Source organism: Lacerta agilis, chromosome 8 (assembly GCF_009819535.1).
Source record: "Lacerta agilis isolate rLacAgi1 chromosome 8, rLacAgi1.pri, whole genome shotgun sequence".
NCBI lineage: Eukaryota > Metazoa > Chordata > Lepidosauria > Squamata > Lacertidae > Lacerta > Lacerta agilis.
Genome location: NC_046319.1, coordinates 42,329,459 through 42,473,637, shown reverse-complemented (window position 1 = coordinate 42,473,637; position 144,179 = coordinate 42,329,459). Strand labels below are relative to the sequence as shown.

The 144,179-nt window shown below is 41.7% G+C and overlaps 1 protein-coding gene across 2 annotated transcripts; it reads right to left on the bottom strand.

Annotated features, from left to right (window-relative positions):
• Positions 1 to 29,077: 29,077 nt before the first annotated feature.
• On the bottom strand, positions 29,078 to 133,739 carry CDH11 (cadherin 11). 2 transcript variants are annotated; one of them, XM_033157162.1, is made up of 13 exons: positions 133,556 to 133,739; positions 88,996 to 89,115; positions 60,817 to 61,227; positions 57,917 to 58,211; positions 57,134 to 57,253; positions 54,368 to 54,535; positions 48,512 to 48,699; positions 46,639 to 46,892; positions 44,611 to 44,747; positions 41,936 to 42,057; positions 40,903 to 41,020; positions 31,123 to 31,374; positions 29,078 to 30,431 (listed from the first exon to the last, which is right to left on the bottom strand). In XM_033157162.1, exons 3-13 carry the CDS (start codon positions 61,042 to 61,044, stop codon positions 29,935 to 29,937), a joined length of 2,379 nt encoding a protein of 792 aa, XP_033013053.1. In that variant the 5' UTR covers positions 61,045 to 61,227; positions 88,996 to 89,115; positions 133,556 to 133,739; the 3' UTR covers positions 29,078 to 29,934. The 2 variants fall into 2 exon arrangements, with proteins under 2 accessions (XP_033013053.1, XP_033013054.1); XM_033157163.1 differs by having other exon boundaries at positions 88,996 to 89,111.
• Positions 133,740 to 144,179: the final 10,440 nt, after the last annotated feature.

Genomic DNA, 144,179 nt, shown 5'->3' with positions numbered 1-144,179 from the left:
GCTAACAACCAGATTAACTTAGTTGAGTACATTTAATGAGTTGAGTAAATTTGTCATTTTTGCAAGAAGGTGACTCACAGGGGAAAGATGGGCAGGGGTGGGTGGGATGAAGTAAATCGTACCCTCCCAGTGTTAATTGTAATTCAAATGAGATTCAACCCACTCCTCTCCCATCTATTTACTTCCATGCTCCGATCCACTATGTGGAGGCTGCAAATTGTCAACTCTTGGAATGGGTGATGCCTGTGAAACAGCAGATGGTGAAATATGGATAGTCTTTCAAGCAATACACTTTTATTACAATGCTTTAAAACTCAGCAGGTCTTTAGAGGAAGTCATGAAGGCAAGGTGGCTTTGGGGCGGAAGTGTGTGTGTGTGTGTCCAATTTAAAACACACCTGCATTGCCTTTTATTTCAATTACTTTGCTTTTTCTCTCCCACCACTGAATGAATCAATGTAGCAGTCTTATTGGTGTCCTAACACAATTTCTTTTACAAAAAGAAACCCTGTTTCCCCAGCCGTTCTGATACTTCTGGGATGGTTTGCCTTGATCCAGGCATGCATATTGGTGTTCTCAAGGGAAACCTTTTTTCCCTCTAGAACTTGATCTTAAAAGGATTCACCCTGGCTCTTCTTTAAATTAGTGTTTTAATATCAGTATGCAAAAACTTTCATCTGCTACCCGGGTTCCTTATTAGACTGCAAAAAAATTCTGAGTTTTTAATTAGCATTTCCTCAGTGAACTAAACCCACTGAGATTACTACACTTAGTAAAATTTAATTAACTTGACAAAAGATCCTAATTGTTTTCTTGCCACTGGTCTTTTTGTCAGACTAAAAATAATACTCTCCCAATTAGGCAGCTACAACCATTCTCCTCTTCTTTGGTTGCCCTACTTTTTCTTTTCTTTTCTATTAAAGAATAAGTTAATAATCTTTTTATACAAGAAAGGACAATTTTTGTTTTCTTGGAATTAGTGTTTCTTCAGCCCAAGGATGATAGTAGTGATAAGAACTTGCCATTGTTCTGCCCAGACACTGAGGTCCAGCACAAAGTTACAGGGAATCAGGCAGAGGGCCTTTTTGGTAGTGGTGCCCATCTGTGGAACGCCCTCCCATCAGATGTCAAGGAAATAAACAACTATCTGACTTTTAGAAGACATCTGAAGGCAGCCCTGTTTAGGGAAACTTTTAATGTTTGATTAATTATTGTATTTTAATATTTTGCTGGAAGCCACCCAGAGTGGCTGGGGAAACCCAGCCAGATGGGCGGGGCATAAATTATTTATTTATTTATTTATTTATTTATTTATTTATTTATTTATTGCAACTTTTTAACAAGTCATTCTGGAGCCTTCTTGTTTGAAGGGGCTTGAACCTTGATTTTTAAAGGTTCGCATATTAAGCAAACAAAAATCATCTCAGTTTAATCACTTACTTAAGAACACGCTGGATCAGGGCAATGGCTCACCTAGTTCAGTATCCTGTTCTGACATGTGCCTATGGGAAACCTGCAAGACGGTCCTGAGTGATTCCCAGTAACAAGTATTAAGAAGCCTACTGCCTCCAAAAAACAAGCATAATGGTGTTCTCGGGGGATAGTTGTTCTAAAATGATCACTTTAGCTCTTCTTTAAATTATTGTTTTAATATTGGTATGGGGGGAAATCATCTGCTACCTAAGTTCCTTTTTAGACTGCAAAATATAAATAAATAAACCTGAGTTACAATGCTGTTCAACGATACCTTTTATAAAAAAACAACTTAGAGATTGTTTAGAGTTACATCATTTGGTGCAGAGTCCTTAAGGAATGATTTCCACTGACACTCACTCTACTAGTCTAAGCTAGGGTTCAGTTCTCTCTAGTATGTGTGTGGGAGTCCCGTTCTCCTTTTGAGAGCCCCTTCAAACCTCTCAGGGTGGCAGAACTCTCAAGAAGGCCCCCTCTGCTGATTCTAGAAACTGAGTGTCTATACAAAAGAAGGCAGTCTTTCAGATATTTGTGGCCTGATTGAAAGAAAGTGATCTGTACATGCATTATAGATTGCAAAGATACCATTAAGCCAAAGCATGCCCGGTGTAAACTACTACATGCATTGTTACTACCTGCATTTGTAGTCCTATTACCTGTATGTGTCCCAATGAAAATAATGTCATGTGCATAGATAGCTTGCACAATCAAATGTACCACCAATTTACACTTGTGTTTTTTGCTGTGTGCAAGGAGGCCTGCTTCCACATAAAGATCAGCTTCTCTGGATCAGTATGGCTATAAATAATACACATGCTACATTCTTCCAAGTCTGAAATTGAATATATATTTTAAAGAGTTATCCAAGTGCATTAAACTAGTTACTTGACTTGGATTAGAAGCTTATAGAGTGTGCATTTCCCATATAGGAAATAAATGTTCCTTTCAGAAAATTACAGGGATCAATACCTTAAAGGTCAACGGAATGGCTGATGTGTTCAGATTTTAGTACATTGTCTGTCACTAACTAATGAAAAGTGACTGGGATCATTTGTTACATATATTCTGATAGTAATCATGGTTTCTGAACCTAGAACACAGTTCTAGAAATATATAGAGATATATTTTATTCCCAAATTTAAGGGGGGGCAGGACGGGCTCATTTTCTCTGTTTTTTTTAATCCGTTGTTTTATTTCCAGTGTTCAGGCATTCTATTTCCAAGATCCTTTTCTAAAGTGGCCAAAACTTGTACTACCCAAGCAGAAAAGGAATGTACTGAGAGGCTTTGGGGATTTCAAAGTTTTCAGGAGTACAAAAACAAACATTCATTTATTATATTTGTAACCCATCTGCCCTTCAAGGAGCTTGAGGTGGCATACATAGTTCTCCTCCTCCTCCTCCTCCCTTTATCATCACAACAACCCTATGAAGTAGGTTAGGCTAAGAGTTGGTGACTGGTTCAAAGTCAGCTCCATGGCCAAGTGGGGATTTGAACCCTAGTCTCCCGGGTCTTAGCCCAACTGCACCATGTAGTTGGCAAAATGGCCAATTTGGCAGCTTGGTGAATACACAAAAGCAGCTGGCCCACTGCAACCTGTCATAGACCCATTTGCCTTCAGCAAACAAGCAAACCCTGTAATTTAGAGGAAGCAAAAATCCACTTACTGAGAATAAACCTGTCCACATATGCCATGAAAGAGTCGCTTATGATTTATTTTGTATTCCACTATCAGAGATAAAGGATTGTAGCTTTTGATAGCAACTTTGAAATATTAGGTGATAAAAGACACAACACAGTATTGATATTGGCAGCTGACTCTTTGCCAGTGTTATACTCATTAGGGCATTCTTTAGTTTATTTTTTGTATTTCAGGCTAAGAAAATAATAGCAAATTTGAAGGCACTGAAAATGTATTTTTAGACTGGGGTTTACATTTGAGGCTCAGTTTCTAATACTCTTGTGCTATATAAACATGTAGATTTTTCTGGGTATATTGCTGTAAATAAAACATAATGTCGCCAGCATCACAAGGTGAAGAGCTACATCTCTCTCCTCACATCTTCTCTGTCCAGAATCATGTTTGATCTTGCCACGCTGCTCTAAATTCTAGCTGTAAAAATAAATTGATGGTGGCTAGGGTTTACTTCACGCTTCATCCAGTGCCCTCAAGCCTTCCAATTTAGCCTTTGTGACCTTTTAAGCTGTCTAAAACATCAGACAATATAGAATTTTCTTTTAAGATTAATTAATTTAGCCTAGCAAGATACAGGCAGCTTCACATTGCTTCAGACAGTGGTGTGTGTGTGTTTGTGTGTATTGGAGAAACCATAGAGAATGGTCTAGTTCTCCCTGGGGTGTCGTAGCAAACTGTATCTGGGCTCTGCTGCTTCATATGAAATGTACTGTTCCTCAATATCACTACCAACACTACCCCTCCCTCCCCAAAAAAAACCTTACATGGGAAAAACTACTTACATGTTATTAGGGAGATGGACCCACTTTGCTTGCCAAACTAAGGGCTGTTTTATGTGCAGAGAATGGGTGAACATTTGATAATGTAGTACACACACACAATAGGAATGGTGTAGAATTTGACTCCATTTCCATTTAAAGGCAAAACTAGCAATATGTGAACCAAACCACAGCCATCCTTTGAATCCTACACTTCTCTGAATTTCACAATGCAGTTCTTCAACCAAGTAAAGTGTGCAGAAAAACACGTTTGTGTAAAATGTGCATTAAAACACACATACTAGTGAATATTCCACACATAACTGTGTTACTTTACAAAAAATTGCTTTGAAAAATTGTCCAGGTTAGGAGAAATTGACAATAAAATCCTGATGAATTTTCATGAGAAAATAAGGAGAACTGAATTTTATTGGAAAGAGTAAGAAACTGAGAAACCAATATTCACACATTAGTCCATCCCTAACACACCCATATACATATTTACAATAGTACAGTCAACAGTTATTACTTCAGTGCAAACCTAGCCAAAGTCTCTGTATCTGACACTCCCCTGTGTACCAATAGGGAATTCATTATTTGAGTGCTGGTCCTTCTGGTTAGGGGAAAGTGACATGAAACCGATGTCTCCCAAGCCACATCCAGAAACCCCTATCCACCCACAAAGAAACCCGGATGACAAGGAGTCCTTCAGGGTCTTTTACAGGAGTTGGATTTTCTTGCAGAACAAAAAGCTATCATTTGAACATTTTATTCCGGAATACAAACTTAAAAATGATGATGGGTGGCAACCTGCCCAAAAAAATCCAGAAAACCACCGGCAACTGTTCCACTTTAAAATGGGTGAATTAGGAACAGGACCTGCAATGAATTCATGCTGCCAGGTCAAGTTTTGTGATGCTGAAGAGAGTTCTTCTGTGGTCATATTTCAATTCACAATTATGAATACTTTATATTGGGCATATTTTTATCTTCTAAAATCAGGAATGAATATGAGCAACACATGGCAACTTCTTCGCTCACCTAGCCATAAATTACAGTAATGCATTCATGTGTACTTTTCTGATTCCCCCACTCCCTTGAACCCCCACCCCCCACCTCCAACACCACATACAGAAGAGCTGATCTCAGCAATTTCTAATGACCTCCCCTCTATTCAAGGCAGGTCTATTCACCTCTAATCAGCTGTTTAAACACTATAATAAAGAAGTGGGCATTCAATAAAATAATTAATCACACTTCAATATTTTGACCCATCATTTTTTCAGACATCTCTGGAAGTGAACATTGTCTCAAAATAATCAATTTATTTTGTAAGTGAATGCTGAATTGAAAATATATAAGGTCTTAAAAGCCATTTGAATTGTTATGCCCACCACCTAATCAGGTGTCACAAGCATATTAATGGCCTACAACTTTTATGATTTGGGGGGTCATTTTTGCATAGCTTGGGTTTTCTCTGGACATGCCAATATGTCCCCATGGCCCTACTTACTATTATTATTAATAATAATGAAGGTGGAGATGATGTGCTGGCAATTTCATAAATCTTTCTGGAAAGAAACTTCTGGGAAAGTTAAGTAAAAAACTTTTCAAAAATAACTGTGAAGGCGGTAGCCATGAAGACACAGTAATTGTTGTAATGGAGCCAAAACCACCAACTTCTCATTATTATCTACCTGTGAATCCTGATAGCATGATTGGATCCAGTCCTACTTACTATACATCATTTCCATATCCTTTTTTGCACATTCAAATCTAATCATTTTCCAAAATGAGGTATTCTGAGTGGAACATATTTCATTTTAAAATTACACATAATTTATAACAAATTTTAAGAGGAAGACTTTGCTCTGAAGTATATGTAATGGTTTCATAATGTTCTCCTTTTTGAACAGACATCCTATATGTGTGTGTGTGTGTGTGAGAGAGAGAGAGAGAACACTAGCTCATGTCAGCTTGGTAATAAAATTGAATCACTTCTTATTTGTAGTGTAGCTCCTACATTAAATCACTGTATAATACTGCTTCTTCAGTCATTCAGAGAAGAGACCCAACCATAAGAACATAAGAAGAGTCTGCTGGATGAGGCCAATGACCCACCTAGTCCAGCATCTTGCTCTGCAAGTGGCCCATTGGAAGTCTGCAAGCAGGACTGAGCACAACAACAATCTTCCCACTTATGATTCCAAGGCACACCACCACTGACGCTGTAGATAATATAGCCACTTATCTCTTACGTGGGAAGTAGAACATTGCCATCATGTCTAGCAGCCTCACCTTCCATTAAGTTATCTAATTCTACACTACATCTTGGGGGAATTACTACATCTTGGGGGAATGAATTCCATAGTTTAGCTACATGTTGTATGAAGAAGTATCTTCATTTGTTGGCCCTGAATATTCAAGCAGTCAGTTTTGTTAGGTGTACCCAAGGCCCTATATTAGTGGTAGAGTACATATGGAAGATAGGGAACGGCCATAGCTCAGTGGTAGAGCATCTGCTTTGCATGTAAAGGCCCCAGTTCAGGACTGGGAGAGGCTATTGTCTGAAATCCTGAAGAGCCACTGCTAGAAGTTGTAATTATTGATCTAGATGGACCAATGGGCTGACTCAGTATAAGGCATATTCCTATGCGTTATTTGTGGCATCTCAAGTTAAAGAGATGTGGGGAGCAGGATGGGAAAAGATTGCTGCCTCAGACTTTGGTGAGATCTCACATTGGCTGAAATCAGGTCAGTATGCTAGAGGTGTTTAAAATTATGCATGATGTGGGGGAAAGTAGACAGAGATAAGTGTTTCTCCCTCTCATAAATAAACACTAAAACTTCAGTCATCCAATTTAACTTGATTGACAGGAGATTCAGGGCAGAACAAAGAAAGGACTTCTTCACATAATGCGCAATTAATTTTGTGGAATGTGCTGCTGCAAGATACTTTCAAAGGGCATTCAGACAAATTCACAAGTGAGGCATACAACAAAAACATGTTGGATACATCAGGGGAAGGAATCAAGAATAAAACTGCTACTATCACAATGCTATTATGCAAGTCTGTGGTGTCACCACACTTGGAATGCTGTGTGTCCAGGTCACTGCACCTTATAAAGGACAACGTATAGCTGGAAAAAGTGCTGCAAGAGGCAGCCAGAAGCCTAAGGGACCTGGATCAGTGCAATAGTTCATTATTTTATCCCAATGGGGGACCAGTAGATTGTAGAACATGTCTGAAGAACTGGTAATATTCTAAGCCAAATGCAACTCATCACCCATATATTTCACCACATCCAGGGTCTCAGTAAGCAGCCTGATAGAATGAGCAGTTTGGCTGAAATGTCCATACAGATCCATATAATTTCCAATGAAAGTGCAACCCTCCCTTGTTTCTAAGTCCAAGGGAAGCAGACAGAAGAAGAAACGCCAGTGCAGGAGCCTTACCAGTACCCTGGTGGGTCATTGTGCATAACTGCATTTGCCTTAGGGAGTCTCCAGTTGTGTGGGCCAGGTCTGTGATCTCCTGAGAGCAGAGAGTGTCTCATATCATCTGAGAGATGTGATCGGTGTAAGAATCCCAGTGTCAGTGGAACATGATTACCCAACCCTGATCCACTGGCTCTGTTGCATAAATTGCAGCAGATGATTGCAGTCTGAAACACAACAGTAGTAACTGCAGGACACCAGGAACTGGAAATCCACCAGGGACCGCTTCCTCTTTTCCCTCTACATAAAATCCAGCGTACTGCACCATTTTAATTTCCCATGAAATGCCCATTGAGTTACTTTTTGGGGAATTGAAACAGTGGATAGGCTCAGCTGGTGGTTAATGTTCAGGCCGTGGCTCAGTGTTCTGTTTTTCCACTGCCATGCATGACTACTAGGTAAGAACCCAGTGACAGAGAACTAAAATAAATTTTGCAAAGGACCCTGTCAAACTTGGAGTGGGACCCAAGTAGCAGTATGAAGTTGGAATAGTCCAGTAAATCTGTACTCCTTGGCAGACTTGAAAGGAGGCCCCAATGACACCAGTGGGACTAAGAATTCGTCTACACATAGAGGATCTGCCAAACAATAACCAGATCATCTAAGTATAGGCATTCAGGTTTGAATTAACAGCTAGGACGGAAGCATCCCTCCACTCTGCTGGGTGTGTGAACAGCAACTTTCTGTGACTCCCCAGCAAAGGATTGGGATAAGATTACCCCTCCTCCTTGCTAAGCAGGGGCACCAACTTGCCCCCCAACATTGAGTGGGCACGGCATCATTTGACATCACAAGTCTGATGTCATGCACCCGTCAGCGCATCCCGTCTCCCACCCATGGCAGTGGTGGGTGGGAAGCACGGTCCCAGTGGCGGTGGGCTGTGGGGGATGGTGGCTCCCTCAATATTGGGGAGGCTCAACCCCCTACACACAAACATTGAGGGGGCTGAAGCCCCTTCCTCCCCCTATAGTTGGTGCTCCTGTCGCTAAGTGAGCCTTGGGTATGTGAACCCAACATGTGTGCCCAGACCCCTCTGTCCAGTATTCACCAAGGTGTGCACACCTGGCCCAAAGGGCACTCCCAAAGACCTCATAAACTGAAGGTTGTAGAAGGGGGCTTGAGCATGCCCTGAACCCAACAGTGCCTCAGGGAGCCTGCCAATTAAGTTTTGGCATAGCTAATCCAAAGGATGAAGTTTCACCTATAACAGAACTGTTCCAATTTACTCCAAATGATGAACTCTTTCTGAAAAGGGATGCTTATATAATATTTAACCAGCTTTTCTCACTGAAAGCCCAAACAGATTTCTCTATGAATGCAGCCTAGATGTTAATCCCCCGTGGCACCAATTTCCTTTCACTTTAATGGTGCACCATAAAGTTTTTTGCCAATCATAAGCATTTTCTTAAAAGCCTGGAAATGCAAATTAATAGTTTGCTAGTGAACCCAAACTGATGTAGGAGAGAAGCAGATGCCATATTAAAAAAAGATACTGATGGAGAATGTTAAACTCAATTTAAAAAGTAGCAATGCAATTAAGGAAAAGGGGAATGCTGAATGAAGGTAATTGGTGAAGAAGATTATGTTTCTCAAATCTTGCACATTCTGTGGAGAATTTGTAAGTACTTCTCATTGATCAATAAAGATCAGTTCTTTTACAGCTGAAGGATATTAAGGAGGGATCTAGAAAACAGACAAGTTTTAGGAAAATTGAACTAAACATTACTTCCAGATCATCCACTTATTAAGCACTCATCCTGGTTTGTTTGTGGAAAGGATATAGAACACTGTTTATTGAGAATTCATTCTTATTTTTGCAGGCAATTTTGTGGGGTTATGCAACATTGCATCAAGCAATCGTCATCTCAGCTTTTCCAGTGCATTCCCCTATCACTTTCTTTGTTGTAAAACATCTCTTCCTCCCCTTTGGAAGTTGGTTTGTTGTGCAAGAGCGCAAGTCCTCTGTGATTGCACAACCTGAATTTGTTGGACTGTGATTGAATCCCACCTGCAAAGTAGCAACAGTTTGGAAGCAGCCAGTGTGGAAACTGTAACCAACACATATGCAATGGCCTGTTGTTTTGATTTCTGTGGTCACTTTAGACATTACACATTTGGGAGTGGACCATAGCTCAGGAGAGCATGTGCTTTCCAGAAGGTCCTAGGTTTGATACATAGTTTATCCAGTTGAAAAGTATTTTAGGTAGAAGATTTCTAAGACCCCAGATAGCTACTGCCAGTCAGAATAGACTGAGAGATACTGAGATTGACCGATATATAGATCGCACATGGGAACAGCCCAGAGGGATAAAATGAGGGCTGATGGACAAAATGGGGGCTTGGGTGGCACAGTATAAATGTATTGTTAAGAATGAAAGAGGGAAGCCCTGTGAAGGCAATTAGTTCATATTTCTGGAAGAAATGGAGAAGGAAGAGCCAAAATGATGGATCAGTGGAAGGATAAGTGATAGAAAAGCAAGGTATAAATCCTCTACGTACTTACAGAAATAAACTAGGGCTCCACAACCACTATGGATGAGTCCCAAATTTCAAACTTAATCAGGCACTGAATTCAAGATTCATCAAAAGTGGGGTTGCACAACCCTGGTATATATGGAGGGAGAGAAGCCATATGAAAGCAATCAATTCTTACTTCTGGCAAGAGTGATCTATCCCTCCTCCCACAGCCTACTGCAAGAGAAGAAAGAAGATGGAAATTGTCAGAAAGTGAGTACCACCACACACTTGCAGCTCTGGTCCTGCTCACATTTGACTCTGGCCCTACACAAAACTGTCTCAAGCCCTGAATATCACTAGCATTCAGTCTTCAACAGAATAAAGTTCCCTACCCCTGGAGCAGGCCATACTGGAAAGAATGGGCTGGGAGTCTGGCTCAGTACAAGGCAGTTTCTTAAGTCAGTGTGCTCCTAAGAATTGTGTTCCTAAATGGCCACCTACAATATGAATGCAACAAGTATGCTGCTGTGTATTGTTGACTTCAATCTATTTCATTATGTATAGCTTTTATTTTGTTTGTAATCTGCCTTTGAGACCATTGGTGAGAAGACAATGTATAAATCATGCGCCTACATGGGACATGTGTCTTCCGGGTAGCGCTCCCAGGCAAATCATATGCTAGGGGAACTTTTCTCATTCACATGGCTGTGATTTCTCTAGAATGTGTGGGGAACCTGTGGCCCTCTCAATGTTGCTGGACTCCATCTCTGATCAGCTCCAGCCAACCTTGCCAGTGGTCAGGAATGATGGGAGGTGACAGGTTCCCCAACCCTGGCCTAGGAAGTCCTGAATACTTCAGACAAGCCCTTGTGTCGACAGCCAAGTTACACTCACCCCCTGCCAATAATACATAGATAGCTAGAATTCGCTTGATCTGACAGGCTTATTGGAAGTCGTTTACATCCCTGATGCATGCAGATGTGAGGAGGTATGATTTATAATGCAGGTCTTTCAAAATAGCTTCCAGACAGGAAGAGGGCCATGATTTATTTGTCCTATATAAATGGTTTCCTGGAAACAGATTTGTGTTATGTGTGCATGAGAGCAAAATGTTTGAAAGAGGGCTTGGGGTTCTGGTTGTTGTCTTCCTTCCAGCTGACTCATGCCAAAAAGGCAATTTTCAAAAGGGGCTGAGGTTAGCTACAACTCTCCTCTTGATGCAGGATGTTGTCATGGCAAAGGGATTCTGTGGATATGTACTGAAGACAGAAGGGAAAGCATAGCCAAAGTGTAGTCTCCAGGCCAAGGGACAGTATAGCGCTGGCTACAGATGGCAATAATTAACAACAGGGGGAAGATAATGCCTGGTTAGATGAGTGACCAGAATGATCCAGCATGCTGATTTTTATGTCCTTATGGTTTACTGCTGTAGCAGCCATTGCCCAGCACTTAAAAAAAATAAAATAAAAGGCCTATAACCTCTTCTCTTCTTTGACCTTCCAAAGAAACAGTGTTCATGGAGGCATGTGAATTTATGCACCATATGGGATTCTGCATTGTGCAACAGGGTCCCACATTATCATGGTCTAAACATGCAGTAGGTGAGGGCACAGAAACCTGACATGGTAGAGGTTTACTTCAGGTGGCTATTAAGGGATGCTAGTTGTTGTTTTTCCAGGTCCTTCCATATGAAAATAAGCCACCCTGAAATAGTGCATGTGGAAGAAGGAAGCACCACCCAAGCTGTCTCCTGAGACCCCGGGGAGTTGCTGTCAGTCAGAGTACATAATATTGTGCTAGATGGACTAACAGTCTGATGTGGCATAAGGCAGTTTCCTATAAACCTGGGGAATGAAGAGAATTGATTATAATTGCTGACTTCTGGTATATCTTTCTACATTGTCAACGTGTTTTCAAATCTAATGGGTGGGAAACAAAGTGGATTCTAATTCCGAATGAGATTATTCACATTAGGGAAAGGACAAGTCTATTCATTTTGAAGATTATATTTCTATTTATCTCTTTCAGTGCTCCTCGTTTGTTTTGAGGTGGGGCATCGAAGAAAATAATGTCATTGATACCCTTGGCGCTGTATCCACAGAGGCAAGACCCTCTTCTCCTAAGCTGGTTTCTTGAAGGCAGTGACGTTGTTATGATGGTACTTCCCAATGTAAACTGAAATTGCATATTTCAATCTCCAGGCTTCTTCTCAGACATAAATGTTTAATTCTCAATCTAGTCATCAGTCATGTTAGTTGATCTATGGAAAGTTATCTCGCCATCAAAAAGCTCCCCCTCGCTCCCTCCAGATGTATTAAGGGTATACAGGGGGCTTCTAAGGAGCTGATGTCAGAACAGGTCTGTTGATTAATGGGTCCCTAGGACATTCTGACACCTTTGTATGGATCGGAAAGATAAGAGACAGCGAGAGTCTGCCAGAGTGCATTGCTTTATAGCACGGAGCCAAAAGGTTAGAAGCATTGTAGAATTCCAGAGAGAAACATTAGACACAGAGTTTCCTCTGGGGCAGGATAATGGCCTGCAAAGGCTACCAATAGAGTGAAAGATCATTTTGTAGTACTCAAGCAAAAACCAGAGACAAGACAGATGATGCTAAAGGGTGAGAGTAAAAACAAGAATAAAGAATCCACAGAGAAATGAAGCTTAACATATGTCAGGAATGGGGGCGGGGTGCTTTCCTGAGTTCCCTGAAAGTACACCTTAATCTATCAGTAGTGAGAAGCAAGGTTAGATGTAAAAAATGACACATTTTCGGATTTAAAACTGGGATGAGGAGCTGTGGTTCTTCAGATACAGGTGAACTCCAGATCCCATCATCCCTGACCATTGGCCATGCTGGTTGAGGCTGATGGAAGTTGTAGTCCATAAGGTAGCCTGCTGTTGCCTTTAGAGTGGCAATTTTAAGGAAAAAGGATTGTGCTGATAGTAAGTTAAGCCATTCATTGCGGCAAATTTTTATTTCACAGAATGCCTAGTTTTAATAATTATTTTAATTATGTGATTTATTTTGTTTTGTTATATGTATCTTACTTTGCAGTGGTTTCAGCTACACAACTATATAGATGAATAAATTTTCATAATAAGGTAGCTTCATGTATAACAGCTGTACCAAACTATTTACTCATCAAGTCTCCAGCCATAAATGGAGGCTTTTAAGGTGCTTGACCCTGTCCCACATAGCATTTCTGCTGTTTTCACCAGGAAGCAAAACATGGGTGCTTATCAAGACCTTGGTAGGTTGACAGGTAGGTTGCCAGGCTAGTGGCAGAACTGACATCAGATGTCAGCACTCCATTAGAGAGCTGCTGAGGGCCCAGCACCTCACGAGTTCACAGCAGAATTCACAAATATAAAATTCCTCATGCATTCCTATTCACATTGCAACCAAGCATTCAACACTAGGTAAGTTTGTATTCAGAGTGAAGTAGGATGGAATCTCTTTTATCGATGGTTGATAAATTTGATTCAATTCACATTTAAAGGTGAACTTTACAAATTTGCCACTTTCCAAAACAATAGGCAGACCAAAACACAGCCATCCTTCAAAATCTGACTTTTTCTGACAGTTGTAATATGTACAAAAAAATATACTAAAGTATGCATAGAAATGTATATATATTTATGGGGTGAGTAGAAAAATGTATTAGGAAAATCACTTTGCAAAAATGTGTCTGTTAGTCAAAATTGCAAATGAAAATGTATATATCAGGAGAAATTTTCACTAAAATGCTGTTGAATTTTCATGAGGACTTTTAAAATTGAAAACTGACATGGAAATATGAGCTGAATTTAAGACTGGAGAAGTGAGAAAGTGAGAAAAGTGAAATAGATTTGCTCATCTGTATCATATTCACAGTGTGTCCCATTTAATTAAATGGGGGTTATTGCTTAGTAGACATATGTAGAATTGTCCCCACTGGCAGTAACCATCTGCTTGTTGCAAGGCTGTTCCTAGATAATGAGATGATGATACTCTATCAAGACAAATAATTTTAAGCTTCAGGACCAATTATATCATATGGATATTTTTTATACAAAAAACCCCATTATGTTCAGTGGAGACCAGTCCAATAAGGCAAATGGGACACCCTCTCAACATTAAACTGCTCTAAACCTGTACTAAACCTATTCTCGAAGCTATCAACACGAGCCTGACCAAACTGTGGGAGGCAGTGGAAGACAGGAGTGCCTGGCATGCTCTGGTCCTTGGGGTGATGAAGAGTCGGACACGACTAAACGACTAAACAACAAACCTATTCTACCTGCCTGCCATCCTTCTTTCAACCTTCTTGGGTCAAGGGGAGTAGCTGTCAGCTTTCCTCTCTTTGGCCTATATGTTGCCCTTATGGTATTCAACAAGGAGGAGGAGGAGGAGGACAAAAAAACTATAAGTAGTTCTGCCTGTCATGGGTTCTGCCTTTGCATATCGCTGGCTCTGATTCCACCTGCAGGTGGGCTTCATGCCTTCCACCCAGCCCGTCCCGTTGGGTACCAGCCAGCACTGATTATATTCATGAAATAAGCTGTAAGATTCAGTGACACTCGGCTGGTGCTGTGGTTCTTTTACAAGACAATCTTTCTGGTATGGAAAACACCTATGAAGCTACATTTTGATCTAAGTTTGGAAATAAAGGGGGAAAGCTAATTAGCTTTAATTGGGTCATACCAGGTAGGCTGATTGCCATAATTAACATCACCTAATGAGCATCCTGAGGGATTGTTCTTCAAGATTCACCAGGTGAAAGTGGGAAGCTTTTTGGTCTCTCACAAAGGAAGAAGGGCAGCTTCAAACTAAGGTGAGCATAACATCCAGGGAATATGTGTATGAGGGAGCATTCAAAAGCTCAGTGCAGAAAGCTTAGGGAAAATACAAGACAGTGTGCTGGAAGGGGGTTGTGGCTTAAGTTCAAGAAGTTTTGGTCAAGAGGCAAATACGTGAGAAAGCACCAGGGGATTTGAAAGTTCTGTATCAAACCTGCAGCTTGCTGGGCTTAATTCAAGCTGAATTCTCTGCAGTGAAGATGTGTTAGGTGTGTACAATATTTGTTGTTGTTTTTACATTGATTTTGACAAGCTTTCAGATGGCAGCCACCTGTAAGATGCTGCCAGTGCGTTACAGCCTGTTTAATGAGCACTCACCCCAATTTGCTTGCACAGAGCTTACACAAAGGTTAGACTATGGTCTTTATTTAGCCAATTTGTTTACAGGGAGGCTGCAACCCTGGGCTCCTTCAGGAGAAAGGGTAGGATATAAATTGAATGTCTGCATCTGTATTGGAATTGGTTTTTTAGATTTTTAAATTGTTTTTATCTGTTGCATGTTTGCTACCATCCTGCAGGAGGAAGGGTGGTAAACAACAACAACATGTTATGGGAGGGTGGTACCTCTAGTGGGGAACATGCCATGCTCATTCTGGGGTAGTTTGTCCACCTTTGGTCCCCTCTCTGCACTCAGCTCTCACATGTGGCTCCTAGAAGTTGTCACTATGTGACAGCAGCCACACCCTGGGAACAGCTTCAACTGACCAGCTAAACCAGGTGAGAGTAGCCAATGGGCCTCAAACCCTTGGTGAGTTAGGGACTAAACCTGCATGCAAAGACAGGCTCCTGTGGATCGAGCAGATGAGACCAATAGTGGGTCCAATGGTGAAGAAGGCAGCTTCTGCATGTGCTGTAGGGGGAAGAGAAGGGCTGTTGGGGTAGCCCATCTAGGAGAAGGAAAACTCTGATCCTAAACCTCCACTGAGAGCTGGGCCAGAATGTGCTTCCCCTCAAGTTTTACATCTCCTTTCTTCAGTCCACAAAGTTTAGTTGAGGGAGGTTTAGTTAGTGAGTTTTGGGGACTATACACACAATCCCATGGCTTTGACTTGACCAGGAAAACACTTGATCCAGCCCTGAATAAATACGTTTTTGAGTGGGACTGAGTGAACCTTTAATTAGGATTAATTTTATATACCATCTTGACTCAAAATGGTCCCTGGCATCAAAAGCTATATGCAGATTGCCACTTCCACCTATTGTCGCTATGTTTGGTGACCATCTCTCAAGAGGCATCCAAGTTGGATCTGTCACTCCAAAAATCAGGTGAAGTCATGCCAACATTGCATTTCAGACTGCCATCTTTATTCAAAATAGCATCCAGCATCCCAACATTGATGAAAGCCACTGCTCCCACCTCAGGGACTCTCCTGAAAAGTTTGGTGGCTATATCTCAGGAGGCATCTGAAGAGAACAGAGAACAAACATGAAACCATTTTCCAGAATATATGCTAGATACTTGTATAATAATAATAATAAATAATAATAATAATAATAATAATAATAATAATAATAATAATAATAATAATTAATAATAAATAATAATAAATTTATTGTTTATACCCTGCCCATCTGGCTGGGTTTTCCCAGCCACTCTGGGCGGCTTCCAACAAAACATTAAAATACACTAATTCATGAAATATTAAAAGTTTCCCTAAACAGGGCTGCCTTCAGATGTCTTCTAAAAGTCTGGTAGTTGTTTTTCTCTTTGACATCTGGTGGGAGGGCTTTCCGTGGGGCGGGTGCCACTATCGAGAAGGCCCTCTGCCTGGTTCCCTGTAACTTCGCTTCTCACAGTGAGGGAACCGCCAGAAGGCCCTCGGCACTGGACCTCAGTGTCCAGGTAGAACGATGGAGGTGGAGACGCTCTTTCAGGTATACTGGACCGAGGCTGTTTAGGGCTTTAAAGGTCAGCACCAACACTTTGAATTTTGCTTGGCCAATTGTGTATGGCCAATAAAACCCATAGTCTTCACCCATAAGCATACTTATTGCCCATGAATTCAAAAGAACAACTGCCCTTGGCAGAACAGTTTTGTGGAGTAGAACTTTGATCAGCCCCATCAAGTATGACCAATGGCCGTGATGGGAGACATAGTTCATAACAACTGGAAGACACCATGTTGGCTACACCTTTTGTACATTCACATTCTGAGTTTCCCTGGCCTGGCCTGGCCAACACTAATTACCTCTGGCCCCATCAGAATGATGAATGGCTCCCCCAGACCCTGAAATCTACATTACTACTTGTGCCTGACAGATTCTATCAGTGTAAGCTACTTTTTTTTTTAAAAAAAAAAAAAGCCTTGTGTCAGTCTTTGGTTGTTTGTAGCTCCAGTGTTCAGCCAGTTATCAATGTTCTCTATCTCAAGCACAAAATAATCCCAAGACATAATTTTCAATTTAATTACATCCTCTTTCACATATTTCAATGACATTTTCCAGATCACCGGAATATCCGGGCTGTGTAAAAATATGAAAAGCCAATAGTTCAGTGTGCATGATTTCTATGTTACTGAAATCAAAAGCATATGTCTTTCCTTGTGGGATGCTCTCATTTTACATTGCATGGCATGGTAGACTTACTCTCTCACACTCATATGAATGTATTTTCACCCCCTTGAGTTTTTGTTTTTAAAGCAGCTCCTGCCCTCATTTGCTCCATATGCACAAAACCCCCACTCATTTAAGAAGGGTTTCATGTCAGCAGAGAATCTCTGAGAATCAGGTTGCAGCTCACACCTAACTTAATGATCCACCTGGAAAAGAAATCCCAGATTGTCAAAGAAAAAGCTGCCAATCTAAGCAAGGAGAAACCAAGTGCTATGGCAGGGAGCTATTTGCAATCGTCATATTAACAGAAGCAGTGACCTTTACACACTCCAGAAGAATCCATATGGGCCTCAGAGCACAACAACAAATATCTCAGCAAAATATCTCAGTCGTATCTAACATGGGAGGAATATCTAATTCTGCAGTCAGCACTGGAACAAACCTGGCACAAAAATCCTGAGTTTTAGCCACCCCTTCATTACTAAAAGAGCCACCAAGATTTGTGGTATCCCAGCATTATTGTTTTCCAGGTTTCATCCTTCTTTTTTTGAACAAAATGTTCACTTAAAATGTTGGCCTATCAGTTTTTGAGGATGGAAAACAGATGGGCTGCAGTCAATTCCATCAAGAATCCAAATTAAATCCATTGGCTTGTTCTTAGTTTGAATTAATGAAAGTTGAATAATATGCATTGGCAGCCTGTGAAGCTTCTATGATTCCTGGCAGTGTAAGATCACAGTGCATTAAATCCACATATAGCCAACCTCATCCCTGGTGTAATTCCACTGACTTCAAAGAAGTAACCACAGGGATGAGTTTGGCCTGTTGAATTCCACCCACCCACTCACTTCCCTACTATTTTATTATAAGCTCAAAAGGTCCACTTGAGCCACGTAAATTGTGATATTTCACTTTGACGACACTACATTTAAACAAGGTTTTGGACTGTTTCAAACATGCACGCCCCCTTGATTTTCTTTTCCTGCATATGGTGACTTCCAGTTGAATGTGCAAAAACCATAGATGACACTGTAGACTTAATTTTTTACTGAGCATGGGTACAAGCTGTCACTACACACGCACTCAAGTGCTTGTGTGACAGAGTGTGCACCTGTTGATTTGTACACAGATGATAACTTGTTCATCATTAAATGTGAATAACTGCACAAGTGTAGAGCTCAAATATTTGTGAAAGCATTTATATAAAATGTACACCCATGGAATGTAACTTGTGAACACCTTTCTGCTTGCAATGATAGAAGAGTTCCATCTGTAACCTACCAGAACAAATTCAAGGTCTCACCATTGGTATATAACGCCATTAAATCTCGGGACCAGTTTACTTGAGGGGTCAGCTTTCCCTCTGTGTGCTTACTTGATGGATTCAGTCCCTTGAACTTGCACTCTTGCAATTATCATATGAGGTTTGCTCTACACCTGTAAAGAGTTGAGTGTGGCAGTGTCTGCACTCTGGAATGCTATTAATATTAGCCAAACACCCTCAGTGTTTAGACACTGGCTAAAAAACATTTTTGTTTTGGCAAGCCTTTCCAGACGTATAAGAAGATAGATAGATTAGATAGATAGATAGATAGATGAGAAGAAGAGTTTGGATTTGATATCCCATTTTATCACTACCCGAAGGAGTCTCAAAGCAGCTAACATTCTCCTTTCCCTTCCTCCCCCACAACAAACACTCTGTGAAGTGAGTGGGGCTGAGAGACTTCAAAGAAGTGTGACTAGCCCAAGGTCACCCAGCAGCTGCATGTGGAGGAGTGGAGACGTGAACCCGGTTTCCCAGATTACGAGTCTACTGCTTTAAACCACTACACCACACTAGATAGATGATAGATAGATAGATAGATCCTTAAAAAAATACCGATTTTATTTGTATACAGAGAATTCAAAACTGAAGCAGTATTTTTGCAAAGTCTGCAACTCCTCACCCAGAGTCAGTTTTTGCATGTTTAGACCCTTTACCTTTCCCCAAAATAAATTCACACAAGAGTCAGTTATTTGGTTTGTTTTTGGCAGAATTTAGGCCACAACTTTATTGATTACAATCAAGTGAGTGGTTGCATAGGTTCTGGTTCGACTATCTCCCTGCACCCATGCAGGCAACGCTGTCCCAGAGCCACGTTCATAGGACAGCCAAGGATGAACACCAGGGACAGCTGATGGAGGGTACACCAAACAGCCGCCCTGATGTCCCCTGGACTCGGGCAGGAGCTGAACCCCTTTTGGGGATTGCCAAACTAGTGAGTGCCTGGATTCCTTTACCGGAATACCCTTCTTTGCATAGGCGTGGCCACGTCACGTGCCACACCTATCACCTGAACCAGAGCCTATCCGCAACCTTACAAGTTGTGATGATTTGCTACGCGGCAGGCGAAACCCAAATGGCACCAGCCAATCAGCCAAGTGGGAAAAATTCCTACCATGCCCCTGCCCCAAAAGCAGGCAACACACGATGGCATAGCAAGGTCAAGCACAAGCCCTAAATATAGGGAGAGGTGGGCGGGTGTTCCGATGCAATAGTCCCAAAGAGGAAGCTCATAAGCCACACATGGGTTTAAATAGGTCCTGCGTTGCTGCTTTCCAAAGCATCCCATTGATCGAATTGCACCCCAGCAACACGGGACCCACCTATCAGGGGTTGTGACTGTTTAATGATTACCCACCCACAACACTGGGTCAGGTAGCCAGGTTGCACCGCAACACGTGCCCTCTTCAATGGAGGACCTGCTTTATTTGTCTGAGGTTATCCCAGTGTAATTTTTTTTATAAATATTTATCTCTTCTGCCTCTCTTGGTCTTACCAATCCACAGTGTCATTTTATTAAAATAATTTATGCTGGGCACATTTTTCATTATTCACTCTATTTTATTCATATCCTTCATTTGCTTTTGATGAAGGGGGGAACTTGAGTTGGCTTAAATGAGGTCTGCAGGCAATGATCCATCCAGGCACAGACCAAATCCAGAACTGGTTAGGTGCAATAAGATGGTTGCATCATGTACCTTCAGGAAATGAAAGAAATTGTGTGGCAGGTAAAAGTGGCATAGGAAGGGGACAGAGTCCTTGCAGGGCCTTCTTGGTAGTGGAGGTCCTGTGCTCCATGGGAGAAGGTGGGGAGAGAGGGGAGAGCTCCAGTTTGACTGCAGTGGCCCTCAGGTGTGCACATATCCTTTGTTTACCTGGAGCTTCCCCGATTTGGGTACTGCCTTGCTCCATCCCAGTGAGCATAGCAGTACCACAGGGAGGCTGCAAGTGCCACTCTACCTCATCCCTGCTGGTGTGGGGAGATATCAGAGGCTTTGGGGGAGGTATCTGAAAAGGTGGCCAAGGGTGTCACTCTCACGCCATTTATATTTTCACTTAAGGCAAAGCTAAGCTGCCAGTACATGAAGGCAGCATCTTACTGCCTAGAAATGTTGTCTACATCATCAGCTCTGGTCCTCCTTTTCAAGTAAACAGTGGCTGCACCCAAGCTCATAGAGTTGGAAGGCAACTCTGAGGACCATCTAGGAATATGCATCTGTCCCTTATGGGACCTTGGTGTTATCACCACCATGTTCTAACCAACTGAACTAGCAAACAAAGTGGTGCCTTAGCTTTCAAGGAAAAAAAAACAACAGAAATGGCATTGGGGTGAAGAGGGGGGGGCCCTCAATTACCTTACTGCATCTAAGCAACTAACCCCCTCATCCAAAAGTGCAATGACTTTCACCCTCTGCCAATGGCTTGACAACTTCTGGGAGGGTATTTTTGCCCCTCCACAGAAGTGCTGGATGGAGTGGGGGAACCTCAGCCATATAACTTATTCCACAGCTAGTTTAATCTCCAGTCCCTAAATATGCTTTTCGTTTGTTCTTCATGGCCAGTTAGTCTCTGACACCTTTGGAAAGGATGTTAGTGAAGATGCCAGCTTTGATTATGATTTTGGAGGAGAGTCCTTTTCGGTTCTCATAACATAAGTATCAGACATCAGGTGGCTACAGCTTTGACATATTAGTGGACTGAAATTAATAAATATTAGGAAGTTAGCTGAAGAAGCAACTGGGCTAATGCTATTTCCAGCACCCCCATTTTAATTCAAAGGTGAAGCAAACCAGCCAAACAAAAACTAATCCTTAAGAATACAAGAGCCCTGCTGGATCAGGCCAAGAGCCAGTATTGTAAACCTTCTGTTTTCATAGAGGGCAAACAAATGCCTATCAGGTGACAACAAGCAAGACATGAGTGCAACAATGGTCTCCCTTACACAAAAGGATGTCAGCTAAGTCAACAACCCATGGAAAATGTCCCCCCAAAAATGGAGTGAATAGAAATTTGGATCAACACTAGCCAGCTACAAAACCTATTCGGATAAGTCAAAAGAAAAAAATATAAAATGATTTTTTTAAAATGTAAGATGAGCATGAGCTAAATATGCACATTCTTGATTGATTACTATGTGCCTACTTTCCTGATAATTGGAATGGTGGTGCAGAGGCTGAGAAGTTGCATTTGATAGAGCAGAGGTGTGGGTGCCAAATGCAGCCCTCTAGGTCAAGGAATGTGTCCTTGAACTTCAGTAATGCCCCTGTCTTGCCTGGTGAGCTCTGGCTAGCACTAATGGTGGTGGCGGCAGCAGTAGCAACAGCTCTGCTCTGATCACTATCATGCAACTGGAAAATAAGCTCCAAAATTACCCCAGACATAGTGTTGCCAATGGGCATTGTGGGAAATCGAAATGGTGGCTCCCAAACTCCTCCACTTGGGAGCCCAGGGCAAGCATCAGTGGTGGGCTGTGCCCAGGTTGGGTGTGGTGTATTGATGCCAAATCTGAGCATTAGTTACCTACTTAGATTGAATATCATCCTTATTGGATCATCTGAGTGAGCAATCTAGTCTGGTGACCTGTATGTTAACAAGGGTGTAATAGTGTCCCAGATCTCTGATTGCAGTGGTAACTAATCGAATCAGGTTCAGCTTTTCTCTTTGGGCACCAGATTCACCTTCAGTCAGTTGTAAAAAAAGAAGAAGCAGCAGCCTGTTTTTCCCAGAACACTTTTAGGCGATCCTTCCGATAAGAGTTGACAGGCCGTCGTTCGGATGTAGTCAGCATGTATCTTAAGTGGTGAGAAAGAGCTCACAATAAATAATGTATTTGATGAATGTAGCTTCATTTTCTGCCCAGCTATGCGATATGACGTGACAAAAGAGCTAAGCACAGGAAAGGAGGATGTGGATGACACAGTGGAGATGTGTGCTAATGAAGCTCTTTCAAGCTGTAGTCAACTACAAAGAAACACATTTCGTTTTCCAACATAAGGAAGTGAATGCAAGTGATGTTACCAAAGTTGGCTTGGAATACAAATCTTCTGGTGGTCTCCTCTGCTCCTAGGTGAGCATCATGATCCCACAGAATTAGAATTGAGATTCTAATGCCCTTGCATTTGCAGTGGGATTAGAAAATGGCTCCTAATTAAGCCTGCAATTAGTCAAATATTTAGGAAACTAACTCAGCTAGCCAACCTGGGTATGGAATAATTTGTTAGTTTCCAATCCTAAATCCAGTTCCCCACATTTCTGCAGCAATTCATAATAAGAATAAATCCTAATGCAAATCCATCATTTTAGTGCCAATTTTTCCAAATACATTTTATGCTGTTCTGACTAATATACACAATTTTGCAAGCCATTTCCCACAATATAATGCATTTTATGCACACTTTCCCATAAAATATAGATTTTGCTACACATTGCATGAAAAACAGCATTGAAAAATTCAGAGAAGTGCAAGTTTTGAAGAAAAGTTGTGTTTTAGTTCTACAGTGGTACCCCGGGTTACGTACTTAATCCGTTCCGGGTTACAGTACATAACCCGAAAAGGATGTAACCCAAACAATTCGTTTTGCATGTGGATTTAAGCCAGGATCTATCCACGTCTTGTGCCCCTCTTTGTGCCCCGACTGGGCCGGCTAGAAGACTGGAACACCTTCAGCTCAATCCTGATAAGTGGACTCACAATTGTGTGATATGAGCACCTATACTAACTTCAGAGGTCTAATAAATGCTGTGGCTACATTAACTTGAAACAGTTCTTCTTTATTTCGACAAGCTACAATATATACAGATTATACAGCCTGTGTGGCTAAGTTCCTTCCACACATCTTATCTACAGCAGAGATAGAATAACACAGTCTGTCTGACCTGACATAGCACAGAGAAGTTAAATAGGGAGATCAAAGACTCAGTTCTCTCCCCCTTCTCTCAGACCACAAGTCATACGATTCTCACAAAGGGAGGGGTGAAATGCTAACACTGCATGTGCACAGAACAAAAAACCCGCCCAAAATGCTCTGCACATGTGCAAATCCTGCGTACATCGAGTTGTGCTTCCGGGTTAGCGGAGTTCGTAACCCGAAAAGTATGCAACCCAAAGCGTACGTAACCTGAGGTACGACTGTATAAATGTGAACTGGCTAGTTTCTCATTAAAATTAAAACAAAACTGAGTTTCTCCCCCATCCCAGAGACCAACTGTTTTCCCATCACTAGAAACCACTATTTGCTGTTTGACATCTGTTCTTTTTCTTTACAAAAGTCGGTTGGAACTTTTCTCCTTCTCTCTATCTCTCTATAATATTCAAGCTCAGTAGCCTTCTGGTATTTATCCATGCCCTTCACATTGTGTAGAGGAAGAAGTGGGCCTCCCTATCACCACCCAAGAATTGTGTTAGGAATTCTGGCAGCAAGGAGCCCACTCTATGGGTAGAACATCTGTTTGGCATGCAGAAGACCCCATATTAGATTCCCAGCATGTATACTTCCTGTCTGAAACTCTGGAGAGCTGCTGCCTGTCATTACAGACAATAATAGAATACACCCTGCTTACAATTAGAATTTTGGAGGAATGGAATACAGAGTACAGTGAACCAGAGTCACAGTAATGCAATGGATATGAGAAATTTTCATAGGGAAACATGTGTTCATGGAACAAGCAAAAGCCCTCAAGTGTTAAATCAAAGCAGAAAATAACTACGTCTAATTTCCAATATTTAGAAAGGCACTTAGGGTGCAACCCTAGGGCTCCTAGGGGGCAGAGGATATGACAGACCTCACTTTCTGTGGGCAGAGAGGGAGGTCTGCAGTAGTAACCCTTCAGTAATTGGTGTTGTAAACCTCAGTGGCGGAGCTTCATGCTCTGGCACCGGGGGGCGGAGAGCAGGCGGGGCGGGGCTGGTGTGTGTCCCAGGGGTGGAGTGCACCGTCCACAGGGGTGTGGTGCACCGTCTGCGAGGGCATGGTGCCCAGTGAAGGCAGGGGAGGCAGCTGCAATGGCACCACACCAGGATTGCACTGCTGGGGACGGTGCATTCCCCCCGCACTCCTCTTCCTCCGCCAGTGGGAAAGCTCAACTTCTGTGATTGCTCAGCTGGCAGTGTTCCGTGGATGATAAGGGCAAAATGTGGGGCAGATGAGGAAGGACTCAAAGCTCTCCAGACTCACTCTAGAAATGGAAGCAACTGCCCTAGCTCCAGATATTTTAACTGCTATTGGATGATGATGATGATGATGACTTAAAAAAAGAAGAGTGGTTCCCCCTACCCCACAGCACACACACACACACACACACACACACACACACTTTTCTACCTGGCTGGTGTGAGCTTGGCAGGGCTTAGGAAGTGGTAGTTCCTCTGCCCATTTGCTCCCCCCATTTGAAACGTGAGCATTTCTTACGCTGAGTACTGATGATCATTTTCTCTCTCTTCCGTATCAGAGAATAGTGTAGGTGATGTTTCTAAGAGTACAAAAATTTGCCAGCAACATGCATGATATGCTGGTCATTGTGGTGCTGTGATGTCACCATCCTGATGTGGGAGACTTAACAAGCATCCTTCATTTTGTCTAATGAAATCAGCCTTTTTCTTTGAGAGGCTTGCGAAACCAAAGCCAAACTCATTGCAATGTATTGGATAACTTCCCCACGTATGTGCGAGCCTCTTATTTCCAGCTGTGGTAAAAGCCTTATCAGCCCACAGAGCTTATTGCTATCTTGCTGCAGACGACTTCTGCTTGAATCACCATTTATTTTGGATTAATTTGCACTGATTTTCATTGTCTGTATTCTCAAGTAACAAAAGGGGCCTCTTTACAGTGCCCTGGCTAGTCAGTTGCTCCCATGCAAGTCAGGATCCATATCAAAGCTTCCTTCCTTTTTCTGATAGTTCAGGTAGGAACTGCAATGAAATGTTACAGTGTGCAATGCTCTTGTTCAGGATTCCAATCAACCAGCCATACCGTTTTCCAGCACGGTCCATTCCATTTCATCCCTCTCCCCAATGCCTGCCCTGTTTCATTCCTCCCTCATTCCATGCCCAACAAGCATATAGTCCCTATTGGAATGTTTTTGTCCCCATCTACATATTTCTTGTACATCATCAAGCCTGTAGAGCATGGGTGTCAAACACAAGGCCCGGGGGCCTAATCCGGCCCGCCAGACCTCGTCATGTGGCCCGCGCGCGCCTCCCTCCCTCCCGGCGTCCGATTTAAAGCTTGTGTCTCACATTCGGTTTCAGAAGTGGTTTAAAAGGCTTGTATAGCATCACTTATGAAAATGCCCTTCAGCTTCCCTCCTGCATGTAACAGATTGCTTTGTGCCTGGGTCTTCTCACATGGTGACTATTCAGTAGGCATGGTGCTTGTTTACTAATTAATGGGTTTGTGTATGCTAGTCCTATCAGAAGGGCCATGATTTACACCAGTGCCACCGTGCTCTCCTTTCACCCCGAGTTAAAATGATTGAAGTAGTGCACGGAGTGGACACATAGTCCTACAGATAAAACCGGCCCTTTGAGGGTGACCAAACTGCTGATGCGGCCCCCAATGAATTTGAGTTTGACACCCCTGCTGTAGAGGGTTTCCACAAGACTGCTGATCAATGGTGGCTGGTGACGACTGAATGGAAGGCAGGGGAATCAACAGTAGGTGGTACCAGAGCCAATGACAAGCATAAAAAATAACAATTCTAATTTTCATAGAATTGTAGAGTTGGAAGAGACCATGAGGGTCATCTACTCCAGCTCCCTGCAATGAAGGAATATTTTGCTCGACATGAAGCTGTAACCCACAACCCTGAGATTGGGAGTCTCATGCTCTCCTAACTGAGCTATCCCTCAGGTCTAGGTGCTGGACTATTTCACTGTCCCCATCTTACTCCTCCTTGCTAATTCTATAAGGGGAAAAGGAGACTAAGGAGGATGGCAGCCAATGGCACCCCCTGGACTGGTAAGAAGGCAGGCAGATGGGGACTGGCTGAGAAGAGACAGAAGTTGGTGGGGCAATGCCCAATTAAACCTAGTGGACCAGTCTCTATGGCAATTGCTACTTCCCTCTCATGGATATTTCTGTTTTTGGTACATAAAGGTCCACACTTGTAGAAGCAGTGGTTGACAACCTTTAGGACCCCTTGGCATATTTACAGAGGAAAGAAACCATTATGAGCCCCAAATACAGACACACACCCCAACCAAGCATGCACCACAGCCAAATCTATTAACCACATCAGAATGCTTCTTTCAACCCTAATTTCAGTTGGGTAGATGGTGGGAGGAGATCATGTAGGCATCAATAAGGGCCCATGGGTGCCACAGTAGCAATTCTTGGTATATAGAACATTTAGCAAATCTTGGAAGTAACTCTTCCCTCCCACCCCGAAAGGTCAGGAATAGCATCCAGTGTGAAACACAGGAGCAGAGGAAATGGAAGCCTTTACACAGACACAGATTGGTAGAGAAGGAACCACATGAAGTGGGCAGCCTTCATGTGGGGAAAGGAAGTCTTAGCCTTAAATTCAAACCGAAAGATAAAAAGAAACATGAATGATTCCTGCTGGTCATTGTTGAGATGACAGCATGTAGTCCACAGAACTCTGGAATGTATAATTAACAATATTATTTGTGAGTGTGTTCTAACATTTTAGCAAGTATTTCAGTGATTTTTGTAGGTTTAGGAAGACAGGAATCTTCCTTATACTGGGTCAAATCGTTGGTCTATCTAGCTCTTCTTGTCTATACTGACGGGCAGCAACTTTCTGGAGCTTCAGACATGAAAATTTCAGCTCTGACCAGAGATGCTGGGGGTTGCACTTGGCACCTACTTCATGCAAAACACTCAGCTACTGCCTTTCCCCTGGATCATAGAATCACAAATGTGCCTTTTTAAAAAGGGGGGGGGGGTTCCTACAAACAGATTTGTTTTCTGACAGCTAAATTTAAAAAAGACAAAACTAGCCGGGAAAGTAAATTTATTTCCAACCTTATAAGTGAGAAAGAGAGAGAACCACAGACAAAAGAAAAACCCCAAATATTTAAAATTATGAAAAAGTAATTGACAATACTTTTTTCTCCCTTAAAAATTAAACAGAAGCATATAGAAAAGGTGTTACATTTTTGCCTAACAATGCAGTAAAAAGTACATTATCAACTAGTGAGAATTATGATGAAGATTATTGTCATTTTGAAGATAAAAGGTGGAAATGACAACGTAACACTTTCCCTCTGTATGTTAATATAAATTGCGAGCTTTCAAAATTTTAATTCATATCACGGAAATGTGCAAATCTAGCAAAATAGTCTTTGGATTATAAAATAGGAAAATAATAAGAACAATAATCAAAGAACTCTGAACTAAACAGTGTGAAAGTATATAGAATGTGCATTCTGTTAATATGTAAGCATTGTAATAGGACACGATATAGTAGTTACATTTTTTCCCTTACACGCAAGCCTACTAGTGGGGCATCTACCAATCTTAGACCTTTAATGGCAAAAGACAACTATATTGAAGTGATTAAATTTAAACCAACATCTTTAAGTTAAAACAAAAAGTACCATAAGCAATGCAGCTCTCACCAATATTGGCATTCTCCACCGCCAGTTGAAGACAAAAGCAGCATTTATCCCCCTGTCCAATCTGCTCTGGGACATTAAAAGTGGGCTTTGCTGATGATATGGTTGTTTTCTATATTACATTTGCAGACCTCTGACCTTCCCCTACTGGCTATCTAAAATCTAGCTTGCTTACATTTGTTTCCAGATGTTAAGCAAACAGATGAACATAATCTGGTCTGTTGTCTAAACTAATCCAGAACTAATCTATAGTCCCTTTAAAAAAATTGATTAAATCAATACATTGAAAATATTAAATAAAAAAAGCTATGTATTTATTTTTCATTGTTTTATATTCTAAACCTTGACGCAGCAATACCTGCCTGGCAAACTAAAAGAAACAACTACTAAAATATCAAAGCAATAATTAATATATTTCTTAGGTAGAAGTTGGGTAGAAAATTGTTAGTGGGCATGCATCCCCAAATTGGGTCAGGCTGAGATTTAAGTCTCTTGCAGTCCGCACAAGGCTAAAATGGATAGTCAGCTCTGAGTAAATTATAAATACAGTGCATGCCTGCACATTTATAAAGCCATTTGTGAGACTGTCAAGAGGAAAGATAAATGCATATAACAGGGCAAAAATACTTAGGAAAACTGAACTGAATCCAGAGCTGACTCATTTTACATTTAAGGTGCTACTGCATTCTTGGAGCAGCTGCCAGCTTGCCAGTATTTCTCTAAAAAACAACAACTTGTAATTGATTTTAAATAATCACTTAACAAGACAACTTGAACTACAAAGGCATAATAAATAGGGCTATTAAAAGGTCAAATGGGTAGTGAGGGGAGATATACATATGTAAATGGGGCATTAGAAACAACACTTTCCCTTTAAATTTTTAATAAACAAAACAAGAAGTAAAAAAAGAATCTTTTTTTTATTTCAAAGTCTGCTTCATATATTGAAGCGCATATTAAAGCAACAGTACAATGTTCATAAAATATAAGTGTGATGTAACATTTCTTACATGTCAGAATACTGATATTTGTATGTATACTAAAAATAAGAACTTTAAAATTGTACAAATAGATACATTTAAAAATGACATAGAAATAGGGCGCCTCTCACTGCAACAAGACAGAGTTTTATATCTGGCACGTATTAGATTAAGATGAAAGTATAAGCAAAAAGATTTACAAGAGTCAGCAGAAACAAGTTGGATGCTCAAGAGACATTATAATTGTACATTGTCCTGTACATACATCATATGTGTTTAAGCTGGCTGAATATTATATATTTCAAGTTTAAAAATGCACTACATACGGAGTGTCCATAGTTTAAGGCGAAATTACAGCTCAGAACTGTTATCCTTTCTAATTTGTGGAAGCTTCTTTGACATAAAAGACTTAGTTGTTCATCATACATACAAAGATTGCCCGATTGTAGGATGATTTTTATTTTTATTTTTAAAAAAGAATTTCCCTTCACTTAAATATTTTGTATTTCACAAGTGGTTATTTTTGTCCCCCTTCTAGTGAAGTTGATAACCAACTCCTATATTTGCCTTTTGCATGAAAAGGTTCTTCACAGTATTTACCACTTTTTATTAACATCCGTTTTTAATTAAAGGACTCTCCTGAACCCCACCAAACCAAAAATGCTTTATACGAACCTTTCCTTGTTTTATTTTAAAAAAATACCTGCTTACATTTCCTCTGATTTCTTTTTCTCAGAACATTAGACACAGTTCTTAAGGCCAAATTTTAATTTTATTGTTAAGAATCGTCTTCAAAAGTGTCTTTGGAGCCATATAAGTCTGCTAGTTTCTTAAAACGAGGTCCCCAATTTTGTAGATAGTCATAGTCCAAATCGGAATCTGTCGTTGCTGATTCCAACGAGCTAAGTGAACCAGCCACTGAGCCTCTTCCTTCATAGCCATAGATCTGGATAGAGTCATAGGGAGGAGCTGTTGGGTCATTGTCCGCTTCTTGTATTCTTGTGTTGATAAAGTCATCAACATCAACACTGTTTGGAGCAGGCCGAAGCCCTGGCCGTGGCATGTACTGGTACTCCGGCTTTATGTCTTTGCGAGGAATAAATCCATTGATGCCGTCAGGATTTTGCAAAGTAGCAATGTCAAAAGCTTCAGTGTCTTCTTCCCCGCCACCTTCATCATCATAAGTAATGATATTCTCTCGAACGTCTTCTTCTTCAAAAACAATAAGAGGCTCTTTCTTCTGACGTTTAAGTGTTACAAATAACACTACAATCACTGGTGGAGGAAATGTGAAGGTTATTATTATTATTATTATTATTAAAAAGCAAGTGAAAGAAACAATCTTCCTGTGCACTGGGCAGATCTTGGAATAACAGGCAGAAATACTGGGTTGAATCCAAAGATTCCATTCCATTCACATAATGAGCTTCTGTTCTAAGAAAGTGAGTTCTGCTTATGGAAGGTCTTCTTTTGTCCTTCCATTCACAGAATTCTTCTATGCATGAAAAGCCTTTCTGTGAATAGAACAAAACCTTTGGATCTAATCCATTTTGAACAGAGATGTGCAGAGCCCACTGCAGGGCGAAATTTGTATTTTAACAGGTTAATTTCCCATATGCCTGCTGGATGTTCGGAACACAATCTGAGCTCTTTCTGGATTTGGAACACACCAGGCACTGACACCCTGATCTGGTACCTTTATGAGCCCTCTCCATCAAGGGAATGGTGGAACTCCTGAGATTATACTGGGAGATCCTGAGACTCTAGACACTAAAGGCACATGGTGCCTGCAGTGCCTGCTTGGCACTACAAAAAAAAATGGGGCTCACCAAGATGTGGCTGCTGTGCTGTGCTCAATTTGGTGTATACTGAGTTCAATATATTTTTGTAGGATCACACATCGGGAGAAGGAAGAGAAGGAAGAAAAGGGAGAGGAAAATACCGGTAAATGTTAAGATTTCCTTACCTAACAAAATGACAATACAGGCAAGGATGGCAATTAAAGCTCCAGTGCTAAGTCCGGCATTGAGGACGTAGGCTTCTGGGTTGCAAGAGATTAATATTCCATTTCCATCACAACCACATACCCGGATTGTGAGTATGTTGGTACTGCTCTGTGGCGGGCTCCCACCATCACTTATCACGATGGGCAGAGAATACAAATCCTTCGTCTGCCGGTTGAAGCTTGTGCGTTTCGCATAAACACTTGCTGTGTTATCTGTTTTAAATAAGAAAATGATTATTATAAGGCGTCTTCAAGCACCACCCCATTGTAAAAAGAATTTGCATTTGCCCTTTCGTCCAAAATAAACACAGAACTTCGGTCCTAATGGCATGACAACATTTTAACATTATGTCTTCTGCATATTTTCGTGCTCTCTTCATTTCAGTTATCTGAGAATAAAATGCAGTGGTGAAAAGAACAGAAAGCGGGTGAAGAAAAGAAAACACGTAACTTTGTTCATAATATTATGGACACACCCATTCATTTCTATTGATTACTGCACAGAGCATGTAAAATGTGAGACATGCATCCCTAAATGTCAGGGGTATGAAAGAGACACATGCCAAGAACATGGATAGGTAAATCTGTCAATTTTGGTTCCTTTCTGTTTCTATTTAATTCTAATTTTGAATTCCAGTCTCCACATTTCCACATCAATTTGTGAATTTACTGGTATCTTGCTTCGCACATTTTGAAATGCATTTTTTTCTAGTACACACACTTTTGAAAAGCAATTTTCCATAATACAAGGCATTTATGTATGTTATATTCACAAATATGTGCATTTTTGTACACATTAATTGGCATGAGAACTGTAGTGAAAAAAGAGAGAAGCAGGAATCTTGAAGGGTGGTTCTGTTCTGGTTTTCACATTGTTTGAATGTAAATCAACTTTCTGCCCCATCCCTGGTCAAAAAGCACATGTCCAATGTTAGGAAGCTTCAGTCAGTCATTTTCAGGCAGAAAATACACGCCCCTCCTTTGTAAGTCCTTTAATACACAGTTAAGGTGGGGAGTAGTATAATACTACACATGCCCTACACATGTTCACACTCTGAAAAGGGTGGATTTGCAAAGATGTGAAGCAAATCTACAGCTGCATGTAAGTAGGCTATGTTCAACCCTCAAAAAAATGCACATAGATCAGAGAAGAGGTATATTTATTTTAATCATTTATATGCTGCTTTTAAAAACAAAACTTTATTCAGGGCATCTTCCAATCAGCAGAATAAAAATCTCTTAAATCAGTATATTTAGAAACAAACAAAAGGAAAACGAACAAGCAAAAGTCATATACAATAATCCCAAATAAGCAGAATGAAACAATTTCTAATCCCAATGTGGGAGAAAATAATGTTACAATTTAAATAGACAATAATACCAGTTTAAATATCCAGCTCCTAATTTGACCAAAGGCACACTTGGGGGAAAGAATCTGGGGGTCACCACTGAAAAAGCCCTGTGAGCAGGGCATCAGTGGCTGATCTTAAACCCTGAGCAGAGTCAGGCAATCCTTCAAGGAACTAGCTCACAAATTCTTCACAGTTCTACAGGTTAAAATCATTACTTTAAACTGCACAAGGACACATCTTTCTCATTTGATCACCTTTTCACCATGTGAGCATCTATACTTTGAGCTTTTTTTAAAACCACAATATTTGATGTTAGCCACTACATGGCTTTACAAGAGATTTACAAACGATGGGCATAATGGCTAGATCCTACCCCCAGGATCAGAGGCAGTATGTCTCCATATACCAGTCATGGGAGATCAATTGTAGGAGTGGGCTTTGTCCTGTTTGTGGGCTTCCCAGGGAAGCAACTCTTTACTTTACTTTACTTTACTTTACTTTACTTTACTTTACTTTACTTTACTTTACTTTACTTTACTTTAGCAACTCTGAGAAATTAGATGCTGGACTAGGCAGGCTTTTGGTCTGATCCAGCAGGGCCTATACCTGCTGAAGCTTCTGGTCCATCTTTAAAGGCAGACTCACAAAAAGTATATTTCTGTAGACTATTCTGTATGTGATCCGCCTCCCATGTCCATTGGCTCATCCAACTATTATATCTATAGTTTGCATGTCATTTAGGAAATGTACCTCATTTCAAAACATACATTACTAGGTACTCTCTACCACATCAAATTATTTATCATCTACCCTCTAGTATTCTCTACCTTTATTGGAAGGGTCTTTTGCATCACATGCCTGATTTCTTTAACTGGAGGTGCCAGGGATTTAATTGTGGCATTCTGTGGAATAGAAGCTCCACCTCTTCCTAATACAAACAGGCATGGGGAATCTTTGGCCCTCCAAATGTTGCTGAACTACAACTCCCATCATCCACTCCTGACCTGGAGAATCTGAGGGCATTATTTTAAGGGTGCCTCATTGGTTGACAGCTCATCCCCCCATTTCAACATCATTATTTGTTGAAACATCCCTTATTTAGAGAAGCCATCCTGGTTTCTGATTTGATCCCAGAATGTCCCACTTTCCCTTAGGATGACCCAATTTTCATTGGAGAAATGTTGGAGGGTATGGAGTTATCTGACCCCCAAGCCATCTTAAGGCAATCCTGTATACAGAAGGTTTTTTTTTAAAAAAAAAAAAAAGTTTAATTTTTTGTGTTTTTATATATGTTGGAAGCCACCCAGAGAGGCTGGGGCAACCCAGTAAGATGTGTGGGGTATAAATAGTAAAATTATCATTATGGAATGGGATGTCCCTATTTTCATTGGAGGGTATGCATCAAAGTGCTTAAATTTAAGTCACCATTTCATGCATATCCCATTGAATAAATGGAACCCTTCAGGCTGCATGGCAGTCTGCAGAACTATACCCTGAATTTAAGCTATGGTGTTGTCCTTTAAGCCATAGTAGTCAAAATGAAAATGACTCATGTGTTATGGCTAAATGGAGCTAAATACCTACCTAAATTTAGCTGTCAAAATAAATATTTCCCCTCTTTATATTTTCAGTGTATTGCCTTTGGCAGACATCATAGTATTCAAGCACTTGAAAGAAATGGCATTTATTCAGACATAATGTCACTGGGCATAATTCCAATAAAGCCAGTCCTGGAACTAAATTTGGCTCAACAAAGAAGCTAATTTGTAATGCTATCATTTCCTCAGACTTTATTTACTGTTTAAAAGAAGTGGGTCCAAGCCAAATATTACTGTATTTTTTCCCCAAACAGGACATGTGATTGTAATCAGATGTGTTAAGTTTATCAGTACCAGGATAAATATCTGTGGATTCCTTATTTAAAAGAGGGCTGCTAACAGTGTGATTTCCCTTTTTCCTTTTTCAAAGGCCATGAAATCCTTATATGCATACATCGGGGGGGGGGGGGGGGTGATAGCAATTCTAAATTTCATGGTTGTGTACTGCAAAAGGCATGTGATCCACACAAACGGAGGTGTTAGATGAAGCATAAGTAACCTGCAGCTGTCCAGTCAGCAAGTACATGTATTACTCCAAGGTCTATAATAATCTTAATTCTTGCATCCTCCAGAATCATGAAGTTGCAACTACTTTTATTATCCACTCTGAATGTACTGTAGGAGAAGAGCAAGGGGGGAGGGGATCCATTCCAACCAACTTCAAACTCCATTAATGTTGTTTTTCTTTCAAAAGCACCAGCAGGTGGCTGCTATCTCCTGATCCGATCCTTCTTCATAGATTGGTTGCAGTTCTTTTATATGTTTATGGTATTTCCAGAAAGACTTATTTCCTCCTCTTTGATGCTCCTCTAGACACCTTGGGGGAAAGCCTGCAGGTTTGTTTATTCATTGAAATGCCCTTTCTTTTTCATTTTAAGCAAGTCAAAGGAAGTTTGGTATAGATTATTGAATTTTACCGCCTGCTGTGCAGCAGACCAAATATCATCGACTGTACTCCAACAACAACAACAAAATGCTTCAAAAAGAAAGCTCTCTCAGGTTCAGTAAGTTAAGTGTGTGGTTGCCTGTGCATGCATGGAAGTCCACAGCTTTGGGCTGGTAGCTTTAGCACATTCACATCTAAGGTCCACTTCAAAAATATCATTCCATGTTGCAGAAGTGGTCATTGTTGTTCACATATGTCAGGTTACTCACAGTGGTTAGATGGACATCTGGATGTGGTTGGATGCAATTGTCTGTTAACACTTCTGAAATGTCTGGTTGTAGGCTAGGCATGATGCAGTAGTGGCTTCATAACAGCAAAGCCATCATCATCTTCAGAAAGCATTCCCATAGTGTAGCTGTACTCCACACTAAAGTCATTCAATTAACATGGTGCAATTCATACTTATTCATTCTTTCCTTTTTGTTTTCTCTTCTCTTCTTTTCTAGTTTTTGTGTGAATAATCACCTTCATGCCACTAATGACTTAATAAGAGCCAAACATTGGGACGATGGTAAGACCAATAAAGCAATGACCTAGACAGGTGATTGGCTTTTCCTTGATGGAAGTCTTCAAGTAGGGGCTGAATTGGGGATCCAATGCATTAGTGATGCTCTAGCTCTGGGTTTCCAGCATTGCAACTAGAAGCCAACAAGGACTCCTCCAATTCTTCGTGTCTATGAATTTTGCCACTAAACAAATTAGGCCACATTGATAAAAGTCAAATACCATAGACAATTCATTATGATACGGTTCTCTAACCATCCTTAAAAGCCTTCCAAAGATATTCACATGCTTGGTCTGTGTATGAAATAGCATCATATAATACTCTTTGTTTTTTATATTAAAAAATCAATAATGCTTGGAAATCATTTAATAACTGTTTACTGTATATAATATATTGTGGGTTTGTGTCTGGATAGAGTACTCACTGTTCCAGGAGAACCTCAACATTGTTTGTTTGTTTTTTGTAACAGAACAGCAACCCTACATAGCTGCTAGGACCTGCTACCCAGGCAAGACTAATGTCCCAACAGACACACACACACAGAGGGGTGGGGTGGGGAAGAGAGAGTATTTTGCTCATAAGAGCATGCTGGATCAGGTCAACCATCAAAGGGGTGTCCATTCAGATGTCCACGAGAATCCAACAAGCAGAATCCAAGGGCAACAGTTATTTCCTCTTCTGCAACTCCCACAAACTGGTGTTCAGAGGCACTCTGTCTCTTACAATGCATGTAGAATATAGCCACCATGGCTTTTGTTATTCTTTCCTATTGCTAAGCACCCCCCCCCCCCAGTTTGGAATGATGTATGTCCACTCCTGAAGGGTTTGAGGGCTGAAGATGGTAATGTACACATTAGATCCCTAAAAGCTGCAAGACACTTCTGCTGCATGGCAGAGACCCATGCAAGATGACATTATTCCTTTTTGTTCCTTCTTGCAGCATTCCTGGACATACATTTAAGACACAGAGCTAAAAGCACATTTTTTTTCCTCATGTAAGCATGCTGACCATTAAAGGCTGAAGGAGCACTGCTACTGTAGTGGAATTTCTGCTACCCATTATCAGCTAGTCCAGTGCCATGTACACAAGAATATGGCCTGACCATAAAACTGGTAAGAACCAGTTAAGGAAGAACCCAAGAGCACAAGAAGGGATCTGCATCTACTACTACAACAACAACATTATGTGTGTACAAGGATTGTGTCTGGATGAGAGATGGTGAGGAAAGAAGATGGCAGAAGGTGGCTGGGAAGAGGATAAAAAAGCCAAGGTGATGCATGTTTTGGCTGTGCCCTAATGGAAAGTGCCTTGCAGACCCTGCCCTGTAGTACATTATTGAATAAAGTCTGACCGATTGGGAATTGGGTATGAGTCTGCATACTTGAACCCCAAAGGGGAATTTTTTTTGCCACAGTAGAAAGGAGTTAATTTTTGTATGAAGAATCCATTTCAACAGACTTTTAGTGCTGTGCCTCTGATCTTCCTGCAATACTGGTACATTCTGTCCCAAACTGTCATGGGAATTAAAAATGATACCAGATGTATAGAGAGAGTGTGAAGTAAGAAGATGGTTGGCTATTAATATGATACAATGTGAGTAAACACCCTGAATGAAAGCAGTGTCGTGCTTTATCACAGCATGAAATTACCCATTATCCCATGCTTTCTATAGAACCAAGCTGGGCTTGAGAAAGCCGGGAACGCCACTGACTATTAACAGGATGTAAAATGTGACTTTTTTATTATTTCAATATGTAATTACTTTTGGGAGACGAGTAGAAACTCTATTAAATGATCATTATAGGATGGTATTCACTTTAAAAGTTCTGGCAGGGGCCTAAACATAGGAGTTTTCATTAACTGGTTTTGCAGTTAATAAAGCCATTTTTCTTTTAAGGCAGTGAATTCCTTAAGAGTGTGGAGGCATGATACAAAGATTACTCTGATTTACAAATGGTGGGAGGGGAGAAGGAGAAATTTTAAGTTATTTGACTTGCAAATCGCAAGACATTCTGTCACAGGGAAAAAAAGGTTACTTGCTAGAAGCCTTTAGAATTCCTGCTATTCACTTTGACTCTCTAGCTTAACCTTTTAAAAGTACACGCACATACAAAGAATTAAATTAACTACACTGTGGGTCCCCCCTCCCGCACACACACACACACACACACACACTCATGAAAATAACATGAATATATTAAAGAATTTATCATTTAGCAGGAGAATTGGTAAAGTAAATGAAAAGCTCAGACCGCCCTCACATCCCAGATAAATTCAATTGACTTAAATTGTTGCGGAGTTTTTTTAAAAAACCAAACTGCCAGAGTGCTGTCTGCTAAAGCTACTCAGTTGAACAGATTATTAAGTATCTGTGTTAGGAATGTTATTCAATTCACTGCTTGTTTTCACTGAAAACAATGAAAAAAAGAAAACCAGCAGTGCCAGTCCAGAGAATGAATAGCAGCTTGACACAGGTTAGCTGTAGTTCAGTTAATACACGACCCAACTAATGGTCCACGCCTCCCATAAACAACCCAGACATTAAGTAATTATTTGGATGGAAGCCAGTTTTTAAAATCTATAACTTCTAATGGGATACTTGCCATTAAACATTCCAAAGGCAACGCTAATTGAAAAAGTTTGAGCAAGGTACAAGAGTTCTTAACTACACAGTTAAAGGTAGTTAAATATGGCCTCGCCCCTTATACACTCAAGAGATCATTGCGTTCTTGAGGGGGAAGGGGCTTGTGGAGATACCATCTCATCAGGAGGTTCCTTCTGTACAGTATAGGAATTGGGCCCTTAGGATGCTGGTGTTTTGTTTTGTTTTTGTGAAACAGCTTTGAGATGTTTATGGGGAATGAGTTGTAAGAGATCAAGAAAATAAAAGTCAAAAGAAGATGGGAACCTCCTAGACTCTCTGCCTATTACAGGTCCCACCAGCCTGCCTTGAGAGAAGCCATAGCTTAGCAACGTATTTAGCATTCTTGTGGCCCCATGTTAAGTCCCTTTCCCTTGTATTTCCACCAGCTGCCTCGGGAAGCAGGATTGGTGTCAACAGATCCCGAGATTCTGTGTACCCTGATGTGATGCAGTGTAATTGTACATCTGTAGGAATAGATTTATTGTTTTATAGATTTTTGTTCACATTGCTTTGATGGTTTCAGTGTTTGAAGCAGTTTAAAAAAAAATGAGGGTATTTTAACAATTAAATAAATATCTAATTGTCAGGGGATCCTCCAGAGGCAGCGGAGAGCCGGCTGAGGTGGAGGGAGGGATCCCTGACGTTGAAGGTACCCACCACTGCCGGATAACCCCAGAGACTTCCTGTGGGAGCGATAGGCAGGGAGAGATGCTGCAGGGTCCCGACACCAACTCAGCAGTTAAGGGACGGAGGGGGGATCGGTAGTTCCGTCGCCCCAACTACGTAGGGGGCTCAAACGGAAGGAGGAAAGGAGGAGACTTGGGGTGCCCAGGTTGTTTTGTTGGAGGTGCTCTCGCAAAGCGTCACTTCCGGAATCTGAGAGCGACTAAGATGGTCATGGAATTTTAGCTCTGACTTGTACATATCTGTATAATAAACTGATGTAAATATGCAGATTCTGAGTCATCGGCTTTTACTCGTGAGGAGCACCACTGGACCCTTACAGCAATATTGGGTTATAAGGGACCAGTGCTGTGACTTGGTGTTAAAGTTTTCCTATTTTCAACAAAATCAAGACGCACAGCTCTAAATTAGTGTTTATGCTTTTCTCTTCCTCTTTATCTGCTTTAACATAGTTAGTTCTTCCCTCTATTTCCCCTAACATTACAGGAGAAATGAATTGCAGGGATTTTTTCTATAAATGGCTCAGGATCTAACTACATAGAATCATAGGGTTGGAAGGGATCCCGTGAATCATCTTGTCTCAACCCCTCCTGTGCAGGAATACGCACCCATGACCTTGTGACCATGCAATTTTTTAAAATATAAAAAGTACAGGTGTGTGTGCATAGGGAGGTTGACTGTGGTTGACCCTGCAACACACGAGGAAGCTTAAACCTCCTTCCCAAACTTTGATCCTGGTAAAAAAAAAAAAAAAAAAAAAAAAATTGCTACCCATGTCCAGCAATTAGGATAAGGAAAACGAAATTTCCAACTGGTGCTAGTTTCCCAGAATTTTCCACCACACCAGTGGTAATAACAATAATAATAGTGGAAAGAATTGCATAAGAACATAAAAGAAAAGCCAAAGGCTCAAATCCGGCATTCTTTTCACATAAGGACTAACCGCATACCTTTGGTTAACCCTTAAACAAAACCTGAGCCCAACAGTGCTCTCCCCACCAGTGATACCTAACTAGTATTCAGAAGCACACTGCTTCTGACAGTGAAGGTAGAACACAGCCACCATAGCTGGCAGTCATTGATAGCCTCATCTGCCACGAATTTATCCAATTCTCTTTTAAAGCTATTCAAGTTGATGGCCATCATCGCCTCTTTTGGGAGTGAGTGCCATAGTTCTGCCCTTTATATTTTTATTTCTTTTAGAATTAATCCTCTCTCCTATTGGAAGCAATAGACCATTTCCCTACAATCTGATAGGCCCCCAGCAAATCAGAAGGGTGCCATGTGACCATTTTATTTGTGTTACCAGTCAATGGCGTAGCTAGCTGTTCGGGTGCTGGTTGTGGCCCATGCATCCTGCCCCATGGGGGCGGGACGTGCTGCATGGAGCCTCTCCTCCGCCTCCCCCTCAGGGAGAGGCGGAGGGCTATTTCAGGCAGTGTGGAGCCTGCAGGCACCTAAGCCACCACATCACTCCCAGGAGAGACTTGTGGCTCAGGCACACTGCAGGCCCCACGGTAAATGCTGGCCCCTGCAGTGTGGCACCCAGTGGAAGCCGTGTTTCATTACATTTGTTGACTGAACGAAAAAGTTTCGTGAGCCCATTTAAAAAATAAATCTTTTTTAAAAATTCGTTTTTTGCCATTTTATCACCCCCCTCAAAGATAACACCCAGGGCGGCCCACACCCACTTCCTCCGCCACTGTTACCAGCTCAGAGATGATGTGCTAGCAGATGTTCCTGAAATCGCTACATTTTAATAAAGAATAACCTACCTATTAAGCCTTCCCCCCCACTAGCACTTGCAATCCCAAGGCATTAATCTTACAGATTCTATATTACATGTATTTATTAGGATAAATGCTTTTGATGATGCACTAAAGGAATGCCACATTTCACCCCACCACCCATCCTTTTCAACAATCTCAGCCCCAGATAGGCGGGCATGGCTAACTGAAGTATTACAGTATGGCATGATAAGAATAATTAGTTTGCTCCTGTCTTCACAAACCTCGGTTATCTCGGAGAGTAAAATTAGGCTTCTGGATCATATCAGGTGGCAACCCAAAGATAAATCTTGGGCCATTAGCTGCATCATCCTTGTCCTCTGCAGTAATTGTTATTAATGGCTGTAAAAGAAAGGCTCTTGTGAGCATCCAGTGCATCTAAAAAGTCATTCCTCTCCCCACCGCACCAAATTGGCTCTTGAGTGAAAATTGTGCAATCTCATAAATATTGCCCAGAACATCTTACATCATAAGAATGTAAGCAGAGCCCTGCTGGATCAAACCAAAGTCCTTTCTTGTCTAGCAACCAGTTTTACAAAGGGCCCCACAAGCAAGGTGCATGGGCAACTTTATTCTTGCACTGTTGCTCCCCATAAATTGGTTGTACAGTGGCATTCAGCCTCTGAACCTGGATGCAAAATGCAGCCATCATTGCTTGTAGCCATTGATAGACTTTCCCTCCACAAATCTGGCTAAGCCCCTTTTAAAGGGGAAAAGGCTACAGCTCAGTGGTAGAACATCTGCTTTGCATGCAGAAGGTCCCATGTCCAATTTTTGGCATCTCCAGATAAGGCTGGGAAAAACTTTTAGTGAAACCTGGCGAGTCACTGCCAGTCAGTGTAGACAATACTGAGCTAAAAAGAGCTGTGATTTGGTATAAAACAGCTTTCTATGTTATAAAAGGGGGGATGTGTGTGCTATGATTTAACTACCTTGAAAAATATGAATAAAACTTAACCTGAAATCTTAACCTTTTTTTTTTTTTAAAAAAAAAAAAAAAGCTCTCAGTTAGACAATATTGGCTCTTCTAAGAAACTTGGCAACAACTTCTTTCCAAAAGAGATGATTTGTGAGCTTCAAGCCTGGCATTAGAATACATTAGAGATGCCCTATGTCTTGGAGATCAGGATATTAACCCCCCAGAAGCCAAACCTATTTTAAACTGAATTTTCTCTGTGACTCTGCACTTAAGAAAAATGAACACCCTCATTTAATCTCTCCCACCCACAAATGAGATGTTTGTGTGGCAGAGGTTACCTCATTGGTCTGTGGTTTCTCACAAATAACTGCTTCATAGGGAACTGCAAATTTTGGAGCATTGTCATTTACATCAAGGACCTTGATCGCTACTGGAACTTTGGCTTCCTGGTGCCGATTATCTGCAGCAGTTATTTAGAAGGAAAAAAGTCACAACATGGGATAAAAACACAAGAAACAAAGTTAGCTAACCCACCCACGTAAATCCTATATTCAACCATTGATATCAGGAGTAGAGTAGTAAATCTCTTTTCCTGCCTTTGCCTCCAAACCAAAAAGCCCTGTGGCTCCTTTAAGACTAATAAGTTTTCTTAGGCATAAGCTTACATAGACTAACATAAAAACATAATTTCTCAGGAGTCTCTCTCTCTCTCTCTCTCTCTCTCTCTCTCTCTCTCTCTCTGTGTGTGTGTGTGTGTGTATCTGGGCACTGGTGAAATAGCCATAGTGTTAGCCTGGACATTCAATTCCCTGCAGAGCCACAACCTAACCAACTTCAAAGAGCAGATTAATAATAAATTAATAATAATAATAATAATAATAATAATAATAATAATAATAATAATAATAATAATAATAATTCTACCTGGGAATCAAGGAATGCATTAATTCAGGTTGTTAGTCAAGATGTGGAGGTCACCCAACTCTCACAAGTTCAGAATGTCCCATTAGCAGGAACTGTTGATGAGGAGGGGTGGTGCTGTGCACCGGGCCACCTAGCAGCAAAGTCGCTGCCAGTTACTAGGACAGGAGCAAATTGGTGGGTGATCAGTGCTTTGTGGGCATATAAGCCCACACAGTGCTGAACTCCTCACTGACATGCCCCTCTCCTAGTAAGCAGCAGTGACTCCATTGCTGGGAGGTCAGGTGCACAGTACTGTCCCTTCTCACTGATCACTCCTGCCCTTCAGGAGACATCAATAGGCAACAAGATCTGAATGGGATTAATGGTTCTTGGGAGAAACAAAGGTTTGCCCAATTTTTCCCCTAGAGTTTCCCCTAGAAGCTTTTCTTTTTTGCACGTTTGTATACATAAAACAACTTTTCTGTTCATGTGAGACTGTATTGGAGGAGAGTAAATACAGGTAAACTGGGTTCTAATTAGAGCTATATGCAAATGGCCTCTTAATCTTCTCAAATTTATGCCCCAGTCCATGCCCAATAAGCACGGGATGCCTTTGCCCCGCAGCACTGTGGCCCAAGGTTTTGTCCAGTATCTTCTCTGTGTGATGGGCACATGGAAAAAAGCTACCCATGAGCCCTTGCTGCAGAGGGGAGGGGAAGCCTGTATAAGGCTGCTTCCGCTGGAGCTCAGAGCCATTTTGCTTTGAGAGCTTCCCACCTGCCCACCCTCAGGTTAGAGCCTTCACTGAGCAATTTTAGGTTGTTGGTTGACAGGGCCAGGTCTCTCTCAATCTACTACAGAGGTATCTCTGGTTATGAACTTAATTTGTTCCAGAGGTCCATTCTTAAACTGAAACCATTATTATCCTGAGACACGCTTTCACTAATGGGGTCTCCCGCGGCGTGCACCCCTATGGCACAATTTTCGCTCACATCCCGGGGCAAAGTTCACAACCAAGAGCGTCTATTTGAGGGTTAGTGGAGCTCGTAACCTGAAGTGTGCATAACCAGAAGTGTTCCTAACCAGAGGTACCACTTTATTGGCACTTGGTCAGGGTTCCCTTTGTTTGTATGAGGGCGGAAATGGCATTGGTTAGGATCGACATATTATGGGGGGGGGGCATAAGGTGCCTGAGGGGAGGATTGAGCATGGCAAACCCAAGAGAAGGTTCAGTATCTGCCTGGTTGGAATCTGTCCCCCTGTCCCCTAGTGAGACCTTGCTTGCTTGGCATGCACCATGGCAAGGTTCAACACTGGCCAAGATCGTACAGGTTTGGAGAGATCCAAACCCAGCGAATCCATTCTTATCAACATGAGCTTGTGGAATGATAAACTGATCCTGGGACCCAATGCCATGCCAACCCTTGCCCAGCCTGCTGCTGTCAATAAAGGTTTGGCCTGATTTGGTTCTACAGTCTACCTCTCATGGGTCACATAATGCACCTGCCTGGGCAATCATGGATAAAGAAACTGGGCAATATTTCACTGAATTTCTCTAAGGGTAAGTTATCCAGCAGTTTCTTGTGGGTTAACGCTCCCCATTAGTACATTTTCTTTCTCCCCCACTAAGATCACTCCTCCAAATTTCATTTCTTGCCATAGGCACCAACTCCTATGGGCTAAAGCAGTTTCAGCCCTCCAAATATATATTTTTAGCGGGCTGCCCCCCCATAATATTCAGAGGGCATTGCACGATGTCACACATGCAACATCAGGATGTCACACAATGTCGTGTCACATCCCAATCCTTTTGAAAAGCTGGCACGTCTGTTTCTTGTTGCGCTGGTAGACTGGCTACAATTTTGCATCCTCCACAATGCACAGACCTAAGATGACCAACATGCACACACTACAAAATGGTGAGTAGTATCAAGAAAAATCTCTGTAGGAGTTGGGGGGGGGGGTCTCAGAACTTTTCTTAGAAAAGTCTTCCAATAAATTGGCTCAAAGTTTACTTGAAATGTACCTCAAATTTTGCTCAAAATGGAGACTGTGACATTTTAAAATAATTTATATGAAAAGTATATATAACTGTTAGTTGAATACTTACGGAGTTCATATGCAAACACTGAGATATTATGCCAGGCCATATCTTCCCTATCCAGTTTCTTTGTGGTTGTAATTGAACCATCTTCTGCACTGATACTGAAATATCTGTCGAGGTCAGTGTGACGATCAATTATATAACTAAAAGGGGATGCAAATGAAGTAATTAGAAAATTATTCAATTCATTTAGTGTCTCCAAGACAGTGTACTACATTTCACTTACTTATTTACTTACTTACTTACTTACTTACTTACTTACTTATTTAAAAAAATTGTTTGGAGGCACTGTGCTTAGTAGGATAAAAAAAATTTAACCAGACTTAACTAAATCACCATCATCAAAATGTATTTCCTTTTCTAATACCTACATGAGAACCATTGTTTCATAGTAGTCTTTTAGCAGAAAGAAACACTTACAAGTGTAGAGCTATGCATTGCCAGAGATACAGGTGGCCTATTGGTGCATTCTGAATCATGTGATTACAACTGTGTGAAGCAGGAGGCATGTTACTTCAGGGATGCACCTGTTGGCTCCATATCTACCACTGAAACACATTATGGCTCCTTTGCTACCATTTCCATAGGTTGAGGGAATGCCTGAATAATGGACCCTCCTCTATGTACATACCCACCCCATATTATTTGGAATCTGTGCAATCAGGGTGCCACATTACAGTGGGAACCTACATGAATAAAGCAGATTCCCCTCTTCAAACCTTCACCCAGTATGTGGACAACATGATGATATGAACAGTGCCCCTGTTCACCCATTTCGTATGATGATGATCATGTGATTTAGAACACCCAAATAAATTTAGGATAGCAGAACTATTAGACTGGAAGCACCAAATACCTCTTCCATCCATTTGTTTGTTGTGTTCTCTACAAACCCCACATGGTGTTTAGCAACACTCAACCCCATGACATGACAAATGCTTTGGGTTCTCTTGTCACCTGCTCCACATCATTGCTTACCACTAATGGAGTTGAGGAAATCAATGATGTGATGACATAACCTCATGGAGGTGTTATTTCATGTTTTAGCACTTGGGTGAGAGCTGGACAATGGAGTGTGCAGAACTCCAACCCCAATAATTTTCAGCAGAACCCCAACCCCAATAATGTGTGTTTCCATTCCTAACTATATTGTGTGAAAAGTGAATATATTCCTCAAAGGTGGAGAGATTGGGTGGTATCCAGTACTAGTTCTACTTGCAATAGATCCATGACTAACTTAACTAACTTGAGTTTATTAATTTCAATGGGTCTACTTTGAATATAACTATTTGGATGCAATCCACCCCCCCCATTTTCAAATTTCCCATGAAGTCATTTTGAAAACAACCAGTGTCAGCTTAATTTACATCATTATATGCTTCATGGTTTGCCAGTTTACTGAAACATTGCTAGTTCATTAATTGTACATTTATCTATACAGCCTCTTTATTAGCTAAGATAACTGTGTAAAGGTCTTGGGAAACTGTATGTACTCTGACTCTGTAGTCTTGGACATTGCAGTTGGCATCTGAACAAGTTGGATATAAAAAGCATAATAAAACTGAAACTTTTATGGAATCTGGCATCTCTTTTGAAACTGTTATTATAGCATAAAACAGATGTGCCCTTTATAGTTAACATTGGTACAATGTATGTAGTGTGATGTTATCGAAGGCTGCAATTGCCTGGCTTGTTATGCCATTATGATCAGATTGCAGATCTTGGCTGCATTATGGCACTGAGCACCACACCCCCGAGTTATTTTTCAAAGCATCCCCTGGGTAGGGGGTTAACATTCCATTTGTGAGAATAAATAAAATTGGGGCACAGATTTTTCTTTTCTGGCCCAGATTCTTGTTGATTTGTGTGGGGGGGAGGGGGGAACCAGAGAAGGCAGAGAGGAGAGAAGGATGGCTTAACTCAAACAAGACAATGGAAATATATACAACATAGCTTTACAGGTGTTTAAATTGCCATTTGGGGGATTTCCATAATGGCATCACTGAAACCATCCTTCCCATTTTGCAAGCATACCTTATAAGGCTGTTTTTTGCATCAGGGTCTTTGGCATGAACCCTCCCAACTGGAGCACCAGGGCCCAAATTCTCTTCTACTTCCAGAATATAAGATGGCGCTAAAAATATTGGTGGCTCATCGGCATCCTCCACATTAATTTTCACGGTTACAGTATCCTTGAATGGTCCATTGCTGATGAACTTTGGGTCAATGTGTATATTGGCTGCCTCCACCTTCAAGCTGTAGGTCCTTTTGGTTTCATAATCAAGATGCTGAAAAAGACAGATGCATGGCATATTAGAATCAGTGCTATGGCTATTTTTACAGAAGTCAAGTGTGTGTGTGTGTGCGCGCGCGCGTACACACACACACAGTCACAAACAAAAAGATTCCTATGCATGCACAATTTTTTCAGAATTTGCAAATCAAAGCTTAAAAGAATGAAGAAGCAACAACCCATGATATTATAATATTGAATATGGATATTTGCAATAACTTATCAACATTAAAAGTTAAAATAAAAGGTAGCAAGGTTGAGGCTGATGGTTCAGGGCTGATCAAGACATTGACACCCCAGCATCTCCAGCATTCTTTAATTTGCTCTCTCTAAACAATTTCCCCTAATATAATTCATTTTAATGCTTTTTCATGAATATTTGCAGTTTTGTAGATAGTTATGCTTGGAAAAACGGCAGTGCAAAATTTCTTGAAGTGCAATTTTCAAAGGATGACTGTGTTTTGCTTTGCGTATTGTTTCGGAAAGCACAGACTAGATCAAATTTCTCCCCATTCCTAGTTCTGATATCCACTTGTTTCTGCCCAGGTTTAATCCTGCTTGGAAATCTGTTCTCACAGTGGCCAACCTGATGGCCACAAGAAGCCCACAAGCAGAAGTTGAGAGCAACAGCATGCTTCCCACCCATAAGTCTCAGCAACTGCTATTCTAGAGGCATACTGCCTCTGGCAGTGAAGATATAAGACGGCCACCATTGCTTGTAGCCACTGATAGCCATATCCTCTATGAGTTTGCCCAATCCTCTTTTAAAGCCATGTAAGTTGGTGGCCTCTTAGGATATCCTGAGAAGCAGTCAGCCCAAGTAAAATATGCTGTGAAACCAGTTAGCAGTGTTGGTTAAAAGTTTGTCATTAACAACACTGAGCATAGCTACTTTCATTTGGGATTTAGCATTATTAGATGTTCAGATTGATTTCAGCAGTGACACCAGCTGTACAATACAAGAATTCATTTTTGAATTGCAAGCAGAAACCAGATAAGTGGCTTAGGCTGGTTGAATCTCGTGATGGGAATATAATGCTGTTCAGCCTAGGCTTCCTTTCTTCCCGTCTCCCCCTTTCTTTTTCTCAGCACTGAATGCATTTGGAAGGAATATTGACAGCAGAAATTAAGTTTTCATCAGAAAAGCAGGCACAAAAAGAAATCTCTTGTAATTTTCACATTATCCGAAAATTCACACCGTACTGCCAACTTGAAAATGAATGCTTGATTATAACCAAAGCAATCCTATCATTTATTTCCAAGTTAATATGCAATATGCTTTGAAGAACGAATGGTGTTGATTTCTCAAGTGGAAGATCAGTAAAAGAAGAATGTGCTTTCTTCACTTTAAAAAGATGTTAAGAAGCTTCTATGCATCAATGCTTTCTTTTCATAATCTCTTTCCTTCCATTCTGGCTCCAGGCATTAGCAGATAACAGTAAAATGGGATGCTGGAAGTTAATCATAGCTTCATAAACAAATTATCCAAAACTGCATTTGCTGTGATTTTCTTACCATGAGCAATAATCTATGGCTATTATAGTTTCTGCAAGGCATGGGAAGAAAATGAAGTATATTATCCATTAACAGGAATGAAAGGATCGCATTGCTTACCTTCTTAAGCTTCACAACCCCTTCCTGAGTCTCGTAATCTGTTGTAATTTCAAACATCTCTATACCGTCTCCATCAATAATGTTGTAAGTTACTAAGCCATTTTCTCCAATATCTGGATCTTTGGCCTTCACTCTTCCAGCTTCCTCCCCTGGGATGGCTGCTTCTGATATTGACATCTGATAAACACCTAGGCAAATAGCACTTATTAATAAGTGATCCATTATTAGTTTCTTTATGTGCATTCTTTTCACTTGTTTAATCTATATGCGCAAAAGCCAGCACAGAAAGTGCTAAAACTCAAGAATATAATAATAATAATAATAATTTATTATTTGTACCCCGCCCATCTGGCTGGGTCTCCCCAGCCACTCTGGGCGGCTTCCATCAAACATTAAAATACATTTAAAATATCACAGTTTAAAAACTTCCCTAAACAGGGCTGCCTTTAGGAATTTTCTGAATGTCAGGTAGTTGTTTATTCCCTTGACTTCTGATGGGAGGGCGTTCCACAGGGCGGGCGCCACTACCGAGAAGGCCCTCTGCCTGGTTCCCTGTAGTTTTGCTTCTCGCAGTGAGGGAACCGACAGAAGGCCCTCGGCGCTGGATCTCAGTGTCCGGGCTGAATGATGGGGGTGGAGACGCTCCTTCAGGTATACAGGACCGAGGCCGTTTAGGGCTTTAAAGGTCAGCACCAACACTTTGAATTGTGCTCGGAAACGTACTGGGAGCCAATGTAGATCTCTCAGGACCAGTGTTATGTGGTCCCGGCGGCCCCTCCCAGTCACCAGTCTATAAGAAATCTCATAGACCAGAAGTAGTCAATGTGCTGCCCTCCAATGGACTACCATCTGTCTCAGCCAGCATGGCTTACGGTCAGGGGTGATCAGAATCCCACAGCATCTGGAAATAACTTCTGTATGTTGGGTACTTCTGTATAGACCTACTGACAGTCTACCTGCCACTACTAATTTTCCTCTGCAATGCACAGCTACATGAAAGTGTTGAGTGCACTTGAGAATGCAGTTTCAGGTCACATGGTTGGATGGTGAACTGGCAGTGCCCTCCATAACACATTCAATAATCCTCCCAAATGCATAGGAGTTATTTGGCAGATGTTCAGGGCTTTCTTGGTAGACATGTCAAAACAGATAAAATCTAGTGCAATGCAACAACAATATTATAACCCACACCAACGCCAAACAGGCAGAGCATGATGACACCAACCTTAAAAACCTTTGGTGCTTTCAAAAGGTATTGTGATTTAGAGTACCCATTGCCCACAAACCACACATTCCAACCTTCATTCTGGCCTTACGAAACTTCAAGGAGTTGGGGTGGGTACTTAGAAATGGCTGGCTTCTACATGATGGTTTACTTGTGAATCCCATTCCTGCACCTAAGGTGCGAGCGTATTTGCCGTCACCCAGCTCCCTCTAAAAGGAGGCCTGGTGACCAATAGGGAAGCGGGGGGAGACTGGCTTTATAAGCCTTCTCCTCCCACATTTTCTTGCTGCTTGTGAGTTTGCAGCACCCTCTCTTCTTCCCTCTCTCCTTATGGTGGTGATTTGTTGAAGGGACTGAATAGGGATGTTTTTGGGGGGAGGCCTTAGGATCCCTCTATTTTTATTTTTATTTTTGCCTACTCCACATTGCTGAGGCAAATTCAATTGCCTTTCTGAGAGTGGTGTGGCCTTGTAGCCTGTGGTGGGCACTGAGTTCAGAAAGATAAGGAAGTGGAAAAGAAAATTGCAGGTAAAGTGAGACATTATTGGGTTAAGGGATCTACCAGTGTTTTACACCTGACAGGGTTGGAGGGTGTCCTTTAGGCCTGGCATGTATATTTTAGGTGAATGCTCAACAGCGGAGAATCACTGGGCATGTTGGCTTTGTACCCAAGGCTCACCAAGCAAGGGTGGAATAATTGTCTCCCCAACCTTTACTGGGAGCCCCAGCATGCAGCTCAAGCATGTGCCCAGATGCCTGGATAGATGCTTCCCCACCAGAGCTGGCTAAAACCTCTTTGAATCTGGTCAGTTGGGTTAATGCTGGTTTGTAGTTCCTCCAACTCGTTGAGGAATATATATCCTTTATTCCAATGCTAGCTCATGAGTCTGTGAGTGTAGGGACAATGAAAATTTTAAATCACTCACCATAATGGCTTCATTGTCTGTGACCTGCTCACCAGTTGCTATATTTATGTGCAGTGGATTAGCAGACCAACTGGAAGGTGTTATTTTATCCTCCCCTCAGAAAATAACTTCAGTTTGATCCTTAGCACAGATTGTCAGCTGCCCCAGAGAGGAATTTAAAATGGAACCCATCTGCAGTGTGACTACCAGCCCTAATTCACATTGAAAAAACACAGTGCATTTGAGCTATGCTATGCTTTACTTGCCTTCTTTGCTATTTTTTTGCCACCATATTTTCAGACTTAAAAATGTAACACTAAGGTCCAGGGCTAATTTTTCTTAAAATTGAGATATAAAATCATTAATGTGCTTGCCATTTTATTGAGTTGCAAAGACAAGAATGTTGAGCCAAAGAGCTTACCGCCTAAATCCCTGCCCATTAATAAATACTCTCACTGCATTATTTACAATAGACAGACAACTTCACTACATTATTTTCAGCGTGTGCTAAAACCTTTTCTGTTCCAGAAAACCTACCTAAGTATGCAAGTTTGGCATGTAATCTGATTTTAGTAGGCATAAATGTTTTCAAATTACTGATTTTGTTTTATATTTCAATTTCTAATGCCCTTGAAAAGAACCCCCCCTCCCTGAGTTTTGTTTAGCCCTTATGAATATATTCAAGTCCAATGAGGTATGCCTTCCAATTTGGGATGAAGATCAAGAAGCTAGCCCTTATTAAGGTTTGTTTAGTTTGTTAAGTAAATTGTTATCCTACCCTTCAGTACAAGTTCTGTCAGCACAGCTGACACAACCAACAATATACCCTTGTCCTTGCTATCCTCATAACAACCCTGTGAGGTAAATTGGAATGAGAGAGAGAGAAAGAGAGAGATTGATTTTTCCCCAAGCTTCATAGCTGGGGGGGGGGGGGATTTGAACCAAGATCCCACTGGTTCTAGTCTGGTACACTAACCACTACAGCACACTTTATTTCTAGAATTTAGTTCCAACAATCCTGACAAGAGCCTGTAAACTACACCTCATTCACCTGTGAACCAAATATAGAAAATTACCTTCCAATTATGCATGTCTTAATCTCAGTCACGAGCACTATAAGACCATGCAGAATATATTGTGACACGAAGGCTGTAATTTATGCTGCAGGTGTTACGGCAGAAATCCAGAGAAAATTACATTAAAAACAAAATCACAGAACAACCTTCAACTCCCAGGGTGGTTTCAGAACATTTATTCACACCTTCTTTTTGTGTGCATTTCAAAGAAGGACCGGGCCCAAAAATTATGTTTGCATACTTCATTTTTGACATGCCACACTTTAAGCATAGATATTCACAATCAAAACTAACAACCTAACCCTAAAAAAAAAACTTAAGAAATCAGGGCCTCCAAAAGTCAGATAATTCACAGAAAAACAGCTGATGTAATTGTTGTGCATCACTGGGACAGAAATGAAATCTAAACAGAGATTGCTTTTAATAACAGTGTCCTTGTCAGTTTCACAGTGTGCACAAACTTATAAATATACAATCTGGGAGAAGTGAGATTCCATTTCTTTCATCCCTCTCTTGTTACAATGGATATTTCTCCCCTCTCAAGTATATTTTTATTGCTTTCATCCAGTGCAGTCTCAACTGTCTCATTTAACAGGTTTTTCCAGTGCTTTCCACAAAAGTATTTGCCACATCCCATTGATCTCAGTGGGAGTATGTTTTTAAAACATCATTGTCCGGTATGTTTTGAAAGTGAGACACAAAGCACAAAACCTCCCCCTGGGTTTTAATCTTGCCTTTGAGGGAGGAAAAAAACCACAACAATTCACTGTGAGTCACTAGGAAGTGGTTTAATCCTTTTATGAATAAGCTTGCCTCCTCCCTTTTTAAAGAGCGTGTTTTGATAATGTCTCCTAAACTCAATTTGATATAGATGTGTATACATATTTAAGGGTGAGGCAGAGGAGCTAAAGTGATACTGATAAATTCTGCCTAAACTACCAGGCCAAATTCAAAGTATTAGCACTAGCATATAAGCCCTAAACAGCTTGGTACCCAAGTGCTTAAAAGAGTGCTTTCCCACACTATCATGTATATTGGGCCCTGAGATCAGTCATGAAGGCCCAGTGGGTCTTCTCGGTGTTTGTTCCCTTGTGGAATGCCCTTCTTAATGAGGTGTGTCAGACTCACTCACCATTAACTTTTAGAACAGATGTCCTAAACCATTCTGGTTTAAAGTCATGTCCCTGGCAAACCCGAAATAATTAGTTTGAAAACAGGATTTTTTTATTTTATTTTTTAAAAAAAGTTTTAAAGTGTTTTTAGAATGCCATTTTTAAATTGGTTTTGGATTTTTTAAAATTGTATTGTTTAGTATTGACATGTTTGCCACTCTGGGCTCCTCTGGAGGATGGGAGGGATATAAATTTAATGGTAAATAATGATGCTGCTGAAATCGCAATCTTACAAACACTGAGCTGGTATTAAGCCCCATTGAATTTGCTGGCGTTAACTTCCAAACTAATGTGCATTAAGAGTGTACAATGACTGGTTGAGGGTTTAGGATTGTTGCTGTGCAGCTGATGTGTTCCCATTTGTTGATCCTTGGAGTTGTTGCTTAGGGATGAACTACACAGTAGCATACAGTGTGGAATGGCAGCAGTGCTCACCTGACCTCCTGACAGTTGAGGCACTGCTGCTTACCAGGAAGGATAGGGGGAGGGATGTTGTGGCAGGGAGGCGTGGGCAGTGCAAACACAGTGCAGGAGCACCAGATAGACCAGTGCATTTACAGCATGCCAACCTCCCTGTCTCCTCATTCCTCTCTTTCTTGGAAACAAGAGTGACACAGCTGTTGGGCGGTCAGGTGAGCACTTCCAGTTCACCATGCCATCCACTACTGGAGCTATACATTATGAGTAAGATGGAGATGCTGCTGAAAATGACAACATTAATCAATCTCAATCTATTTTCAGTAGTGACACCCACATTGTAGACTGTACTCCCTAAATAGGTTCACCAGGCTCAACCATTCTATTACTTTAGTTGTTTGGCCAAAATACAGCTATTTCAGAAGACTTTAGCTTCATTGGTCTGCAATGATCCCAGAAAATCTTACCTAAAAGTAGTCCCCATTAAAATCAATGGGATTTTACTTTTGAGTAGATGTTTATAGGACTGCACTTAGGCAGGATGGCCAAAATACCCAGCTGACATTCCATGTGTGCTATGATAGTAGATTGCTCAAAGATTTTCTGAATACATAACCCATTGCATTATTCTTAAGAAGGCTTCCAAGACCAACTTTAGAGTGTGCACTATTGAATACTGCTTGCTAACAGGCAACAGCAAGGAAAATAGATCCCTAAATGGCTATTATCCATGGTGGCTGTAAGAACCTCTTGTAGTATGCCACCAAATACTAGTGACTTATGTGTGTGTTTGTGTAGCAACAGTGGGAAAAAGGTATTGCTTATGGGTTATCCAGAATCATCTCACTGACCATGAGAAACAGAGTGATAGGCCTGGCATAGGCAAACTCCAGCCCTCCAGATGTTTGGGACTACAATTCCCATCATCCCTATCTAACAGGACCAGTGGCCAGGGATGATGGGAATTGTAGTCCCAAACATCTGGAGGGCCGGAGTTTGCCTATGCCAGGCATAGGCCTTTAGTATGATTCAGCCAAGCTCTTCTAATGTTCTTTACTTACTCTGCGGGAACTTTGGCGGGTTGTCGTTGACATCAGTAAGTGTAATTGTCACTTTGGTTGTCCCTGAGAGTCCTCCCATATGTCCTCCCATGTCCTTTGCTTGTATGACAACGTGATATTCTTCCTTTGCTTCTCTGTCCATGTTGGGAAGGGCAGTTCTAATAATACCTGCAGGTAAAAGATAGAAGGGGGGCTCAGAAAACATTCTTTAAACATCTACTCTACACCGAAAACCATACGTATTCAGATGCATCAGCACCGGTCCAGATTCCTCATAGCTAGCAACTGCCAGCAAGGGAAGAATGAGCCTAACATGGGCTGGGTAATATTCAGCTATTCAGATCCTATCCCTTGCTTCAGGAGATTTTGGTGAGAGCTTGTTACTGGTATGTCCAGTTCTATGCCAACAATTTCTCAATTCCTCAGCTATTCTGCACCAGTTAATGAGAAAATAAATTCTATCTGAAGATTACGAAAGGGGAGAGAAAAAATTCAGAGAAATTATGCTGGGTGGGCTACTATCAAGGTGGCCAAGAGGTGTATGTGACTGTCCTTTCTTTCACCCTACAAATCATCTCTCTAGAGGCCTGTACTCTCCCATGATCTAGACTTCCCTTTAAAATAAAACCAGTGACCGCACTGAACTCATGTACTCAGTAGCAAGCCTGCCTGGCTTACAGTGGTTCAAATAAAGCTCAGGGGAAGACATTATCGGGTAATTTATCCCATGGGGATTTTTTGATATCAGGAAGAATAGGCATCTAGGAAAGCTGCAGCATGCTGGAGAAATGTTTAATGGGAGCACACACACAAACATAGCGACCAGAATATGTTAAATCCAATCTAGTGCCCACAAAAAATATTTTTAAACAAATTGAGTGCCCTGAGAAAGAGGGAGAAAAAATGGAAGTTTCTTTTGCGAAGAAAGAAAACTTTTGAGAAACTGGAAGACATATATAAACAGCTCTAAACATGATACTAGGGAAGAACAATGATGAAGCCAAGATATGCTGCCAGAATAATCCTGGTTAAATATAGACACACTTTCTGTTCCTGTTCTAAATTTGAGCACAGACTTCATTAGAGTACAGTTCTCCATTCAAGAAACATTAAGTACATCTTTAAAATTAGAGGAAGTCTGTTAAGAATACATATTTAAAAGTGACTTTTCATGTAGATTTTTATTTAATTTATATATTCAGTATTTTAAGAAAGCAACTCCAAAGATAAATGTGGAAATGGGATAGACAGAGGTGAAGACATGCAGAAGTGTTACGGACTAGCAAAAAGATAGGTCTGCATATCCCAAGCATTTGGCAGGCTAAAATACATTGTTAATAGACGGCTTTTGCTTGGTGAATTGCGTGTTGTACAACCATTGTCTGGAACCAGTTGTTGATATGAAATGTCAGACTGTATCTACAACTGAAAAGTAATGGTGCTGTCAAAGTTTGTAACTAGGTGGTTCAGAATATGAATTTGCCTCTCTCACAATGCTTGAATGTGTTACAAGTCAAATGACATTTCTCCTCCGAGATTCTTCTACAGCTCTATAGCAAAATCAGACTGCACATACAGTATTCAAAAATGTTTTTTTAGTTTAGATTTTTAATCTAAGTCCAGGACACTAATCACTGCTCAGTCAGAACTAAGCAATTGCTCCCAAAGGCAGATTTTAAGGCTCCTATAGACAGTAGATACATTACTAAGGTAAATCACATGGTCTTTGGTAATAGGAATAATAGCGGTTGTCAAACATCTCTCCCCCTTCCCCTCTCCCCACTTATTTTACACCGTATGTCTTAGAATTTTAGCATATACAGAGGGTTTACGTCTGTTGTCTTATTTATGCCAATAAAGGTGTTGTATTTAAGAAGTATTTTTTTCCCATTTTTGGTACTTCATCCTTTCTTCTAAAGCAGCCTTCCCCAGCCTGGTGATCACTAGATGTTTTGGATGCCCGTCACATGTAGTCAGTGGTCAATGATTATGGAATCTGTGGTTGAAAACTTCTAGGAATACAGGATACTATCTTACACTGAGTCAGGCCATTAGACCATGTAGCTCAGTCTGGAAGCAACTCTCCAGGGCTTCAGACAGAGGACATTCAAAGTCCTGTCTGGAGGTGTTGTTTGTTGTTGTTTAGTTGTTTAGTCATGTCCGACTCTTCGTGACCCCATGGACCAGAGCACACCAGGAACTCCTGTCAACCACTGCCTTCCACAGTTTGGTCAAACTCATGTTAGTAGCTTCGAGAACACTGTCCAACCATCTCGACCTCTGTTGTCCCCTTCTCCTTGTGCCTTCAATCTTTCCCAACATCAAGGTCCTTTCCATGGAGTCTTCTTTTCTCACGAGGTGGCCAAAGTATTGGAGCCTCATCTTCAGGATCTGTCCTTCCAGTGAGCACTCAGGACTGATTTCCTTAAGAATGGATAGGTTTGATCTTCTTGCAGTCCATGGGACTCTCTGGAGGTACCAGGGGTTTAATCTGGGGCTTTCTACATGCAAAGCAGATGTGCTATCACTGTTCTATGCCATTTTGTTGGTGCAGCTGTTAAAGGGTATCAGGACTTGCCACAGCAATATAAAGAATGATAGACATGTCCATTCTTTTTTTAAAAAACCCAACAAATTAGAATCTGGATTTTCATTTATGCTCAGGTCTGATCACCATATTTCCAGATTTGTAAAGATGCATTGCTCCGGTTACCCTGGGAAGTGCAGGAAGAGCCTTTCTCTTGTAGTAAAAAAAGAATTGCTCACCTGTCTGTGCTTCCACAGAAAAGTACGGCTGACCTTCAAGGATGCTGTAAACAAGTTTGGCACTATTTCCATAGGTGGGATCATCAGCATCTGAGGCAGTCACCTGAATAACAGATGTACCTGAAAACAGAAAGGTGTGGTGATACATTTAAGGATTCAAGTAAGCATGTTAAATCTATATATGTCAGATTTAAGCATTGAGAACATTTTCAAAATTCATTTTTATTTTTATTTTAAAAAATGATTCGGAGATTATGTACTAATTAAGCACTGGAAAACTCCAAATTCTCTAGATGAGATATTAGTGAACCACCACTGGTTACCCACCAGCTGTGCTAGGGATTATGGGAAATCTCTGTCCAATTAATTATTTGAATTACACTGTTCAGTAACTTACATTGAATCACCTTTTACCTCATTGACAATTGCTTAATATTACTATTTGGGGTGTTTATTAGAGGCTCCCTCTCATAAAAACAACATTTCATGTAACCTGGCAATTATATGTATAGTAATTGCTGGATTGATTTCTCTTTGACAAGAGGTGAAGAACCTAAGATTTGCAATTTCTGCTCGCACTGGTGCTTTCATCAGAATTCTCTGACATCCCTAGTCAAGACACAAGTTTACTCACGGGTATGCTAGTTGTGAAAAATAGGCATGAATGAAAATGTCATGTCCTAAGCGTAAACCATAATTGATGATCAGGTCAATAGTGATTGTCCAAGAAATTCATTTGTCAGCCTGAGAACTAACTGTTATTTCAGGTTTTCTGTTACGTACCTACATTAGACCTCTCTGGTACATTGGCATGGTAGTTTTCATGTAAAAATTCAGGGGGGTTGTCATTGATATCTTGAACTTTCACAATGAATTCTGAGGGTGGTTCCAGAGGTCGGTTGGTATTCCTGTCCACAGCTTGTGCCGTTAATGTGTACTGAGCTCTTTCTTCCCGATCCAGTGTCTTTGTTGCATGGATGTTCCCTGATTTGTCATCAATGACAAAAATGATTCCCGCTCCTTCACCTGAGAGAATGTATTTTATGTTCCCATCACCAGAATCGATGTCCGAATGAAGCTGCAAAATGCAAGATATACACACATATTGTTTTCAAAGCCAATAAAATACTAAGTATGTAAGAGCTTTGATGGATGAGGCTGAAAGCCTACCTAGTCCAGCATTCTGTTCTCAGAGTGAGCAACTAGATGCTTATGGGAAATATGCAAGCAGGACAGAAGCGCAAAAGCAGTTCCAACAACTGGTATTCATCAGCTACATGTTGCCTCTGATACTAGATATAATACTACTGCCATTGTGATCAGGAGTCACTGATAGCATTACCCTCCATGGTTCCCCCCGCCAATCCCTTTCTCGTAATCCCTGTATTGGGAAGTTTTTAATGTTTGATGTTTTGTTATGTTTTTATACATGTTGGAAGCAACCCACACAGATGAGTGTGGTATAAATAATAATTATTACTGTCATCATTGCTATTACTACTACTACTACTACTACTACTACTACTTTTAGATGCTTTTTATCAACACACTGACTTGAACATATTAATGACATTTCTGGGGTTCCCAGATTTCTTTTGCCCATACCATATATTGTAAATTTATTGGGCAGAGACCAGATATGTACTCAGAATTTATTTGTTTCCAGAAACTGATTTTCCGTAGCACGGGCAGAGAGTCTGATAACCCAATGTATCTTTGTATGGCCCCCTTAGGACTCTCCCCAGGCAACACCTTCTCCTCAGCCTCTTCCTTGTCTGGATGCAGGATAGAGGTAGGGGTGTGTGTGTGTGTGTGTGTGTGTGTGCGGTCGTGTGTGTGTGTGTGTGTGAGAGAGAGAGAGAGCGAGAGAGAGAGAGCTTACTGTACAAAGGTAAAACCTTAACCCTTAGCCCACCATTGCCTTGTGGCCTCAGAAAGGTTTGCCCAGAAGGGAATCCTAGGCTGAAAAAAGATTCTGCACTCCTGTTCTATGATGCTTCTGGGCCTCTCTGCCATGGATATAATGAGCAAGTAATTTTAAATAGCCTGAAGAAAGAATTCACAAAGTGAATTAAGGATTAGTTCAAAATGTACTTGGGACTTTTTTTAGGGGGGAGAGGGCAATATGGAAAGTAAAACCGATTATTAGTTGTTGAGATTAAGAGGCAAAAGCAGAGTATCTTTTATGAAAGGTTTTATATTCATCAGATACTTTTTAAAAACGGAATTTTTCAAAAAATGAGATATGTGAAGCATGGGGCTGCAACAAATGAACCACCCATTGGCTTCCACCTCATTTCCAATTTCTCAGCTACTTAATGCCCATTGTGATATTTTAATGAATGGCACTAAAGCAATTAAAGTATAAAATGAAATCGGAGCCCCACTTGCCTTCCTTCACTTTCATAATGCTTACAGGCATTGGCTCTGTGAATTGATATGAAAAAGTAATGTATAAGACTGGGAACCATCTTCGCTTCCTCAAATGTTCAAGCTGGCACAATAGTGAAAAATTGTCACTCAGTGTGGTTAATCCGTTCCTGCTGTTTAATGCTGGTGCAGGTCCTTTGATGTAAGCAGGGCAGCACTTTTGAAGGTACATTCTGTTATACCTTGGAAAAATAGGTTGCATTCTGGGTAAGAGCAAATGCAGGCTGCAACCCAAGTATGAACACAGTTTTCTTCTATCAAGGATGACTTTTAAAAGTCTGGTTCTACTGCTTTTGTGATAGAGAAGTCATCTGAGTGCTCTGTCATATGAGTTGCCACACAAATGTTGATCATCCATCATGCTCATACACACGAAGAACCATCCCCTGGAAAGGGGAATACAGACAAGCAGAGAAAAACTGAGGAGGGACTATCACTTAACGGTGGATTGGCTGCTTTGCATGCAGAAGGTTTTAAGTTCAACCCTGGGGTAACTTTAGAATGGGTCAATTTCAGTTAATTTCAGTTTCTCTCATTTTTTCCTCAGCTGAAATGCAGCAATGGGCATATTTAAATTTAAAAAGTCCTCACAAGGATTTGTCAGCATTTTAACACACACTTTTCCGAACAGGGGTGCCAACTTAAATAAAATATGCAGGGGGTAGGTAAATCCCGCCCCACATAATTGATCACATGACACAGTGCATGCATATGATTTGAAAGGCAATGCCCACTAACTTTGGGGGCGCCGCAGCCTCAAATATTTTATTGGGGGGGACCAAAGACCCCTCAGACCCTAGGAGTTGGCTCCTATGTTGCCAAATATGTACATTTCTGTATGTAGCTTTGCCAAATATACAACGTTTTGCAAGCAATTTTATTTGATGTGATGCACTTCTGCATGTTATTTTCACCAATATATACATTTTTGTGTACTCCTTCCTCTAATGTATACATTATTTGGTTAGAGGACTGCATTACAAAATACAAAGACGTGCACATTTCAAAGGATAGCTCTGTCTCTGGAGGATATGGTCCTTGGGAGGGCATCAGAGGGACTCTTGGATGCAAGGCTGGCCCAGCTATGAGGCAAGGTGAGGCAACCACCTCAGGCAGCGGAATATATAGGGGCAGCAGATAAAGGGAACTGACATTCAACAACATCTGGAGGACCACAGATTTATAGAACTGCAGCTTAATAGTTCCTAAAGAGGTAAAAAGCAACAACTGATAAAGAATAAAGGCTTTCTTACCCTTCCCACTAAAACAGGATCAGGTCCCGTGTACTCCTCTATTACAAAGAACTGGTTCCATACCCATCCTCTTTTTGAACGGTGGAGAACTTGCCCTTCCTTTCCTTTTTCATGATGACCATGGAGTGATGGCCTGAAACGATTCAATTTCCCAATCTCTATTGCAAGGCTGAAGCACAGCATTCCCAGGCAGATAAGGGTAGCATGTAAACAGTTGTCCACCTTCATTTTTGGTTAATGTATAGGCACCAGAATATCCACAAATCTAACAATTCTTCTCACAGGGCCACCAGAAGAGCAAAAAGGAATAATATAATCCTCTTGAAATTTCAGGTGTACTTTTCCATAAATGAGATGTAAACACTCCTTAAGTGCATCACTTTAATTCTGGATAAATTCCCAAATTATTTCCTAGAGGGAGGAAAGAGAGAAAGAGAAAGGGTGAGAAATGCAGGCTAATTTTCCCCACTGTGTCAATTATAAGTTAATTATCATTTTGAATATGTCATGTGAAGCAAGTTAGCATGGCCAATGTGTCATACATTACAATGACATTCCTCTATATGGATGGTTGCCTGGTTCAGAGCTGTTTTAAAGATAAAGAGCCTTAAGAAAGGAGAGATGGACTCTTGTAGATGCCCATCAACTTTTAGCAAACTAAGCAGACACACAAAGTAACCTGGTCATCCTCTTCCTTACTATGGTGAGATGCATTGCATATCTATTTAAATTACAGTAATTATTTCTCAGTGTGCATACATACATACATACATACATATTAAAATGCATGATTTTATGCACATCTATGCCTTCTTTTTGTTGATGTATATCCTCTCTCTTTTTCGATTGCAAGATAATAAATGAAATCACATAGAATATGAAAAGAATATTATAATAAGTCTTTAAAATTGCAGGTACACATTCTAATAATAATAAATAATTTCTTTTCCTGTACTAGATTCACCGGGTTATTAGAAACATTTACAGTTAGTTTCATGATTATTGAAGAGTTGTTTCTGTTTCTGTTTTTTTGTTTTTTCTAATAAGAGCGTAGAAAGCTCCCACAGAAAACTGTCCAATCATTGGTCCATCTAGCTCATCATTGTTTACTCTGATTGGCAGTGGTTCTCCAGGGATTCAGGCAGAAACCTTTCCCAGCCCTACCTGGACACACCAAGGATTGATCCTGGGACCTTTTGCAAGCAAGGCAGATGCTACTGTCTGTATCAAATGCGCATGACCTAATGTCAGCATTTCCTTTCACCACTTCTCAGTACCTTTTCAAAATGCAGGCATCCATGGTTAAGGCTGCAGAACCACGATATCAACTCACCAAGTAAATAAATCTCTGTGGGTTGTATTATTGTCGAGTGCATGGAAAGTCATATATATATGCACCCACCCTTTACTGAGTTGCTTTTCACTTCAGTCACACACTCAGCATGTAAAACCCAAATATCAAAGAGAAGAATGTGACTGGATGACAATACATAGCTGGTGAACGACAGTCAATTCGGTTGAGCACAAGAGCAGGCCTTCTCCTTACACGATCCACATGAGAAAAGTGACTATATTGGGGAAGGTCTGCATCAAAACTCCTCCCAAGTTTCTTCCAACCACCACAAGGGAGTATTTCAGGGCATGTGAAAGTACATACAATGGGAGGGTTTGGATGTTCTGCTTCATTATCTTCGTTTGATTGGGGAGAGATATAAGAGGAAATTAAAAGAAGACAAATGAAACGTACAAGCGAATTTTCTTCCACAGACCATTAATTTTAAATGATGCCGTCAACAAATGGGTTTAAGAAAATCATCAAATATTTCCAATAACAGCCAAGATGTAGTATAACTTTATTACTGGGATTATTATGTAATTACCAAGAAACTCTTTAGAATAATAGAAAAGATGTGTGGATATATGAAAGTGTTTACTATCAGTTGTTCAGGCATGAAGAACCAAACACAAAACATTAACCACATATCTAAGCCATTATCCTTAATTTACTAATTAGGGCTTAATGTGGTAATTGCCTGCAATCCCTTTCTTTGTAAATCTCTCTCTGTGGGGTAAGGAATGGGCCTGAATCTTTTCAAGTCCTGTTGTATGTGGCCTTGTTGACATGACAACAGTGCCCTAGGGTTTCTTTCTAGCATGCAACACAGAGGTTTTCAGTCTGGAGAAAGCGCACTAGGGTTATTTTCAGCTGACCTACAGAGAAGTGCAATTCCTGTTGGTTTACCTCACCAGCTATCTGGGCAAGAAAACACACCTTATGGGAGCCTAGAGAGTTGCCTTATTCAGAGTTTGCCCACTCATCCAGCTAGCCCAGGATATTCTATACTTAATAGCAGTATGGATGCTGAAAGAAGTTTAATTTTTGTGAATTCTAAAACTAGCTGAGCTGATCCACACCTTCCAGAATAATGGGCACATTAGAAATTAGTTATCCACTGGCTTGAACACATCTATGATGTTCTAGTGGGCTTTATCTTACTGGCAATGGCTTTCCAAACGTTTCAGACAGGTTTCCTTCCCAGCCCGACTTTGAGATGATTCTGGAACCTTCACATGCTCTATCACTGAACTGTATCCCTTTCAACAGGTTTATGTAGGAGGAGCTGGACCTGGTCCAATTATACTTAAAGACATCTAGGGACAAAAGCATGTGGATATATGTTTTCATCAAAAGACATATCCTATAGTTCGATGGAGCATGAATCAGCATTGCAATCCAGACTTCATGTGTAAAATCTGCTCTGATACATGGATCCTCCTTGCGGGATTGGCACAATGATGTTTCAGTGGGGCTATTTGCCTGTACTAGGAAAGCATTTTTCTATTGAGAGCCAGTGTGGTGTAGTGGTTAAGAGTGGTAGACTCATAATCTGGGGAACCGGGTTTGCGTCTCCGCTCCTCCACATGCAGCTGCTGGGTGACCTTGAGCTAGTCACACTTCTTTGAAGTCTCTCAGCCCCACTCACTTCACAGAGTGTTTGTTGTGGGGGAGGAAGGGAAAGGAGAATGTTAGCTGCTTTGAGACTCCTTTGGGTAGTGATAAAGCAGGATATCAAATCCAAACTCTTCTTCTTCTTCTATTGTTGTTTTTGTTTGTTACTATGTTATGTATTTTTGTGTTTTGATATTCTAAGCTACCTTGTGATCCTTGGATGAAGGGTCATATGGAAATTTAAACAACAACAAATATCAGTTAAGTGATTGGATTGTATAATAACTTAAAACTATAGATGCATAAATTATTCTAAGTTGTGGAGAGCTGGCCCAATTTTGATTGCTACTATAGAAGTAGGATCCAGCTAAAATACTGATCAAATGTGTGGTTGAAGAGCATGCAGCTAACGAGAATGAATTTTCCTTTGTTCCTAAGAGCTCAGGGTGGCTTTTTAAAACTGAACATACACAATAAATGGTAAAAGAAATATTAACTCTTTGCAAAATCTTTTCCTGTTTCCTTCCTATTCAATAAATATCTTTCTTTCCATGTTTCAAATGTCCCATCTTAAATTTCCGTAGAGGGGGTGGAAATTATAACAAATGAATCACAGACAAAAACCCAAAGAGGCAAGTGGGATTATTATTTAATGACAAGGCTAGAGTCCAGGAAATCACGTCTGACCAATGGTATTCAAGCATGTTCTCTATATAATCCCAGTAGGACAAAAAAGTTTCCAGTGACTGCCTTTATTTCAAACACCATGTGCTGAAGCTCAATAGACTAAACAATCCCTTAAATTTGTCTAACCACCACGTCCACATGATACATTAAAATAGCAGCTGTTCTGTGGGGATATGTATTTAACAAGACAGATTTCTAGAGTGTGCTATATAATGACATTATGATGGATAGCATAATTCTGAGACAGTTTGCAGAAATAAGGGAAGTGGGATTTTCTGGCAAACAGACAGAACAAATAACTGAACCTTGTATGTAGCTGGATAAATAACTGAGTGGGAAGTGGACAGAAGACGTAGAACATCTTCTTCATGCTTATTGGGTTTGTACCAGTGGAAGGTTGCCAGGCCTCCATTTAGATGTTTTGGCTGCCCATAAAATTGTTACACAGCTGGATGGCTGTTGCTTTGATAGTCAAAATGCTGGTGAGAAGCTAAGAACACCCTGTTTAATGTATTTTGCTGTGTTTGAATAAAATATCCGCTAGAGAATTGACGGGAAAACATTGCCCCTCCAGATGCTGTTGGATTACAACTACCATGATCCCCAAGCACGCTGGCTTGCCCTCATGACTGAGGGGACCGGGGCTGCATGACGTGTGCACAATGTGCGCACATGCCGCAGGGAATGCTGACATCACTTACGCACGCTGCAAGGTAGTGCTGGCGTGCCCTGCGGCATGTGTGACTGACATCAGCACACCCCATGACATGAGTGCATGGCTGCCACAGAATTTTGAGGGAACCCGATTCCTTCCTTGAAAATGGAGGGGCGAGCTTGGGCCCCTGCCCCCCATGGCACCCCTGATCATCCCTGACCACTTGTCATATGTGATGGGGCTTATGGTAATGCCAGACTTTGGGGTTTAAACTTTCAGCAGCACCCTGCACAACACCAAAATTCGGTATCCCTCCACCTCTCACCTCCCATTGTTCATCATTGTTTCCCTCTTGACTTGATACCCAGTGCAGGCAAACTTGTCATACTCCCTAAATCCACCTCTGCTGATGGGAGTTGGAGACCAATAACATCTGGAGGGAAACAGGTTCGCCACCTCTACACTAGGACTTTGGGGAAGTGGCACCTTATCTCAGGGATGGAAACAAGTTGTGTGTGTGTGTGTGTGTGAGAGAGAGAGAGAGAGAGAGAGAGAGAGAGATGGTAAAAAGTCATAAAGCAGTTTGGAAGAGGCAGAAAGTGAATGGTGAATTGGCTGAAGGAAAAAGTTACCTAGAGGATTCAGAGAGTCTAGGGATCTAACATTGGGTAGTTTACCTTCTGCTTGTAAGAACACCTGCAGTTTTCCACTACTGTTTTTCACCACACTTGTGCAGTTTGAAATGCACAGTTATTACAAAAATGTTTCCAATGTTCCCCACCAAAGAATATCAAGCCCAGTAGCGCTGCCCTTCGAGCTCCCCAACAGTGTGGGAAATGGCAAGCATGCAACAATACAACATAGTATGGGTGGGAAACTGCAGGTCTAAGGGCCAAATACAGCCTTTCAGGTCTTTCTGTCTAGTCCTCAGAACTCTTCTCTGGCCATACCCCTCTCCCCAAGCCACCCTTCTCACCAGTCCTTCACACATATGATGTTTTTGCCTGTCTGTAATGTGTCTTTAAACTATGATAATGCCTCTTGCTTGTCTGGCTAGAGGATAAAAAGTAGCCTACTGTAGAGAGGTAAAATTTACATTCATTGCTTTGCCCACTTTTGCCTCTTGCCCCATCAACCACAGGTATTCCCTTGGCCCCCACTGGAAACTTGTCCAGAAATGAATATAGCCCTTAAACAGAAAAAAGAGGGAGATGGGTTGAGGAATGGGAATGGTAGGTGATAATAGTCCAGAGAGATATAGTTTCTCTACGATTGGTTTGTAGGCCAGATTGACATGGTCCCCTGTAGCTGTCATTAATGAGCTCTTTCTAGAGCTCTCAGAGTGTGTGATTTCAAAAGCAATACATTTACTGCAGTACAATTCTGAAGTAAACCTGGCTGAGTTAAATGGAGCTTACTCCCAGGAAAATGGGTGGAGAATTGCAGCTTTACAATGTAATCCTATGAATCCCATTCATTGGGTGGCATTCCTACTCAGAACAGACACACTGAAATTAATTGATATGACTAACTTAATGTTCACTTATTTCAGTGAGTCCAATGGGTTACTTACTTCCCAGGTAAGTGTGTGCAATGTAAGTGAATTAATTAAAAAAAGATGTTACTGAATACTGAGGATCTCATCCAGATATATATTTTACATATATTCAACAGTGCCTAGATAAATGACACTATTCCACTGAAACTCACTGCACTTCAGCATAAACCGTTGTCTTTGTTCCTATCATCTGTCTCAGCGAACTGAAATATTATGGAAAGGTGTTTAAGTACGCTTACCTCCCGCTGAGAATTTTCATGAGATAAAGTAAAAACTGTGGCTTCAATCAGCTTAGCTATTACCAGATTTACATTTCCCTGCTAATTTAAGAATTATTTTACACTTCAAGCAACCTCAGCTTGCATGGAGGCTATATCTACTTAGCCAGTGAACTCAGTGTGGCATGATTCTGAGAAGACATGTAAAAAATGGTTGTGACTAAGTTGTTCAAATATGTAGTTAGCTGAAGCCAGTATGGGAAATCAGTGGCACCCCAGGTTTCATCATTCCTGGCAACTGGTCATGCTGCTGGGGCTGTTGGGAGCTAGGTGTTCAACAACTCCTGGAGGGACATAGGTTCCCCCCCTTTTTAAAAAATAAACGTTCAGTAACAGATTAAGGTCCATGGGGTCACGAAGAGTCAGACACGACTGAACCACCGAACAACAACAAACAGATTAAGGACACTTTGGGGACTCTTTCTATTCTGTTTCACATGAGAAAACATAATATGGTGTTAATGGGATTTTGTTACCTTGTTTTTGCATCAAAGCTCTCTTCTGTGGCCTAATAACCTGACGTTTCCTATCTCCAGTTTCTACAGATACTTTAAATGCAGGTTATTTGAGCTGGGAATATGTGTGCCTGTCTGTCTGTAGTGTGTGTGCATGTGTATTTGCTGATTCCTCCCACCCTGTCCACTGCAGCCCCCTCTGCCTCCCAATCTGCTGCAGAAGTGAAAACAGCATGGAGGGCTGCAGGAGAAAGGGGAAATCTGTAAAAAGCAACCTCCTACCCTTATTCATTAACAGAAATGGCTATGAGAATCATAGTGATGTTAGTAGTGATGTAAACCCATTGATTATCAGATAAGAATCATGATAACTATAGTCTGTCAAGGGAACTGTATGTCTGCAAAGGGAGAACTATAGTTGTGATTCGAGGACCCTACTCCCGCATGTCAGGAATAAAACACAATGACACATAAATTTTTGGTTAAATGGAGGTAAAAGGCCACAACTTTATTGGTTACAGCGTGTGAGTGGTATTGGCTTAGGCATTGGGTTGAACAGACTATAGTTGACTCCCCCCGCAGAGCGTGGAGTCACTCAAGGGTTAACCACCCATGAGGTGGAGCCTGTTGATGCAAGATACAACTGGAAGCTCCACCCCCTGAAGTCACCGGAGGTCGTGCCAATGGCGGAGAGGAGCTGCCGCGGCTGCCCAGGTGCAGCAAACCCCGTCCCCAAGTCAGCCCTATTGGCTGACTTCTAGGGGCGCGGCGCGGCGGGGGGAAAGGTAAGGCTGGGCGAAACGCCCCCGCCTCAATGCCGGAGCTGGCTCCCGCTCACAACCCCTCCCCTCGCTGAGGAGGAGAGGCTTTCCAGGATTCTTGAGGGAAAGTCATATGCTTTATATGTGCATTGAGTGTTTATTAAACATATGGTGTGGCTCTGAATTATACATAAAATGTTGGGGGGGGGGTTGCGGAGTGACACTGTTACATGAAAAGTAATTTCTTAACTCTGTAGCTGGGGCTTGACAAAAGACCAATTGAGCAAGATGGATTCGAGGCAGGGGGAGAATTAAGTGGGTTAGCACAAAGAAGCAAAAAGGGAATTGACTGGATGGAGTGCATGACCCAATTTTTCAGTTTATCCCATGCTACTATGGGTAGCTAGAAATCAAAGCAAACACGTCCATGAAATAACTGAAATGTGGAAAATCAAGCATTTGAGTGCCCAAGAGTCACACCCTACCTGCTGCTTAGAGCTTCTCCTAACAACAGGGTGTTCTTTGCTGCTTCAGACCACAATATAATTGTGTGAGTTTAATATGCTCTGCATAAACCTCTGTACGTAAATCTTTGAAGGGATTAGAGTCTTATTCTTTTAATACTCTCCCTTTTACCTTGGAGATCTCTTGGGGCAGCTTTAAAAATTACATTCTGTGTGAAGTTATGAATGAAATTTTTAATCCCTTGCATTTAAGAATTATCTCTCTTGGCTTGGTATTGGATAAACATTTAAATCTGGTAAACTCCAACTGTTCCTAAAAATAGCTTTTTTCATAGTTGCTTTCTCCCTGTGGCTGGTTGGATATTTTGTATATGGAACTGATAGAATAAGGGCTGATTTGAATACAGTACAGTGGTACCTCTGGTTACGAACACTTCTGGTTATGAACACTTCAGGTTACGAGCTCCGCTAACCTGGAAGTAGCTGCTCCTGGTGGCGAACTTTGCCCCAAGATGCGAATAATGGAAATCAGACACCAGAGGCGCACGCGCAGCAGGAGGCCTCATTAGTGAAAGAACGTCTCAGGATAAGAATGGTTTCAGCTTAAGAACAGACCTCCGGAACAAATTAAGTTCATAACCAGAGGTACCACTCAGTGGTTCCTCAAGTTACAAATGCCTCAGGTTACAAACACTTCAGGTTACAAACTCTGCTTACCTGGAAGAGTTACCTTGAGTTGAGAACTTTGCCCCAGGATGAGAATGGAAATTGTGTGCCGGCAGCACAGTGGCAGCAAGAGGCCCCATTAGCAAAAGCACGCCTCTAGTTAAGAACAGTTTCAGGTTAAGAACGGACCTCTGGAACGAATTAAGTTCGTAACTAGAAGTACCACTGTATCTATTTAGCTTAAATTTTCCTTCCACTAATCAACTAAACATTCGGTTGATTTGTATGCTGGTAAAACTAATTAAAGATTAGAAATTCATGGTGAAAGGTTCTGCCCAGGTTCTATCCAAGTTTCACATATGTCTTTGAAAATTCTGGAGGGTCACTGGATGGTTTCAAACTCAATGAACCAGGTTGGAGTGCAGTGCAGTGCAGTGCATTCTGAGTGTTTGAGTTCTCTCCCTCTTTCCATGCTCTTACCAGACTACAAATCCCAGTAAGGTATCTTTCTGTTGACCATAAAGGAGATGGAGAGAACTGAAGAAGCGTGGAGGGAGGGAACGGAGTGATTTCTCACTTGCAAAAGTAGCAGACCTGTGGCAGGCAAGCAAGGAAGGCTATGTGGTTGTAAGGGTTGAGTGCATGTGCATAAATCCAAAGGATACACTGTGGTTTGTGGCAGGCACCTCTGCCTGGCCCCACCTATTTACAAAAGTCTATATTTTTTGCCCAGTATTTCTACCCTAAGACAGAAGCTGTGTCTTTTGTCCTGTGTTTCAATTTAAATTGTAATATTTTACTTTCTAAATTTGCATCTACGCATATTAATAGTTTAACAGAGAAATTCTGTTTCTCTGGTTTTGGTTTCATTTTCAAGCATGCACAGTGTCTAGTGAAGGCATGATTTGAAAGTGCAGACAAAAGCCCCCAAACTGAATGATTTCAAAATAGGAAAGAGAGAGAGAGAGAGAGAGAGAGAGAGAGAGAGGGGAGAGGAGAGGAGAGAGAGAGACTAAAAGGATTGGGAAATGAAAAATGGTTGCAAACTGAATTTTACATCCTTCAACTGCCCTGGGGAGTTGCACTTGAGATAAATGTGACATTGACTGTCTATTTTTAAGCACACACTCAGCAGGAATAGGAAAACAACCAGCATAAGAAAAGGAGTCTTACTAAGGAACACAATGATTGATAGTATCATTTGACATAATGACTATGCTCTTGGAGGAGTTTACTTTAAATAATAATTGTATACTTGTGTGACTTGGAGCTAAGTGGAAAATTCATAATTTACCGTGTGCTCAAAATCCAATATCACCCTAGCCTTTGCCCATTCCCATTCCAATAGCCTATTTTCTATTATATAAGTGAGTGGTTGTAGATGGGGCCCTGAGGGAGAAATAACCTAAGTCAAGAAGCTGCCAATTATTATATGTCACATTCACATTTTAAGCCAGTTCTGAGTGCTTTTCATTTACAAGAGGGCTCGTGTGTAAGGAGGTCAAAATTAACCTTAGACCTTTTCTTTTTGTTTGCAGGTTTATGTAGAAAAAAAGTCTATACAATTTTCAAGCCCTAATAGCAGCCTAATTTCAACATGCAACAGAATTTGCATGCTTTAGATCTAAACTAGTACAGAGCAAAAGGAGGCAGATTTTGCTTTCATATTTTACACACACACACACACAAACTGTTGGGAGGCATTTCTTCATTTATTTTCATTTGGAACATTTATTTTTAATTTTGTTTCAGAATTAGAGTGAGACCAATTAGGTGGGGGGGGGGACCCAAGAAGCGATGAAGAAAAAATAAATTGTGTGTGTGCAAGCATATCAAACATATATATATCCTTTCAAATTATAGGCTTTTCAACAAAGTCTTTTAAAGGGAACTTGTTATTTTCATCCCATTCTTCATCTATATTGGATTGGAAATTGTTTTCATTAATTATATATGTATATCACTTCTAGCTGTTTCTTTGGAAATGATTCATAAACAAGAATAAACAAATAAATAATCAAATGGCACAGACACACAACTGCCACTGACCCTGGGGCTTTTTGGTGGTTCCTTTTTCGAATGAAATTTCTAACTCACTTTTGCTTTCCAATGGAGATGCTCAGAGGTGCTAACAAAGTTTAAAAAAGTCAATAATCTTATCATTAAAAACAAATGAATAGATACCACAATACAGCACAAGAGCATTAAAAATAGCATTAGCAAAGATTCAAAAGAGACAGAATTTACAAATAAATAACCTTACAGAGCAAAAGAATCTAGGGATGGGAAGAGGAACTTTTGGGTCCATGATTTAATGTTTATGCAAACAGATGAAACATATTTGTCTGTTTTTCATAGAATTAATAGCTTATTGTCTTCAGAATTAATAGCTTATTGTCTTCTTCTTTACACATGGTGATTTTTAGTAATGAAGATTGGTGACTGAAAAATGTTGATTACATATTGGTATTTATTGAGTTTATTTCATTTACATTCCTAAGAATTTGGATTGCTGCTGCTGACAACTTTATAATCTCATCAAGGGGTTAATGAACATGGAAACCCCCAACCCCAATTTCTTGAGGCCAAGAAATTGCAGTCTGCAGCTGAATCCCCTGACCTGGAACTGACTGTCTTGATCAAAAGGTGCTGAAAGTCTGTTTTAAAAAAAAACCCCAAAGATTTTGGATTCACCAAATAGTAGGCTACCAAAGGTATCCTGCAGATTTGAATTAGGAGCAGTTTCATTCACTGAATGGGCTAGAGCATCACTTTGCATAATTGGGATCTGCAAATTCTGCTTTTCAATTGCTTCTGGAGTAATTATGTAATAGGAGAGTTGCTGCCACTCTGAGTCCTGACCCCCCTTTTTTCCAAGATAACCATAAAGAAACAGCAGTTAAACTACACAGAACTAGCTTTCACAGTTTCTGCTGTGAAAATTATTCAGGGGGCAAGAGCCTTTGTGCATCTCCCATTTTCTCTGAGCTGTCCAGCAACTGTCCTTTATACTATGTAGTCCTTTGTACTACAGGAACGGGGAAAACTTTTTCAGTCCACATTCCTTTCTGGGCAACCTTCCAAGGGCTCTTGGTGGGCAAGACCAGAGCCAAAAGTAGGTGGAGCAATGGATGCAAATATTGCCTCTGTACAACAACAACAACAACAACAACAACAACAACAACAACAACAACAGAAGAGGGCAACCAAAATGGTCCAAGGCCTGGAAACAATGCCTTATGAGGAACGGCTTAGGGAGCTGGGCATGTTTAGCCTGGAGAAGAGAAGGTTAAGGGGTGATATGATAGCCATGTTCAAATATATAAAAGGATGTCATATAGAGGAGGGTGAAAGGTTGTTTTCTGCTGCTCCAGAGAAGCGGACACAGAGCAATGGATTGAAACTACAAGAAAGAAGATTCCACCTAAACATTAGGAAGAACTTCCTGACAGTGAGAGCTGTTCGGCAGTAGAATTTGCTACCAAGGAGTGTGGTGGAGTCTCCTTCTTTGGAGGTCTTTAAGCAGAGGCTTGACAGCCATCTGTCAGGAATGCTTTGATGGTGTTTCCTGCTTGGCAGGGGGTTGGACTGGATGGCCCTTGTGGTCTCTTCCAACTCTATGATTCTAACAACAACAACAACAACAACAACAACAACAACAACAACAACAACATTATTTATACCCAGCCCATCTGGCTGGGTTTTCCCAGCCACTCTGGGTGGCTCCCAACAGAATATTAATAATAATAATAAAAAGCAATTAAACACCAAACATTTAAAACTTCCCTAAATAGGGCTGCCTTCAGATGTCTTCTAAAAGTCAGATAGTTGTTTATTTCCTTGACATCTGATGGGAGGGTGTTCCACAGGGTGGCCACTACTATTGAGAATGCCCCTCTGCCTGGTTCCCTGTAACTTCGCTTCTCGCAGTGAGGGAACCGCCAGAAGGCCCTTGGTGCTGGACCTCAGTGTCGGGGCTGAGTGATGAGGCTAGATACGCTACTTCAGATATACTAGGCCGAGGCTGTTTAGGGCTTTAAAGCTCAGCACCAACATTTTGAATTGTGCTCGGAAACATTTCAAGTTTCTACACACACTCATACACCTCTCTCTAGCCTTCATCCTAATAAGCAAGCGGCATTATCAGAGCTGAATGACACATTCCAGCCAAACAAAACAAAACATTCAAGAAGGATCTGAAGTAGTGCCAGAGAGTTGTATGATCGACAGAGAGGATGTGTGGCATGCGGGGAGTTTCAAGGATCATTTAAAGAGGCCTCACACATGGGCAAGGTGGCAACAAAGACTGAAAAGGAATGCTACACACCATGGACACAATTTAGTTAGCATGAAGCACTTTTAAATCACTTTGATCACCATGAGGGGGGATTAATCACATGCCTAAATCTCCCATTAACCATACCCCATGGATTTAGATATGAAACAGCTAGATACTGGCAATGTCATGCTATAAAGAAAAAAACCCACATTCATCATTTTCATATGTGTGAAGATGTGCCAAGATTGCTAAAGTAAACGCATGCAGAATGTTTACCTATTAAGTGCAGATTAATTAAACTCTGTGAGAATTAATTGGTTCTCCACAGTCAGGTTAGGCAACCTTTTAAAGATCACACAGCTTGCACATTTTGGATTTTGAAAAATGCAGCTCTCCTCATCAGCCAAAGCAAAGATTCGATTATCATGATCACCTTCTTTGGAGGAAGCTAATTCTATAGGAGGGGAGCGTATGTTTGCAAAGGTTACAAACAAAAGTGAGCAACTGAAGGGGTCCAGTGATTTTATAACTGCTTGACTGTTTTGTTTTGTTTTGTTTTGTTTTGTTTTGTTTTGTTTCTAGACATCTGCTGAAGAAGAGTGCTGTTTGATCGATGGGTCTTTCTTTTGACAATCAGAAGGTGTCATCCAAAATATACTGGTAATGCTGTTATACAAAACTATGGTGTGACCACATTTGGAAAACTACAGTATATACAGATCTGGTTGCCATACCCCAGAAAAGATATCGTAGAGTTGGAAAAGGTTCAGTAAAGGGCAACCAAAATGATTGAGGTGGTGGAGCAACCCCCTTGTAAGAAAGGTTGCCATGTTTGGGACTTGTTGGTTTAGAAAAAAGCTGAGTAAGAGACAGCATTGTAAAAGTTTATAAAGTATGCATAGCATGGAGAAAGAGGATAGAGTTGTTTTTTTGCCCCTCATTCTCATTACACTAGAATTCATGGACATTTAATGAAGCTGAATTTTGGAAGATTCAAGATAGATAAAAGAAAGTACTTCTTCATGCAGTGCATAGTAAAACTATGAAACTTAAATCCACAGGGGGCAATGATGGCCACCAACTTAGATGGCTTTAGAATTGGTCAAATGGATGCAGGAGAAAGCTAACAATGGCAACTAGCTATAATGGCTATGCTTTGCCTCCATAGTTGGGGGAAGTATTGTATTGAATAGCAGTTGCTGAAGAGTACAGAAGGAAAGAGTGCTCTTTTTCTCAGATGCTGCTTGGAAGTTCCCCACAGGCATCTACAGTGGCCACTGTGAGAACTAGATGCTGGACTAGTTGGCACTTTCCTTATGTTTTTATGAAATATATTTGATTATTCCCTTTGTACCCCCACCTTTCCCCTAAGGACCTCAGGGAAGCATTATTTTTATTTAGATATAAAGTGCACTTTAATAAAGAATATTGCAAGGTGGCATACAACTTAAAAAACACACAAATACAAAAAAAAAACCACAAAATGTAAAAGCTAGTTGGCAAAGAATCTCAAGTTTCAAAGGCTTGTCTGAATAATGCACCTTGCAGAAGACATCTAAAAGCAAGTGGATATGACTCCTGTTGAACCTCTATTGGCAAGAAGTTCCACAAGGCATGGCTCTTCCCACTAAAAGCTTGGTTCTTGGTGAAGGCCAGCCAAACCTCAGGAGAAGGGGGATCACCAAAAGTGCCCCACCCAAAGATCTCAGCAGTTGAGGTGGATCATAAGAAATCAGATGGCATTTACAGTGCTTTGAGACCAAGTAATTCAGGGCTTTGTGAATTAGCACAAGAACCTTGAGCCTGGCCTGACTGCAATTTGGTACTCTCAGCAAAGGAGTAACATGTAGCCAGTAGCCTGTTCTTTTGAGAAGTATGGTCACTTCATTCTGAATTAGCTGCAGCTTTTGCGCCAGATACTGTTTTACTGTTATCAAGCATTGAGGTTACCTATGTATGGACCACTGTGGTCAGGCTATCCAAGTCCAGGAATAAGAACAGCTGGCATACCATCTGAAGCTGGTGGAAGTTGGCCATAGAAGTCATTGGGCTCTCCTCCTACCCATTTTATCCTCACAATAACCATTTGAGGTAGATTAGGCTAGGAGATAGTGACTGGCCCAAGGTGACCCATGATTTGAACCCTGGTCTCATGGGTCCTAGATTGACATTCTAACAACTGCACCACACTGTATGAGTAAATCATGTTCCCCCCCCCACTCTCTTATGCCCAGGGGGTGGGGAGAGCTACGGCAATCCCCCCATATTTGTACAAGCAAATTTTTTTTAAAAAAATACCACATGTAACTGTATTTAAAGACACCTTTGTTAATCCTTCACTGATGATTAATTTCTTTATAGGGGATTCAGAAGATGAAATGAGTTGAGTGTCAACAATTCTTGGCAAGCTCTGGAGATCTTTAATCAGTTCATTTCCATCCCAGGATAAGTGGTCATATAATTAATATAGCTGGGATGTAGCATAATACAGGATGCAAGAATCACAACTAAGCAATCCTTGAAAGTTAACCATCCAACCTTCTCAAAAAACATCAACAACTTCCAATGAAGGAGAGTCCACCACCTTCTGACATGGTCCTCTTCAACTACTCTCTCTGTCAGCAAGTTCATCCTAATGTTTTCTCTGAATCTCCTTTTTGTCATCTTAATCCATTAGTTTGGTTTCTTCTCTCTGGAGCAGCAGAAAACAACCATACTCCACCTGTGACAGCCCTTCAGCTATGTGAAGACAGCTACCACAGCACCTCTAAGTCTTCTCTTCTTCAGGCTAAACATACTAACTTCCTCAACTGTTCCTCATAAAACTTGCTTTCCAGACCCTTTATCACCCTGGTTGCTCTCATCTGCACATGTTCCAGCCTTCTTAAACTGTGGTGCCCACAGAACTGGACACAGAACTCAGAACTGATGCCTTTCATTGTACTGAATTTGCAATTATGGAAACAATTATTCAGAAATTGGCTTATAACTAGACCAAAATATGTCAACCCAGAACAGAAATACTGTTTTTCTGGGCCCAGTGCAAACCTATAACACAGCTCTTCTCTTAAAAACATCCAATAACCTCATTGTTGCTTTGAAAAACTGCATAATTGCTTGGCTTCCTTTTTGCTTTATTGAATGCGCATTGTTGAAGTGCCTGGCTAGAAAGGCCATACTACATATTTTGCTCAATGCACAGTGTGCTGTTACATCTCATTTTTATTTTTCATTAAATTTGTATAATTCCAAAGGGTCTCATTTTTCTTCTTCATTATTTCAGAGATATTTGTGTGTGTTTTTTTAAAGAATTTATTGGTATTTCCATACAAAACAACAAATAAAAACATACAAACTACAAAAAATACAAATACAAATATAAATACAATACAAAATACAAAGAGATATTTGATGTGGCCAAGCCAGATGTTGTGGACAACAAATCCCATTGGCCACCAGCTAACTGTCAGCAGCCAAGGGTTATGGGTGTGGGAGTCTACAACATTTGGAGGGTGTCACATTGACTGCCTCTGCCTTAAGTACAAATGTGGAAGGGCAGTTGTTATAGAGACTCCAGTGTATAGTGACATGAGACTTGCCCCTTATCTCCTGTCCTGTGACATGCCAACAATCTTGGAGGAACGTTTTTACTAACCCTGGTAGCCGTGATGGTGGCCATTTGGTGGTGACGGCTGTGTGGCTGTAAAAGAGAAATGATAAACCTGATGCACTGCTGTCATGATAGGTAACAATCCCTCCACCCACTTGTTCTTTAGTAAGGAAGAAAGAAAGAAAGAAAGGGAGAAATAGCTGTACGGTACGCATTAAGCATAAGTGTGAAGTTTGACCTTGATTTTCTATCCACAGCCAAACATAGCCAAGATTACTGCTGCTTTAGATAGTCAACACAAGTGCTTTGTTTGTTTTTGTCCTTTTGAAATTCAAAACAGTGTTCTGAAACATCAAGTTGACATATTCAAAGCGACATATTTCCATACCTAGAGATAGAAGGAAGGAAACTGGATTAATATATCACTTAAAGGCAAACCTACCTACCTCCAGCCAAGTAATGTACACCAAAATGATGAACCATGCATGAAAATGCATATATTAGCAAAAATAACAAACAGATGCATTGTATTATTCCAAGAGACTTTTGAGCGCTGACTGGTTTTAGGGAAAGGGCTGATGCTGTGTTATTTTTATTGTAATTATATGTATGTTTTAATACAGATAATTACAATAAACACACATACAAGTTTTAATTCATTCTTTCTTTTTTAAGATATCTCTTCCTCCCCCCCCCCCATGTTTTTAGCTGTTCCCATTTTATCTGTAAGCCACCTTGATTCCCTGTGAGGGGAAAAGGCAGGAAATAATAATAATAATAATAATAATAATAATAATAATAATAATAATAATAGCAGCAGAATACTAAGGAGAATGGTTTTGCAAAAGTGTGCATAGTAGGCAAATTTGCACATAAAATTTGCATATTGGGATAAATGCTGGTGAATTTTCCTGAAGACTTAAAAAATTGAAACTCATGTAGAAAGGTGGAGAAGTGAACTTTAAATTGGAAAAAGGGTGGGGAGGGGGGTGGAGAGAGAGAAATGGAAAGAAACTGAAATTGACACATTCATCCATGCTAGATGTGGCTCACTGTTCAGAATACTGCATTTTCTGTTGCAGCACTTCTTGACTGGCTTCTGCTTCTGCCTGGTTGTAACAAACTTCACTAGATTTTACATGCCCTGGATATCCCATATAGATGCACTGACAGAAGTATACCCTCAATTCTGCCACATAACCCTTTCCCCGAACTCAGTACTGGCCTTATACCCTGGACCAAGATGCTTGAGTCTAGATAATGTACCCATTTCTCACCCACCCACCATTGCTTGAGGTCTGACCCAAGCCCATCAAAGACATCAACATGCTGATTCTTACAGTCGCCAGGGACCTGGGACCCAAGAGTGCAACATTTCTTTGTAGCAAGTGCATTTTATTGATGAAATATAGCCATATATCCTTTGCGGGGGCAGGGGAGACAATGGCTTAGTACAAGGTCACAAACAATCAGGGAAGGAGTGTGATACTCAACAGGCAAACGTCTTGAACTGGCTTCTGTTGGATCGTTTTGTTTATGCTGCAAGAAAGCAGCAGTTGTGGTTGGCTGTGCTGCGCTACAGCATAACAGAATCTTTGTTTGGCTCTGCTTGGTGCCATTTAAACCAGTGTTTTTCAACCACTGTTCCGCGGCACACTAGTGTGCCGCGAGATGTTGCCTGGTGTGCCGTGGGAAAAAATGTGTTTATTTGATTCCTATTCAAGAGAATTACTTTATATATAGTCAATATAGGAACAGAGTTAAATTTTTTAACATTTTCTAATGGTGGTGTGCCTCGTGATTTTTTTCATAAAACAAGTGTGCCCTTGCCCAAAAAAGGTTGAAAAACACTGATTTAAACATTGTGATTCATTGAATGGAAGGCTGCTTCCTGTAAGGGTCGCTTTTCTCCTGTGTTTACAGGCTAGTGGGGGCAGGCAGTGGGGAAAGAGAGAAAAACAGCCCCACTGAAAAATAAAAATGGGGGGGGGGACAGAGGAAAGGAAGATTATTAAAGATTAATACAACTTCTGGAAGTTGAAAAAGGCCACTGAACCAATCCATGTCTCTTCCCTGTGCAAAACAATAGCAGCGGGCAAAAAATAAGACAGAAATTAGATTTTAATTGATGAAAATCTTGTGTGCATCCACTGTTGCAGTTGGGGAATATACTCTTGTGATGTGCAATTAAACAAAGCAACTGAATATACTCTCAGAGTGCTGGGATGGTGTTCCAGTTAGCTTCAGCTCTGCCTTATCGCAGGGCTACCATTTTGGATGGCAGTGGTTGAGATTGGTGGTGGAGTGGGAAAGCATAGCAATATTTCAGTATGAACATAGGGACATGGGAGAAGTTTGATTCAGTTTGCATTTAAAAATGAATCTTTCTGCTTTTCATTGTATTTGTTTATTTATTAGGTGTAACATTATTTTTCCATCTATAAGACACCCCCATGTATAAGACGCCCCCTATTTTTTGACATTATTTTTAGGGGAGGAACCTAGTCTTATACATGGCAAAAGACTGTATTTAATATGCCTTCCTCTAGAAAAAAAAATCTGGGGTTGCCCATGCATCTACACACATAGCCTGGTCAGCAGACTGAGCAGGCACACAGGTCACCTGGTCACCCCATAATGGTGAAATGTTTTGCCTTAAATTATTTCTCAGTTTGCAAACTCAGTTTCATTTTATATACGAATCCGTGTGCTTTTGTCTTCATTTTTGGATAGGCAATTTCCTCTTCCATAATCAGCCATCCTACTAGGCAAGCTACCCACTGGGCAGTCCCATAGAGGCAGGTGGCAGAAATGGGCATTTTATTGAGCACTTGAGAGGCCACCAAGCACAGCTGGCTGGCAGCTTGGTGGATCCCAGATTATGCAGGCTTGCTTTTGTCCTGTTAACAAAGATTTTCTCCTTATGCTCATAGCAAGCATTTGAAACCTGGTCTCTGCCAAATTTGTTGGAAACAGCTCTTCATTAGCAGGCAGAGAGAGAAAAAGAGAGAGATCGTTTTTATTCAGGTATGTGAAAGGCAGAAGGTTGCTACATGCTACAGGGTAGTCATAATATGTTACTGTTTCCCTCCAACTTTGTGCTATTATTTTTTCTTTCTTTTTAATGAACTGTCCAGTCTAGTTTAGCAATGGGAACAATGATGGAGCTGCAGTATAAATGGCTTATTCAGTGCATTTGTTTTCATTGGTATTATTATTATTGTTGTTGTTGCTATTATTTTTTTTATTTTACAAACCTCCCCCACCCACCCAGCACCAGAGTATAATTGAACAGCATGGAGAGTTGTTGCAAAGGCAAGTTGTCAGGGGTGAAGCAGATCCTATACCAGAAATGCATTCTTGACACCACCACACCCAGTTATAAATTCTCCTTCATATTTGCATTGTATGAAGGCAAACCATGTGGGGGAAAGGATTCAGGGCCATGTATTTTTGACTCCATAGACCAGATCATTATCGAAATTAGCCTTGTGGGTCAAATTCACAGGAGGGCAAGGTGACCCACTAGTAAATCCCATGGCACCACATTGACGTCAGGTGCAAGGTGCTTTGCAGCTTCAAAAGGCTGCCTTTATCCATATAATGTTGTTAGAGAACTGTCTTTTCTAAAAACACGTGAGAGGGCCTTTTCTGCAGTCATCCCCCACTCCCACCCCAGTAAATTCCCCCCAGAGCTTGGGTCAGAGGGTAGTCAAACATTTCTATTCATTCAAGCTTCCGTGCCCTAGTTATTTGGACTGCTGTGAATTTTACAGTTTTCTATAGTTAGTTCATATTTTATGCTGTTTTACTGTGCCACACTGATCTCCTGAGGGCCAAAGAGCAAGATATAAATAATTTTAAATAAATGAATAAATAAAACATTCTTTCTAAGTAACATGGTATCTACACTATTTCCTTGCATACCCAAATCTAATGAACTCAGAAAATTGGCATGTGCTGCCTTCTTTTGATCTCAATTTATGATACTTACGTATATTATTATATTTTTCCCTCTGTGATGCAAGCTGCTAAAACCCTTATTTATATGCAAAGAGGCACATACTTTAGAAATTGCTACCACATTCTGGGATTGCTAATACTTCTGATTAGCAATTCATCTATGCAACCCTGAAAAATTGTCTAAATAATTAGTAAATTAATAGAGGCATAATAAGGCTCATCTAGGGAAATCAGCAAAGCTGTTCTCTGGGCTTGTGCACACTTTACCCTAAAATATGGTTGCTCTCTGTCCTCACATTGCAGCAGAGGTATGCTGCATCTATGCCCACCACCACCCTGGTAGAGTTTCAATTGCCTATAAATTTTAGGTAAACACATAAAACCCCAGGCCTGGGGACAGAAGGCAGCCCTCTGTGTCCTACACCTGCCAAGACTACACCCCTTCAATGAGCTCTCTTTTGCCTGGATGAGTATTTTCCCTGGTCTGGAACATGTCATGGAACTATGATCATGCTTCTTGCTTGCCTGGATGGAGAGAGAAACGTGTGCATATTGAACTCTCTCTGTATTATCGAGAGAAAGATAGGAGCCATACCTCCCCACATTTTCCTCTGGCTCCTCTCACCACTGGATTGTGACCTTGAGATGAGTCCTCATAAGAGACTAGGCCTCACGATTAAATAAAATAAAAAATGAAATCCCCTCCTCTAATCCAAAGGAACATACTGCAGTTACATTTTTCTACAATGTATAATGGATCCCAAACACACGTTCATTTAGAACATAAAAAGATCACTGCTGGATCAGACCAATGGCCTGCCTATTCCAGCATCCTGTTCTCACCAGTTTCCAGTGGGAAGCTCACAAGCACACCAAACCTGCTGTACCTGGAACTGGAAGTGAGAGTGCAGCTGACTCCAGAATGGATGTGGGCAGCCTGAAGAAGCACTATCTACATTGGTGCCTGCCCATAAAATGCAAGCCTAGAATGAAAGACTAGGGTGATGCCTGCCGTTTCCAGGGACCTTCTTTGTGATTTCTTTTTTTAATGTAAGAGTTTTGTGTTTGCTTTGGCTGAGAGCCGGGGGGGGGGGGGGGATGGGTGGAGACCATTGATTATTGCTTTCATTTTATGGATCAATGGTCTCGTTAGTAAAATTCATGTAAAATTGCTGTTTTATGGGTTGTTTTTAAAAGTCTGGAGTGGGTTAATCCATTTTGCATTACTTTCTATGGGAAAGCTGCCTTGGTTTTAGAACGCTTTGGTTTTGGAACAGACTTCCATAACGGATTAAGTTTGGGAACCAAGGTACCATTGTACACATATACACACACTTACATTTTTATATTTTAAATAGTATGAATAAATAAAGCAGGACCTGAGCGCAACAGCACTCTCTCCTACGGCTTCCACAAACTGATACATGTGATGGCTTGATTAAATTAGCATCTTCTGAATGAACCATCACAAATTAAACACTGCAAATAGAGCATGCTCATGTGGGAACAAAAGTGTGGAGTGCTGCTGCTCAAGATGTCAGCCACTATATTCCAGCCCACTCTACTGTCCCCCTTGCAACTGTCACACATCATTCAATGTCCATTGAGAATATACATCTCCATAGGTCTGTTTTTTGGAGGGAGGGGTTTCTTCCCACCCACTTAGGGTGGTTGTTGTTGGTTGGTTGTTTTTACATGCCTAAATATTTTGGACCTTCAAACCATAGGGTTTCCCAAAGTCATAGAATTGTAGAGTTGGAAGCGACCCTGAGGATCATCTAGTCCAACCCCCTGCAATGCAGGGATATGCAGCTGTTCCATATACCTGCTTCTTGTACTATTTTGCCACATAAAGCAATATCACTCCTAACTAAGCATTGGAAACACAATGAGTTATATCAGGCATAGGCAAACTCAGCCCTCCAGATGTTTTGGGACTACCACTCCCATCATCCCTAGCTAACAGGACCAATGGTCAGGAATGATGGGAGTTGTAGTCCCAAAACATCTGGAGGGCCGAGTTTGCCTATGCCTGAATTATATTGTCTCTAACACTACATTTTTATGCAGTCTGCTCAGACATTCAGCATTACACATTAAAAAATAATAAGTAGCAATGTGATGAAAAATCGAGACATACATCTCTATAGGAAATGACCCAAAGTGCAATGGCAGCCAAAAGTTAAATGATATCCTCTAATCTACCACTTAGTAGATTCCAATTTCCTTCTACCAAATTGTCTCTATGGGCTGATTCATTAAATGAGACCTGCACTTACTTAAAATATGAATCAGAAAGTAATTACTGTGATTTATAAAACAATCTTCATATATACAAGCAGGTCATCCCATTGCTGACCATGGAAGCCACATACACATACATCTGAACTGTAGCCTACAGCCAGAATTCCAAGATTGAGTATTCACAATAGAGATTTGTATCCTCAGTCAAGGATTCTTCCATAGTATTTCCAGCAACAGCCACCTACTAGGCTAAACTGTCCTCAAGACCAACCTAGAGTGTGGAATTTGGGGAAGGAAGAGTGCAACAAAGTTGAAACAATTAAATAAGGCCAAGCTGAGCCTCACTATAGTCACCAGTTGATGGAACATTTCTATATGCTATTTTTCATTTTTGCCTCAACAGTCATAATCATTTTTGTATATTTCACCTTTGACTGCCCGTTGAAGATTTAGATACCGAAGCAGGAAATTTACATTCTTGAGTGAGCACAGCAGGAATGAAATCATTTCAGGGGAGAACAAAATATGAAGTGAAACAGAGAATGTAAATGCCATATGGACACCCAGGTTTACATGACAATCAACAGAAGTGGTGCTTGTTTGTTCTTCTTTGCAGGAAGACAATTGAAATTCTTAATAGAGTGGACACCTAAAATCAACCAGCAGAGAGTCTTCTCTCAGAAATTATTATAAGCATGACAGCTTCCTCTGTATATCAAATTCAAAGATGCTGCAAAAATCAATGGGACACTTCTCAGAACTGGATGCTGCTTGACTCAGACTCCCCACCCCACCCCCCTGTTCTTCACACTTCACACTTTATCTCACTTCCTTTAAGAAATTGGATCAGGCCAAAGGGCCATCTAGTCTGTACAACAGGAGACTCTTAATCCCACGGTCATGGGTTTGAGCCCCACGTTTGGCAAAAAAATATACTGCCCTCCATCCATAGATCATGAGGCAGTTCACACCAGGGAAACCCAGATGCCTTTGAGAAGCTGAAAAGGAAGACCTTAATGCAGCAGCACTCTTTTCCGCTTGTGATTCCTAGCAACTGGTCTTCAAAGACATACTGCTTCCAACAGTGGAGACAGAACATAAGCATTGGGACTGGATGACAGCCTTATCATCCATGAATTTCTCTAATCTTATTTTAAAGCCACCCAAGGTGTTTGACATCATCATGAAGTCTTGTGGGAGCAAATTCCATAGTTTAATGATGTCTGGGTGAATAAGTATTCTGAATTTTACAACATTCAACTTCATTGGGTGGCCCCTGGTTCTAGTGAGAAAGGGATAAAAAAGCAACTATGCAGATTATCTACACCATGCATGATCCTGCACACCTCTACCATGTTTCCCCTTACTTGCTCCCCCCCCCAAACTATAATGCTCCAATGTCATAACCATTGCCTCCTTGACCATTTACCAGTTCTGTAATATCCTTTTTGAGATGCTGCACCCTGGACTATACACAGTATTCCACATATTGCTGCACTATAGATTTTTAGAACTGGATTATGATATTGGCAGCTATATTTCAATCCCTTTCCTAACAATCCCTAACATGGATTTTGCCTTTTTCGCAGCTGCCACACACTGGGTCAATGTCTTTACTGGGTTACTCACCAAACTCCCAAAGACTTAGTCTTGCTCTGTCAACTCAAATCCAATTAGCATATATTTGAAATTAGGATTTTTGAAAAAGTAACTGTTCTTTAAAAAAAAACTTTAAAAATTGTAGCTGTTCCTGATAAAAAACCTATTGCCTTGCCGTGGCTCTTGGATGTTGTCTCCATAATTTCACCACAATTTCATGATGAATGTCCATGTACCTATAGAAACCTGATAATCTCCTGCTGTTCCTCACGTATTGACATTTCAAGGTTGTGATCATGCTTCATGAGCTCCCCTGCTGACTAAAATAGATTCTCAACAAGGCCACAAAGGCAAAAGAAAAGAGAAAAATGAATTTGTAGATACAGTTTTGAGTGATGGAGGCACAAAACTTACAATTATCCTTCTATTTTTCCATTGTAACTTCAGGAAATGGAACTTTTTTTTTTTTTACCAAATTAGTAAGAGCTCCTCTTATGCCACACTTCCAAAATTAGGATTTCTAGAAGCTCATTCCGCAGCCTCTTTTCCTCAGTTGAGACAGGTCGAGGAAAAGTATGGGGTGGAGGTAGTTAAAACAAAAACAAAACTAAAAACTAAAACCCACAGGCCTAAGCACACATATGTGGAGACTGACACAGTATCGCTCCTGCACACATATACATATACACACATTAGCAAAAGGGAAACATTCTCCAGCTTTCACAGCTTTGAGTTTGCCATTAAATGTGTTCAACAGCCCCATGATTGTTTTAAAAAAGGGATAGGGATTCTCTTCCAGGGCAAGGGCCACATTCCCTCCTCAATAGCCTTCTGGGGGGGCCACATGCCAGTGGTAGGTGTGGCTAGAGGCAAAAGTTGGCAAAGCAGCACTGTGAATTTGTACAGCAGCCCTTTGCACATTAGGCCAATTTCTACACATACATAAAGCTCATCTCTCTACCCACCATCCAGGCAGAGTTCAAGAACTGCTTCCAGCCAGGCAAAAATACTGAAGCGGGATACAAAGGAGGCCTGGTGAGGGATGTAACCTAGGTAAAGTCCCATGGACCACACAGAGAGACTTGAAGTGCTGTATTTTCCCCTTAGATGACATATAGATGTCGTTGCCAAATTAAATTGATCATTGTCTGTTTAAGCATCAAATCAATGTTACTAACTCTCGAGACTAATTGCTACAGTCTGCCTTAACTGGCAAATGAACTGGCTCTCCTGTATTGAGGGTTTTTCTTTTTCTTTTTTTAAAGAGATGTCACAGCGCACAGGGCATTTAGCTGCCAGAAATAAGATTATCAACACTCAAGGACATTTTGAGCAGAAATGAAGCAGCTGTCAAGCAGAACATTGCTACCCTGCCTGTAAAACAATATGAATGAGTCAGCTAAGCACCGAGCTGTAATGTCATAGGCCTAAACACTGTATTATGAGCATTGTAATTCAGTTGGGAACTTAACATCAGATGCAGCTAAGAAGGCTGTTACTGGCATGATATCTATTGCAGCCAAGGCAGAAAAAAAGTTCGGGGCAAGTTAAAATGTGAAAATTCTTATGTTTCAACAGCATGCATATTCAATGACAGATAAAAAGAAAACATGAATCTACAGAGTCTCAGATGGTAAATAAAAATAAATAACCAACACAAGCGAACAGAGAATAGCTGCAAAAAGTGAGAACAGTAGGGATGTGAAATTCCTTATTATCCTAATTGCTTCACACTCCAGCACTGCTCTACAGATTTTAGGCTGGAATAGTGAGGAAAATAAACACATTGACTGATCACGTGTAGCGATGTACAAATCTATCAATTGCAGTTTTGCTTGGTTTTCAAATCTTAAGTTCCCTTCCCCACATTAGTTTAAGAATGCTAGTCCTCATGAAAATTCATCAGCATTTTAGGGCAATTTTCTCCTAATATACACATTTTTGTATGCAATTTCCCCTAATTTTCAAATTTTTGTGAAGCAATTTCCTTAAAATAATGCATTTTAAATGACATTTTCACTAATATACAGTATGTATTTCCATGCACAATATACCAGAGTGTTTCTATTTCTGTACCCATTACTTAGCTGGAAGACTGCATTGCAAAATTTGAAGAACTCCATATTTCAAAGGATGCCTGTGTTCATGTATTAACTTTACCCCTCCCCCCGTTATCTTCACTTATTATTTTGGGAAATGCAGATTGGTTTGCCTTTAAATGTGAATTGAATCTAATTCCTCCTCTATCCACAGTCACACGTGAACAGCAGAGCTATTACAGTTTTGAAATGAGTGGCACAACATGAAGTAGTTAATGATGAGCTGATGAAATAATGAGATGAAAATAAGCTCAAAAGATAAGCCTTATAGTCAGGAAACTGGGAAATATTTGGGTCAAACACAAGAACCATCACTATGGATTAAAACCACAACTGGTTATCAACAAACTCAAAATGTAGTAACTGCACATCAAGTATGAAACATATGCAAAGATTGACAAGCTATCTCAAGTCAATGGTCCATTCTAGCTCAGAGCCGGAGAACCTTTTTCCCTCCAAGGTTTGCACTTCCTTCTGGGCAACCCTTTGGAGGCCACATGCCAGTGATGGGACCAGAGGCAAAAGTGGGCAGATCAATGAATACAAACTGTACCTTTACCTAGGAGGCTAGTTTGTATATATACTCACACACCACTCTCTATCCTCCATCCAGGCAAGCAAGAGACATTAATTGGTGTTTAAGGATGTATTCCACCTAGGCAAAAATAGTCAAGGGTGGTGCAAAGTGGTGCCAGTGAGGAACGTGGCTGGGGAAGGACCCAAGGGTAGCCCTAGCACCTAAGTGTGAGGTGCCTCACCCCTGGTCTAGCTCAGCACTATTTCTAACAACAATAGCAACCAGAAACCTCAAAGAGATTAAAATAATAAATACAAAAGAAAAGAAACCTCAAGGAGATTCATGGTTCACCACCGATGGAGGTACTCCCCCCCCCCTTTTTTTAGGGAGTGCTGGCATAGCTTGCACCTTTTTTGTGCTTTGAGTGAGGTGACCGTAGTTCTGACTATTCCTCTGCAACCACTTTCCTACAACCCTTCTTCTTTGACAACCACTCACAACTTTGTAGCACCTTGACAGCTCCTTAACCACTTCCTTGTGGCACCAAAGGCACCATACTTTAATGCAGAAATACTGTAGGTCACAGTGAAAGCAAGACCAGCGGTGCACAATTTTAAAGGCATATTGGCCCTAACTGGGAAAGCTTCATTGGTATTGGCCAGCATTCTTTCCAATTAGTAGAAAGCTATTGCAGTCACATTCCAGCAGGATATACCACAGAGCAGGGAAGGCTGCAGAACACACTCTGAGTGGGATGCTGCTGCGCTGAGATTGGTGTGCGCTATTTTGATTCGCAGCTGTGCCTATCTGATAAATAATAATAATAATAATAATAATAATAATAATAATAATAAATCTTTAGATGAGGGTGCCAGTCATGCCATGTTCAGGCACTCTTCCTCTCATGTGATTCCAACAACAGTAAACCAAAGTTATTTATCCGGTCATACAGCCAGTAATAAAACATGTATACATCAATACCGTACATTTTCTAGCATACGCTAAACTGCAATATGTTGTGCTCATATAAAATAAGGACAGAAACAAACCAAGTTACAATTTATCCACCAAAATGTTTTGCAGCAATGAAAAAAAGAAATCTAGCAACTATTTCCATTACTACCTGTAATTTCTTTGTGTCAGTAGGCCAAAGTTATTCAAATGCATACAAATTAACATGTATTAATATTCTGTGATTACCATCATGTAAGGGAAGCACACAGGTGCTCTTAATAGGGAAGTCATCAGAATCATGAAGGACTCCATATGAGGAATAAATGGAAACCACCTCTCTCTCTCTCTCTCTCTCTCTCTCTCTCTCTCTCTCTCTCTCTCTCTCAAAATAGGATTCCATCCTTGCTTGAAGCGCAAGCTGTTGTGATCAGGAATCTTACCTTCACCCACTGGAAACCCATTGCCAATTGAAGTAGCATATTCCACCCATTTCAGCAAGTCGGCAGTCCCAGTGAAGAGTCAAGTTCTGTGAAGCCACGTATCCAGTATCCCAATTCTTTCTGGAAAAGAAAAGAGGGGTGGAGTTCAGCTGAAATTCAGAATGGCAATATAGGCTGAATAAAAGCATAAATAAAGTCTTTAAAGCATTCCCCCTTTCCTGGGACCCTGGGGAATTTTGAAGGAGGGAAGAGCCTCTCAACGTCGATATTTAAAAGTAACAAATACAGACATATTATTGGAGGGGGGGATGTTCCCATAATTAAACTGCTGGAGGCCATGTCAATATCCCACATGTTGTTTTCTTTCCCTTCGAGACAAAACAGAGTATCATGAAAGAGAATGGGCTCTGGAATCATTACCATGTGTAAGAGACACTGTTGCAAAAGTAACAGCTAGAGTCTTGTTGCAGCAGCCAATTAGAAGATTCTGCTGGCTCAGGCCTTTCGAAGCACTGTGAGGCAAATTAGAAAGGGAAGAGAGAGAGAAACAGGCTTGCTCTTCAGTGTGTGGACTAGAGACCCATATATATGCTTGAGAGTGAATGTTGTGTCGTAGTTAGAATTCGGAACTTAGTTCCATGGAGATGTGGGCTCAAACCCCAATTTAGGATGAGATTAAACCCCTAGCCAGGTGTTCTTTGCTAATTGGCATCATGGAGAGGGAATGCAGAAGTGCAACTTCAGGACATGTTTTCTTTCTTTCTGAGTGATGATGTCATGTTCCAAACTGCCCTGCTAACTGACCCATCCTCCTTACTCCAGCAAGTGCATGAGATGAGAATGAAACTTCCAGTTTGGTTCATGGCAGTTCAGCATAGTAGAAGTCAGAGAAGAAGAAAACCAAGGAGAGGTTGGATACCTTCTTCCAGTGGTTTTCTTCCTTCCTTCCTGGGGGTACTCGATGGAATAAGATATGGCAGGGGTAGCTACTGTGGAACCCTTTAAATGTCGTTGGACTCCTGCTCCCATCACCCTCAGTCAGAATGGTCCATGGTCAGGGATTATGAGAACTGTGGTTGGATATTATCTGAAGAGCTATCTCTGGGACAGGGAGTTCCATAGCCTGGGCACTACAGCTGAGGAGGTCATGTCCCATATACCCACCAATCACACTTCTGATGGTGGTAGAATGTAGAGGAGGAAAGCATGGAGGAAAGTTTATTCAGCCCTAAATAACAACAACAACAGCAGCAGCAACTATTATCATTATTAGGATCCTATTACTGTATAGAATTGTAAAGATAGAAGGGACATCATCTAATCCAACCCTATGCAATGCAGGAATCCTGACCACAGACATTCCTGGGTGGGCTCGAACCACCAACCTTCTGGTTAACAGCGAGACACACTGACCCATTCTCCCACAGGCTATATGCAAGATTTCAGATGACTTACTTTCCCACTGGCTCACAAGTAGATAGATAGCTTCTCAGCAAGGGATAGATGGATAGATAGATAGATAGATAGATAGATAGATAGATAGATAGATAGATAGATAGACAGATAGATAAAGATGCATATATTTGCATTTGCATTGGAGTTTCTGAATTCTGACATACCTACTATAATGTGTCGTGGGGTTTATATCTGCCTTGGACCTTTGTAACTTGTACATTACAGAAAATAATCAATTATGATTCCCCTACAAAGGAAAGGTAAACCCAGGTGGTAAACATGGGAAACTTAAACTAAAAGCTGTATTTTCCTCTCCCAGGGTATTAAAATGGATGCATAATGCATTTTGTCAGTTATAGACAGAAATGCCGACTAGCTGATACTTCTTAAGGTATATTTCTTAGGAATAACTCATTAAGAAGAATTATACATATCTTTTATAACATGTTATGGATTAGCATATTTGTCATAAGACAGAACCACGGGCATTGATTATGATTTCCAAGCAACAGATGGAAAATCCATAACAGCCATTTTTGGATTTATTTTTTGACAGCCCAGCTTATTTATTCCAATTTCAGGTTGCAGTGTTCAAAGTCAAAATGCAACGATCAAGGGGGTGGTGGTGGTGGAAAGCATCATCAATAACTCATCACCAATAAACATGTAATTTGAATGGAATTGATATAGTGGTACTTTTAGCCCAACTCATAACAAGATTATTGTTTTTTTCTCTTTTTAAGTAAGGCATTTCTTGAGGAGTTGGTTTATACTGAGTGGCAACCTTAGGGATTTGGAAACTGTTGGTACTTTGGATGCAAAGAAACGGGGTGCCCAAAAAACCAGCCCATTGTCCCTGTAGTAATTACTTCACAGTGCCTGATGCTAAATGGACAGTCCTGGGTCCCAAGAACCAGCTGAATCCTGTATTGTCCTTGCATGATAAAAAGATTAGAGGCTGAAAAGCAGAGGAACTGAATCTCACAGCTTCTTAGACTGCACAGTGAAAAGACCATTGTAACATCCTCATAAATCCTCAGCTCCCTGGGCTCTTGACAACTAAAGCAATGGACAATAGAATTCTTGTGTTCAACAAAACAATCATTGTCTGCCAAAGGGCTTATCTGCTTAATTTACAAATGTCTTTCATTGTCCCCAAATAATTTCCTATTAGAAAAAAAACCCCTATGACGAAGAGAACTAAATAAATATTTGCAGATTTGTAGTATGTTTGCCACCATGACTGCATCAATAGTAACAATAAGGACTATAACAAAATATGAGACCATTGCAGTTTTCCTTTTCTCAGGCCCACATTTATCATTACTGTATATGCCAGAATGTATATGCATTAACATGGCACATCACTCTCAGTTTTAGGGTGCTTTTAGATGGGTATTGGTTGTGAGACTGACGGTCCTGATGTGTGCTTTTTTCCTTTTTTGCTGCATCCCCAAATGCCATTGGCAATAAAATGCCTACTGGCATTTTCCCCCTCATTTAATCCAGATGTACCCTTTCCAGGGAAAATCAAGTAAGTAAAAAAAAGGGGGGGCTAGTAAATAGGTAAGTTTTTAAAAGCAAGTTTTCACATCGTGTGATACCTTAAGCAAGAGAAGCCTTGCAAATTCTTAAATGCCTTGACACACAACTGAATCCACAATTTTACCAATTTCCCCCTTCCTTTTTAAAATCTGCCCCCTGCAATTTATAAAATATTCAGGGCCATGTTCTTGCTTTAGTTTTGCAAATCTCAACAAAACCATTGGGCTGCTTCCAAGCTTGGTGGCAGCAAACTAATTACTTCCAGACGGGCTTGGCTGAGTTGAACAGACCCAGGGCTCAATGAATATTCCCCCAGACTGTCGATTACAATGGTCAAGGCTGACCTATGTCAATTCTGGGTCAGACAAAATGCATTGTAATTGAGGCCCTGACGCATTTTGACCTGACCATAACAGATCAGCCAAGGAACTCCCTGGGCAAATACGACAGAAGACATTTTTCTAAATCAGGGCTAAGAAACCTGTGGCAAACAGAAGGGGAAAGCTTTGACCCACTGGTGGCAAGTTTAATCCCAAAGGGATTAGTGGTATGATACTGGTTTCAATGCATAGTGCAGAAGAGGCCTAGGGGGGGAAATGTATTTGACACTTCTAGTTACTAGACATTCCTCAATCCACATAAGCTTCATTCAGCAGAATAAAAATTTCTGGCACCTCACAGTTCTCAGATTCTTCAAACATTATTTCAGCCATTGTCAAATATATGTCTCAGCCCATCTTTCAATGTGCATATTTATCTATAGTAAAACAACAACAACATACAAATCCATGTCCACATTGCATTTTAGAATTCTCCTTTAACTTTCTGCACATTTTAATGCTTCAATCCTTTCAGAGAGGAAAGAATGTTGGCTTTTGACATACAGCAATATCAGTCAGGGGATGGTGTTTTTTTTCTGTAAACAATTTGCTCTTTGCCATGGCAGAACTGTTTCTATAAAGAAGGAATATGAAAACATTGACTCAACCATTTTCCATTCTGTCTCCAGTACCTCTTTAAGATGGTAGTTTAGGAGCTGCGCCCTTGTTCACACTGCTCACCAACCCCCCACCATTCCCCTCAAACAAAACAGCCAGTTTTAACACGGGGAAAATAGCAAAGATGTGTACAACACAGAAGCTGACACCAGAAACCTAACACAGCAGAGCCTTTCCCAACTCCTTTCTTGCTATACTCAAACCTTAATTCAAACTGCCACTTCCCCCCTCCACTGTCTGCCTCTGCTCACTCTACTCAAACCACTGACATTGTTTAAAATCACCACTTTCCATATTTCAGTTTTTCTCCAAATTCTCCTTCATTCAAACTTCTGCTGTTGTGTAAAACCAACATTTTCCACTCAGTGTTTCCCTATCCATGGTCATTGGCCATGCTAGTGGGGCAAGTGGAGTTCGAGTCCAACAGCATTTGGAGGACCACAAGTTCCTTATCGCTGTTTTAGATTAGTCCTGAAGACCTTCCTCCAGCCACCTTTTAAAATGGAATTTAAAAAATGGCTGTTGGCTGCGAGTTTATTGTTGTGCTGCCTTAACTGTTCCCATTTATGATGTTTTATTCTGCATTATTTAGTGGTCTTGGTTGATGTGTTTTCAATTCGTTTTCCTAGATCTATTTTATTTGTTTTTCATTTGATGTATTTAATTTTTCACTTTGTAAGCCTGTGTGTGTGTGTGTGTGTGTGTGTAGAAAAGCAATAGAGAAATAATGAATTGACTAATCCCCTCACCCCTGTGCATGCACACGCCATTTACAAACAGTCAGGGATCTCCTGGGACATGGAGTTGTATCCAATTAAGTTGTACTTGGAATAGTAATGGATCTAAGTTAGTCATGCCCATTATTTTCAGCAGGTCAACTCTGTATAGAAGTCTGCATTGGATACAACCCGTTGACCCTGGCTTATTTCACAGTCAACTGCCTCATAGGTGTAGATCAGGGCAGCCACTTAAGCACCATCAAAAGAGGACAAAAGACAATTTGCATTAAAATTGCACACACACAAACACAAACACAAACACTATATATATATATATATATATATATATATATATATATATATATATATATATATATATAAATATATCTCACCATACTTGGGGGAAACTGTGACAAGGTGATTTGTGTGCAGTGATGCTGTCGGGGCTGAACTTTGGGCTATAAGCCGCTTGTTCCTCTCAAAAGAATGAACAAGAGCCCAACAAATTCACCAGAGCTATCTTAGAACATTCTGAAGTTTGTAAAGTATATGGAGGAGTGAATCTGTCTTTGATCTTTCTCTGTTTCTCAGTTTCTCATTTTTCAAATCCAAAAATTCAGTTATTGACATTTCTATACCTGTTTGCCGTGTTTTTTAAAGTCCTCATGAAAGGACTTTATAATCTGCAGTTTTGCTTAATATACACATTTCCGCAAAGCCATTTGCCCTATATGCTATTCTTACTAATATATTCATTTTTATGCACACTTTACCTTAGTGAATGCATTCTTCTACACTTTACTTGACTGCAGAACTGCATCATAAAATCTAGAGAAGCGTAAATTTTGAAAGGTAGCTAAGTTCCTGTTCCTGTTTTGTTTTGGAATATGTGAAGCAGGTGGGCTCGCCTTTAATTATGAGCTGGGGGTGGGATTCTTTCCCATCCCCAGTGAAGTAAACACATCTAAAGAGTTTTCTTGCCACCATAAGACATTTAAATCCAGAGTCTAAAATCACCGATTGGTACTGCTGTGTGGCTGCTTGGTCTGCTGTCCAGACAACCTCACCCCTCCTTTTTAAAAAACAGGATTGTGTTTGTGTATATATTGTAAGTCACTTTGAATTACTTTGGTAAAAGAGTGACCAATAAATGTAATATTACAACAACAATAATAGTAATAATTTAGCACAACAGCCTTGGTGACTTAGACAACTCACCCAGCTTCTCTACCTTTTGGGATGTCTTTGGGTGGGGAAGAGGTTTTGCTCCCTCTGCTTTTAGCCTATCTTCAAGGGAAGGAGGGAGGGGAAACATTCTCAAGCCACAAGGGACTCCTAAGCACTATTTGTTTGTTTGTTTGTTTTACATTTCTTCAGAGTTCTGCTTATGAAGCTTGCAGTGTCAAGACATTTGGTAATTTTTCAGCAGCAGGAGCATGAAGGTCACTTCAACAAGAACTAGAATTTAATGGGAGGGAAAGCACTGAGCTACCCTGAATGCTGGGCATAAATCCAGACATTTCAGGGTGGTGAGGCTTTGTGGTGGTAGGGGTAAAAGTAGCAAAAAGAAAACCACCCCTATTTTTGAAAATCCACAATATTATTGCAATTTAAGCTGACACAGAGAAATTGTTGTTGTTGTTTTTTTTAAAACAGCATTCTTCGCTGAGCAAGCCGCCAAGTCCCCTAGAGCCCTTGCCTGGTGAGTCACTGCCAGCTCAGTCCCTGAAACAAATCATATTGGCCTTACGTTGAACCTACTGCCTGGTGTTTTTTAACTGGACATGCCAGGGATTGAACTTGGGATGTTCTGAATGCAAAGGATGTGCTGTATCTTCCTTGTCTGGAATTGCCAGGATTGGACCTGGGACCCTCTTTGCATAAAGCATGTACTCTGCCATTTAGCTACAGACCATTTCCCTTAACGTGCAGTGATGAAATGCTGAGAAATCAAGTGGTGTTGACATGAGTGAACCAGGCTCACCCAGATAGGCAGGCTTTCCTCATAGCAACCATGCGAATCAGCCCCCAGATATACAAATGCCAAGTGACTTGATGACCCTTAAATGGAAGAGCTCCTTGGTGGAGTATCCTAATATTGGCTGAATGTTTCTTGCCTTTCTTTCCATCCAACATTCCTCTTTAACAGACTGTTTCCTCTCTCCTTCTCTGGTTCTCTCTCCTCCTTCCAGGGTTGTGTCACACTTCCACAGCCATTAAGTGGTTGTTAAAATGAGCTGCAGAGGATGTACATATCTGCCTTTCTGTTATATTTAATTATGTGGCCAATGCAAGCCATCCAATTGCCTTCCTTATGCAAAAGTATTCGGTAGGACTCGTTAGTTTGATTAATGTGAGGCCTTTGTTAAATGGAGATTGCTTTGCAGTCCTTCTAGATATTTATTCCTATGCTCTCTTCTTGAATGCTGATGCCTTTTGACAGGAGAAGATATTCATGGGAGCAAATTCCTGGCAGGCTGAAGAGGCAAAGGGATGTGGTATGCAAGCAACTGGTCCCAGCAATCAGTTATGGTAGATACCTCATCAAGAGCTAATCTAAAGATTCAGGGTATTTTTGATAGGATTTGAAGCATGCTGTAGAATTTTGAATTGAGGCTGCCTTTAAAGTGTGCCTCTCGGGGATGCTAGAGAAAAGAAGATTTATACTAGTTAATCCTGATAGAAATTTAAAAAAAGAGGAACAATAAGCATTTCCAAATTGGTTTGGGATAACAATATGCCCAAGCCAAAATTGATTCTAAGATGATCATTTCTGTTGATACATTTGTAATGAATCCATATTAGAGCAGTGTGTCTCGGAAAACAAACAAAAGCTGCAAATAATAGAGAAACTAAAAAGATTATGCATGTTTACCAGGCTGAACTGAGTAAACAAAAAGTTTCAAAGGGATCTTTGCTGTAGCAGAGAAATGAGAAGCCGATTTCCCCAGACCTCATCTGTACAAAGCTCTAAAGACTTTTTCACAATAAAGCAATACTTTGTGCCATGCAGATATTGTTGTTGAATGCCAACTCCCATAAGGCCCAACCAGCAGTGCCAATTGTCAGGGATGCTGATGCTGAGAGTTGTAGTCCATTAACGTCAGGAAGACCACAGGATCCCCCAGTCCTTCCATAAGTTCATATAAAGATGGTTAAAACATGATTTTGTTTGTCAAGGGCATGCTGGTGGTAGATAACCCAAGGACTGAAAGTAAAAGCCTGCTCTAGCTCTAGGATTTGGGGTTGGGGATTGAGCAAGCTGCTTCCTCCCTTAATAGACCCCACTGTACCCAGTGCCATTGCTGCTAACTGCTCAACCAGTGGTGGAGTTTCATGCTCCGGCACCGGGGGCGGAGAGCAGGCAGGGGCATGGCATGTGTCCCAGGGGCGTGGTGCGCCGCCCGCAGGGGCATGACGCACATCCTGGAGGAGTGACATGCTGCTTGTGGGGGCATGGCGCCCGGCGCAGGGGGTCAGCCACAATGGCACCCCGCCAGGATCGTGGTGCAGGGGGCGATGCACTCCCTCCATGCCCCTCTTCCTCTGCCAGTGTGCTCAACAACACCAATAAAAGGCTGTTGAGGGTGCGACAGCAGCTACTGCTCCTTTGCTGCCATCACAGCTCACTCAGACCAGAAAAATGAGTAAACCAGTAGGTGGCAAATGTGGAAGGGAGTAGCAGCAAGACCAAGGGAGGTCACCACTGGAACGGCTGCCAAGGTATGGACCTCAGCAGGTGTCCAAACATGTTGACTTCAGATGCTGGCTTTTTCCAAAGTAAGTCCACCATGCTTGGTGTTCCCAGGCTGCTCAACAATATTGTATTTGCAGGATATGGCATCTTGATGGTAATGAATCTGTGTCTGCAAGATGGGCGCCTATGTTGATCAAGGAGGCTAATGTGCTTGGTTTGGATTCATTATTATTGTTTGGGGTGGGAGTTGTTTGAAGGTGAAATATGCAAGCAGAATCTGACAGATAAGAATGACTTAAATTTTAAACATGTAGCTGCAACATCAACATCTGTTGTCAACTCTATCAAGACCTTCCAAAAGGATTGCTAAATTGTCCCAACAGTCAATCAGGCAGAAGCTGGCCAGTGAGCCAGAGGTGCATCTGAACAACACTTAAACAACAAGGCTGGAGAGATCTAGCCAATTGTAACCGCTGTAATTTCCATCAAACAATGTCTGTTGCCCACCACGACTGTGAAGCTAACTATGCTTGCAATACACAACAGCAGCACCGATCATTACTTGGTAGATTATAAATAAAAACTTGTTTACTGAAATTTAGCTGGTTTTCTCCCACAATGTGTTGGGTGTGCTGTTGTTCCGTCAGAATGATTCAGCACTCAAAATAGCAAAACCCAAAATTCCCTCTTCCTGCTATTAATGCTAGTTCACAGAATAAAATGATGCATACTGTAAATAGCAGTTACTGCATTGCCTACATTTTTACAAGGCATAGCTAAATGGAAGGGAAGCTGTAAGGTTGGGTTCCCACCCTGTGGCTTCAAGACATGTTCCCCTATTGCCTCACTCAGACCTCATCTGTACTAGCAGCTGAAAGAGGTGGCAGTGGTGAAGCTCAATCGTATATTATCTGCTTTGCACGCAGAAAGTCCCAGATTCAATCATTGACTCCTCCAGGTAAGGTTGAGAAAAACCCCTGCTTTGAAAACCTTGAGAGCCACTGCATGTCACCAGATTGTAGTGGCAGTGAGGGGAATGATTTTTAAATGCTCTCCCATGTACTAAACCTCCTGCAAATTCACCAGGGGGTCAAGGCTGATTCCTATTCACTCCCTGCTAAACCAGCTTATAAACTACTAAGTGTCTTATTTTAATGCAGGGGAGTTTTAAATGAAGCAGTCTATTATACTACCTCGGAATTCACCTGCCTCATTACTCTCTCATTCTATTGTATTTATGGAGCAGTTCTTCAGTAACACTCTCCCTCTAGTATCACAGTCTCTATCTGCAGAATTCTGGGTCCGAGTCTAGACATACAGCAGAATGAGAAAAGGATGAAACTGAGGGGTGGACTATACCTCTTCAGGTGATAAGAGGGGAGGGGGGTTCCAATTTTGAATAGTTCCTGATATCTCTGGAAGTAGAAAACATGCATACATAGGATCAAAGGTTCTAGGACCTCCCCCTGTTATACTAGTTTTCTATCTCACAGGAATCTCTAACATAAGGGAGTACTTAAAATGGCTATCTTATTATACCAGTACATTTCCAGCACAATTTAAGGCATTGGCGATTACCTATACAGTCATTAATGGTTTAGGACCAAGGTAGCTGAAGAGATTACCTGTCCACATACAAACTGGCTGCCCATTTGTATCTGGATGCTCTGCTCCCAGCTGATGGCAATAAGATGTTCATTACAATCAGTACTCCAGTTGGCCTTCTCTGGAGTGATGCGCTGTTTGTTAAGCTGCCTCCCCTAGGAAATGTGATTGGTTCCCTCATTACTGACATTGAGAAGGACTGTTAAGACCTATCAGTTCACTTCCAACCTCAGTTTAGTCCCCAAGCACCACCTTGTTTCAACTCTGTTCTATTTTGTGAAGTTTGGCTATTTTTACTGGTCATTGTATGTCGCAGGGGGAGGTTTTTAAGTTCATGCCATGAAGTGCCCTGCTGATGCCAGTCCTGCACTATGTGCAAGACTGTTATGCCCTACTTATTTCATTGAATGAAACTGAAGCAGTAGCAGTATGCATGGAGGCTGGAGTGGCCACAACATCCTCCCAGCGCTTCTGGCACTGCCACTAGCCGGAAGAGGGCTGGGCTGGGGTGGGATGAGGTGAAGTGAGGTGGCCCAAAGGCAGGGGACATTCAGTTTGGTGGAGTTGACTGTCCCACCGATGTGTACATACATGTGGGGCTACCATCACAATCCTAGCCCCTTTGCCTGGCAAATGATGTACCACCACAGGGAATTCCACCCCCTTTGTCTGTCACTGCTGGATCTAAGCACACCCTTATCTTCCCTATTGACATCAATGGATCATAACATTTATTTGGATGGCTCATGCAGCTGTATAGCTGTTGCCAATAATTCGGAAGCAGCAGCTGAGAACTAATAATATGGCCCAGCAGAGTGCTTTGCCTAAATCTAACGTTGATAGATATGGAAAACAAGCCATATTATTAACTGATAACGATGCTGCAGGAGCAGCAAAAAATAACATGCACAGAATAAAATAACTTGCTGAAGCTTCAGTAGGGAAACAGCAGTAAAGAACTGAAGTCAGCAGATGATAAGGCTCCACTCTAAAGTGGATAAAGCAGTCCGGTTGCTAGCAAATTAAAAATAACCCTTAAATTCTCAAAGAATTCCATGAGGGATGTTAGTCACACACTTCTCATTGATTTTAATTTAAGTTCCCGAGAAGTTCAGTAAAGCTGGTGTCTCCAGTGATCCTTTGTAGAACAAACAATTGGCAGTTTAATAAGTCATGATTTCTAAATCACATGCCTACGCAGGCTGTCTCTAATGAAGACTTAGGAGCAAAGCGAGGTAGAACTGGAAAGGGGGGGGGGGGGGCCGGGAGAAAAGGATTAAAAAAGTGCCAACATATTGACCATGATCAAAGTTAATAGTTATGACTCAACATTCATTTCATTATCACAGGTACATTTTATTTAACCTTTTATTATTTTCATCATTATTTAGGAAGCAAAATGATAATAATAGTAAAAATGAAATTTCTGGTGCCACTGAAGTCTGAGGTGAGGGAGTGGACTTTCAGAGAGAGGGCTTTCTTAGTGGTAGGAACCCAGGTGTGGAACACTCTCCTCATGGAAGGTTCCCTGAAATACACCTTCATTGTGCTTTCGAAGCTAGGCAATGACTTTTCACTCCCTCCCCCAGCTTTTAAGATACAATTTTGGGTGGCTTTCCATAATAGATGGCTACTCCAGGAGGCAGTAATGGTTCTCAATATCAGCTGCTAGAAACCATAAGAGGGGGAAAGAGTTATTGTACTTGAATCCTGCTTGCAGGTTTCCCAGATGCATCTGGTTGGCCACTGCAAGAACAGGATAGTGGTTATAGCAGGTGGTACCAGAGCCAGTGACAAGCAGAGCCAACTTATTTTGGCATTGCCCACATCCTCCTGCTGAGTTCTACAAAGGCAATGCTGAGACTGAGGAGGAGGGGGGAGCTGATTATCAGTGCAACCTCTGGACTACTTGTAAGTAAAAATGCAGGCAGGTGGAGGCTGGCTGAGTGCAGGGAGATGTTGGTTGGGCAATGCCAAATTCACCCAGCCTCCACTGGGTGCAGGGAAATGAGTGCATTTTGGATCTGGATGATCTAAGCCTGTGGAATGTCCAGTTTGCACCACCACAACTGGTGGAACACCACCAATAAGATATTCTTTCCACCACTAATCCAAGGGTGGTTATATGTTTTTACTTGCCAGTAGTTCTCCCTCTTCAAAGGCACTTAAGCTGTTTCCTGAGGCTCCTTCCATTTTTCTAAAACATTCTCATTCTCTTCACCTTGAGGCAGTAAAAAAGGGCAGTGACTAAAAACAGCTTTAGTGAAATCTCTTATCTCACAGTTGTAATCCTGGGGCATAGAAATCCAAGTAAAACCCATTGGAACGTTCATTCTGGAAAAAAAAAACACTAGGATGTCATTGTCTCGTTCCTTGCTGGGAACGTAGAAAGTAAAACCTGACACAGCAGTGAGGCTTTCTAGCCAGGTTAAGTATGGGCTTGCTCCCTCAAAACATAATTGTCATGAAGAGAACAAACAAAAGGGCTGCAGACAACATTTATATTTTGAGTATTAAATGTATACCACTTAATTTGGGGGCAAATTTATGTTTTTGTTATTTCATTTCATTGGTATCTGAAGAAGTGTGCATGCACACGATAGCTCATACCAAGAACAAACTTAGTTGGTCTCTAAGGTGCTACTGGAAGGTTTTTGTTTTTTTTTTTACTACAGCAGATGAACACGGCTACCTACCTGTAACTAGTGGTTAGAGTGTCAGACTAGGACCTGGGAGACCAAGGTTTAAATCCCCACTCAGCTGTGAAGTTGACTGGGTGACCTTGGGCTAGTCACTGCCTCTCAGTCTAACTTACTTCATCACAGGTTTGTTGTGGGGATAAAATGAGGATGAGGAAAACTATGTATGCCACCTTGAGCTTCTTAGAGGAAGGGAGAGAAATAAAGTACATGTGCCACCAACATGTGAATATCGTTGGTGGAGTGCATATAAGCATGCCACACTCTGTTACACCTCACCCCCATTATACCCTCGTCCTTCCCTCTTCTGGGTCCAGAAGGACCTACACATTGGCGATCATGTGTTATTTGGATGTACCTAATATTAAAATAAAGTAAGTGGACATGTCTAACTTAGGTTTCAATAGCAATACTCTGAGCAAAAGTTATTTGAACACAATCTCCTCTGAATGTAACATGCTCTCCATATTTCCTAAACCACAGTGAAGGAGCGTGCCTTCCTAAGTATTTTATCTTCCCGCCTTACTTGTATATTCATTCAGAATGGGGCAATTTCAAACAAACAATTTGGAAATAAGCTACAGGCAGTAATATTTTTTTTGCAACAAATCCCCTCATAAAGATGTTGCTTCATTTGAAAAGTTATGGGCATCAATAAACATAATAGCTGACTTCAAATATTTTGTAGAGATTAAACTGGTAAATAATGTTCACAGGGATGTGGATAGAAGCATCTATTACTACACATTTCCCAAAAGAAATAAAAAACTCATTTTCTTTCCAGAGAATAAGGGGTTCATAATTTCATAACAATAAGCTATTTGTGTTGCTTTGCACAGAGGTATTACCAGTCCTTATCATTTTTGTCTCCATATTGAAAAACATAACTTAAAGGGTAATCACTAGTATTAAATAATCATAATATTCAGTTTCGTTTATTGCAGCATCTTAAATGTGTTTTATTAACTAGTTATCACTTTGACTGAAGTATATGCCCTTGATAATAAAATGTGTTCTTATTTATTTACCATATTTGTGTCTCATTGCTCTCCCAAGGATTTAAGAGGAGCCGAGGGTGTTTCCTATATGTAGAATCACAGAGTTGGAAGGTACCTCAAGAATCACCCATTGCAACTTCTTACTGATGCAGGAGATTTACTTTTCCTTTATTCTTGGTAGGTGCTTATCCAACCCCAAATTCTCTAATAAAGGAGAGTCCACCCTCCCCACCCCACCCCCAGGCTGTCTGTTCCATACTCCAATAACTCATAGAGACCTACAAAGGAATCCCCTTTGTAGGTCTCTATAATATGACCGCTTAATACCATATGCTATCATATCTTCTCCAAGTCAAAAATACCCAGATCCATCAACATTTCCTCATAGGATATGGTTTCCAGGATACTCACCATCTTTGGCCTTTTCTGCACTACACATTTAAAGCAGCATTGTGCCCCTTTAAATAGCCATGACTCCCATCAAAGAATCCTGAGAACTTTAGTTTGTTAGGGGCTCACAGCATGGTTAAGAGACTCCCTTACAGAGCTGGGAGTTCCTGGGAAGAGGGATTGACTGTTTAACCACTCTTGGAACCTTAGGGGAACAGGGTTTTTTCACAACTCTCAACACCTTTAATGAGCTGAAACTCCCAGGATTCTTTGGGGGAAAGGCATGGATGTTTCAAGTGGCATTGTACTGCTTTAAATGTATCGTGCAGATGGGGCTTTTGTTGTCCTCCTCTGGATAACAAGCCTTTGAGGAGGGTTCGGCTGAGAGACAGGAATTGGACCAAGGTCACCCATAGTATATTTGATGGCTGAACAGAAATTAGTTGCGTATCAAGGACCTCAAGCCACCCCCCAATGAATTGATACAGGAGACATAAATTTTGTTTGGGTTTTTGGCAATAATTTAGGCACAACTTTATTTAAATACAAATTCAGTGAGTGGTTGCATAGGCATTGGTTCAGACTACTGTCCTATCGGGACAGAGGCTGGCATACAGCCAGCGGTGGGAAAGTGCAACTGAGGAGAGTTAAGGAGCTGGGGTCAAAGCTACCCTCTCCCCAGAGGTCCCGGGGGCTCGGCTACAGCCCTAACCCCTACCGGTGGTTCGGACAAAGCATAAGAGCCGCCGGATTCCTTTAACGGAATTCCCTGTATCATCATGATTCTGGATATGGGCACTGCCCATCCAGCAATCCACACAGGAACCAATGCCTAACCGCCAACCTTACAAGTTGTGACAAGTTGCTACTGCAGTAGGCGAAAACCAAATGGCAACAGCCAATCAGCCAGATGGAAAAATTCCTACTGGGCCTCTGCCCAAAAGCAGACGACCCCATGACAGGCAGTTGCAAGGTCAAGCGCAGAGGCCTAAGAAAAAGAGGGGGGGCGGGATGGGTGACCAGAAGCTTGCAGCCAAGAGAGAGATCATCCTGCGTGCAGAGGAATATAAAGGACGCTGGGCTGTCCATCACAAATTGCTACATCTAGCTTTGCCCAGCAACACCTCTTGACCCTATTGCAGCTAAGGCTGGTTGCCGGCCCCACCCCCATAGGACAGGGAAGTGTCTTGCCAGGTCCCGACCGCAACATGTGCTCTTACTCAAGGTAGAACCCGATAATCCAGTCTTCCTAGCCTCAAACCAATATTTATCATATAATGGCTCTTACACAAACAAAAAATATGTGAGTGAATAATTCACCTGATTCAGTTCAAGTTGAACATATTTACATCACACTAATTTTTTCAGTGATGGTGATTTACAATCCCTGCTCACCTACTGCAAACAATGGGACACGGAAACCTTGATTAACTTTGATGAGATCACACACATATTAAAGAATGACACAGATATTTGGAAGGAAAACAACAAAGTCTGATTCATATTTACAAACAAAACCCTAAAATCATTTACTTTTAACTCAGCTAACAGGCATCTTTCTCTTGTTGTTCATTATCTCTTACCGCTCTGAAATGGGATGCTTTGATCTCCAACAAGATAATGAATCAATACAAACTACAGGTGTTCTTTTTTCTTGCTTTGATAACTCTATTTCATATAATTATTGAAATGTAACTGCTTCCACAGTATGTTCAAAATTCGAAGATCAAACTCAGGTTTTGAGCAAGATTTTATTCATACCCACTAATCATAAAACGTATTTGTGCTTGTTTGAAGAGTAGTGCTGAAGAGCAATCTGTATGATAAGGCATCACTGAGCTCTTTCGGTGGTGGGCACATCTGGAATTTGGAGGAAGTGTTGTGGGTGCCTTTCACAAAATTGCTGGGTGTTGTGGTTTTTTTGGAGGGGGGAGGGTGGCATAAAAGAAAATGCCCGCTGTCATGGTGTGGCATAACAAAAAATGGCTGCCACATCTAAAAGAGTGGAAAAAGAGACTACATAATGATGCAGGCATGCAGTCCTCATGGGGGGGCAAGTGTCTACATCAGCCATGCTGATGCTTGCTCACAGAGAAGCTTTTTGCCCCTCCGCTCTGCTCAGAAAAGGGAAGATGAATGTCCAGTCCTAGCACTGAATGAAAGGTGGGCATGTTTAAGGAGGTGTGTTCAGTGTAGGAGAGGCTGAGCCAGTGCAAACAGGAACTGAACAGGAAAAGCAAATGGTTTCTTGTGCATAGTGGATTTCAGGGGGAATATTTTCTGACATTGCCTACGACACCCATAGGAGGTACAGGTGGACTTATTGATCAGTGCTACATTAGCGGGTGGCACTGTGGTCTAAACCACAGAGCCTAGGGCTTGCCGATCAGAAGGTTGGTGGTTCGAATCCCCACGAGGGGGTGAGCTCCTGTTGCTCGGTCCCAGCTCCTGCCCACCTAGCAGTTCGAAAGCACATCAAGAGCAAGTAGATAAATAGATACTGCTCCAGCGGGAAGGTAAATGGTGTTTCCGTGCACTGCTCTGGTTTGCCAGAAGCGGCTTAGTCATGCTGGCCACATGACCCGGAAGCTGTCTGCAGACAAAACCCAGCTCCCTCAGCCTATAGAGCGAGATGAGCGCCGCAACCCCAGAGTCGTTCACGACTGGACCTAATGGTCAGGGGTACCATTACCTTTACACAGGGGCATAGCAAAGGGGCGGAGGGGGTGGGGGGCCCCGGGCAGCACCCCTGCTGAGGGTGACACTTTGGGGGCGGCCCCGCCCCCTGGGCTTTAAAAAAAATAGGCTACTTTCGGCACTGCCAAAAGGTGTCACCCCCCTCGCTGGCCCACCCCTTGCCTCTATGCTGAGCTCCGCTGCTGGCTGGCATTCGGAGCCGGGGCATGGAGAGGGGCGGGCCAGTGAGGAGGGACACCCCTTCTCGCTGGCCTGTCCCTCTCCCTTCCCCGACTTGCACTCCGCCAAGGGAGCCTGGGCAGCGGATTCGGGAGTCTTTGCAGCCCGCAGATACTCCCGAATCCGTCTCCCAGCACTCCTTCATACAGCGGCTGCTCACACAGGCACGAGCAGCCGCAGCACGAAGGGGTGCCGCCGCCCCCGCCGCCCCTGGGGGTGGGGCGTCGCATGCGTCATGACGCACGCACGCACCGCGATGCCCCGCCCCCAGGGGTGCCTCTTGGCTTCCCACCCCGGGCAACCAAGGGGCTAAGAACGCCCCTGCCTTTACATTGGCAAACCCTATGCTTTTGTAGAATTAAAGTGCCAGCCGCCAAAGCAAGCAGTGTTCACATAATGAACACTATGGTTTTCTTTCTAACTTTTTTGTGTATATATTCTTACTATTTTGCCAAATTCAATTTCAGCTCATTTGAAAAATGTCCATTTGAAAAGCGGTAGCAGCTTGGAAGTTTTCTTCTTAATTACCGTTGGGCTCAGACGCTCTCCCAAGTGAAGGACAAGAAAAGCTCAAAACTAGAACTTAATTTAAAGCTCAATCTACACTACTTAAACAAATAAAAGTAAAAGTAAAACAAAGTTAAAACCTAAGCAGCAGATAAAAGCAGTATAAATCATAAAACAGACCAGTAAGATACGGAGGTCAGAAGGGAGGATGTTAATAGTCCGCCATCTTTCTCAAAAAAAAATATGTCCATTTAATTATCATAATCATCTGCCTTAATCATGAGAAAGTTAATTCAAAGCACTACTTAAAACAAAACAAAAAAACCCTGGAACTAAAATAAATTTCTCAGTCCTCACTATTTTTTTTTAAAAAAAGAATGAAACTTCAAGAAAATAGCCACCATTTCAGCTGTTTTAGCACATTTCTGCTTGCTGCAATCCAGCTACACACATGGCTAGATTTAGCAGAAATTAGCCACAGTTAAATCCCACTGAAATCAATGGGACTTTAACTGGTTGCAACTAAGCTGTGTGCCCCAATGATTTAGTTTAATTAAAGCCAATAATAATAAAAAGACAGAAACATCTCACAAATCATTTCTTAGCAATCATAAACCCAGCTATTATCCACTCCACTCAGTTAAGTCAATTTAATTTGCCCATTCTCCAATGCAAAACAAACCACATTCACTCAAAATATCCAAATATGTACAACCCACAAAGCAGAAAGTTTTGGAGGAAAAATAAAGTAATGTCACAATGCAATCAATTTCCACAGTGATTCACATCTGTCATGTTTCAGCTAACCAACATGAGAAAAGTTACCTCAAATGCATACTGCAATTCCAAACCTGTTTACTCAGAAGTAAGCCACATTCCGTTCACATTCAGTTGTTGGTGGGCATGGTGGGGGAGGAGTAAAGTTGGAGATTGTAACCATCTAACCATCACATGGCACCAGCATCCATTATCCCCCCTATCCCCCCCCCATTCTTTCCTTAATATACAAGTGGGAGAAGGATTGGGGTTAACCTGGATAGTGTAGTAGCAAGTAAGTAAGTAAGTAAGTAAGTAAGTAATAGTACCCCACCCATCTGACTGGGCTGCCCCAGTCACTCTGGGTGGCTTCCAACATATATAAAAACCATAACAAAACATGACATATTAAAATAAATAATAATAATAATAATTTTATTTATACCCCGCCCTTCCCAGCCAGAAAACCGGGCTCAGGGCGGCTAACATCAATTAAAATCACAGCAAGAAACATAAAAACGATCAATTTAAAATAACAGATTAAAATACAAATTTAAAAATTCAATTAAAACTGCAGGTCTCAATTTCAAAAATTACCCACCAATAAAAGATGAAGCATAAATATTAAACAGAAACCAACCCAAAGGCCAGGTGGAACATGCATGATCCCTATACAGGACTGCCTTCAAATGTCTTCTAAAGATTCACAAATCTAATTCCCTCCTATAGATTGGCATAGCTTCCTACATTATTAACTACTACTACTACTACTACTACTACTACTGTAAGACAGGCTTTCCAGCATAAGCTGTGCAAAGCTATATGTTGCCTATCCACTGTAGTATATTTCAAAGGCACCCAAACCACTCACCCTCCATCTCTCTCTCTCTCTCTCTCTCTCTCTCTCTCTCACACACACACACACACACAACATGGTTGTGAAAGTATTTGGCATTCATATGGTTAATTCTCAGGTAGATGAGCCCCCCCCCCCGCCCCGGTTAGTTAACATCATTGCTGAAGTAGCTACATCACCTATTCAGTTCCTCTATTCTGTCCTATATAGCTGGGTGGTGCAGAGGAAAATGAAGAAGCCCAGACTTCAGGGCAGGAAATAACAGTCAGCCTGTTGCCAGGTGTCATAGCATTTTTTGAGGGCATAGAAATATTTCCCCCAAAATGTTTTGTTCAGTGCCTTTGTCTCCCCCACTTGCTTGCTGCTTCAGCACCAGTCCTTGTCTTCTCAACCCCCCCCCCCCCACTTCCTGCCCTCTCCCTCTTCCTGGCTAACTCAACTGATGATGCAGGAGAATGGCAGTGAGCACCACCAATGTGGGATTGATCTGGAGTAATTGATCGGGCGTAATAAAGCATGTTCAAACGCAACAGAAAAGTGCAAGAGAGCCAGCTGTAATGTCTGTTTTTTGGGTGGCAAGAAGAGACTGAGATATGATTGCCTGAAATCTCTTGTTTGTGCGTCCTAAATATTGGCAGATCAGAGGAGCTAACATACAATCAAGTTGCTCTCCACTCTCTGAACACAGGGCTGCCCTTAAAGTGCATTCGAAAACTGCAGCTGGTGCAAAACACAGCAGCCAGAATGTTTTTCTGGTGTGCACATTTCAGGCCGTGCTATGCCAGCCTTTCATCAATTGCACTTGCTTCCAATTAGTTTCTGAGCTCAGCTCAAGGTGTTGATCCTTGCCTATAAGCCCTGTATCAGGGGAACCTGTGGTCCTCTGGATGTTATTCAGCTCCACTTCCATAAGCTCTATCCAGCATAGGCACAGGGCAGGAATGATGGGAAGTGGAATCCAGCAACACCCCTTGTCCTATACAGTTTAGGGTCAGGATAGTTCTTTCCTTTATGAACTGGCCTAATAAGTTACAATTGGAGGCCCTGACCTCTGTCCCACCACCAAACAGGATGATGAAATGATGAAAATGTTACAGAAATTGCCCGAAGGAAGATATTGGAAAGGAATTACACAGAGTCTCTTTTTACTTCTAGACTGTTTCTTACTCAAACTTGACAATGATACTCAATGGTCCAGACTGAAGACTTCCTGCACCCAAAAATATTGGAAGGAATGTTGATCTGGCTGTTCAAATATAGACACCAATGCAAATATTTAGGTTCATGTTGTAAATAAGTTGTCCTGCCTTGATCAAGAAGTTAGTCCATGTGTCCCATATCAAACTTTAGAGGACAAGATCACTACTACTTCAGCCCTTTGGCGAATTTACTTTGAAGATACAGCACACCCTTATGCCTTGCTAACAGTTTAGGCTTCAAAAGTCCCCCAGTATATGAACTAAATAAAAATAAAATGAAATAAATGTGCCTGAGGATCAGCTTAGGTTTTAGTAATTATGCGGCACATAATGGAAAATGTTGGAAAGGCTTTATCTTGATCATTCAGCAATAGGCATTCTTCTGACATCTCCTCGGGTTTAATACCTCTTTAATATTCGTGCATAAATAATTCAGATCTTCTTCATTAACCTTCCTGGCAGCTGCCACAGTCAAGATCCCCAAGAGGCTATGAGAGCTTCCCTTCTTCAGAAGATGACAGCATTAGATCTAAGCTTGTTGCGTTTTTTTATTTATTTTTATATTTTTATTTTTATTTATTTATTTATTTATGGCATTGTTTGCAAATGGAAATGCAGAAGGACACTTCTTAAAAATCAAAACCAGGAGCACTTAGTTTACTGCTGGGGAACCTGTGGCTCTCCAGATGTTGATGGACTCCAACTCTCCTTAATCCCAACCCACACAGAGCAGTCAAGATGTTGGTAGCTGTAGTACAATGTCTGGAGGGTCACAGCTTCCTCACCCTTGAGCTAATTGCACATGAATGGAAAGCAAAGTCTTTGGGGAGTGTTATGTGCAGGTCCACCTCATGAGAAGAGAAGACTCCCTGGAAAAGACCCTGATGTTGGGAAAGATGGAGGGCACAAGGAGAAGGGGACGACAGAGGATGAGATGGTTGGACAGTGTCCTCGAAGCTACTAACATGAGTTTGGCCAAACTGCGAGAGGCAGTGAAGGATAGGCGTGCCTGGCGTGCTCTGGTCCATGGGGCCACAAAGAGTCGGACACGACTGAACGACTGAACAATGTGCAGGTTACAGTTTGTGCCAAAGTTACAGTTTGTGATGAGCAGTCAAGAGCAGAAGACAACAGGGCTAGGCAGTTGGTCATTTATCAAACAGTAACCCATTACAATACGAGAATAGTAATTTGGCAAATATGCTATATATATTATGAGATAAGAATTTTATCTCTCTACTGCTGTGGCTTTCCAAGGTTTCAGGCAGGGGGCATCCTCAGCACTATCTGAAGATGCCTGGGATTGAACCCTGTTCTTTCTGCTTGTAAAGCAGACATTCTACGTGAAAAGCTCCGCCTCCCCCGTCACAGATAGGTTCATTAGAAGAGAGGTTTGGTGGGAACCTCAGAGGGTTGTGATGTGGGGAGGCGGACCAGGAATTCTGCCGTCGTCTCAGAGATCAGGGTGCTGCGCACGGCCATGCAAAGGGTGCCCTCTAGTTGATGGGAGAGCGGTCATTCTATCACCAAACTATGCCCTAACAAGTTATGTAGGTTCTTGCACACACAATTGGGAAGCCTCTTGTTTTAAATCAGCCACCTGGTTCAGGATATCATGATACAAATAAGATATGGTAAGTCAGTTGATAGTTTCCTTTAGGATTAACTTTCAATTCCAAAGGAAATATGCAGGCTAGCAGGCCCGAACAGACTCCTGATGTTAGCATTGATTCTGCCTTTATCCTGTTTCAATTCAGGAAACATACCAATCTTCAGCATTTAATAGCTTTTCAGGGAGCTGTTGGTTTTAAATCAGAGGAGGATCAAGGATATGGCTTGCAATGCTTATTCTGGAGGAACACAGAGAAATGAAATGTCATGTAACTAAACGAAGCGCTGCAGATCTTTGTAGGACAATTCATATACAGTCTTCGCAGCACACAATTAGATTTCATATAAATGGCTACGGGCAAACAAGGGATGCTCTGTCTTCTCAATCTAGTGACACAGACGGAAGAGTTGTTTTGTGTTCTCCGATCAAGCAACACCAGCAAGAAGCACCAGCAGCAGCTAACAACAGCTTTGGCATTTGTGGGGTATCTTTTTTTATTTTAATGGTGCTGTCTCTGGACTCACAAGCTCGCTTAGATTTGCTGTGCTTCAGTGAATGCAGGTCAGGCAGCCATGTGAAATTTGCTCCCAATCTGTTCGTGACAACAGTACATTTCAAAAACAAAGGCGGTGAGGAGGGATCCAAGAACATCTTGCACAGTCAGTAAGACTCAGCTCAGGGAACCAAATTTTACAGCTGCATTTTGTGGCCATGGTTTGTTTTCATCATCAGAGCATAAGAGGAGCTTTCTAGAGCAGGCCAGTGGCCCATCTAGTGCAGCATCCTGTTCTCACAGTGGCCAACCAGATGCCTGTGTGAAACCTGCAAGCAGAATTTAGGCACAAGAGCGATCTCCCCTTCTGTGGTTTCCAGCAACAGGTATTCAGAAGCACTGCTGCTTCCAATTGTGGAGGCAGATCATAGCCATCATGGCTAGTAGTCTGTTCCATGAATGTGTCTAATTCTCTTTTTAAGGTAGGCAGGGTCAGAGGTAGGGGGCATTCCAGCCATGCAAAAATCTGAGGTGTTTGCATCTGTACACACACAGAGGCAGAGATAGATCTCCTTCATCCATGCAGGCAATAGACATAACCACAGTTTAAAGACAAAGTCTATCTAGGGAAAAGCATCCAAGGGAGGCATGGAGCAGGCCCCCAGACCCAAGGTTCCCTGCCTTGCTATATCTGTTCCATATGGGCAGCTGGTTGTGTGGTGGCACTGCCAGCTACATTGTTAAGAGACCCTCCTGTTTTCTTCCAGTTGCAGACATATTGGAATTTGGGGCTTAATTGTGTGACCAGTGGTTATGGAATGCCATATCCCTATAAGATATGACTGTCAGTTGCACAACTTTAAGCAGCTACCACACGGCTGAGGTTTTTTTTTTTTTTTTTTTTTTTTTGAGAACATCCATACTTCAGGAATAAATAGATCAGCTCCAGGCTAACAGTGTAATACCATAAAGAGTGGCTATGCTACAAAATAAACAGCCTGTGGAAAATAGATTTTTCTAACATCCTTCAGTTATATTAATCAATAGCAACAGTAAGTACACCATTTTCAGATATAATCATTTTCAAGATGACAGCATCCCTTTAAGTCAGCAGCACTTGCTTAAAGAAAAGAGCTGTGTATGTTTGAATGCAAGAGCACATTTGCACATACTGCAGCTCTAAAATATTTAAATGACCATCGCTCGATCTCTGCAATTAGTTCCTGTTATCTGTCACATTACAGGATGCAGCCTGTTAAGTCATTCCGCTTCTCAATTAAACCCTTAGATTAAACTCTTGGTCTTCTTACCCGCAGACATTTAGCAACTAGAGAGGCAAAAAAGGGGGGGCTGGTTATTTCTAATTGGGATAGGAGGTACTACATCTGGGCACTCCCCTGATCTCTGCCCAGAGCAGCATCTAATGGGCTTATGTTGGAGAAGGTTGGATTTTGGTTGAATGTTAGGAAATTTCTAGATAAGGACACCACAAGCTGCCTTACACTAACTCAAACCATTGGTCCATCTAGCTCAATACTGCCTACACTGACTAGCAGCAGCTCTCCATACAACATCACACATACATGTCTGCATGCAATGTCACATGCACTATGTGCAGGCATGTATGGATGTTGCAAGTCCATGTTACGGTGGCTGGTGGTAGCTGCTCCTCTTCTTCCTCCTCTCAACAGCCAGCAAGGCACCCCTTTCTGTGGGGAGAGGCTTGGTCTTGGAGGCAGAGAGGCTCTACCTCCATGTCTGAGCCCCCCTCCCCGAAAAGGGTGCCTTGCTGGCAGTGGCAGAGCTTCATGCTCCGGCACCAGGGACAGATAGCAGACGGGGGCGTGCTGCATGTCCGGGAGGCATGGTACGCTGCCCGCATGGTACGCTGCCCGCAGGGGTGTGGCGCAAGTCCCGGGGCCATGGTTCACTGCCCACAGGGTCATGGCGCGATGCCAAATAACAACAGCAACAACCCTCCCTAAAAAAATATCCCAGCCCAACAGTCTGTTCTGCAACTTCAGCTTTTGTAGCTGGAGTCAGTCATCGCCCCTCCCTCCCAGCCCAGGTGGGAAAAGGCCTGCAAGGAAGGGAGCAGGTACCCCAGGACTCACAGCCAAGATTGTCTCCATCTTTTCAGTTTGACAACTGACCCAATTATTTAGAAGGGTTGTGGTGGGTATGACTACAGGTCTTCAACCAGGGACTCACTTGGGGATGCTTTAGGTCTGGCTTTACTACATCAAGCAGTTGGATTAGATAGTCTACTCTACAAGGATCCCTCTGACTGATTTTATGATCCTCAACTTAAGGACTCTTGTTTTCTGTCTATGCACACTCACGTTCCTCTCCTTTACTCTGTTCCTCCTGCACCCATTTATCCAGTGCACCTGACTTAGAACACTCAGTGTGTTTTATTTCCTTTTTGACCATCACTGTATCTTACCTCTCCTTCCATAGGATATTGTGTGTCTGAGCTAATTCTATGGGGATAAGCCATAACCTAGCTGTGGAGTTCAGGATTTGCATGCAGAAGATCCCATATTCAATTCCCAGCAGCTCCAATTGTAGAGAGGAGCTGGTGTGTCTTCCCATTGGCATTCATCCAATAGTGGTGCATGTGCTGAGCTGGAGCTGTCTTCCATCCCAACACAAGTATCCTTGCTGCTTTTCTGAACAGGTCTGGGCTGGAGCAGTGGCAACAAAGGCATGAACAACACTGCTAAGCCAGAGCTCCTGATGTTGCAACCACAGGTCCCAAACCATATTGCTGCCCTACCCCAGCCCTGTCCAGGCAATCATCAGCAACACCAGTGTTGGGAAAGTGGCTCTGCCCAACCTCATGTGCCACTACTGCTGCTATTCTTTTCTCTATTCCAGTAAAACAAGTTAGCAATGCCAAAACCATCATCTAGAGAAGGAACCATAGCTCAGCTGTTGAACATCTGCTTTTCATAAAAATGGTCCTAGTTTCAGTCCCTGGCTTCTCCTATTTTAAAATGATTTAGTAATAGTTGGTGACGCTCTGACTAGAATGCTTCTGCTGCCCAGAGTAGGCACCATTGCGCTAGATCAGTTTTCCCCAAACTTGTTCCCTCTAGATGTGTTGGACCATGACTCCCATGACCATTAGCAATGCTGCATGTAGCAGATGGGGGTTGTATTTCAAAAGATCTGGAGGACACCAGGTTGAAAAAACATGGGCTGGGTGGGTGGCCAAATTGTCTAGCATAGTATAAACAAATCTCCTTCCAGAATCCCAGCAGTTTATCCAATGCTAGTCAGAGCCTGTCTCACCCCTCTCTGGCATTGGGGAAGATCAGGCAATCACCCCAGGTGCTTCACCACCAGCAGAAGCAAATTGGTGCATTCTCAATGGAAATAAATGCAATGTAGTATCTATTGAAGCAATAGTGTAGACTTTATTAAAAAAAAAAAAAGGTGGAGAAATTAAGTTTCCTTCCATTTTATATAGGTAGACACACTTTGGAATTCAAGAGGTAATTCCATATCCTTATTGTTAGTTTTAAATTAGAAATGACCAGACATTTCATTCTCCTTTGGATCCACTTGCAATGCAATTATGGTGCTATTTTCAAACCAAGGAAATGGAAGAACATTCTTGGGTCACCATTTTATTTATGAAATGTAATAGCAGGAGACGGTAAAAACAACATAATTCTCTTGGAAAGCTCAGTTCAGTAAAGCTTGTTTCACCTTAAGGCTTAGTTCATAAAAGCTTGTTCAGAGCTCAGTTTGGAGGAGCTGAAATCACGCCAAGCCTTTCAGGCTTGCTTAGAAATGCAGGCTCTATAAACTCAAACCTCCTGGTTAGATTTAGTAGATATCATCTGCCTCAAAGCCCCTGTATTCTGCATTTCTTCCTGCCACATTATTTCTAAACTATGGCATTGCTGGAAAGATCCCAGAAGCTTTTTCAAAAGGAGTGGGCTTGCCTGGGAGTGGGACAAATGAGAGAGAGCACAGAGAGGTTGCTAGATAATTTGAAAGGCTTGCAGCCTTCTAGAAGGGGAGGAAACTGTAATGGAAAAAGGGCATATCTATTTTCATTGGTAAAGATTATAACTAAATGTGGACAGAGAACTAGGCTGCTGCACTGCCTTATCCAGCATTCCTTTTCTTAGCTCTGAACTTTATGGCAGACAATAGTCTCATGATCAATACTCTTTCAGGGCCATTGGTTATTCCAACCCTTTGGACTGTCTGTCACTCACCATATGCCTCTGTGGGTGCTAAAGGAAGCCATTTTGAAGTGTTCAGTCTTGGCAGAAAGACCAAGGATGAATCTGAGTGTGTAAGAAAGAAAGGCTGAATTTAAAATCTACCATCTTTGTGGTTGCATAATCTTTATTCAATGCATGAAGTGTTATTCTAAGTGGGTAGGTATGCTAGAGTATTTAATACCCCAAGTAAAGAAAGGAGAAAGGAGGTAAATATTTGTGCTTTGTTTTGTTTTACAAAGAGAGGTCAAACCAATGTGTATGAGTGAAGTGGAAGGGGGAGGAGAAGCAAAAAAAAAAAAAAAAAAAAAGATTCAGCCAATAATATTTTGAGAGTATTAACTGCTTCCCATCTATCTATATGGGAAGAATGGCAACAGAGGGGGAATAATCACCTGTTGGATTGCATTGCTTAAATGGCATCTCTGAACACAGCTTTGAGCTGGCTGGTTTGAAGAAACAGCTAGGAGCTGTAAAGTTTGCTGTTGTTTCAAGACTAAAGACTAGTATTTCAGTACTGCTGATTCCAACCCTCCAGCATTTTGCAATTGAAAATAGGGACATGCATGTAAGACTCTGATTCTGAGCCCAAAGATTACTACATGAAACCCTCTCCCTTCCAAACACACACACTATTACACATTGCACTATTTATCTATTGCTGGAAGGTCTGCATTGTTTATCTATTAGATTTCTTTTGTGTGCAACACACTACAATCATTTAAAAGCCAAGAGAATGCTTTTTTTGGGGTGCTAAAGATATACCTGAGGTGGGAACACACACACAATTGTCCTATAATCAGGGATGGAGGAAGGGGGTGCAGTAGGGGCGGTACACCCTGGGTGTCACCACTGAAGAGGGTGGCAAAATGCTGGGTGGCACTCACCGTGAGGCCTGCAGCACGCCCGAGCCACACGTCTCTCCTGGGAGAGATGCAGTGGCTTGGGAGCGCACAGGCTCTAGGCTCCCAAATGGTCTGCCCACCACCTCCCCCTCAGCTGTAGGGCGGCTGAGTGGGAGGAGGCAGGCAGACTCCTTGGAGGCCCTGCGGAGCATCCTGCCCCAGCTCGCCCTGCCCCTGGGCACAGGGCACACACGCCACCCCAGGTGCTCAATCAGCTTGCTCCACCACTGCCTATATTACGATATCAATGCTTCTAAATATACCTCAACAGCTGCAAGTCATGGAATGGCAGGTTAGTGCTTTGCACAGTGCCCTAGTGCTCATGTGATCAGGAGGGGCAATTTAACCCTATTATCTCTGCTGTGGTGCTGATTGCAAAGTGCCCCAAATAAAGCCAATAGGGAATTACCACCTGGTGCAAACATCACCTTCAGAGGAACATTTTTTTGTTAGAAGAAGAGCAGGAGAAGAATGGTATAACTATTAGAAAAATACTGGTCTTCAAAAATATGTCAGGGAGCAGTGCATCATATGTAAAACCACAATACAAAACAAGAAGCCAAATATTATAAAACAATAAATGAAAAATTAACAAGAATTGGCATAATGCAGGGGTAAGGCAATACAATGTTTGTTGTATTAGCTGAGGCTGATGGGAGTTGGAGTCCAACAGAATCTAGGGCAGCACATTGGTGACTCCTGCCCTGATACATCTTAAAATGCCACAAAAACTCCAGTTGCAGCAGATACAATAAAACATTCAAATAAGAGCCATGGGAACCAAATAAGGTTTAAAACCCTCCTTTAAATACTGAACTGGTTAGAGACAGCCATAGAGAAGCAGCCATCACTGAGGATCCACATCTGCTGTGATCCCAGTATTTGTCATACCCCCCATGTGTTATTTGCATTTAAAAAACAACACTAATCTTCATATCAAATGCGAATTTGAGTTTAACACAATATCTACTTTGGTTTTTACCCTAAAATCCAGACTGTACCTGGCAAATTAGGACAGTTTGAGAGAATGCTGCATGGGAGACAGACCCCTCAACTTGCCAAGTTATTATTATTATTATTATTATTATTATTATTATTATTATTATTATTATTAAAAAAACAGCTATAAGAGAAACCAGAACTTTCTCATCACAACAAAACTAATAGTGCAATCTTAAGCATGTCTACTCAGAACTAAGCCCTATTAAATTTAATGGGGCTTACTCCCAGGAAAGTGGAGTTAGGATTGCAACCTAAGCCTGTAAAACGGTGTTCTCAGTCTTCTTCTAGTTTGGAGGGAAAGGAAGCATAAAATAGTTTTGGGTGTCCCCCTCCCCTGTTTCTTCTTAATCACACCCTTTTCCACTCCAAGGAGCACACCCCATCCAAGTACTCTCATCCATATAAATCAAAGAGGGTGGAAAACAAACAACCACAAAAAGGTGCATACACAACAAAACAAATCTTGTTCTTACCCACTAAATTATATTTGAAAAACTGACTGCAGTCCTCCTCCATTTCTTTCATACACCATTACGTTGTCAAGAATCATAAATGCCCACTTCTAAGTGCACCGTACATTTGTGACAGCAAGATGCCTAGAAGGGATTTCAATTATTTCAACCAAAAGAAGGATGACTGAACAAAATGTACAAATCTTGTGAGTGCCACATCGGGAAACTATTTGAGCATGGGTAAAACTGCAGATCCCAAACACACATACCTTTCTTCGGAGCTGTCTACTGAGTGTGTGAATAAGAACATAAGTAGAACACTGTTGGATCAAGCTAAAGGCCTGTCTACTCCAGCATTGTATTTTCTCGGTGGCCACCTAAGTGCCTATCTGAAACCCACAAGGAGGAGATGAGTGGACTGGATTGTTGCTGGACTAGATTGGGTGGAGCTCCCTGCTTGGCCAGGAAATAGATTAGGTAACCAGGGGCCATTTATTTCCTCACTCTCAGCTAAAGCTACTGTACTTCACAGTTACAGGATTCTTGTGAGGGTTAAAGGGGATAAATCATGTACACCTCAGAGACAGGATGCACAATAAATGCATGAATCTCTCTCTATAGATTAAAATTTATTATATGCTTATATTCTGTTTTTTATTTCATGATGAACTTCAAAGCAATATACATGTAATTATCTCATCCAGGACATAGCCTGATTTGGACCTGCTTAGCTTCAGCAAATTGCCAATCAACCAAATGTTTGTTGCCATCGACAAACCATTAAACCAAAGTTAAAATACGAAGCAATACAAAATAACAATCTCAGCAGAAGCAATTCTTAATAACTCAGGGTGACAAGTTAGAAACAATCATACACAGTCTGAGAGAAACTGCAACATTCAGATACATTGTACCTATGGAGTAATATATTTATTTGACCTATTCTGTGCTACGTCAAATGCCTTTAGAGCAGACAGGGAGAACCTGTGACTCTCCAGATGTTGTTGGACTTCCATCAGCCCCAACCAGCATGGCCAATGGTCAAGGATGATAAGAGCTGGAGGTCAAAAGGAACAGGAGACTCCACTGGTTCCCTATCACTGCAGTAGACCGGGCACCAGGAATTTTCCCATGTGTGCTTGGAACATAATATACTGTTCTTTGGCTGGCAATTTGAAAGACACAGCAGGCAGTTTTTCAATTTCTCTAAAAAGCAGTGTGTGTGAGAGAGAAGGCTAACTAAAGTTCAGTGTTCTTATGTATATCTTCACTAATACACAAATGCAAAAACCAAATCTTGGACTCTTGCTGGATTTGTGATTATCTGCAGACTTTGGGCACCCAGGCCCATGGATGGATTATGCAGATCTGTACATGTAGCACTTTCATCCAGGACAGATATTATCAAGATTTTGCATTTTACTTAACTGCAGTGGAAAAGTCTGCCTAAAGTCTTGTTAAGCGCTTGTTATCTTTTAAAAAAGAGAGTTTGGGCTTCCGGCGGCGGACGCCATTGCGGGTGGTCGTGGGTTGCTTCGGCTGCGAAGCACCCAGTCCATCCCGGGGGTTAGGAGCCCTGCTACCGCAAAGCGGGGCTCCGGTTGGGGTGCGGGAAGAGCGTCCCGCACTCTGGGCTCCCCGGCTGTGCCCGTTGTGGCTCCGAACCCTTCCCCCGCTCCCCCTGTAAAGGGGGAGTGGGGGTGAAGGGACGACGGAGCCGGGCTTCAGGGGAAATGCCCCAACCGGGATGTAAATGCGGCGACAAAGCCTGTGATGAGCGTCTAAGTTCTACCTGTCATTAAGGAGCTGTTAAGAACCCAGAGGCTGTAAGTAATTGATTGACTCTTTGTTTTCCTGGAACGATCTGGGGGAAAGAAGAAAGGCAGCCCGCCTCCCTCCCTTCGGGGGGTGAAAGAAATTAACTCTTTAAGTGACTGCTGCTACAACAAGCATTGAAAGCATTTGGAATTTGAAAACTGAGTCTGTTGAGATCTCCCTTTGGGGGTTAACTGAGGAAAAAATATCTCCATTTGAAGTTTTGGTCTTTATACTCCGGCGTAGGAGAAATGGCGGAGACTTGGACTTTCGTGGGAAAAAATTGAAACAAAGGAAAGAAGAGACAGGAACTGAAACTTGATACCCATCCTCCCCCCCAAGATGCTGGATTTTGCGCTCGTGTTGGCACTGAATGATTGGGAGGATGAGGAAAAGCTTACTGTCTTTCAACTGGAACTGCTTGATCGAAAACTAAAAGCCTTGAGTGGAATTATAAATGGAAAGAACTTATTATCCACAGAAGAGGCTTTTCAAAAGTTTTACACAATGGAAACAGACTTTTGCAAAGAGCTGGGAGAGGTGTTGGAAGGATGGTCTGAGACGGCTGGGCAACTCCGAATGGAAGGGGGGCCGGTTTCTGGGGGTGGCAGCCCTGGAACGGGAAGATTTTTAATATCCAGACCCCGAGGTGGCAGCTCGGGGGCAAGGGACATAGAATTAAGATTTCTACAAGAAGAAGTAGCATGGCACAAAGAAACGGAGAAACCCAGAATGGAGGGGATGAATATCCTGAAGCTCGATGCAAGGTTTGTTGTGAATGCAGCCTGGATCTGTGGACATCCAGAAGAAGATAATTGGAGAACCGGTTCTGATGAAAGGCAGAAAAAAACAATGGACAGAGGGGGAGTGGGTTGAAATATTAAATGTATAATCTGAACGGTCTGCCACGGTATCCGAAATCGGAGTGTGAAGTCTGTTAATTATAAGTTTATTTTAAATAAGTAAGGAGATATTGAATTTTAAGTTAAAAGCAGCATGATAAACGATAGAAGAAATAAGTTTAGCTATAAGAATACTTGGTTAAGATTTAGGTCATAATGCAAAGATTAAGACAATTGTGTCTTTTCTTTTTAAGTAAAGTTAAATTTTTTACAGAGAAAAGTTGTTAAGGAAATAGTTTACTGTTTCAAAACCGAAGGTGTATAGGCGGGGGAAGTCAAACGTCAAGATTCAGAACTAGAATTTTTTTTTTTTTTTGGTAAGGTATATAGATAAGAAGAAGAATCCTGACATTATGTGTATCTGTATTTGTTTTAGTATTTGTAGGTGTGGGGTTGGGTTTGTGTTATTTTGTGAAAATGTCAATAAATTCTGTTTTAAAAAAAATAAAAAAATAAAATAAAAAAGAGAGTTTGACCCTAGTATGAAAAGATAGACAAGGGAATTTATATATGTGGTCTTTTGGTTTTATTCTTACTTGTATAAAAATGGGAAATGAAGGGAATTGACAGGTGAGCGGAGTACAGTTTCCTGAAATATGGGCACATCTCTACCAGACATCCAAAGCATTATTCTACCACTTTAACAGTCATGGCTTCTCTTGCCCTCCCCCCCCAAAAAAGAATACTAGGAACTGTGGTTTGTTAAAAGTGCTAAGGTGTTAGCAGACCCTTTTCCCATCACAGAGCTGCAATTCTCAGAGTTCCCTGGAAAGAGGAATCTTATTTTTAAACCACTCTGGAAATTGTCATTCTGTCAGGGCAATAAGGGCTTCCTAACCATGCTGGCCACATGACCTGGAAGCTATACGCCGGCTCCCTCGACCAATAAAGTGAGATGAGCGCCGCAGCCCCAGAGTCGTCCGCGACTGGACCTAATGGTCAGGGGACCCTTTACCTTTACCTTTAACCATTCTTAACACTCTGAACAATCAACAGTACTCAAAATTCTTTTGGGGGAAGCTATGACTATTAAAAATGGCATGATAGTGCTTTAAATGTGTAGTGCAAATGGGGCCCAAGATCCACAAGCCTGGATAATGAGGAATTGTGTTTGCCTCATGCCCAAATGAAGACCATGCTGTCACCAGGAAGATTTCTGTGGGGAAGTCTTCCATAACTGGGGAGGCACCTTGAACAGGCTCATTCTCAATGGTGCCACTTTCAGTCTGATCCACCAGAACTCTTACTATGTTCTGACAAAAAAAGGGGGGGTTGATGTTCTGCACTTGCTCGGTTTCCACATTTTATTTTTTATTAGCAACTTATTTGTTCATAGCATTAACAGATGCCAATCACGCTAGACCCTGAGGTTTGGAGAAAGCATCTACCTTTCATATGATAAGGTGAGGTAGGCAGAACAGAAGAGGAAAGACTCGTCTCATTGGGCCCCACAGGGTAAATTTAGCACCACATATAATAAATGTAAACCTTGCACTCTTTAACACTTTGATTATAGTCTACGCACACAATGTATTTTTTAAAAAGCCACTCTGCTGCTTTTTAAAAAATTAAAGGGGAAATTATGCAAATGTTAACACATTAGATTGATTAGGTTGAGATGAAACCTTTTCTACTTTATTTTATTTTTTTTAAGAGAAGAGTCACAATTACAATGATTGGGAAAGTGGGATGTTAATGAAGCATGCTATTGCTAATCAATGCCTCCCCCTCGGGTGCTGGTGGGGGCTCATCCCAGTTACCCTCAAGGCTAACCATTCAACCCACTGCACATCTATTGATACAGTGTATTTAGGAATCCCTAAATACTCTTATAATAATAATAATTTCTGATTAAGTCAGCTGTAGTTGACAAATTGAAACTAGGGCTGAAGAAAGGCCTCCCAGAATTCTTCATGGGCAGTGAAATTGGAGCTAAGGGGATCTTTCTGGATATTCTTGGGAGGTAATATTCTCCAACAGCCTTTCTCTGGAAGGTGCCTTCTCAGGAATTCTTCTCATTTAATGCTGGTAACGGATGGTACAGAAATTCAAATCAGTTCATATTTAAAGGTGAATCTACCTAATTCACACTTTCCAAAACAATATGCAAACTGAACACAACCACCCTTTGAAATTCACCCTTCTCTTTTTGCTCCCCAGCGATATAGATATATATATATATATATATTTAAAGAAAGTAACATACAAAAATGCATTCTACTAAAGGAACATTGCTTTGCAAAAAGTTCTTATATTAATCAAAATTCTGTACAAACTTCATTGGATCAGAAGAAATTTGCACTAAAATCCTGATGAATTTTCATGAAGACTTAAAGACAACAACACCTGATGTGGAAATCTGGAGAACTGAACTTACGGCTGAAAAAGCAAAAAACTGTTAAAGTACTAAAAAAAATGATGGAATCATCCATCCATAATGCTGATAACAGTTAATACATTTTCTTGTGCAAGAAAGGGGTGTTGAAATAAGCAATGAGCTAAGAGAGGAGGACTAGAAGGAGAAGGAAGAAGGCAAGCCCATTGCTTCTTTCAAAGAAATTAAAGTAATATTAAACAATATTAAAAGTGGATTCACAGTTGCACCCAACATTTCATGGAAGGCAAAAACAAACAAACAAACCTGGGAGACTGAAATTTTTCAGCAGTTCAGAAGGAGCTCAAATTTTCAAAATTTGTTAGAAAACGTCTTTCTGGCTCAGCTGTGATAGAAACCCCATTACATATTACAGCAAGGTATCAAGTCTGGGAGAACCCCAAGGTTTGAATAATGCTTAGTGGCCACAGAATACTGATGGTTTGGTGGTAGCTGGAAGAGGAAGGGGAATGGAATGCAGTAGCCTCTGAAAGGGTATGGCTGGCTAGAAGCACTCAACACTGCAATGTTTACATCACATTTACATAGCACTCTACAAAACCTTATGCCTGTTATTTTATCACCAACACAGTGATAAAGCCATAAGTTCGCTACTTCCTTGATTCCTTCATGCCTTTCCAAAGTCCCATCTTTTTGCCATAAAGAATTCCTCAAACCCCCATTCCCATTTTACTTCTTCTGAATTCCATAACAAATAACAGTTTGAATCATGGTAATTCTACTATTTCTCTCTCTCTCTCCCTCACACAAAATTATTTTAGCTGAAGCCTTCTTAATAACAGAAATCTGGCCCATTGGTCTCAGTTTAGAGATAAATGAGTGCAGGTGGAGAAAGCCTAATGAGTTCATTTATGCTGAGTGTGTTCTGACTTTGTTTTCATTTCCAGAGAGTCATTTTTTACTGCACATAGTAACATTTATATTCTATGACTAATGGCTTACCTCCTGCAACTTCCAATGTCTAGCCCATGCTGAGATAGGTAAACACAAGATCCCAGGTGTCCTCTGTAAAGCAGCCCCACTAAGTCCACTTGTTTGTTTGTGTGTGTGTGTGCTTGACAGGCATGAATGGGGGGGGTACCTTTCCTCATTCCAAGAAACAACACCTCAGTTTCATATAAGTTACATGGCATTAGGAAGGGAGGGGTGAAATGGGAGAAAACTGGGGGGGGGGGAGAGGACTGGGATTTTACCTGGACAAATAGCTTCCTCCAACCAAACTATCCCCCCCCCAAAAAAAAATCATCTTCCTACATATAAAAGCACACAGAGTGATATCCAATTCAGTCAGTCTGAGAGCCACAGCCCTTTCCAGACAACTTTCCTGGGGCCACATGACACTGGTAGGCAGGACCAGAGGGGAAAGTGGGAGTAGGAACTAATGTACATTTTACTTTTGTACAGAAGACAAGTTTGCCTTCACACACCCCTATATATTTCATCCTGACAAGCAAGAGGTATTGTTAGAGTTCAAGGTGATATCAGAGTCCAGGGACACATTCCAACCAGGCAAAACCACTCCAGAATGCAAAGCAAGATCGGTGAATGGGGTGGTCTTAGGAGGGTTTCAAGGGCCAGACAGAGATCTGAAGGGCCACACACGGTCCCTGGGCCTGAGGTTCCTCACCCATTCATTAAGTCATTCTCATAAAAGATACATTATTACTTCAGATCATTGATCTCAGTGGGTCTACTATGAGCATTACTAACGTTTGATGTCACCTATAAGAAATATGGGTTGGGGCCAAGCTGTTGCAGGTGTTTGAAATACAAGATGGCCTGAAAACCTCCATGGAATGAACAACTACAGGTTTCCTTCTCAACCTCCAGCAAAGCAGCTTTCAAAGTTCTGGTAATAGTCAAAGGCCTCTGTCTCATCTTTTTGTAAGTATCCTTACTCACATTTCTACTATCTAGTTGATTATTTCCAGCAAGCCTCATTTCTGATCCAATTTGATCGGAAAATTAAACTTCTATTAGTGCAATTTCTCATATATGCAAGCGTGCAGAATGCATGTTTAATACAGTCTATTTCAAAAATCTATTTTGGTGTAAAACGTAGCCCTATACATGAAGGGGGAGGTAGGGCAGTGATATTATTTGACCTCAACCCAGCTTTCTAATGTTCAGTCAGATTTGCCTGTACCTTGGTGCAGCTATTAAATTAACTAGACATTCTAGAGAGGTAGTCATGTTCTTAACTAGAATAAATATGATTAAATTAAGTAGAATAATTCTAATTATGATTAGAATATGGAAGAATTCAGTATCATTTTTGCTTTTCTTTAAAAAAATGCCTTATTTCTGAAATACACTGCTTCATCTCTTTAAGGTTCTCTTCTCCTGTGCTTAATGGCAGGGGAGAACTATTATATCTATATAATTGGACTTTCCAGGCATGCAGGTATATACAATACATTAAGCTGCCAAGGTGGCAGAGTAGAATTACTTGCAAAACGCATAAAGGCTTTGAGCTGTGGGGCTGACTATACATATTTGAAACTTGAAGCCGATCTCCCTAGCCCTTTTATAACTGGCATTATTTTTTCTTGTTTTTATTTTTAATCCTATATTTCAGAACTATTCCAGGTACCATCTCTTTCCTCTACCCTTGGATTTTAAAACTAGGTAGCAAACTTGCTGTGGGAAACATAGAGAAGCCGGTAGGAAATCTCAGGCATGGTGGCCCAATCTGGTCCTTGGGACTGTCCCTGAACATGCCCTCTCTCCAGGTCACACCACTCACTGGCCCTGTTCTGTGTCCTCCTCGAGTATTTCTTCCACCTGGTATGTGTCCTTGAGCTCTGAAAACACCTATTGCTTGCCTTATTGGAGTGGTGGGTTTATAGACAACTTCTGTGCAGCCAGGGAGAACCCCATCCATCATTTCAACCACTTTCCCCTTAGGTTCTGCCCACAATGGGAATGTGGCCCTCTGTCTGAAAAAAATTCCCCACCACTGGTGGAGTGGCTGCCTTATAAGAGAGGGCCTCAAGTCAGGGGCTCTGGGTGCTGAACTGCAATTCTTGCAGCCCAAGGAATAGACTCCACCTAGCCTAGAAAACTGGCCCTTTGTCTGTAATCAGACCTAGGGTTACTTTACAAGGGGCAGCCTCTGTTGGAACGGCTGTGCAGCTGAATTCCAATCTAAAGATAAAGGCTTCTAAGAAGGGATAGTAGGAACTATGAAATTTCCTATCAAAAGTTTGCAGCTGACCAGGAGACTATGGTGAGCTATATTGATTCCCCATCCCCCATTACAGTTATTTGTGAATATCTATACAGGGCTTCCCCCCCCCCCCAGCCCGATCTCACAGAAACTAAGTTCTGGCATCTCTCTTGCGCAGTGCTTTTTTTTTTTTAGGGATGCAGTGGAATGCATACCCTAAACATTTTGTGAATCTTTGTACTTTTGTCCATTTACTGTATTTTCCCCGATTTGAATTATAAAATGGTGATTTTCTTGAGTCAAAACAAGAGTACCCCTAAACATTTTTTTTATGAAAAAAGCACTGCTCTTGTGGGCACCATTGTCATTATAAGAGAACAAGGGAGGTGAGACATTCATGATTAGTTCAGGCACTTATTTCCCCCCCCCCCAAAAAAAATATAGCACAGTCTATCAATCTTGTTAGCATATGCACATTTGATGCAAAATATCTTCTTGACAATGAGCAAGAGGTCATCCTACACAGATCACAGAGCCTCCTTCAATCACAAAATGGAATAAAGTTCTAGAACATTAGCCCACATATAGGTAGGTAGCCGTGTTGGTCTGCCATTGTCAAAACAAAATAAAATAAAAAATTCATTCCAGTAGCACCTTAGAGACCAACTAAGTTTGTTCTTGGTATGAGCTTTTGTGTGCATGCACACTTCTTCCGTTTCAGTGTATCTGAAGAAGTGTGCATGCACACGACAGCTCATACCAAGAACAAACTTAGTTGGTCTCTAAGGTGCTACTGGAAGGAATTTTTTATTTTATTTTGATTAGCCCACATGTTTGCCAGGCAACTTATTTATAATAATTCATTTTTTCTCATTTAATTTTTCTCACTGCCATCTTGACAAAGCCAGCCCTCTGGTCCACTAAAGCTTCTGCCACAATGAATGCATTTGGATCTGCAAAACTATCTCTATCCTGCCATACATCTGTTCATATTTCAGGCATGGTGACTTGTGGCCCAGTGTGCAAATGGACTCCCAACACTGTGCATTTTGTGTCTATAGACCGCAATAAAGCTGTGTGCGTGACTCCCAACATAAAGCACTGCCTTTGAGTTGATGTTGGGTGACCTGGAAGCTGTGCTTGTGGTGTTTGATCTGTGACACAGTTAAAACACACACCTCACCAGTTGAGGTTGCATTGAGCCATTAAATATACATAATCAATAAGTCAGCATGTCAGGCAGCCCAGCCTAAGGAAGTGTGGCCAGTGAAAGACTTTAGCCTGCTTCTGAACTGCAGTGTTGTACCAAGAAGAAGAAAACAGGGGTCCCTCACAGAGATACTTCATCATAGACCTGAGCTCACTGTGTCGTCCACCCCACCCCCACCCTCATTTTTTTACAGGGCCCACTCTCTACATTTGCAACAAATTGGGAGGAGGGCTCATAGCTCAGTGGTAGAGCACCTGCTCTGCATGTAGGAAGTCCCAGCTTTTCCACTAGATTACTTAACCCTTCCTGCTAAAATCCATACAAACAGAGATTTTTTTTGTTATTGAAGCCCAGGATCCCTCCCAGAACAATTAAGTATTTAGATAAACCCTTTTGCAGAAGTTGAAAGAAGCTGCATTTCACTCCTTGGAGAATGAGAGGTGACTAAATCAGCATTTACTTAAGTTGCATTCCCTTCCCCCAGCTAAATCCTGTTGATTGCATCCCATACAGTTCTTTATCATGGGGCAGCCACCATCAGAGAGTATGTTTTATTGCTGGTTCAACCCACACACCGAATTCTTCCAGCTTACTTGAGATGCTGAATTTCTTAATTAGAAGTGTGCATGTGTTGTGGAGAGATTGCTCGGAGTTTCTTTACTCCAAGATGGTGGGACCCAAATCATATGTAAGTCCCATTGTCTATACATGTCAAAACATATCAAAAGTTGTGGGCTGACTAGGTCACAGACTGAGTTCCATAAACTTCTGCAGTTCTACCACTGAGCTACTGCCATTATTCATTACCTGGTTGAAAGATACTCGGAGTCCAGTGTGACTTTCATGCTCTTTATTCAGCTCATAGTAGTGAGGAATGCAGTTCCCCCAAAACGTTTGCTTTATATACACTATTTACACAATGGGCCCCACATGATTGGCTAATTCTGGGATACTCCTGTATGCCAATCGGAATGCGGATTCACTTCCACCTGGAGCTGGATTGGGTGGCTCCTGCGGACCAGTCAGACTGCTGCAATCTCAATCCTATTGTTCTAGGACCAATCAGACTGGTGCATTTTGGATCCTATTCAACTCAGTACATAACACTGGTCCTTTTAAAAACTGGAAATGTCAGGGTCTGAACCCTCTGACCATCTTGCAGGCAAAGCATGGGCTCTGCCACTGAGCTATTGTCCCTCCTCTAGGCAATTTCTCCCTGGCCAATTAAACCTGACCTCAGTTATATCACTAATGCAGGGACTCTGGCCTGGGCTGCAGCATGGAGGATAACCTCACAGCTAGCCACACTTGGGGAGATGCTTTCTCTGCAGGAGAGAAAACGATTGAATATATCAGTGGGGCTGATGCATACTTCTTCATTCTTCAGAGAATCCGGGGTGACAGAATTCCAGAAGTCTGCAGAGAACTGGTAGTATGCGGCTGAAGGTAACACTAGAAAGACCGACTAGAAAGATGTTAATCCTGACAAACTGCCTGAGCATTAGCCTGAACCACAGAGAGATTGAATTCAGTCTCCCCTGAGAGGGCAAGCAATGCCGGTGGTAACAAAACAGCTTTTCACAGTGGCCTAAAAAGCAGATGGGCCACAAACAAGGACATACAGAAGAGCACCAGCGCCCTCTAGTGCACACAAGGCCCGGCTCTTAGGGAAACAAATTGCTAAATATAGACAGGACTACAGATTCCCTGCTAATACCGCCTGAAGGCATGGAGGGTCTAGGTCTAGCAATACCTTCCAAAAACACAAGGCCCTTTCTTAAAAGCAACTACGGCGGGATTCATAAACGAAGCAGGCACAGTAAAAAATAGATTTAAAAGAGCTTTTAACCCTTGGTGTACATGGAAGTAAAACGTGTGAGGTGTTTTTGTTTTTGCTATGCTTTCTGGATATTTGCTTTCAAGGGACAATATCCCTGATGAAATCTTGAGGACCCTGTCACTCTCACAGTGCAATCTTATACATGCCTGCTCAGAAACTAGTCCCATAGACAGAACTCCCAGTGTACATAGGATTGCAGCTTCTGACAATTTTTAGGCTTCTGTATTTCCTTTGTCATTTACAGCCTGACCCTATGCACGTTTGTTTGTTTGAATGAACTAGATGATACCCTTTGCACAAGCCCACAGGACAGTTTACAACAAAATCAAATCACATAAAACAAATCATAGAAGTTTACCCAGAAGTTAGTTCCACTGAGTTTGGTGGGACTTAACTTTCCAGAACATTACTTAGGATTGTAGCCTTAATAGAGTTTGATGTTTAAATTTGGGATATTTTGCCCCACCAATAGACACACTCCTCCATTTCATTTTAATTTGGCTATGGCACTCCAGTATTGATCAACTAATCCATAGTATTATTGCAGACTAAAAATCCTATGGGGGTTTGTCTCACTCAGGAATCCATGGGCATCCAAAAGAATTGTTCACTGAGGCTGGAAATGAAAAGTAAAAGAAGATCAAATAATGGGATTTTTAAAGCTCAGTGGCATAAACACCAGAGAGGTCGTGTGAAGTGTGAATTAACAGCAGTACATAGGCATCTGATTTGACACCAAACTGGCTGTTGTTGTTTTTTCTTAAATGACCAAAGAACCAATGACATTTGTTTAGGTGAAAACATGATTTTCTTTGTCAAAAGCTCTTTGTCAAATGCCCCACATACATACAATTCATTTAATGGTTTTGAAAATAGAATACATTGGGTTTTTGTTTCTTTAAAAAAACAAACACCTGAATTCTTAGCATTTCCAGAAACTAAAATTCATTTCATTGTCTTTTGTTTTGTTTTTATTTAAATGCGGTTTTTTAAAAAATAAAAAATATAAATAAATAAAAGAAACCTGCACATCCTTTGCAATTTCACAAAATCTTGTTGCTGAGTTACAAAGTTCCTCTTTCTGAAAGATCCATATTCAACAATGAGTGGAACTGTTTTACAAGAAGGAGGGGGGAATCCTCTCGATTTAATTTATCTTATTTGGTCAAATTGCATTTGTTTGTAAGAGTGCAGTCCTGTGTATATTTGATCAGAAGTAATCCCCGTTGGATTCAATGGGCCTTATTTCTCAGGGAACTGTGTATAAAAATGCAGCCTAAGTTGCCTGTAATCTAAACACGATTCATTAGTGAGGAAGTAGCCCCTCCTATTAGGCTGATGTTAATCACGCTTCGTCAGACAAATGGGGGGAAATACATGATATTATCAGGTGAAGAAAAAAATCCCAAGAACCACTACCCTCTGTCACCATTCTATGCATCCCATCTTCCATATATAATTCCACAACATAAATCATTGCACTTTGTCAGATTATCTGTCCACTGACCTCACCCCACCCACCAATGAGAGATCAACTATCGTCACTGCAAAGGGAATTTCTTTGCCTCGCTCTTGACAGAGCTTATTGTAATAGTTCCTATGCTAATGAACTCACCCAAATGTGCAAACTTTGGGCATTTCTTTTCTGCAAAGTCAGAACTGACGAGAAGCCTATAAATAGCACACCCCTATCACCCTTTTCCTCTGGTTGCATTATCAGAGGATTGGGTTTAAAATATAAATTATATAAAGCAGAACTGCGACAAGGAAACATCCATCATACAGGTGTTTTCTTGGGGGCATAGAGGTCTCTGTTTGATTTTTTTTTTTAAGCTTGCAGAGTTCCTTCTCTAACTTTATTTGTTCTCAAGAAGCAGCAAGGCAAAATGTTTTCAAACTGCGGTCAATTTTACATTTCCTGGGGTGCAGCACCTTTTAAAATGTGCTGAAACAGCCTTCTGGGGTTGGAAACAAAAGAAGAACTCTTCCAGGCATTAAGGTCTACTTTACTGCCTTACCATGAAATGTGTGCTGATGCAATGCTACAGGACCGTGGCGTGCAAAGCAAACAGCTTTTATCACCATCACCATCACCATCATATTCTGGAGCTTGAAATAATCATAAAAGTGACATAACTTGCCCCTGAAATCCCAAAAGGTGGCAGTCACCAAGGCAAACTTCAGCTTAATTGTTGCAGAGAACTTGCTTTGTTGACAAATCTTAACTGAATCTGAGAGGAGGCCAAGTGTTTCAGATCTACCTCCTAATGAGCACTGCATGTTTTCCAAACTCTGACGAAACAGCTTCTAAACCAGAGAAGTGGATACATGAAGCGGGGAAAATACGTACACAAAAAGCCTAGGAAGAAATCCTTCCCCTGCTCATAGCTCAGCCTACCTGAGTAGGTCTACTGCAGCCTTATTACTTTGCAGTTTCATTATTAGGCCATTAAAATTATTTGATTCCTTAACAGTGGGTCAATGGCCCGTGAAATTCTTATTGTGTCATCAAAATGAATCAACAGGAATCATGTCTTTCCTAGCTGAGCAATGAGCCACGGGGATGTGGAAGAGAAAGAAGAAAAACATCACTTAGTTCTCCTTCCCCAAATTAAAGGTTGCTGTTTTGCCTGAACTACTGACCTGCATTTTGCTAAAGGGATTCCTTTGTCCTCACGGAGCAAATAATTCAGTCACATCACTGAGACCTGCCCTTTCTATTTTATTTTGCAAAATAGGATATCCCGCCATTCCTTACTGTGTGCCAACTTGGCACCTCTCTGCTTGGGTACTGGCCCAATAAATATTTAAAGGCACTGATGATAAATGGGCATCGCTCCAGAAAGGTAAAGTTGCTTGCCTGGTGATGTCAGATTGTAAGATGGGCTCTGGGGAGGATTCCACAGGAAGAGGGTTTTTATTCAAAAAGTGACCGTTATGTAGATGGACTGGCAGCCTCAAAGCCTGATTTATTTCACCTTCCCTGGGGCTGAGATTACCTATACATCAGCCAAAGAGCATAACGGTTTTCCAGCCAAGCCACTCTCTCGCTCCCTCTCCGCGGGTACCTTGTGAATGCTGCTGCAAGATGCGAGGGGTTGGCCAAACAAACAACGACAAAAACTCTCTCTGGTAACAACCGTGCATCTTCTGAAAGGGAATCTCTGGGATAATGTTTTGAAAGGGGGCTCCTTCCCCACAATTCTTCTACACACACACACACACACACACCCGACTGCTTTCCGCCGCCGCCGCCTCCCGCCCGCCCCCAACAAAAAACACCGCCGAAGGCTCCAGAAGTAACCCAGAGTTAATCACAGTTCCTATCGACCCACTTTATTCCACCCCCCCTCAAAAAAGAACCTTTTTTTCCAATGCATGCGATAGAGCGATATTTGTAAAGAATATCTAGTAACAGACATGAGAGACGTTTGCACAAAACATAACGAGAGAGATAAAACCTCAAAGATTTGAGGTTGGGGTGCTGTCTAGATTTGAGGGGGAGGAGAACCCGTGAGACTCCCGTAGCCGTTTCTTGTGCAATGTACCCCTGCCCGCAGAGCCACGATTTGTACTGATCTGATTGCCTCAAATTGATGCTCAGCAAGCCAGCTATAGCATTTTGCTCTGGGGTAGCCAGCTGCGCTGCTGGGCTGCTCCGGAGGTTCTGCTTGGGGGGGAAACAACAGCACCCATATGACTCTATCTCCACGCACTTTCACAACCAGCTAGAGATAAGAGGAGACCAAACAACCCAGAGATCTTGCCTGTCTAGGTGTCTGATCTGCGTGCATAATTTCTCCCCCCCCCCCCCGCCAGCTACAATCCAACGATCAGCCCTCCAAGCTTCGCCTTTGGCTTCAGGTCAGTTTCCAGCCACCCCCGGGCTTCCAAATCCTTCCCTTGCCCCCCCTCCCCGCGCCGCCCCTGCAATCTCAGATGCCTCGATGGCAGAGGAAACTCTGCGCCCCCATCAAACCCCCTCTTTCCAGCAGCTTCCACTTTGCAGATCTTCACCCTATCCACCCTCAGCCCTTTCCCGATAACCTCCCCCCCACCCCAAAAAATCTCCATGGATGCAGCAAAGAGCATCGCTCCAATTTAAGAATATAAGAAGTCCCCCCCACACACACTAAAAAAAATAATCTAGGACAGGCGGAGGCAGGCGGAGAGTCAGCTCTTACCTGCGAGTCCGGCTGCCTGCTTCTCCCTGGGTCACCTCTGGCAAGAGGAAAGCGAGCCGAGGCAAGTCCCATTCACAACTAGAAGCGCAGGAGGAGCAGCGGCGGCAGCATCCCCAGCCAATTCCACTCCACTGGCAACAGCGGCTGAATGAGGCTTCGAGCTAGTGGAAGGAATTAGAAACAGGAGAGAGTGAGTGAGTGAGAGAGACGGGGAGGAGGGAGGCAAAGGGGGAGGGAGGGGAGAGATCAGGGAGGGGGAAGGAGGGAGGGTGGAGGCAAGCAGGATGAAGAAGAGGAAAAGCTAGAGGCTCTGACTTGTCCTCTTTTGGCAGAAAGGGACAGCAAGGCCTCAGATCTCTCCCTTTCCATGGAGCTTCCCTGAAAAGGCAGTGCAGGCTCTGGAAAAAGGTGTTCTTTGCATTTGGGGAAATGCTCACTCTTTAGGAACATGGGATGTTTTATGTACCCAGTCAGAGCGCTGCTGCATCTGGTTGAGGAATGGTCTCTGTACTGACAGCGGCTCTCTGGGGTTACTAGCAGGGGAGCTTCTCAGCCTTACCTACAGACACTGGGGATTGGACATGAGACCTTCTGCTTGCTGAGCAGATGCTCTGCCACAGAGCAACAGAGAAGAAGCAGGAGTGGATCAGGATATCTTCGTCCACACAACAAAGCGGGATCAGAGGCCCTGCTCATTTTTCCTTTCTTCTCCTTTTTGGGAAACCTCCTTTTTTCTATCCTAAGCCCAGATGCGCAAAGGATGGAGGTGGTGTTTCCATTGGGTAAGGCATGTGCAGAAGGAACTCCCACTCTAGCCACCTTCACAATGCATGAGATGGACCATTTAATTCAGTGATAGTGTGCATGCATGGTAGGCAGAAGATTCAAGGCTCAATGTCTCAGATCTCAAAAGCAGGGGTGAAAAAGACCCCCAACTGAAACTCTATAAAGTCGCTTCCAGTCCATGCAGACCAGGAATGAGAACCTATGGCCTACCAAATACTGTTGGGGTAACAAAACTCCCATCATCCCTCACCATTGGTCTGACCATTGACCATTGGCTACGGCTTTTGGTGTCCCACAACACCTGAAGAACTGAGGGTTTCTTATCCCTCATGTAGACAAACCTTGAGTTACAACAAATGGTCTGACTTGGCTGGCATTATCTTTGTTTCTAGTATCCTGCTTCCTTGGAAATGGGACAGGATGGTCTCTCCAAATCATGCACATGAATCTTCAGTGGGGTGATGGCTAGCATGAAGGAGTCACCTCTTCCAGAATATTAAGTATGGGAACCATTGCATGTTCTATGACACTGTTGCTATGACTCCCCACCCCCCACCCCCCCAAAAAAGAACACATCCGTATGTTAAATGTCGACTAGCAGTTTAGCAACCATCCTCCATCTTCACATGGGATGAAGTAGAAATTTAAAAAAAGGAAAAACCAGGATAGTGCAGTGTTTTCTTTTCCAGAAGGCTGCGTGCACAATATTGCTTACTCCAGCTCCAGTGTGGTCCTACCACTAGTGTTCGATGCTGAGTATACATGATGCTGCTCACTGGAAAGACAGATCCTGAAGCTGAGGCTCCAATACTTTGGCCACCTCATGAGAAGAGAAGACTCCCCAGAAAAGACCCTGATATTGGGAAAGATTGAGGGCACAAGGAGAAGGGGATGACAGAGGACGAGATGGTTGGACAGTGTCCTCGAAGCTACCAACATGAGTCTGACCAAACTGCGGGAGGCAGTGGGAGACAGGAGTGCCTGGCGTGCTCTGGTCCATGGGGTCACGAAGAGTCAGACACAACTAAACGACTAAACAACAGCAATACATGATGCTAGCCACAGACTGTAGTATTTTTTGAGAAATGTTACTGTTTGATGCACTTTCTCTCAAACCAGCTCCCATTTTCTGATTAGGAAACAGAAGCTGCAGTTAAGCCGAGGTGTGTACATTTCAGGCAGCCATTGCACATGCACTGATGACAATGTATGTGCTGATGACAACTTAAATAAATCTGGTAACTGGGTGAAGACATCTTTGTACCCTCTCTGGTATGAATAGCACCATTTAAAAAATTTCTTGAAACATGGCAGTGGTGTGGGAGGGGGCACAACTTAATGTATTTCAAGCCACTAATGTGTACATAACTTTCTTTTTCTGATAAGTTTTTTCTTTCGTAAGTGACACACAGGCATCACTTTTAAAGTGTTGAGAACTAAGAGACTGATATCTTCAGACAGACTGTTTTAACACGAAGAAGCATTCACCCATACGATTCATCTTCCTGAAACCATAGAACCCAGCAACAGAGCAGATATGCCACCAGGCACTGCTGATCATGTAGTTGGGTTCTAAGTTATCTGCATATAATGTCTGAGAATATCCTTGTCAGAACACAGACGACCGGGGGTGTGATATAGACACACTGGGGGTGGGGTGGGGATGTTGCAGGTTGTTGACTCTGCTAAAACAATTCATTGTATTCTCCCTTTACCACACCATTCAAAAAATAATAATCTCCTGTTCACATATATGATCAGTCACTCTTATCACAAAATGTCCCTTCTGATTTAGATAACAAGCCAAATCAAGGAAAATGCAAAGATGCTAAGGAATTTTAGGATCTACGGCCTCTAGCAACAGCCCCTTGTTCCAAACTAATGGGAGGGGGAGTCCTGGAACAGCAGGGCAGCTGAGTAAGTTGAACCAGTGGGATAAGGCATCCTGAGCTGATAAACGATGTGTTGTTAGCAACATTTCAAGTAAACTGATTTTCTGGTGGCACAATCTCTACCCCTGTCATTCAGAAGTACACAACAATCAAGTTCAACAGGGCTTACTCCCAGGAAAATGGCTAATAGAATTGTTGCTGGAGTTTGTACTTCAGGATTTCTTCCCAGAGTTTGGAGTGAACAAGAGAACAAAGAATGGAATACTGTGGCAGAACACTACAAACAATACAGCAAGGGAAAAAGAAAGAGGGAGAATTTACTGAAGCACAGCAGTGCATCCAAAAATAAACAAACCTGGATGAACCCTCACATACAATCATCCTAAGACTGCTTCTTTTGCAGAGCTTTATCAGTGTGTCTGTGGCCATGTCAGCAGGGAAGAGAAGATACACATAGAATTAAAGGCACTCAAAAGTTCTGCAAGCACAATTTAATTCTGGAATTATTTTTAATCTCTCTTAGTTAACTCAAAATTCTGTTGACCGGACTGCCTTGGAAGGAGAGAAACACTCCTTTGTTAGAGGCTTTAAAGCAGAAAATGGTTTGCCATCTGTTAGGGATGCTATAGATATCTTGTATCAGGAGTGGGTTGGACTAGGTGACCTGTGAGGTGCCCTCCAACTTCTATGATTCTTTGAAATTAGAATTCAGGAAGGGTGGAGTGCAGGGCAGAGTGTCAACACACAGTGGGATGTTCGACTGGTTCTCCTGTACAAATCTGCTCAAGCCTTGTGATCAGCTGTGGAGGCCCTGTTTATAGTTCCACCTGTAAGATCAGCAAGATTGGTGAGGGCATGAGAGACCAATGGTGCCTTCAGTATCTGTGGAATTCCCTCCCCAGTTATTTGTGCAGGAACAGACTTTATAATGGGTCTTTAAAAAACACTGGTGTCAGGTTGCACTTTTTTGTTAAGGATTTATAGTGTTGCTGGTCTGAAACTATTTTAAGTTATTTTAGTACACTGTAATGATGTGTTGCTGACCTCTGATTTTTTCAGAGTGCAGTTTTTTTAAAAAAACAAAAATAAAAAATGAACGATGACATTGTATTCTATAGTGTTTTTTATGTAATCTGCTTTGTGAGGGCTTTGTCCTAACAGATGGCCTAGAAAAACTTAAATAAATAGAACAAGGAGACTCTAATGATCACTATGCATTTTGCATCAGTGAGTTCAGCAGAAATCTCCCATGTGCTTTCACAGCTTCTTCCATTGCCTTAAGGACTAGAAACTTCACCAGCTTAGGGTGGGGGGGGGAGCAATGGATTTAGAAATTCTATATGTAGTGAGTGAGCTCCCAGGTTCTGCATGAACAATAAGCCAGTTGTAATTTGGAACTCTAGATGTCCTGGATTCAGTGTCTTTTGGCTGTGATGGTAATATTAGGATATAATGAGAGAGGGGGAGAAGAACAGAACATACCCAAGTACATTATAGATATACCGTATATACTCGAGTATAAGTCGACCCAAATATAAGCCGAGGCACCTAATTTCCCTACAAAAATGTGGGAAAGCTTATTGACTCAAGTATAAGCCGGTTCACCTTTGCCACTGTGGTAGAGGAGGAACGAGCAGCCCAAAGCAGCCCTTTGGGCTGCTCCTTCCTCTTCCTCCTTTGCTGATGTGGAGCTCACCCCGTCGCAGGGTTTCGAACCGGCATTCTTCTGATCAGCAAGCCCTAGGGCTCTGTGGTTTAACCCACAGCACAATGTTCCCTTGTGTTATACAGAGAAGGCTGGGATCTTGTCCTGTTTAAGCAGGAGCCAGGGAAAGTGAGCACCTGTGGGGTTTTAATACTTCCTTAACTGATAGGGTTTCTGCCTTCTGGGGTCTAAAGTTTGCATTTATGTGAGCAGTTCAGGAATGGAACAAGCTGCCTGGGGAGAGTAAAGAACCACCGTTCTTGTACACTTCTTAAGGAATGGTTGACTTGAGTATAAGCCGAGGGCAGCTTTTAAAGCACAAAAAGTGTGCTGAAAAACTAGGCTTATACTCAAGTATATACAGTAAACAGATATGGGAGGTCCAGATGGTTATTCTTTAAATGAGAGGAATGTGCTTAGGGGAGTTTGCTGGGAAATAAAGGAATGTGCCTGTAAAGCAGTTTTTATGAATGTGAAGAGGGAAGATGGAAGAACTTTACTTTAATCGGAGTTGGTCAGTTAAAGCTTTGGAATATGTGTCCAGGCTCTGAAATGGCTCCTAAAAAAACAAGATTATTCACAAGGCTGCTTGAATATTTCTGCCTTATTGAAAGCAGATAGTGTCTGATGCTTTTCAATCTGATGCCACTGAAATCCAAATGAGTTCTCCCATAACCTCAGTACATACTAGATTACACACACACACACACACACACACACACACACACCTTAGGCAAAGCCCCTTTCCTCAGTACCAAAAATGAAATAAAATAAACATTCCAAAGTAGTCAGAGGATGGAATAAATTATTCAAATCAAAGACATTTGCATGCATACACCCAATCTGCATGCCATATTCTGATTTGAGGATTTTGTCCTCAGGATGAAGGGCTGTGCAAGGGAGACAGGAGCAGCGTTGGAGAAGTGAGTGAAACATGGGGAAAGAGAACAAAAAGCTGTGTTCCTATCATGCCCCTCTGGTAACTGGGGAAGGGCAGTGACTTAGTGGTAAGGGCTGGGAGAGATTCCATTGTCTGAAATCTTAGAGAGCTGTTGCCCATTAGCGTGGACAGTACTGAGGCAAATAGACCAATGGACTGACTCAATATAAGGCAGCTTCCTTTGTCCCTTATTTTCAAATAAGGCATTGCTTCGAGATGAATGCACAGCTTATGGCAGCAGTTGGTTGAAGAAGCTCCTTGTAACATTCAAAGGAGAAGTCTTTGTGTGTCCATTATGGTAGAAGTGCAAACTTCCAAACGGACAGGGTACACAGAAAACAGTAAAGGAATTGTGCAATCTCAGATATTGCTCCTGCCCCCAAAGCACCATCAGGCAACTGTAGAAACAACTTGGCCGATGAAGCTTTGTAGTACATTTTGAAGCTGCTCTGAATGCTGAGCATTTAGGTGGCATTGCCATTTAAAAGGGGGGGGATTTCCCCTTCCGTTAACCACAAGAAGTAGCTACTTAGAAACCTGTGTTTCTCATGATATATGAGAACTTCAAAATGCCTCATTCTAGCAAACTTCAGTGTGCAACACAAATATCCACTTTACAGAAGTTTTTTGCCGTCATTGACATCAGCCAAGGGTGCTTTCTTAACTGTTATTGATTGATTGCATTTATATTTCTGACAAGGCACCCAAGGTGCTTTTCAATATTAGAATAAATTTTACAATAAATAAAAAGCAGACAAAGTATTCTCAGGACAGCTTCCGGAATGAGCTTTTGGACCTAGTCTTCCTCACTTCCTGCTTTCTCTCGGAGCACACACAAATTTTAAAGTACCCCCAGTGTGTTTGTGGGGGTTCTCTCAGACCACCAATGGCCTTTTCAGGAACTGGTAACTAATTGGGTCTCCCACTGGTATAACCCATGTGCCAAGTTTGTACCACTATGGCATGAAGAGAGGGTTTTTTTTTAATGGATTTCCCTAAGCTATGGACATCCCTTTCCTTGGAGACTCACCAAAATTAGAGCCTATAGGTTGTAGCCAACAGAGTTCAACTCAAAGTAGACCTATTGAAGTCAATGAATCACAGTTAGTCATACTCATTAACTTCAATAGGCCTTTTTGTTTGCAGCCTCCTTCCCCTGTTATCATCATGTGTTCTGCATTTAGAGCAAACACATTTAACAAAATATGGGACTGTCTTGTTTAAACTGTTATGACTCCCAGTCCCATACAGGTTGGTGCCTCAAACCAAGTGGGCCATTTATAGGAAGAATCTTGATGACACAAAGCTAATTCCATTGTCTCCCAGACCTACTTAATATTGCTTCCAGTGAGTTTCAATGCTGAGTGGAACTAATGAGAGATCAGCAGAAACAGAACCCAGGGACTACAGTAGTGGAAGGGGCACCATTCCAGTGCTAGAGCCTTTTATGCAAATAGACCCAGATTTAACTCCAACTGTTTGGATGCTGACGGAGCTACATGGTTTCCTTAAAAATGCTTCTCCACTCCATTATTCTAAGAGCAAACACATTCTCTAAGTGTTGATTGTCATATAGTCAAAAGAACATGATTCAGATGTATGCTTAGAATTCACTTTAGGCCTTGCCATTGAATGCAGGAAAATCTGTAGTGGAACTAGTTAGGGAGGCATTGGCGGCAGGCCTTGTGTGCAGTCCCCTGCTCTCTACCCCATTTTAATCCAACACACATTCATCCTAAATGCATTAATAGGACTAGCATGTATCCACATTAGGGAAGTATGCAAGCACGATTTTCAGTTCCCCACTGTATACCTTGCATGCCACATCGTTTCCATTTCCAGGAAATAGTTCATCTTCCATCAGAAACTACGTATGTTATTTGTCTCACTGTCCAATGTAGCTAAATTACATAAGGTACAGTGGTACCTCGGGTTACAAACACTTCAGGTTACAGAACCTTCAGGTTACAGACTCCACTAACTCAGAAAGAGTACCTCGGGTTAATAACTTTGCTTCAGGATAAGAACAGAAATTGTGCTCTGGTAGCACAGCGGCAGTGGGAGGCCCCATTAGCTAAAGTGGTACCTCAGGTTAAGAACAGTTTCAGGTTAAGAACGGACCTCCGGAGCGAATTAAGTTCTTAACCCGAGGTACCACTGTACATAATTTATGTAATTATTATGGAACTTACGTAAGTCAAATAGTTATTGTTTCTTTCCACGTGATCTCTGCGTCGCATGGGGTGGGACTTCATGAGCCTTGGGGTCTCTTGCAACTCTCCAATTGTATGATTCCACTCCATACATTTCAGCCCAAAGGAAACAATGCAAATGGGGGAGGGGTAGCACAATCAATCACGTACTGCCTGTTAACTAAAAGCAACAAGAGCAGCAAATACTGATCTTATTCACTGGATTGATTTCCATTCTGGATATGGGCCATGTTATGTACTGAGTTGAATAGGATTCTGAATGCAGCAGTCTGATTGGTCCGCAGGAGCCACCCAATCCAGCTCCAGGTGGAGGTGAATCCGCAACCCGATTGGCATACAGGAGCATCCCGGAATTAGCCAATCACTTGGGGCCCATTTTGTAAATAGTGTATATAAAGCAGACGTTTTGGGGAAATGCATTCCTCGCTACAATGAGCTGAATAAAGAGAATGAATCCACACTTGCCTCCGAGTATATTTCAGGCCAGATAAAGAGATACTAGCAATTTCCCCTCCCATTTCTGTTTTCTTTAAAGTTCTCTACCATCCCCAATCCACTGTACCCTATTTCCCACTGGGTATGAATGCAGGTATGTATATGAACACACATAGCCATTCAGATTTCAGCTCAACTAGCCACATGTAACAAACATAATAAGAGATGGGATGGGGAGACAGAAGAAGTGCCAAAGCTAACCCAATAGAATTGCACAAAGTACAGAAAGCAGCACCTGCTTAATATGCTTAAGTCAAAACCCATTTATTGATGAATTAATGAAACCTTTCATTATACATTTCTAAAGGCATGTTAACAAATGAATACAATAACATTTGATGGAGCGCTAGTGATTGGCCAGAGTTTGCTTCAGCTTCCTAGGCTGGAATCTCAAAGGCAGAATCTAATCAGGTATCTTCCCTATTACATTTGTCTTGTCATCTCCACTTTCTAAAGGAGTTATAAGTTTGAGGATACAACCCAGGAGATGATACTCAAGCAAAATTTCATTTCAAAATCAATAGACTCTGCTTGAAGAGATGCTTCATGTATGTCCAGCTGAATCAACAGTATTCACAAAAACTAAAATGCAAACTGACCCGTATTTTGGAACTTGAAAAGCACCAATGCTGATAAAATGTTTTGGCACAATAGAGGTAATACAATGGGCCTTTCCATGAATGCTATCAAAGCCCTTACAAGAAAGCAACAAATTAAAAAATGCTATTTCAGGAGATGTATTATGAAATAGCCAATTGTATTAGCATTACAAACTGCACATAGGTTCATAGCTAGAAACTGATCTGCCATTATTATTATTTTATTTTATTTTATTATTTGTACCCTGCCCATCTGGCTGGGTCCCCCCAGCCACTCTGGGTGTCTTCCAACAAATATTAAATACATTAAACAAGCTCAACAAGCTGGTGTGCCCAGGCCAAGGAGCATGTCCCATCATCTCCTGATAACCATTAATGGTCTGAGAGAACTACCTGAGCAGATACTCCCCTACATTCCCTGGGGCAATGCCCTGTGTGACTTGAGGGAAGACAGAAGTAAGGGAGCCCAGGCCAGAAAGCACATGTGCCATTGGCTCCCAATGAAACCCTCTATAGCAGCCTTTCTCAACATTTGGCCCCCATATGTTCTTGAACTACAACTCCCATCATCCCTAGCTACCAGGACCAGTGGTCAGGGGTGATGGGGGTTGTAGTCCAACAACATCTGGTGACCCAAGTTTGAGAAAGGCTGCTGTACAGGCTGAGATGACTTTCAGAGTAGCCCTTCCTCCACCTGTCACAACCCCAGAATCAGATTCCTATTCTTTGAGATGAAGATAAGGCCTCAGAAAGAGGAAAGACTTGCAGAACCTGCTCCAGAAGCACTTCCACCAAGCAAGCCTTTGGTGCTAGTGCCCCTTCAGCCTGAGGATGTAATGTTGCTGCCCTCAGACTCAGAGGACTTTGTTGCAGAGGTCCCAGTGAGACTGATGGAGAAGGCAGGGGTCCTTTAATTGAAAAGGACCAATTCCAGTGGGGGGGGGGTGGCAAGCAAATGGCTCATATAAGACTCAGGCTCAGTTTATTGCAATATCAGAACACTGCTATCCAACAGGGCAGCCTGAATTTGGCCTCCCCTGCTTTGCACCCAGCCTGAGTCTTGTCTTGCCTGATATCACAGCACCTTCACTGGGGCTGCTTATGAAAGATCTGCATAATCTAACGGATAGCAGAAGTGAGGAAACCCAGGCCTGGATCATGCATATCTCCAGTTCCCCTGGCAGAACCACCACCAACCTGATGTCCTGAACAGCAAGTCAGTATGCCATGTCCAAAGTTCAAGTCCGAGGGTCAATTCACACAAGCAAAGTCCAAAAGGTCAGGAAACAAGGTTGAGGGCCAATCCAAGTAGCCAAGTCCAAAGTCCAGTAAAATCAGGATACAGTCCAGAGTCAAACCCGAAGCAGAGTCCTGTGAAGGTCCAGGAGTATCCAAGTCAAGATCCATCAATATGGGCAGTTAAGCAGACACAGCACCTCAGCTCTGCTGCCCTTTTATACTTTGCCTGGTGATTGCAGCATCTGGGCTTGCTGAGGCATGTGACCCTCTCCTGTTCCAAGCCTACTCCACACACCTCCTCCCAGAGCTAGTGAGCTCCACCTGGCCAGCTAAGGAGCTGGGCTGTGGGCTCTTGCCTGCCTCAGCCTCTTGAATCACTCTGCCCACTGCTTCCTGTGCTTCAGATCCCGCCATGTTTGTGGAGACAGGGGCCCCTATGGCACTGGTGCTGGACCCTGTGGCTCAGTTACTATGCACTGACTCCCGTCCCCTCCTCCTCCTACGTCACCCCAACCTCTCCTTCCCCATCCCCAGTTTGTCCCAGTATATCCCAGTCCTGGCTACACCCTTCACTGGGATCCTCCTCCTCCTCCTCCCCATTTTCCTGCCAGTTCATGACACCAGCATTTTTGTGTGAATTTTTCCTGTCCACATCTCCATATGCCATTTTACCTTAACACACATTTTTGCAAAGGAGTCTTTCCTAATGCATTTTTATACATTCTTTTCACTAATATGTGCATTGTTACACTTTA

What these genes read in the sequence shown, in the direction of transcription:
- CDH11 (XM_033157162.1), bottom strand. Translation starts at nt 61,044, where the DNA reads ATGAAGGTGGACAACTGTTTACATGCTACCCTTATCTGCCTGGGAATG. An exon ending in ACCAGAGAGGTCTAATGTAG is followed by an intron (nt 57,254 to 57,916) that starts GTACGTAACAGA and finishes TTCTGTTTTCAG; the next exon opens with GTACATCTGTTATTCAGGTG. An exon ending in TTCTGTGGAAGCACAGACAG is followed by an intron (nt 54,536 to 57,133) that starts GTGAGCAATTCT and finishes TTTTACCTGCAG; the next exon opens with GTATTATTAGAACTGCCCTT.